At 49.0% G+C, this 111,581-nt stretch overlaps 2 protein-coding genes across 15 annotated transcripts; both read left to right on the forward strand.

The window, feature by feature from the left end:
* Positions 1 to 6,973: 6,973 nt before the first annotated feature.
* On the forward strand, positions 6,974 to 42,025 carry Slc44a2 (solute carrier family 44 member 2). Of its 3 annotated transcripts, none has more exons than XM_052753892.1 (23): positions 6,974 to 7,105; positions 23,852 to 23,900; positions 27,185 to 27,258; positions 27,381 to 27,465; positions 27,668 to 27,752; positions 27,883 to 27,993; positions 28,094 to 28,154; positions 28,237 to 28,360; positions 28,457 to 28,540; positions 28,629 to 28,741; positions 31,193 to 31,324; positions 31,845 to 31,944; positions 32,027 to 32,119; positions 32,781 to 32,865; positions 33,537 to 33,799; positions 33,877 to 33,971; positions 34,775 to 34,878; positions 34,963 to 35,036; positions 35,171 to 35,241; positions 35,379 to 35,467; positions 39,301 to 39,385; positions 39,831 to 39,998; positions 40,689 to 40,803. In XM_052753892.1, the coding sequence occupies exons 1-22, from the start codon at positions 7,075 to 7,077 to the stop codon at positions 39,950 to 39,952; spliced, it is 2,130 nt and encodes a 709-aa protein (XP_052609852.1). In that variant the 5' UTR covers positions 6,974 to 7,074; the 3' UTR covers positions 39,953 to 39,998; positions 40,689 to 40,803. The 3 variants fall into 3 exon arrangements, with proteins under 3 accessions (XP_052609852.1, XP_052609859.1, XP_052609850.1); XM_052753890.1 differs by lacking the exon at positions 6,974 to 7,105 and adding an exon at positions 23,093 to 23,326; XM_052753899.1 differs by lacking the exons at positions 6,974 to 7,105; positions 39,831 to 39,998 and adding an exon at positions 23,092 to 23,326 and having other exon boundaries at positions 40,689 to 42,025.
* Positions 42,026 to 62,013: 19,988 nt separating this feature from the next.
* Ilf3 (interleukin enhancer binding factor 3) lies at positions 62,014 to 106,158 on the forward strand. Of its 12 annotated transcripts, XM_052753918.1 has the most exons (23): positions 62,057 to 62,137; positions 83,723 to 83,827; positions 88,686 to 88,785; positions 89,111 to 89,149; positions 89,538 to 89,767; positions 90,233 to 90,410; positions 93,186 to 93,333; positions 94,580 to 94,671; positions 95,067 to 95,162; positions 95,769 to 95,880; positions 96,306 to 96,403; positions 96,951 to 97,062; positions 97,148 to 97,258; positions 98,122 to 98,321; positions 98,648 to 98,815; positions 100,015 to 100,140; positions 100,300 to 100,476; positions 100,569 to 100,725; positions 100,848 to 100,901; positions 101,689 to 101,796; positions 104,035 to 104,400; positions 104,969 to 105,097; positions 105,470 to 106,158. In XM_052753918.1, the coding sequence occupies exons 3-23, from the start codon at positions 88,783 to 88,785 to the stop codon at positions 105,604 to 105,606; spliced, it is 2,841 nt and encodes a 946-aa protein (XP_052609878.1). In that variant the 5' UTR covers positions 62,057 to 62,137; positions 83,723 to 83,827; positions 88,686 to 88,782; the 3' UTR covers positions 105,607 to 106,158. The 12 variants fall into 12 exon arrangements, with proteins under 12 accessions (XP_052609869.1, XP_052609925.1, XP_052609918.1 ...); XM_052753909.1 differs by lacking the exon at positions 83,723 to 83,827 and having other exon boundaries at positions 62,014 to 62,137; XM_052753949.1 differs by lacking the exon at positions 89,111 to 89,149 and having other exon boundaries at positions 62,059 to 62,137.
* The last annotated feature ends 5,423 nt before the right edge of the window (positions 106,159 to 111,581 follow it).

The raw sequence follows: 111,581 nt of genomic DNA on the forward strand, positions 1-111,581 counted from the left end.
TGGGGCGGCGGCGGGGTGGCGGCGGCGGCGGCGGCGGGGGGGGGGGGGGGGGGGGGGGGGGGGGGGGGGGGGGGGGGGGGGGTTGGGGGTGGGCTGTGCCAGGGCACACATGGGAAGATAAGAGAGTAACTTACAGCGGTTGGTTCTCTCCTTCCACCAGGTGGGTCTCAGGGATCAAACTCTGGCCCTCAGGCTGGGCTGTTGAGCCCCACCTCACCCCATTTGAAGACTACTTGGTGGATAAAGCGCTGGCTGTGCAAGCCTGTTGGATCCCCAGCACCCACAGGAAAAGCCAGACATGGTAGAAACATGGTGGATCCCTGGAGCTGGCTGGCCAGTCAGTGTAGTTAAACTGGGGAGCTCAAGGCTCAGTGAGAGACTCTGTCTGAAAAATCAATGTCAGGAACTGTACTAACCCCCCCCCCAAATGTTCTTGTTGTGGTTAAGACAGGGGCTCACTTTATAGCTCTGGCTGGCCTGGAACTCCTTATGTATACCAGGGAGGCCTTGAACTCACAGAGATCTATTTACTCCTGAGTGCTGGGATTAAAGGTGTGCTATGGAAAAGATGAAATAAATCTTTGTTTGTTTGTTTGTTTTTGTTTTTGAGACAGGGTTTCTCTGTGTAAGAGCCCTGGAAATCGCCTGCCTCTGCCTCCCAAGTGCTGGGATCAAAGGCACCACCATGCCCAGTCCTGAAATAAATTTTTTAAAGTCTCCTTTTCACCTGCACTCCTAGGTTCCTGTCTCTCTGAAAACCATTATTTGTTCCCGTCATTTACATACAAATGTGTGCACACATGTGATGTCTTCTCAAACTCAGTTTCTTCTCATCCACCGCCACCCCCAACACACCATATGGGACTAAAGGACTAAATATATAATTTGCCCAAAACCATGCCCAGGACTCTGCTGCACAACCTTGGAGAGGTTCCACTTCCTGGGGTTCAAGTCCTTGTTCCTCCCTGTGCTTACTGTGTGACAGCAGGGAAATTGCCTAACCTCTCTGAGTTCTTTCCCCACACTGGGAAGTTGGCTGGGCGGTGCTGGCGCACACCTTCAATCCCAGCACTCAAGAGGCCCAGGCAGGCGGATCTCTGTGAGTTCGAGGCCAGCCTGGGCTACAGAGTGAGTTCCAGGAAAGGTGCAAAGCTACACAGAGAAACCCTGTCTCAAAAACAAAAACAAAAACAAACAAACAAACAAACAAACAAACAAACAAAACAAGGGTAAGGCTTCTATTGCCCAAAAGCATTTTGCCCCACAGGATACACAGCATAAAATATATGCTAAATGGAAAGATCTAGAAACTAATTGATGGGAAGGGCCTGATGTTCTAACACCAGGGTGAGGCTATACTTGTATTTTTCCAGAAAATGAGTAAGTCCCAGATGGCTCCTGCTCCAATGCATCCGACCAGGACAGCTTCCCAGAGACCCCCAGACAAATGAAAAGTCTGAAGATAGACAACAAACCCATCAAGAAGAGACACCCAAGAGAAAAAATAAGCCGATGATTTAGGGAGAAAACAAGGACACAATACTACTGACCCAAAAATGATGCTGTTACCTTTACTGCCTGGGGGGGGGGGGGGGAATGACAAAAAACCCAACTATCTTTATGGAATATGTCACATATAGTCAATCTGCAGAACCCATTTTTTTTTTCAGATGACAAAAATGTATTGTAATCAAGCCACTACTGATCAATCAGGGCCACAGAACAGATTCAGAAGCTGAACTATGTGACCCTGCTCCAGAATGTCACAGAGCTTTTAAGGATGAAAATTGCAAACATCTATGCCATGTTACAGTTCCATTTTCCACCAATCAGGATTCAGGGATAAGGGACTTTCCCAGGAACACTGCTCTGTGGCACATTTATCTTGTCTTCATTGGTTGGTTCACTCTAGTGTGGTAGAACGGCTTACCCACCATTCACGTCTCCACTTGCCAGCCGATGTCAGTGGTGTCGGTTACCCAGGGAAGTCTGGGGAGGTCTGGGGAACTTAAACTTTACTTGACCCGTGTTCAAAATAGAAGTTCTAACCAAAATGGCTTCAGTTTGGTTCCTTCTTATACTTCCAGCTTAGATTCAATTACCAGCTCTCCCACTGACAACAATGTTCAGCCAAATAAATGGTAATGTGCACCCAACTCCTCGCTGTTCCCAGTGTAGGGTAGGCTTATGATTCTGGTGATCTGGTTCGGTGGCTGAGTGGCGCCTTCTTTTGTGTTCTCAGGTCACGTTTTGCTCATTCGTCAACTCCTCAGTTAATCTTGTTTCCTCAGACTGCAGACTGTAGGATTCTGAATCCATCTCCCAAATGGATCTCAGCTGAGCAGGTTGTTCAGTAGGGTAATCTCACCAACACTTCTAAGTTGTTGGGTTTCTCAGGATTGGCTCCTGGGGCCCTGGGTTGGCCTCAGGCAGAGTATTCAGATCCGTTCTCTTTTTTTTTGTTTTTTTTTTTTTGTTTTTTTTGAGACAGGGTTTCATTGTAGCCCTGGCTGTCCTGGAACTCGCTCTGTAGCCCAGGCTGGCCTCGAACTCAAAGATCCACCTGTCTCTGCCTTCCGAGTGTTAGAATTAAAGGTGTGGGCCACCACCACCCAGCTCTATTTAAGTTTTTGAGATGGTTTCATGTAGCCCAGGCTTTCCTGAAACTGGCTGTGTAGCCAAGGATGACCTGGAAGTTCTGATCTATTTGTGCACCATGCCCAGCTCCTCTTTGCTTCTTTCACAGCCCATGAAATCCCACGCTCTCCTACCCGACTCTCTTACAGCTGCACGCCTCTCCCTCTCCCTCCTTTTCTCTCTTTCTTTCTTTGCAGTATCTGGGGATGGAGGGCATGAGCCTTACACATGCTAGGCAAGCGTTCTACCACAAAGCCCACCCTCTTCTCTTTCTCCTTTTAAGCATTTTCAGTTTGAACTATTTCTCTTACTTTTTGTTTGTTGTTGTTTTTCTTTCTTTTTTTTTTTCTTTTTGTTTTGGTTTTTCGAGACAGGGTTTCTCCGTGTAGTTTTGGTGCCTGTCCTGGATCTTGCTCTGTAGACCAGGCTGGCCTTGAACTCACAGAGATCCGCCTGGCTCTGCCTCCTGAGTGCTGGGATCAAAGGCGTGCGCCACCACCGCCCGGCCTGTTGTTGTTTTTCAAGACAGGGTTTCTCTGTATAGCCCTGGCTGTCCTAGAACTCAGTCTGTAGACCAGGCTGACCAGGTACCCTGCCTCTGCCTCCAGCTCTCGAGGGCTGGGATTAAAGGTGTGCTTCATCACTGCCTGGCACTTTTACATTAAAAAAAAAACTTGTCTGTGCCAGCATGCATGTGTGGTGGTCGGATGACGGCCGGGAGGAGTTTCTGTTCTCTTCTCGCCCTGTGGGTTCTGGAGATGGGACTCAAGTTGTTACATTTTGTGGCGAGTGCCTTTACCTGCTGAACCATCTTGCTGGAACCCCACTTTCCATTCTTAAATGTGATAAGTACTAAAGGGGCAGAAGTCACGTCCCCACACAATGAACCACCGTTCCTTGATTTCCTGTCTCCCGGATGTCCCACCAGGTACTGTCACCTGCAGAGCAGCTGCTGATCTAAGTTCTGTTGAGCATTAACCCTTCTTATTCTAGAACATTATGGCAAAGATGTCTTCTCCCGTTCAGCATAAAGTGTTTAACACTTCATTTTAGATTGTGTCTGTCAATGTTTAACCTTCCACCGACCAAAGAAAGTTGTTTTTGTTTACTGAGACAGGTTCTCATGTACCCCAGGCTAGCCTCAAATTCTTTATGTAGCTGAGGCTAGCCTTGAACTACTATCCTCCTTCTTCCACCTCCCAAGTGCTGAGATGATAGGTATGTGATATTAAACATGGCTACAATTTTTTTTTTTTTTTTTTGGTTTTTTTTTGAGACAGGGTTTCTCTGTGTAGCTTTGCGCCTTTCCTGGAACTCGCTTTGTAGACCAGGCTGGCCTCGAACTCACAGAGATCCGCCTGGCTCTGCCTCCCGAGTGCTGGGATTAAAGGCGTGCGCCACCACCGCCTGGCGGCTACAATTTTTTAATGGGCTTCACAGCTGCGCAGTGTTGTTTTTTTTTTTGTTGTTGTTTGTTTTTGTTTTGTTTTTTTTTTGCTTTTGTTTGTTTGTACCTTTGTGAGTATGCCACATGAATGTCTGGTGCCCACGGAGGTCAGAAGAGGGTGTCAGATGCCCTGGAACTGGAGTTATGTATAGTTGTGAGCTGCCATGTGGTTGCCGGAAACTGAATCTAGGTCCTCTGCAAGACCAGCCAATAGTCTTAACAACTGAGACATCTCTCCAGGCCTCTCCACCTTATTTTTTGAGACAAGGTTTCTCACTGAGTCTGGCACTGGCCAGTGAGCTCCATAAATCCTCTGGGAGGGTGAATGAATTGGTTAGTTTTATGTCAACTTGACACAAACTAGAGTCATCAGAGAAGAGGAAACCCCAATTTAGAAAAATGTCTCCATTAGATTGGGCTGCAGGCAAGCCTGTAGAACATTTTGTTAATTAGTGATTGATGGGGAGGGCCCAGCCCATGGTGGATGTTGTCACTCCTGGTCTGGTGGCCCTGGCTTCTCTAAGGAAGCAGGCTGAACAAAGCACAGGGAGCAAGCCAGTGAGCAGCACCCCTGCCCGCTTGAGGTCCTGCCCTCACTCACTGTTTTTTCATGATGAACTGGGAGTGAAATAAACCCTGTCCTCCCCAAGCTGCCTTTGGGTCATGGTGTTTTATCACTGCAACAATAACCCCAAGACAGAGAGATAGTGCAGCAATTAAAAACATTTGCTGTTTCTGTAGAGAACCAGAGTTCAATTCCCAGCACCCACATGGTGGTTCACAACTGCGTGTAACTCCAGTTCCTGGGGATCCATCACCCATACATACATGTAGCCAAACACTCATACCCATAAAATAAAAATAATAAAATTTAAAAGCAACCTTTACCAATGACTTATTTTTATTTGTTTGTATGTCTGTGTATGTACATGCATGTATTTTTTCCATGTTTTTTATACTAATAATCAAGGCTGGCACTCACTCTTTGGCTCCTTTCCTTTCCATGGCTTCTCTCATGGCTTTGCTGGTGAGACCACTCTGGGATGAACTTGGTTGGAATTTCATCTTCTTGACACGACTATTTTCTTTCTTTTGTTTTTTTATCTATGTGTGTGTGTGTGTGTGTGTGTGTGTGCGCGCGCATGCGCGCGCGCGCGCAGCGCGTACCCACGCATACACATGAATGCAGTGCCTGTGGAGGCCAGAAGAGGGCGTAGATCCTCTGGAGCTGGAGTTACAGGTGGTTGTGAGTCTCCTAATGTGGGTGCTGGGAACTGAACTCCGGTCCTCAGGAAGAACATCTAGTGCTCTTAGCCACGAAGCCATCTCTCCAGCCCCGCCCCCCCTTCTGAGACAAAGTCTTGCTTTGTGTAGCCCTATCTGGTTGGCCCAGAACTAAAGGAGATCCTCCTGTTTCTGCTTCTCTATTGCTGGGATTAAAAGATTAAAGTGAACCACCATTCCTGGCTGACAAGGAATTTACCACTCCTCAGCTTTTTTTTTTTTAAGAGAACAGAAAAATTATTTATTATCTCACAGTTACAGAGCCAACAAATTTGAGGTCCAGTTGTGCACAGATTGATTTCCTGGAGGATGAGCAGTAGTGTGTCCAGCACATCTCCTAGTTCTGGTATCCGTTTGCAGTCCTCGGTGTTCCTTTGGTAGCCTGTGTCCAGTTGACCTTCCTGTTTAGTGCCTCCCTCATCCTCATGGGATTTCTTCCAAGATGTTCAGTGAATGCCTGAAATCACTGACAGTTCTGAACTCTACATTTTGGTTTTTTTCTGTAGATAAGTTCCTCTGATAATAGTTTAATAACAAGAACAACAACAAAAAGAACAATTATAATACTATCCTAACGCCGGGCGGTGGTGGCGCACGCCTTTAATTCCAGCACTCGGGAGGCAGAGCCAGGCGGATCTCTGTGAGTTCGAGGCCAGCCTGGGCTACAGAGTGAGATCCAGGAAAGGCGCAAAGCTACACAGAGAAACCCTGTCTCGAAAAACCAAAAAAAAAAAAAAAAAAAATACTATCCTAAAGCCGTTGTCCTAATAACCAACTGGTTACTGTGACAAGCGGTGGCTAACCTACACAGTATGGATATGTAGGACAAAGGGATAATTCACATGGAAGTTTATCACACAACTTGGTACATCGTATGACTTAAAACTTACTTCTGTCTGGGGTTTTCATGTAATGGTTTGACTCCAACTGAGCATAAACAACTGGAACCGTGGGAAGCACAAAGCACTGTTAAGGAGGGATGTGGAGGGCACATGCTCAGCTATGTTCATAGCAGCATTGTTTGTAATGGCCAGAGCCTGGAAACAACCTAGATGCCCGTCAACTGAAGAATGGATAAAGAAAATGTGGTACATATACACAATGGAGTACTACTCAGCAGAGAAAGACAATGACATCATGAGGTTTGCAGGCAAATGGATGGATCTAGAAAAAAATCATCCTGAGTGAGGTAACCCTGCTCCTCAGCTTTTATTCCTTTTTGACTTGTGTTCAAACTCTCAAATTCTTGCCAATCTGATGAATGAACACATGACAAGTTTTTTTTTTTTTCAGTCCTCTAGCTCACAGTCAGAGCTCAGTACCCGGGACAAAGAATGACTCTCTGGGCAGTAGTGGCTCACACCTTTTATCCCAGCACTCGGAAGGCTGGTCTACAGAGTGAGTTCTAGTCAGCCAGCGCTACACAGAGAAACCCTGTCTCAAAAACCACAAAACATACAAACAAACAAGAACCACTGACAAGCAGATGCAACCCACTAGCTGCGAGGCACGGAGGAGTCCACAGTGAGAGCGGATTGGAAACTCCGGGTCCTGGCCACGCCCCCTCAGGCGCGGGGCTCCCATTGGCGTGCGCTCTGGGGGCGGGGCCAGCCGGGGCAGGGCGGGGCCTGCAGCGCGCGGTGTCTCCCGCCCGCCTGGGTAGGGGTCGTGCTGTCTTCGGACTCGGCTCCCCTCCGGTTGCGGCCATGGAGGACGATCGGAAGGACGCAGTCTATGGTAGGAATCTCCTCCGGCCTGGAGGTCGCCTGTGCCCACTTGGGGAGGAGAGGGGTTTTGAGGAAGGACGACATCTCAGAGCCTTAAAACAAAACACTCGTGGCTGCAGCCAGGACGAAGGCCCTTCTGCCCGCGCCCTCAGGCCTCTGCATCCCGCGCTGGCTCAGCCAGAGCGTTTGGCCCAAGCCCAAGTTGTCCCTTCCCTAGGATCCTCAAGCTTACTCCCTTCCTCCTGAGCGATGGGCCGAGGAGTACGGCGCATGCTCCTCCCCTGGAGGTCCCGTTATCTGGGCGGATTGGATGGTGGTCGGGGGAGGGGAGGTGCGGCGGTCATAGCTTCGGGTGTGTGAGCAAGAACAGGGCCCCGACCTCTCCACATGTCCCGTCTCCTCAAGAGCCCAATGTTCTCTGCATCTCTGCCATTTACATCCAGAAGTAGCGATCTCAAGCTTTGGTGGGGAAACTGAGGCAAGGTTGTACGCACCTGTATACTGGAGTTGGGCGCTCATCCTGTCAGGGAAGGGCAGAAACGAGGGTGCCTTTGATGAGGGACAAGCTGGGAGCAATTCAGAAACTTTCTCTGCCTAAGCAGGTGTCTGTAATTTTAAGGGGTCCAGGAGACCGGGACCCTACCCTCCGTGAGGTCTGAGGGCGGCCTCAGCCCCTTGAAGCTGGGGGAGGGGCCAGGATGCGGCTTTCTCACCCCGCCCGACTCCTCCGGATTCCCACGAACCGGGTGTTGAACTCTGAGCCTCCTTCCTCTTATCTATTTTGGGTTCCCTGGGCCCAAATCTGTCATGAGCCTTAAGTGGCATGGCTGAGACTATGGCAGAGGGGCTCTATCCCTCCCCCGATCTCCCACTTTGTGTGACAAAAACTTCCTGGAAACTGCTAGACGCTAGAGTCTTGGGGAGTGGGCCGGAAACGGCTCAAAAATAACTAGAAAAGCAAGTAGGCTCTCCCTGAGCCTCCTCCTCGTTCCCCATACTGTGCCCTAAAGAAAAACGTGAATGGGCAGATGAGAGAGGCTGCGACCCACCCTGCCCAGCCTAAAGAACCTAGCCTCCCAGGGATCTCCTGGGGTGCTTGAAGTTGCCAGCCCCAGACCACCAGAGAGGCTCGCTGCCTGAAGCCCAGGCTCTGGGGTCGCTGGTGCTGTGCAAGTCTTGGGTGTGGCTGGCTGTCTCTGGTGTGGGAGTCTCAGTCTGGGAGCCTGAGTACGATTGGGTATCGCACCTGAGGGTATCGTTGGCCTTCTTGAAGTATGTTTGGAATAAGAATGGGGCAGAGTGAACAAAGATATGATTTGTCCAGGCTTGAATTGGGCCAAAGGGTGAGACTGTTTTTATGTGTACACGTGTGTGTTGGGGGGGGGGGCATGCAGAGGGAAGCTATATATTGTGCTAGGGTGGAACTCAGGGCCTCGCGCCTGGTCAATAAACGATGAGACTGAAAGCTGGTAGTTCTTTTGTGTTTAGTGAGAATTGGAACTCAGATGGTGTCGCGCATGCTCAGAAAGCACTGGGGGGGGGGTGTGGAACCCAGGGCCAGGAGCAAGCTCTGCAAGCGCAGACTGGAACTCAAGGCAATGCCATGCTCAGGCTGGGACTGGACCCTCAAGGTCTCGCGGGTGCATTGCCGAAACCCAAGGCCTCAAGCATGTTCCGCAAGTGGCTGGGTCTAGATCTCATTCTGCTGCTCAGCCAAACACCCCCAATTTCAGACCTCCAAGAATGGAACGAACGTTTCACAGGCAATGGTCTGCCAGAGAACACAGCAGTCCACTAAGCAGAGAAACCCCAGACCGCGTGGGAGTGGACAAGAGAATGAACATGTAATTATAGGTTGTTAAGGTTGTAGAGCAACGGGCAAGACGTCATGCGTGGAAGAGCCACTAGGGTCTATTTTAAGAGATGAATGTTGGAGAGTGAAGGCCGGTGAGATGAATGGAGACAAGTGTCTTCCAGGCAGAAGGAACAGCAAACAAACCACAAGCTTGCTTAATATTTTCCTCTGCAAGACTTGGGGAGCCTGTGAAAGAGATCTACCTGGCTTCCAGGCCCACCATCCTACTTGGCTGCTTGCAAGTGGAATTTTTCTCTTCCTTCCTCCCTCCCTCTCTTCCTCCCTCCCTCCCTTCCTTCTTTATGGATACTAAGGATCAAATGAACCCTGGGCCTCAAGCAATCAAATTGGTGGCATAGGTCTTGCTGTGTAACTCAAATAGCCTTAAACTTGGCCCTCCCTTTGTGCCTCAGCCTTTACGAGTAGCCGGGATTTCAGGCCACCATGCTGTACTGTAGGTAGGATCTTGTTTTGCCTGTAACTAACTTAGCCCACCTCACCAAAGATGAAAAACCTGGACTGCGTAGACATCCCCATAACATTCCTGCAAAATAGTTTAAGGTTTCTCTCTAAATTCACAGTGTAGCCAAATGACTAATCCTCTTCCCTTCCACTTCGGAATTTTGGGATTATAGATGTGCACCACCACACCCAGGTTATTCAGTGCCGAGGAAGGAACCCAGGCTTTCCTGTGTGCTGGATAAGCACCCTACCAGTTGGGCTACAGCTCAGTGTCAGACTGCTCTTGGACACAATGGCTAATCCTACGTACCAGTAGTGACTTCCCATTCGTCACTGTGCCCAATGGGAATGGCTTCAGGTAGACCCAGCTTCAAATCAAGGTTCTGGTTTTTGTTTGTTTGAGACAGGGTTCCAGGGTTTCTCTGCATAGCTCTGGCTGTCCTGGAACTCACTCAGTAGACCATGCTGGCATGGAACTCACCTGCCTGCCTCTGCCTCCCAGTGCTGGGCGCCACCACTCCCTGTTAAGGTTCTGACCTTTCCATGCTCTATGACTCTGGGTGACTGGATGAGCTCTCTGAGCCTTGCATCATTATTCATAAGGCTAATGGTTGGCTGTCTTTTGACACTGGATCACAGGTAGTGCAGGCTGGAATTGAACTCACGACCTAGCCAAGGATGACCTTCAATTTGTCATTGTGCTCCACCTTCTAAGTGCAGAGATGACAAGCATGTGCCACCATGCCTAGCCAGACTTGGGTTTTCAATATCTGGGAAGGCCTTGTGTGGTCAGGTGGCATGGAGGACATAGCTTATCTATGAACTAATGAACAGGCAAACCTATGTCAGGGAACAGAATGAGGCCTGACTGGGCAGGGCAGGAAGTGCCTTTCCCAGCAGATAACATGCTTCTGGAAGAAGGTAGCTCCACAGGAAAGGGAAATGGCTCAGGGCCTGGCCCGTGTCTTTAATGGCACAGCCTTCCTGCCAGCCCAGCCTTGGCATAAGCAAGAGAAGATTCTAGAACTCAAAGCAGGGGAAACACATAGTGAAGCCTGGCTGAAAAGCAGACTTCTTTGGCTAGGTTTGTACCTATTGGCACAGCGCTTGCCAGGCACACATGGATCTCCAAGTTTCAGCCCCAGCGCCTCACAAACCAGGTGGTGGTGTCCCAGCTCCTGGGAGGTGGGGGCAGGAGGATTAGAGCTCAAGATCATCCTTGGCTACACATGAGTTTGAGGCCAGCCTAGGCTACATGAAGGCCTGCCTCAAAAAATTTAATTAATTAATTAATTAATTAAGGACCTGATTAGATGGCTCAGTGGTTGTGAGTGCGCACTGCTCCAGCAGAGGCCCTGAGTTTGATTCACAGCACCCGAATGGCAGTTACCACCTGTAACTCATCCCAACTCTGTAGGCTTTCACATCTTCCTCCAAGTGCACCACACACTTGAACACAAATAAAAATAAAGAAATAAAAGCTGGGTGTGGTGGTGCACACCTTTAGTTCCAGCAACTGGGAAGCAAGCAGACCTCTGTGAGTTTGAGGCCAGCCTGGTCTACAGAGTGAGTTCCAGGACAGCCAGGGCTCAGCAAGTGTTCTTAACTACTGAGCCATCTGCTCAGCCTCACTATGATATTTTTATAACACACATGATATACTTTGATCATATTCACCCGTCACCCCCTCTCATCTCCTCCCACTCCTTCTGATCCCTCTCTCTTTCCAACCAGTCCCTTTTACTCTGTGTTTTTTCACTCTGTAGACCAAGCCGGCCTCAGATTCACAGAGATCCACCTGCCTCTGCCTCCCAAATGCTGGGATTAAAGATGTACGCCACCAGCGCCCGGCCCATGTATTTTTCGGTTTGTGTATTTGTGTGTGTGTGTGTGTGTGTGTGTGTGTGTGTGTGTGTGTGTGTGAGAGAGAGAGAGAGAGAGAGAGAGAGAGAGAGAGAGAGAGAGACAGTGACAGTGAGTGGTGGGGGTGAGGAGTGAGGGCTGTGGGCTCCTTACCAGTGGCCACATCACTGAGGAAAATCTCTCCCTCCCCAGCAATGGTTACTACCTGTCAATTCTCAGAGAGGGGCAGGGCCTAGTGAGTACCCCCTATCCACATATATACTTTTGGGGGGGTGTGCTCATGTGTACATATGTAGAGACCACAGGTTGTCACTTGGTGTTTCCCTCTGTTCCGCTTTCGTAAGATTTTAAAAATACATTTACTCTTGCATTGTGTGTGTGAGGACAGGCCTCGGAAGTGAGTTCATGCCTTTTACAGTTTGAGTTTGGAGGATGGTGCTCACGGCATCAGGCTTGGCAGCAAGTGCCTTTGCTTGTTGAGCCCTCCAGCTCTCTAGCTTATTTCCTGAGGCAGTGTCTGTCCCTCAGCCTGGTACAGTTTTTAACCCCAGCTTTTATGTGGGTACTGGGGACTGGAACTCAGGTCCTTATGCTTCAGGCCAAGGCTTTTACCCACTAAGCTGTTTCTCCGGGACTCCCCCACCCCTAGCCCCAGCCCCAGCCCCGACACATCTATATCTTTTTAGATTCATCATTTTTTATTTTATATGCATGGGTATTTTGCCTGAATGTATGTCTGCACCATGTGGATGCTTAGTGCCCACAGAAGTCAGAAGAGAGTGTTGGGTCCTCTAGACCTGGAGTCGTGGATGGTTGTGAGCCACTGTGTGGTGCTGGGAGAGGGTCCTGTGCAGGAGCAGCCAGTGCCCAGTGAAGTACAGTGTAGCAGGACTGGAGAGCTGGCTCAGCGTAAGAGCACTGGCTGCTCTTGCAGAGGACCCTTCCTTTCCCAGCACCCATGTGGTGACTCACAACCAGGGGACCTGGTTTTCTCTTCTGACCTCTGCAGGCACCAAGCTCATGCCTTGTGCACAGACATAAGATGTGCAGGCAAGACACTCATGTAAAATAAAATGAATTGACCTAATGTAAACATTTTGGGCCAGGCAGTGATGACGCACACCTTTAACCTTTAATCTCAATACTTGAGAGGCAGAGGCAGGCGGATCTCTGGGAGTTCAAGACCAGCCTGGTCTACAGAGCAAGTTCTAGGACATCCAGGCTACACAGAGAAATTCTGTTTGGGGAGGGGGGGGATAAAAACAAAACAACAACAGAAAATTGGTCCAAGGATGAGATTAGCCCTGCTTTGCTGGGGAGGAACAATATGCAGTTTTGTTACCGTGTGAATTAGCCAAGAGGGAAGAGTGTGGGAGAGGAAACTAGAGGTGTGGGCGAGACCCCGGGGTGAGGCAGTGTGACATTCCTTTCATCCACCCCAGCACCAAGATCATGGTGCTTAGGAGACAGAGGGTTACAGATGTGCTGGGTCTGTAGCTGGAGACAGCATCTGGAGGGAGAGAGAAATACTCACCTCTCCCTGTACAGGAAGTGAGGGTAAGGGCCGTTGCGTTTCTGGTTTTGTTTTGTTTTGTTTCTTTTCTTTTTGTTTAATTCTGAATTGAAGTGTCTGTGTGTGTTTGGGACAGGATCTCTAGCAGCTCAGGCTGCTCTCAAACAGGACTGGCTTTGAACTCCTAACCCACTTCCCTTCACCTTCTGATGGCTGGGGTGAGAGGCGTGCAGCACCCTGACCAGCTGATGTGGTGCCCAGGAGGAAGGACCCAGGTTTCTCAGCATGCAAAGCCAGTGAAACCCGGGCTCGGCCCGTGATACCTGTAGCTTTTATTGTACTTATTTATTTATTTGTTTGTTTATTCATTTGTTTGTTTTCTGAGACAGGTTCTCTTTACTTAACCCTGGGTGTCCTGGAGCTTAGCATGTGACCAGGATCACAGAGATCTGACTATCTCCACTTCCTGAGTGCTGGGATTAAAGGCGTGCATCACTATGCCCAGCTTTTAATTGATTAATTAATTATTAATTTTTTGAGGGAAGCTCAGGCTGGTCTAAGATTCACTCTGCAGCCTCAACTGGCCTCAGTTTTACCATCCTCCTGCCTCTGCTACCCGAGTGCTGGGATCGTCAGCCACCTGGCCCTTTCCTCCATCTTTCTCTCTTCATACCTTCACTGCTTGGGCACTGCCCCCAAATCCTTGTCAGAAGGACTTGTCTGAGTGGCTGAGATTTCCATTTTGTAGGCCAGGCCCTGACTTCTGGGAAGGCGGGGGCTGTGTAGGCGAGGCCTTGGACACTGGAGCCCTTGACTTAGCCAGTGTTTAGGAGTTGTGGGGGTTGGGTGTCACTTGATGTCCTGGCAAAAGCATTATGACAGGCTGCCTGTGTGGGTTCCCTTATCTCCCCCACACTGCTTGGGTGGATGAGCCCTCATGCCCAGCCTGGCGGGACCTTCCACACTGTCCTCACAGGCCAGCCTCCCCCTCTTCTCCGCCACCATTGCCTCTCCCTGAGACTTGGTCTTTTGCTCTTAGCCTCACACAGAAGACTAGGTAGATTACACAAAATGTGGGTTAGCGTCCAGTTTGCTCCAGGGTCATAGGCCTTTATCTGATGGTTTACTTGCTAGAAGAAATCCAAGAGTCCGGGAGCCACACATATGTGTGCTGTTTTTGTTCTTGCCGTGACTAGGGATCGAACCCAGGGCCACTGCCATGGGGGACAAATGCTCTCCCTTAGAGCCACGCCTTCAACTGCTCACTGGGGGATTCTCAGCAGGAGTTCCACCACTGAACCACACCCCCATACCTTACTGAGGAATTGTCTTAGGGTTACTGTTGCTGTGATGAAACACCATGACCAAAAGCAACTTGGAGAGGAGAGGGTCTCTTTGGCTTTCATATCCTGAGTCACAGTCCACTGACAGAAGCTAACTTCAGGAACTCACTGAAGAAGGAACTCAAAACAGGCAGGAACCTGGAGGCGGGAGCTGATGCAGAGGCCATGGAGGGGTGCTGCTTACTGACTTGTACCTCATGGCTTGCTCAGCTGCTTTCTTGTAGAATCCAGGATCACCAGCCACCAGGGGAGTCCCCACTCACAATGGACTAGACCCTCCCCCATCAATCACTAGTTAAGAAAATGCCCTACAGCCAGATCTTACAGTCTGTATTAGGATTCTCTAGAGTCTAGAGTAACAGAAGTTACAGAATGAACTTCTCTATATGTGTAGAAGGGGGATTTATTAGAATGATCTACAGGCTGCAGTCCAGCTAATCCAACAATGACCAGCTGTGAACGGAAAGTCCAAGAATCCAGTAGTTGCTCAGTCCATGGGGCTGGATGTCTCAGCTGGTCTTCAGTATACACTGGAATCCCAAAGAAGTCAGCTCCGATGTCTGTGGAGGAGTGGACTTCCCAGCACTGTAAGATCCAGCAATGGAAGAGCAAAGTCTTCCTCTTCCATGTCCTTTAATAGGCGTCCAGCAGAGCTCATGGTCCAGATTAGATCTGGGTTAGAGCTGTGTCTTCCTACCTCAAAGATCTGAATTAGAAGTGCATCTTCCAGCTGGGCAGCAGTGGCACACGCCTTTAATCCCAGCACTCAGGAGGCAGAGCCAGGCGGATCTCTGTGAGTTCTAGCCAGCCTGGGCTACAGAGCGAGATTCAGGACAGGCACCAAAACTACACAGAGAAACCGTCTCAAAAAAACAGAAAACAAAACAAACAAATAAAAAAAACCCTGCATCTTCCTACTTAAAATTAAGCAAAAAATTTCTCACAGGTGTACCCTCCATTTGGGGGTTTTAGTTCCAGATGTAGTTAAGTTGACAACCAAGAATAGCCATCAGAGAGGCGTTTTCTCAATTGGGGTTCCCTCTTAGATGACTCTGTGTCAAGTTGTCATGAAACTAGCCTGCACAGGGACACCAGGCAGATGCTCTACCACGGAGCCGCATCCCCAGCCCCTCAATGGTGGATTCTAGGCAAGGGTTCTACTGCTGAGTCATGTGCTTGTGAGCATACACTCTCTCTCTCTCTCTTTCTCTCTCTCTCTCTCTCTCTCTCTCTCTCTCTCTCTCTCTCTCTCTCTCTCTCGTGTGTGTGTGTGTGTGTGTGTGTGTGTGTGTGTGTGTGTGTTTTGAGACAGGGTCTCACTAAGCTGACAAAGCTGACCTTTTTTGGGGTGGGGTACAAGGAGAAATCGTTTATTTTGGATCACAGTTCCCGTCCATCCCATGGGGAGGGTGAGACAGCGGAGCCTGAGGTGGTCACATGGCACCCACTGTGCGGGAAGAGAATGATGACCGCATCAGGAGTGGCCTTGCACTCTCCCGTGCTTGAACTTGTTGTCCTCAGTAGCAAGAGTGACAGTCTTGTGCCACCACCAGACCCAGCTCTCCTGTAAAGCCACTAGGGCTCAACGCAGAGGCGCACTTCACGTTTCCTAATCACCTCCCAAAGGCCCAACTGTCTGCACTTCGTCATTATCTTAACACCTCCCAGTGGGCTGGAGCTGCAGATGGACAGGCTGCATTCAGACCCACATGCAGGAGCTACCAGAGAAGTGCCACATTAGACACTAAAGGCCTCTCTGTCTATCCAATCTGTCCCTCACCAGCTGTGTGGATAAACCAAATGGGCTCAGTTTACCTCCCCATCAAGTGGAATCATACTTACATTAGCTCGTTCTTTCTTCCTTCCTTCCTTCCTTCCTCTCTCTCTCTCTCTCTCTCTCTCTCTCTCTCTCTCTCTCTCTCTCTCTTTATTTTTCTGGCTTGCTTGCTTGCTTGCCTCGAGCTACAGAGATTCACCTGCCTCTGCCTCCCGAGTGCTGGCATTAAAGGCGTGCGCCACCACTACCTGGCTACATTAGCCTTTTCTATTTTCATTTTATTTACCACTGTACCCCGTGTGTGTGTGTTTGTGTGTGTGTGTGTGTGAAGGAGAGAGAGAGAGAGGGAGAGAGAGAGAGAGAGAGGAAAACAGAGGGAGGGAGAGGAAGAGAGCAGCATTTAGCAAGCATCTGTGTGAGCAAGAGCCTGTGAGCAGCAAGCACCAGAGGAGGCCAGAGGTGTTTGATCCCCTGGAGCCAGAGCTACCGGAAGGAAGTCAGAGCCTCTGTAGAGCAGTGTGAGCTCTTCCCTACTGAACCATGTCTCTAGTCTCATGTTGTTTTACTATGACAAAGGCTCATGTGCTCAGGCAGCTTTTGAAAAAATTGTATGTTGCCTGGTATGGTGGGGCACGACTTTTAATCCCAGCACTCAGGAGGCAGAGACAAGTGATTCTCTTGTGAGTTCTAGGCCAGCCTGGTCTACAGAGTGAGTTCCAGAACAGCCAGGGCTATGTAGAGAGACCCTCTCAAAAGAACAGAAAAAAAATTATTTATTGTGTGCACGTTTGTGCCTTGAGTTCCAAGTGTAAGGCGGAGTGCAGCCTGCAGGACTCTGCTCTCCGGGCCATCTCACCAGGCCAAGGAGGCCCTGATACGTACTGTTTTCCTTTTGTGTGTGGTGTGAGTGTGTGAGCGTAGAGCACCAATGGCAACCCAGAATCCACCTGTCCCACTCCATTGATGACTGAGGTGACAGGCATGCAAAGCTATGCCCTGCTTGCTTGCTTGCTTCCTCCCTCCCTCCTTCCTTCTTTTCTTTCTTTTTTTTAAGAGTATCATATGTAGTCCTGACTGGCCAGGAACTTAATTAACTGAGATTAATGGTGTGTGTCACCGTGCCCAGCATCTGCCTGATGTATGACACTCTTTCCTGGGGAGAGGAGACACTACTCACCCCAGAGAGGGGGCCCACACAGACTAACTTGGCAAGCCAATGAGGGTTTTTGTTGTTGATGATGTTTGTTTGTTTGTTTGTTTTGTTTTGCTTTTGGGTTTTTTGAGACAGGGTTTCTCCGTGTAGTTTTGGTGCCTGTCCTGGATCTCGCTCTGTAGACCAGGCTGGCCTCGAACTCATTGAGATCCGCCTGGCTCTGCCTCCCGAGTGCTGGGATTAAAGGTATGTGCCGCCACCACCGCCTGGCCCAATGAGTTTTGTTGCGGTTCCCTACAGGAATATGGGTGAGGGGTTACTTACAGGAGCAGAAATGACGCAAAGACAGATGCATCACCAAGGCCCACCCCAGCATGAGTGACAGATCACGACATCTGGAACCTGGAGCACACTGCTCAGCCTGCAGGCAGCTCCACAGGTTGGAGAGCATCCTTCCCAGGTCCTCAGTTGGTCTAAACCTCTTCCAGGCAGCTTTTTGTCTGAGTGTTTGTAGCTTTCCTCCTGTGGGCACCACCTTTGCGGCCCAGCTTCACCCCCTCTTAGGGGTCCTCAGCTCTTACTGTTTACTCTGGCAGGGAGGGGCCGAGGGTCATCAGTCTCAGTGAGCTTTTGAAGTTACTTAGTTTTTGTTTACCTCCTTGTTTAAGGAGCTTCCCTACAGGATAGAACGTTTTAATCTATGTGTAGCAGAGGAGACTGTTACATGCAATGCCTCCGTCCATCAGTCCGTTGTGTGTGTGTGTGTGTCCCACCAAGGGTCTCTCTCTGTAGCCCTGGCTGTCCTAGAACTCCCTCTGTAGACCAGGCTGGCCTTGAACTCAGGGATCCACCTGCCTCTGCCTCCTGAGAACTGGGAATAAAGGCGTGCGCCGCCACACCCAGCTGAGTGCCTCACTTCTTAAATGGATGGGGTCTCCATGGTTGCCATCAAGTGCTCTTACCCGTGTAGCTGTAGCCCCAGCCAGTGACCTTGAACTTCCGATTCTCTATCTGTTTCCCAGGGGCTGAGATGGCCAGCATGTACACCCTATTTATTCGACCCGGGGAATGGAGCAGGACTTCCTGCCTCCTAGGCAGGTGCTTTGGCCACTTCCTCCTCCCCTCTTTCACGCTCGCTTTCTGTTCGAACCATCTGGCATTGTGGTTGCAAAGACCCAGCCCTTTCCCATCTGTAAGTATTGGATCAGCCTTCATGATCAGAAACTGTTAGCTTTTGCGGCTTCCCACCTTTCTCATCCCCAAGTAGCTGAGCTTAATGAGCTACTAGAGCCGTCAGATGGGAATGTTCTCGTGTTTTCCTGAGAGGCCTCAGTGCTGGGCCTGAGCCAAGCCCATTCTGGATGACTTCTCTACATTTAAACAAAGTTACATTTATTTATTATGTGTGTGGTGGGGGGGCTGCTTCATAGCATGCACACGGAGGTCAGAGGTCAGGAAAACTTACAGGAGTCAGTTCTTTGCCTTCAGCATGTGGGGCCTGGGGATGGAACTCGGGTCATCAGTCCTGGCGGCAAGCTCCTCTACTTCTGAACCATTTCACCCCTGTCTGCGTTCTGAATTCTGTCTGAAGGTTAACCTGAGTTCCATCTTTCTCTGAGAGAGCGCGGTCAGCTGCTAGACAACAGAATCCCACACGCTCTCTCCCCTGGATAGGTCTTCCGTTCTTGCTCATTCTCCGCGGCTCCCGCTTGCCCATCAATCCTAAATTGGGGGTGGACACTTAGAGCTGGCAGGGATGGGTTTCCCGGGGGAAGTGGATTGAAAGGTGTCAGCAATGACTCTCCGTGTGGCTGTTCCTCGGCCAGGCATCCCAGTTGACACTAGAAACATCTAGTGCTCCCTTATCCTCCCTCCCACTTGCCTGACCAGCCTTCCTATCAGAGACTCAGTTTCCTGGAGCTTCTTTGTGCTTCTAGTTGTTTGAGGTTTTATATATTTGTATGATTAATTCCTGTGGAATTTGTCTGCCTCTGAGTCAGGGCTATTTTCTTCCACTTACATATCAAGCATACCGACTTAAACATTTTTTTTTTTTTTTTGGTTTTTCGAGACAGGGTTTCTCTGTGTAGCTTTGCGCCTTTCCTGGAACTCACTTGGTAGCCCAGGTTGGCCTCCAACTCACAGAGATCCGCCTGGCTCTGCCTCCCGAGTGCTGGGATTAAAGGTGTATGCCACCACCGCCCGGCGACTTAAACATTTTTGCTTTACCTGTGGACTGAAAATTTGTAGCTGAGTTTCACTCTCCTCCTCCTTCTTCTGCCCAATTTTTGGAGACAGAGTTTCTCTGTGTAGCCTGTTGGCTTTTCTGGCCTCAAACTCACAGAGATCCACCTGCCTCTCCCTCCCGAGTGCTGGGATTGAAGGAGTGTGCCACCACTGCCCAGCGAGGGCACCTTCCTAATGCTGGTCACAGGTGTGTGACCCAGGCCAGCTTTAAATTCTTGGTGTGGTTTGGCTTCTGTTTTTGACAGTGTCTCCCTGTGTAACACTGACTGGCTTAGAACTTGCTCTGTAGACCAGGTTGGCCTGGAACTCATAGAGGTCCACTTGTCTCTGCCTCCAAAGTGCAGGGATTAAGTGTGTGCCACAGTGGCCTGCTCAAAGTTTCTAAATGTTTAAAAAATATCTGTTTACTTTTATTTCATGTGTATGCATGAGTGCCTGCAAGTACATATGTTTACCGTGTACCTGGTGCCCTGAGAGGTAGGTGGAAGAGGTATGTGTGTGGAGTTTCAGGAGGAGCTGTCATGTGGGTGCTGGGAACTGAACTCCAGTCCTCAGCAAGAACAGCAAGCGCTTTCAACCCCTGAGCCACCTCTCCAGCCCCAAGTAGTTCATTTATTTCAGCCAGGGTTTAGCTATGCAACCCAGGGTGGCCTCAACTCAAGGCAATCCTGCTTCAGCCTCTCAAGTGCTGGGGTGACACTTGTAGAACACCAAGCCCAGAATTTAGGGGAAAGAGTTTCCTGGGGATTGAACTTAGGGCTTTACAGAAATCAGACTACTAAGCACTCTATCTCAAATAAAGGAACTGCGCCGGGCGGTGGTGGCGCACGCCTTTAATCCCAGCACTCGGGAGGCAGAGCCAGGTGGATCTCTGTGAGTTCGAGGCCAGCCTGGTCTCCAAAGCGAGTACCAGGAAAGGCGCAAAGCTACACAGAGAAACCCTGTCTCGAAAAACCAAAAAAAAAAAAAAAAAAAAAAAAAGAAAAACCAAAAAAAAAAAAAAAAAAAAAAAAAATAAAGGAACTGGATATGAAGCAAGACTCCTTGGGCTCAGCTCAGAGCCCAACACCAAAGGAGCGGTCATCACCCTGCTGGGTCAGGTTGAGAGACAGAGGTTTGCAAATGACCTTGACAAGAATGAGATGACACTGAGGCCTCCTGAAGAGTAGCAGGGGTCAGGTGAGCCCATGTGAGGCAGCCATTTGAGGACTGTCATTGAGGATGTGGTGGCTGGGGACACTTTGTTTGATTTTCCACAAGGGACTGTCTAGCTTGGAGCAGAAGCAGCTTGTTGCCTGGGACCAATCTGCTCTGTCCACTGCTAAATCTAGGTGAGGGCTGCTCTTGCGGCCTGCTGGGGCTTCAAGAGACACAGCGTTTCTTTGAGAGTTCTGGTCAGCCTGGGTCAGCTTGGAGCTTTTAGCACCGCCTGTTTGCTGAAGCTGTGGCTTTGGGGTCAGGCAAGGCTTCCTTACGTGAGCCAGAGGAGGGGAGGTGGCCTTTCTCTGGGGACAACTGATTAGAGAGCAGGGCCCAGCGGGGTGTGCTAGACTCTGAGGTGGCAGCTGCAGGTATTAATAGTTTTTGTGTGAGAGTGTTCAGCTAGAACTCATGCCTTCCCCATGTTAGGCTCTACCACTGAGCCACACCCCAGTCCCTCACTGGGGGATTCTAGGCAGGGGCTTTACCACTGAGCCACACCTCCAGCCCCTCACTGGGGGATTCTAGTCAGGGGCTCTACCACTGAGCCACACCCCAGCCCCTCACTGGGGGATTCTAGGCAGGTGCTCTACCACTGAGCCACACCCCAGCCCCTCACTGGGGGATTCTAGGCAGGGCTCTACCACTGAGCCACACCCCAGCCCCTCATTGGGGGATTCTAGGCAGGGGCTCTACCACTGAGTCTGCCTTAGTGTGGTTTGATGGTTGTTTTGGGTGTGTACAGTAGTGATGAGGGGTACAGACATTGACTCTCACCATGTGTGTTGGGTGCCCTTATAGTACACACATATGATGGCATACATATTACACCAACTGTATACCCTGCTTCTTTGTGTTTTGCTTTTTTTTCTTCTTCTTCTGAGACAGGGTTTCTCTATGTAACCCTGCCTGTCCTGAAACTAGCTCTGTAGACCAGGCTGATGTCAAACTCACAGAGATCTGCCAGCCTCTGCCTCCCAAGTGCTGGGATTAAAGGTGTGCGCCACCAGCACCTGGATGCCCTGCTTCTTCAGTATACTTCCTGGTGGATTAAATACCCTTATGGAAATACACAATCTATACCTCCATGCCTACTGTATAATGTGACCCCAGCTGTGCCCCACGCTGACACCTGCTGTCGACCCCACCATGACTGAACACCCGACAGCTCATCTTTTGTGTCCTTAAGCCCTAGTGCTGGCTGCATACCCCTGGCATCCTGTGCCTGATCCCAGAGGCCAGGATTGGCATTTTCTGCTGCTGCTGTGTGAATCTCAGACTGGTCTTGAACCTCCTTTTTTTTTTAAAATTTTTTATTTATTTTCATTTTATGTGCATTGGTGTTTTGTCTGCATGTATGTCTGAGTGAGGACATCAGGTCCCCTGAAACCAGAGTTACAGACAGCTGCCATGTGGGTGCTGGGAATTGAACCTGGGCCCTCTGGAAGAGCAGCTAGTACTCTTAACCTCTGAGCCAAATCTCCAACCTTGAACTTGATCTTATATGTGGTCTAGCCAGATTTTTCTTGTTTTGAAAGAGATTGGAGAGGCTGACCTCTTACAGCACCTATAGACAAGCGAAAATTACCCACCCACATAAATAGAATTACTTTTTTCCGAGGCAGGGTCTCACTGTGTAGCTCTGGCTGTCCTGGAACTCTCTTTGTAGACCAGGCTGGCCTCAAACTCACAGAGATTGGAAATAAAATGCTTAAAAAAAAAGAAGAAGAAAATCCAGGTATAATGGCATGTGCCCCTCACCCCAACATTCTGGAGGCCAAAGCAGGAGGATCCTTGAGAGTTAGAGGCTAGTCAGACATGCATAGTGAGACCCTGCATCAAAACACACACACACACACACACACACACACACACACACACACACACACACACACACACACACACACACACACACACACCACACACCACACACCACACACCACACACCACACACCACACACGAGGAGCGAGAGAGAGACGCTCAGTGCTTGCTACTCTTAGAAAGGATCCGGGCTCAATCCTAGCACCGGGGAGGCGGAGGCAGAAGGATGAATAATTTAAGATGGCGCTTGCCTGAACATGAGCTGTATGCCCGCAAGACTCTCTCTAAAAAAAATAATTAAAAAGCGCCAATAGACCCCAGCCCCATTCCATCCATTTATTTGAGTTTTAGCCCAAATATTTTCTCTTTGGTTGCTTGTTTTTTGTTGTTGTTATTTTGTTTTGTTTTCCGAGAGAGGGTTTCTCTGTGTGTCCTAGAACTGGCTCTGTAGACCAGGCTGGCCTCGAACTCAGAGATCCACCTGGCTCTGCCTCCCGAGTTTTGGGATTAAAGGCGTGCGCCCCACCGCCAAGATATCTGCCTGCTTTCTTTCCTCCCTGTGCCTCAGTTTCCAACTTGCATGGTGGAGCAGTCAGGATGATCTTTTAGGGTTGAGGAGTGTCCCTGGATGCATTGTCGTGTGGGTGGGTGGAAGGTGGGTGGGTGGAGGATGAGGCCAGAGCCCGGAGGAGCCACCTCAGGCTCCTGGGTGGGGGCTGGGTGAAGGTGGGGGCAGGGAGGGCTAAATCCGGCCTTCCAGTGAGTGGCAGGAGCAGCTGCGGCCCCGCCCGGCCCGGCCCCCTGGGTCGGTCCCTCCCCTCTTGGTTATTTGACTGGGGCCTGTCTGACCGGTTTGGGCCGTCCCGCCTGCCACTCTGCTTGGAGGAGCTGCTGCGGGTGGCGGCTGTGTCCGGGAGGGCACGGGACCGTCAGGGCGCCGTCGGGGCTGCACCGCAGGAATGGGGAAGGATTCGCAGCATTACTACGGGAAGCACGGTACGAGCCCTCCTTGTGCACCCTGGGGAGAGCAGTGGGGACCTTAGACTGCCAGGGAAGGTTGCAAAAGGGAGGGGGAGTAATTGCACTTGAATCACAGCCCCACCGCCACCACCGCGCCCCCCCCCCCCCCCCCCCCCCCGGCCCCCGGCCCCCGGCCCCGGACTTCCCATGTTAGCTCTGACAGCTGCCTCAGACAGCTGCCTCAGACACCGGTCCACTCTCCAGGGCCTGCACCCATCCCCAGAACACCTGCACCTCTCCGCAGTGGACTTCGCGTTCTTTGCTCTGATCCTTGTAAGGTTCCCAGGCATTTTCCCTGGGACAGCAAGCTGATCCATCAGCTGATTACCCCCAGGGACTCTAGTTCCTGCTGTGGTCTCTGGTGACCTCAGAGTGTGAGTGTAGTCCCCTGGAGGTAGGATGCAGATACAACTCAGCGCTCCTTATGGCTTGGGGACCCTGGGTCCCAGCTTCCTTGGCTGTGTCTTCTCACCAACCCTGCTTAATCCTATTGACTTTCAGGGACGCCTCAGAAATACGACCCCACCTTCAAAGGACCCATTTACAACAGGTAGGAGGCCTTACCTTACTGGGGAAGAGGGGAAAGAATGGGAGAGTGTCTGTGTCCCTGCGTTCTCCAGCAGAGCGGGGTAAACCATTGCGATGTGAGTCAAAAGCTAATTTCTTTAAGGTTCTAGACTCCTTCCAGTGGGGCTGGGAACGGAATTGAGCCTCACACCGGAGGCTTGCGTTGTGCCCCTGCCCTTGCCTGGATCCTTTTCTTTTCTTTTTTTACATTCGTGTGTGTGTGTGTGTGTGTGTGTGTGTGTGTGTGTGTGTGTGTGTGTGTGTGTGTGTGTGTGCATGCGCGTCAGTATGTATGGGTGGCGTGTGCATGTGTCGCTGTGCATGTGTGGAGGTCAGAGGACAACCTGCATGAGTTGGTTTTCTCCTTCTATCATGTGGGTCCCCAGGATCCGAAACAGTTTGCCTATATCTGCTGAACCATCGCCCTGACCCCTCCCTCTCTCTACCTCAGTGCTAAGCAAGGGCGCCACCACTGGGTCCCAATCCCACCCCTACTTTTTGTTTGTTTGTTTACTTTTGTGGGGTTTTTGTTTTTGAGACAGGGTCTTTCTTTGTAGTTCTGGCCGTCCTGGAACCCTTTATGTAGACCGGGCTGGCCTCGAACTCGGAGAGATCCACTTGTCTCTACATGAGCCTTGTACACATAAACAAAATTTTATTTCAGCTGTATGTAGCTTCCCAGTCCTGTGATCCTAGCTACTTAGGAGGCAAGAGGATCAAAAGCTCAAGGCCTTGGGGGGAGGATAATACAATCATAATATATTGCATGGAATTCTCAAATTATTAATACAAGTATTTAAAAAAGAGAGTCCTTGTCGGGCGGTGGTGGCGCACACCTTTAATCCCAGCACTCGGGAGGCAGAGCCAGGTGGATCTCTGTGAGTCTGAGGCCAGCCTGGGCTACAGAATGAGTTCTAGGACAGGCTCCAAAGCTACACAGAGAACCCTGTCTCAGAAAAAAAAAAAAAAAGAGTCCTGAGCCTGGTCTACAGAGCCAGTTCCTAGACAGCCAGGGCTACGCAGAGAGAGCCTGTCAGAGTCCTGGGTTAAAGGCATGTGCTGCTACACCCAGCTTCTACCTAAATTTTTTTAGATTTAATTTTATGTGGATGAATGTTTTGTCTCCATGTGTGTGTGCGCGCATCATGTAGTGGTTGAGAGGGCTCAGATCCCCTGGAGCTGCATTGTTGTCTCCGTGTGTGTGTGTGTGTGTGTGTGTGTGTGTGTGTGTGTGTGTGTGTGCACGTGCGTCGTGTGGTGGTTGAGATCCCCTGGAGCTGCATTGTTGTCTCCGTGTGTGTGTGTGTGTGTGTGTGTGTGTGTGTGTGTGTGTGTGTGTGTGTGTGTGCGTGCGCGCGCGCACGCGCGCGCGCGCTGGATGAGATCCCCTGGAGATGCATTGTTGTCTTGCTTGCATTTATGTCTATGGTTTGTGTGCCTGCCTGGTGTCCAAGGAGGCCAGAATGAGGGGTTGGATCCCCTGGACTAGGAGTCAACAGCTGGGTGCTGGGAATCAAACCCAGTGCTCTTAACCCTCAAGCTGTCTCGTTATCCACTCTCTTTTTATTTCGTGACTATTACTTTCTTTTTTTTTTTTTTTTTTTTTGGTTTTCAAGATAGGATCTCTCTGTGTAGCCCTGGCTGTCCTAGAACTAGCTCTGTAGACCAGGCTGGTCTCAAACTCACAGACATCTGCCTGCCTTTGCCTCCCAAGTGCTAGGATTAAAAGTGTGCACCACTGCCCTATTTAAAGAAAAAAAAAGTGACTATTTAAAGAAAAAAAGAAAGAAAGTTCAAGGCCTGCCTGGATGGTCATCTCATTCCAGAGATCCTTTCTCAAAGTTTTAAATGGATTTGTTTTATTTATTTTATGTGTGTGTTTGCCTGCATGTATGTCTGTGCATCACATGCATGCTTGCCTGCTGCCTGCCGAGGTCAGAAGAGGACGTCAGTACCCCTGGATCTGGAGTTAGCGATGGTTGTGAACCACCACGTAGATGCTGAGAACTGAACCTGCGTCCTCTGGAAGAGCAACAGTGCTTTTTGTTTGTTTTGTTTTGTTTTTGAGACAAGGTTTCTCTGTGTAGCTCTGTAGACCAGGCTGGCTTTGAACTCAGACATTCACCTGCTTCTGCCTCCAGAATGCTGGGATTAAAGGCGTGCGCCACACCCAGCCTGCAACAAGTGGTTTTCACTGCTGAGCCATCTCTTCAGCACCTCAGATTTTTTGTTGTTGTTTTCGAGACAGGGTTTCTCTGTGTAGCTTTTTGGAGCCTGTCCTGCATCTCTCTCTGTAGCCCAGGCTGGCCTCGAACTCACAGAGATCCGCCTGGCTCTGCCTCCCGAGGGCTGGGATTAAAGGCGTGCACCACCACTGCCTGGCAGCACCTCAGATATATATATTTATATTTATATATTTAAAACACATATATATGTATATGTGTGTGTGTGTGTGTGTGTGTGTGTGTTTTAAAGCCAGGACTGGAGATGTAGTTTGGTTTGTACTGTACTTAGTACTTAGCTAGAATGCAGGAAGCCCTGTGTCCACTCCAGCACTGAATGAACTCACTGGATATGACCAGCCTACTTTATAACCTAAGCACTCAGGAAGTGGAGGCAGGAGGATCAGGAGTTCAAGCTTGACTACATAGCAAGTTTAGGGGAGCCTTGAGTATGTGGGACCCTGTGTTAAATAAGTAAATAAAAAGTTAAAAGGGTGGCAGGGTAGCTCAGCAAGGACAGATGGTTCAGAGTAGGCTCGTGATCTGTCCCTGGAACCACACGGCAGAGAGAGAGAAGAGAGAACCAGTTCCAAAAGTTGTCCTCTAACCTAGACACACACACACAATCAAGAAATAGAGAAGCAGCAAAATGCATATGACCTGGGACTGGAGCGATGGCTCTGTCTTTAAAAGCGCTGGTTGCTCTTTTAGAGGACCCATGTTCAATTCCCAACACTACATGCAGTTCAAGGGTCCTGATGCCCTCTTCTGGAGTCCACAGGCACTAGGCACAAACATGACTCACAGACGTACTGTGCAGGTAAGACACCCATATACCTAAGTACAAAACTTTAAAAATGCACATAGGCCAGGTGTGGTAGCATATACCTTTAATCCTAGCACTCAGAGGGCAGGGGTAGGTGGATCTCTGTGAGTTTGTGGCCAGTCTGGGAAAAATAAGGCGCACGATCCTTAGCCCACACTTCAGATTCCTCATAAAAGGGTGTGTGTAAGTCAGATGTGCTGATGCTGCTGTCCTCCCCAGGGGCTGCACAGATGTCATTTGCTGTGTGTTGCTCTTCTTGGCCATTGTGGGCTACGTGGCTGTGGGCATCATAGGTAAGTTTGGAAAGGGAGAGGACTTGGGCTTTTCTGGGAGGGGCCAGCACAGCCTCTGGGGTACAGAGTGGTACTGTGGCTGGGAAGGGCCAGAGCCTCTGAATCCCTGGGTCTCTCCTCAGCCTGGACCCATGGAGACCCTCGGAAGGTGATCTACCCTACTGATAGCCGGGGCGAGTTCTGTGGACAGAAGGGAACAAACAATGCGTGAGTTATTCATCTGTGTGCGTGCACTCAGTCACAAACACCCATGTGGAGGTCAGAGATCTGTACTTTTCTTCCGTCGTGTGATTCCCAGGGATGGAACTCAGGTTGGCAGGCCTGGTGCCAGGTGCCCTAACCCTCTGAGCCATCTCTGGGCCCGATAGGTGAGAAGCTTGACCAACTCTGTTCACCTCCTCCAACCCAGGGACAAACCCTTCCTGTTTTACTTCAACATCGTGAAGTGTGCCAGCCCCCTGGTCCTGCTGGAATTTCAGTGTCCCACCCCTCAGGTAACGTGTCCCACCTCTTCCTGTTCCCTTGCATGTTTCCCATAGCCCTCTCCTCGTGAACATCGGGGACCTCTGTCCTGGATGGAGTCTCAGTGTCCTGATTCCACATCCCTTCGTTCCACTCCCCCAGATCTGCGTCAAGCAATGCCCGGACCGCTTTCTCACCTTCCTGGATGCACGCAACTCTCATAACTTTGATTATTATAAGCAGTTCTGCGTGCCCGGCTTCCAGAACAATAAAGTGAGCAGAAAGACCCCTTCGGTGCCCAGGGAGGGAACATGGGAGGGGACACAGGAGGGTGCCCTCCTCAGGGATTCATTTCTTCCCATTCTGTCTGCAGGGGTTGGCTGAGGTGCTCCGAGATGGGGAGTGTCCAGCGGTTATCACCCCCAGCAAACCCTGTGAGTACTGGGGACCCCACAGGATCAGGTGACACTGGGGAATCGGCAAGGGCTGGTGTGACAGTCTCTTCTGGTCCCACAGTGGCCCGGCGGTGCTTCCCAGCCATCCACGCCAACAAAGGGGTCCTCATGGTGGGCAATAAGACGACCTACGAGGATGGACATGGCACCATGAAGAACATCACAGAACTGGTGGAGGGTGCCAAGTGAGAAGGCAGCCCTCCAGTAGACGGCGCCTGGGCGTCCTGGGTGGGACTGGAGCTGGCTTCTCTGGGTATGACTTGAGTCTCTTCCGCCCCTAGGAAAGCCAACATGGTTCTAGAGGCCCGGCATCTCGCCATGAAGATATTTGAAGATTACACTGTATCCTGGTACTGGATTGTGATGTGAGTTGGAAAGAAGGTGGCTGTCCCCTGGCTACCACATCTGTGGGCCTAAGAATAGTGTCACTCACGCTCCTGTCTTATTCCCCAGAGGTTTGGTCATTGCCATGGTGCTGAGTCTCCTGTTCATCATCCTGTTGCGATTCCTGGCAGGCGTTATGGTCTGGGTGATGATTGTCATGGTGATCCTGGTACTTGGCTATGGTGCGTCTCCCCCTTCCTCCTATCCTCCCTGTCTAATGCCTTTTGCCCTGGTGACAGCTCATCAGAAATGTCATCTTAAGCCTTCAGATGTTTGTCACTGTGTAACTGACATGCTTGTGAAAATGTTCACGCTACTGTTCCTGCTACAACAGTGCTGCTGTTGAAACACTTTGAGGGAGCCAGAGCCTGTCAAGAGGGCTTGCTGGGGCTAAGCTTGTAACTCAGGCACTTGCCTATATCCTGCCAGTGAGGGGCTGTGATTGTAGCTCAGTGGGAGACCCCCTGTCTGGAATGCCCTCAGCGAGGGGCTGGTGTCCTGGCTCAGTGTGACAGTGCCAGCACATGCAAGGTCCCCTACCACAAAAAAAAGAGAAAAGAAAAAAAAAATTTCCCTCTGAACTTTGAGAACCAGGGCCCTGGTTGGTATTTTTAATCAACAATAAAAAACATTATGAAGACATCCACTTAGTCTAGTGAGTAGGCTTATGCACTGTAGTGCCTAAGGTGCTGGGTTCAAATACCAGCTTCGCTGCTTCCTAGCTCTGTCCTTGGGCACATGACTAAGCCTCCCTATGCATAATTACTTCCACCATCTGGTGGGAATAATTAATGTTTCCTAGTTGGAGACTTAATGAGAAGGTGGTGATGTAGTAATGTGACGGTCTTATCAAGAGGAGGGCCTGTGCAGGGCGGAGGCCTGGTGAGGAACCAGTGGCTCATGTTCTGATTAAGTTTTCCTCTTTTGTGTTTGTTTGTTTGGGGGAGTAGTTTTTCAAGACAGGGTTTCTCTGTGTAGCCTGGCTGTCCTGGAACTCAGGCTGGCTTTGAACTCAGAGATCTGTCTGTCTCTGCCTCTGGAGTGCTGGGATTAAAGGCCAGTGTCTCCACTGCCTGGCTTTTCTTTTGTATTTTTATATTACGTTCATTTATTGTGTGTGTCTGTGTGCACGCATATGTGTGTAGATACACGTGCACCACGATGCGTGTATAGAGGCCAGAGGACAAGTTGGTTTCTCTCCTTTTACTATGTGGGTACCAGGGATTGAACTCAGGTCTTCAGGCTCAGCAGCGGGTACCGTCATCCACTGAGCCCTTATTCTGATTTTCTTCCTTTTAAACTCCCTGAAATGATAAATGCTTGGGAACTCAATCTGAAGATCCAGATCCCAAAACATTTTGTGTTAGCATGGTGGTACATGCCTGTTATCATCTGCCAAAGGAAGCGAAGTCAGGAGGGTCATAAATTTGAATATAGATCCTGCCACATAGTAAGAGCTTGTCTCAAAAACAGAAAAAAAAAATTATTCATGTTAATCATGGTTCGAGCTGTTGTTGGTAATTTAGGTGACTTTATTTTTGTTTTGTATTTTGAGGCAGGGTCTCAGTGTCTAGAGCCCTGGCTGGACTGGAACTAGCTGTGGTGATAATATTGTGTACCCTAATAAACTTTGCCTAAAGATCAGAGGACAGAACAAGCCACAGCCACCACCTCTTACCTCACCAATTCCTCAGCCTGAAAGAGCCTCGGCCAGTAGGCCTCTAGCCGCATGAGCTTCCTCAGCTGAAAAGGCTTTAATTCCTGTCTCCTTACGCCTTATATACCTTTCACTGCCTGGCCTCTGTGTTTAATCTAGTGGCTTGTTCTGTCCTCTGATCTTCAGGCAAAGTTTATTAGGGTACACAATATATATTAATTATAACCTTCTTTTATTATTTTAGACAAAGAAAAGGGGAAGTGTGGTAATATATTGTGTACCCTAATAAACTTTGCCTGAAGCTCAGAGGACAGAACAAGCCACTAGATTAAACATAGATGCCAGGCAGTGGTGGCACACACCTTTAATCCTAGCATTCAGGAGGCAGAGATCCGTCTGGATCTCTGTGAGTTCAAAGCCACCCTGGATTACATGAGATTGACTCAGTCTAGGAGAGAAACAGAGCCAGGCAGTGGTGACACACACCTTTACTCCCAGCACTAGGGAGTCACATGCCTTTAATCCCAGCACTTCAGAGGTTGAGACAGGAAGTGATATGGCAGGGCAGAGAAAGGTATATAAGGCTGAGGAGACAGGAACTAGAAGCTTTTCAGGCTGAGGAGTCCTAGAGGTAAGAGGTGGCACTGGCTTGTTCCTTTGTCTCTCTGAACTTTCAGCATTTACCCCAATTTCTGGCTCTGGGGTTTTTTATTAAAAGACCATTTTAAGATTCGTGTTACAACTAACCATGTAAAGATCTGCCTTCCTCTGGCTTTAAAGGCCTGGGCCACCCTTTAGACCTGGCTGCAGGTTGTCATCAGGTGGGAATCCTAACACCCATTCATTCTTTCATCCATTATCAATCGAGAGCCTGGTCTTATAGCAAGTTCCAGGCCAGCCAGGCCTACATAGTGAGACCCTGTCTCAAAAAACAAACAAAAAAGAAAATTACTGTCTGGGTTGTGGCTCTATGCAGGTATATTTCACTGCTATATGGAGTACTCGAGACTGAGTGGAGAGGCAGGCTCCGACGTCTCCTTGGTAGATCTTGGCTTCCAGACAGACCTCCGAGTGTACCTGCACTTGCGGCAGACCTGGATGGCCTTCAGTGAGTTCTGTCACCTGCCCCCATGCTTGCATTGTGGGAAATCTTGGAGGGGTTAGGGTAGGCTCCCAAAAAGCTTACTCTCAGTTCTTACAGAAATCATTTAATTGTACGTTACTTTATTTATTTTTAAATCAATTTTATTTGTTATTACTTTTTGTTTTGTTTAGTTTTTCGAGACAGGGTTTCTCTGTGTAGCTTTGCACCTTTCTTGGCTCTCGCTCTGTAGACCAGGCTGGCCTCGAGCTCACAGAGATCCGCCTGCCTCTGCCTCCCAAGTGCTGGGATTAAAGGCATGCGCCACCATCGCCCAGCCTATTTATTACTTTTAATTTTTAAAAATTATATATTGTATGTCTTTGTTGGGAGGGGACATCTATGCCAAAGCCCTGATGTATGGAGGTCAGAGGACGACTTTCACGAATCAGCTCTCTGCTTTCACCTGTGGGCTCTGGGAACTGAACTAAGATGCAAGTGTCTTTAGCTGATGAGTCAACCTATGGCTGCCCACCTTTCTCCACAGTGATCATTTTAAGCATCCTAGAAGTGGTTATCATCTTGTTACTCATCTTTCTTCGAAAGAGGATATTGATCGCCATAGCCCTCATCAAAGAAGCCAGCAGGTGAGGCCTGGAGAGCCAGGGATGTGCCTGGCTTCTCACCCTGGGGCATCTGGCCCTGATGTCTGTCTGTGTTTCTCCGCAGAGCTGTGGGACATGTCATGTGCTCCATGCTCTACCCACTGGTGACTTTCTTCCTCTTGTGTCTCTGCATTGCCTACTGGGCCAGCACTGCTGTGTATCCACTGCTGGCTTGTCAGTCTGTGGTTCCCAGGGACAAATGTCCCTCAATGTCCTGTAGCCAGGGTGGGATTGGACGGTGGGTGGGGTGTGTGGTCCTTTCCCCATGGCTCTCTTTATTTTAAAATTTTCTAGGCTGGGCGGTGGTGGTACGTCTTTAATCCCAGCACTCAGCAGGCAGAGGCAGGTGGATCTCTGTGAGTTTGAGGCCAGCCTGGTCTACAGAGTGAGTTCCAGGATAGCTAGGGCTACACAGAGAAACCCTGTCTCGAAAAACAAAGCAAACAAAAATGTTATTGCACTTATATATTTTGGGTAAAGGGACAGCAGTATTCAGAGGTCACAAGACAACTTGCAGGCATCAGTTCTCCTCTGTGAGTGGGTCCTGGGTATCCTACTTGGCATTCGGTGCGGCGGTGGGTGCTTTATCAGATGGGTCATCTCCCTGCCCCTTTTTTGCTTCTTTCAGATAGAGCCTTACTCTGTGGTTTAGATTTTCTGGAACTTACTGTGTAGCCCAGGCTGGTCTCCAATGCACAGTGATTCTGTTACTTCTGTCTCCCAAGTCTTGGGATTACAAGGGCGAGCCGCTACTCCTGGCTTCCCTCAACTCCTTGGATTCTCAGTCCCAGATTTCAGTTTCCTTAACGAGCCTGCAGCTTCCTGTCTACCTCTAATGAGGCTGTGTACAAGATTTTTGATGACGCATCCTGCCAACTTGTGGGGAATACCTGCAAGCCAGAGGTAGGCATCCCTGTCGTGGGGAGGAGGCATTGCCCTCATGGCCTTTCCTTGAAGATAATTCAGCAAACATTTGGCACTTTGCCTTAGCGGGTTGGAACTCTCAAGCCATTGCTGGATTCGGCAGTTTTTCAGGGCAAGGCAAGACTGATCAACTTGGGCTGTCCCCTAACCTGCATGCTGAACTATGTACCTCTTTCCCTCTCTGGTGCCACTTTCTGTCCCTCTACCCTTTTCTTGACTTCTGGTGTGTGTGTGTGTGTGTGTGTGTGTGTGTGTGTGTGTGTGTGTGTGTGTGTGTGTGTGTGTGTGTGTGGTGTGGTGGGTGTGGTGTGGTGTGGTGTGGTGTGGTGTAGTATATGTACGTATGTGTTTGTGGAGGTGCCTTGCTCTGTATTTCTCAGCCTATTCCCCTCAGACAGCATCTCTCACTAAATCAGGAGCTAAGCACCAGAGCTACAGGTGAGCACAGGCCACACCCACTATTTATGGGAGTGAGTGATGGAGGCTTGAACTCATTAAGTCCTCTTACCCACTGAGCCATTTCCCTAGCCCCCCATTACTTTTGTAATGAGTAGTCTTGCTTCTAGGACCTGCCCTGTGGTCCAACCTCAGCCTACTCTGAACTTCTAACTGACCCTGTGTTCTGTCGGGGTCCCTTACCCCTTCCCCAGACCTTCCCCTCAGCCAATGAAAGCCGCCAATGTCCCGGTGGCCGCTGCCAGTTTGCCTTCTACGGTGGCGAGTCTACCTATCACCGTGCCCTGCTGGGCCTGCAGATCTTCAACGCCTTCATGTTCTTCTGGCTGGCCAACTTCGTGCTGGCTCTGGGCCAGGTGACCTTGGCTGGAGCCTTTGCCTCCTATTACTGGGCTATGCGCAAGCCGGATGACATGCCCGCCTTCCCCCTCTTCTCCGCTTTTGGCCGAGCCCTCAGGTAAAGAGGAGTGTTGAGATGGTAAGAGAAGGCACGCAGGGACTTCATGGACCACTGATCGCCTCTTTTGATTCCAGATACCACACGGGCTCCTTGGCCTTTGGCTCGCTTATCCTGGCCATCGTGCAGATCATCCGAGTGATACTGGAGTACCTGGACCAGCGTCTGAAAGGTGCGGCCCTGCCTGCAGCTTCCCCTAGGGTCTGGGCTTAGTCCCGGTTGGGTATTGCTTGGGGGTGGGGGCCAGAGCTAAGCCTCTACTGGGTTTCCGTTTGAGGAAGAGGTGGAGCTAAGAGGCAGAGGAGGAGCTAGAAGAGCCAAGTGAACTGATTAGAGTTCCTGTTGTTGATGGGCAGGTCCAGGAGGAGCGGTGGGCCATTGGCTCTGGCTAGCAAGGCCGGGCTGGGTTTTTGGTTTTTCGAGACAGGGTTCCTCTGTGAAACAGTCCTGGCTGTCCTGGAACTCACTCTGTAGACCAGGTTGACCTTGAACTCACAGAGATCCACCTGTCTCTGCCTCCCGAGTGCTGGGATTAAAGGCGTGCGCCACCACCGCCGACAGGGTTTTAGTTTTTCGAGACAACTTTTTACTGTGTAGTCCTGGCTGACCTCAGACTCGGTATGTAGACCAAAGTGGCCTAGAACTACCAGGTCCACCTCCTCTGTCTCCAAGTGCTAGGATTGAAGACATACATCACCACCACCCCCGCTGTCTTCATTTAAAAGGCTGGCATCCAACTCACTGAATAGCCACGGATGACCTTAATTCCTGATGCTTGGAGATTCCTCTTGTGGGTCAGCTCCTGGATTGATTGATTGATTGATTTTGAGGCAGTCTCGCTAAGTTGTGCAGGTTAGCCTAGTAGTTCAGGCAGGCCTCCAACTTGTAATCCTTAGCTGCCTTGGTGGACTCTAGGGTCTCTACCAAACCAGGCCAGTCTCTTGCCTCCCCTACATCCCTTCTCTTCTCTTCCAGTTGCACAGAACAAGTTTGCCAAGTTCCTCATGGTCTGTCTCAAGTGCTGCTTCTGGTGCCTAGAGAAGTTTATCAAGTTCCTGAATAGGAATGCCTATATCATGGTGAGCAGCAGGGCTGTGTGCTGTCCTGGGTGGGGTGCCCCCCCATGTCCATCGCACAAGCCTCAGACCCTCTCTTCATTCCAGATTGCCATCTACGGCACCAACTTCTGCACCTCAGCCAGGAACGCCTTCTTTCTGCTTATGAGAAACATCATCAGGTTAGGGGACACACTTCTCTCTCCCAGCCTCCCTCCCGCCCTCGGCCCCTTTCCTAGCCAGCCTTCCGCTTATCCTGCCTCTTCCCCCAGGCTCGGAGTCCACATTCACACTTACCCTTTACTCTTCCCTACAGGGTGGCTGTCCTGGACAAAGTTACCGACTTCCTCTTCCTGTTGGGCAAACTTCTGATTGTGGGTAGTGTGGGTGAGTGGCACTGCTGGGCCTGTCCCTGCTGGGGTATGGAAGCCTGTGGGGAGTGACCTGAGCCTGGTGTCAGGCTCAGGTCATCTTCTGCTGAGTCCTGTTTGAGGACTCAGCCATCTTGCTTCATCCCATCTTAGGCATCCTGGCCTTCTTCTTCTTCACCCATCGGATCAGAATCGTGCAAGATACAGCCCCGCCTCTCAATTATTACTGGGTCCCGATACTGGTGAGGACCTTTGGGGACAGATCAGGGTCTGGGTAGAAGCGAGGGTGGGGAGTTAGGATTTGCTTAGATCCCCTTGGTGAAAGTTAGAGGTGGGACAGTCATTTGTTACTTGGTCCCCAAATATTTACCGAGTACCTGCTTCGTACAAGGCACAAGGATGGAGGGGCTTTTCCTTAAGAGGTGCTGGTGTTGTTCTTCACTTGTTTATTTTGTTTGGGCGGGGTGGGTGCACTTGTGGAGAGTCAGAGGACAGTGTGTGGGAACTGGTCTCTTCTCCGACCATGTATGCTTTGGGGGTTGACCTCAGGTCTCTGGCTTGGTGGTCAGGGCTGCTCACTATGCCAGCCCTACAGGTCCCATTACTAGTATTATTATAGTGGGGTGTTTGGTCTGCCGCCATTGTCCAGCCTAACCTTTTTTTTTTTAAGATTTATTTACTTTCATTTTATGTGTATGGCTATTTTGCCTGAATATATGTCTGTATACCACATGCATGTGTGATGCCCATGGTGGCCAAAAGAAGGCATCTAATTCCCTGGACCTGGGATTACAGATGGTTGTGAGCTGCCATGTTGGTCCTAGGAATTGACCTAGGTCCTCCGGAAGAGCAGCCGGTGCTCCTACCTGCTGAGTCAACTCTCCGGCTTCCCCTCCCTGCCTTCTTCTTTTTTTCTCCTTGGTTGAGACAGTTTCCCGCTGTGTCACCCTGGCTGGCCTGGAATTTACTATGCAGACCAGGCTGGCCTTGAACTCACAGAGATCTGCCTAGCCTGGCAGAGAACTTTTGATCTTCCTGCCTCCCAAGCCCTAGGATCACAGCCAAATTGTATCATGCCAGGCAAGGCCTTACAGTTTAGGTGCCTGGGGACATTATCTAGTGATGTGCTGATGGCACACGCCTGTCGTCCCAATGCTAGGAAGTGCAAGCAGAAGAATCAGAAATTCAAGGTCATCCTTAGCTACATAGTGAATTCAAGGCCAGCCCTGGCCACATAAGACTCTCAACAACAACAAAAATGTAGAGACTGTCTAGGCAGAGGGAATAGCAGAGACCCCGAGGTCTGGCTCCATCAGAAACAGTGAGGAGACCACTGTGGCTTGTGTGGGAAGGTAAGAGAGGAACTGAGGGTAAGAAGCCAGACCCAGACCACAGATGTTTACCTCAGCTCCTGTCTTTGCAGGTTAGGAGTGACTCAAAAGAGGAACTCAGGCTGGCAGCAGTGGAGCATGCCTTTAATTAATCCCAGCACTCAGGAGGCAGACAGCCAGGGTTATGCAGAGAAACCCTCTCTCAAGAAACAAAACAAAGAAACAAAAAAAGAGTAACTCATATTTTTTGCATATGTGTATGCCTGTTCATACATTTGACAGCACATGTGTGTACATATAGAGGCCCAAGGTTAATATCAGGGTGAATTCCTTGATGGATCTCTTTATTTATGGCAGGGCCTCCTGCTGGAACCAGAGCTCCCTGGTTTTTGGCTAGTCTAGGTAGCCAGCTGGCCCTGGAGATCTGCTATCATCAGCCCCAAGTGCTGGAATTACAGGTGGGCCCACCTCAGCCATGTTCATGGGTGCTGGGATTCAAACTCAGGTCCTCAGTATTGCACAGAAAAGGCTTCATCCACTGACATCTCCTAGATATCCCAGGCAGTACTGAAACTTGCCATGCTGCTATGCAGACCCAGGCTGTCCTCAGACTCAGGCTGTCCTTGCATTGGAGCCTCCAAAGTGCTGAGATTATAGGCCCAATGGAATGTGGGATTCAACTCCATAATGCCCCAAACACACATAGAGCTGCAGCTGGACATACGTAGAGCTAGGACAGTGTGAAGTGGGATCTAGATATCAGACACAGCTTCCAGAGATGCCTACCTGAGGACTTGCTGGGAGAGTTGAAAGCAAAAGGTGTGTGAGCTGCTGGGCGGTGGTGGTGCACGCCTTTAGTCCCAGCACTCAGGAGGCAGAGGCAGGTGGATCTCTGTGAGTTCGAGGCCAGCCGGGTCTAAAAAGCGAGATCCAGGACAGGCACCAAAACTACACAGAGAAACCCTGGGGTGGGGGGCGGCGGCGCAGGAAAGGTGTGTGAGCTGTAAACTGACCAGCATGTGCAAAGGCACTGAGGCTGGAGAAACAAAAGAGCACTGTGGTGTGGCTGATTGGTTTGGTTTCTCCTAGCTGAGGTGTGGAAGGTGCTCCTCCAGGCCTGTTACCCAGTCCTTCAGAAGCAGAGGCAGGAGGTCAGGAGTTCAGTGTCATCCACGGCTACTTGATATTTTGAGTTCAGACTAAGATGTATGAGATAGTCTCAAAAAAAAAGAAAAAGAAAATCTATTCCAGAGAGCTAACTGGACTGGGTGTGGTGGGTGGCAAGGGGATCGTGAGTTCATGGCCAGCCTGGGCCATAGAACGGTACACACACACAAGCAAACATACCGTGTGTACATCTGTAACTCCAGTAATGTGCAGATCCCCAGAGCTCACTGGCCAAACATTCTAGCCAGTCAGTGATCACCAGTTCATCTCAAACAACCACGGGAAAGGGAAAGGTCCAGCAAGGCGGCTCAGGGACTTGCCAAACCTGAGGGCTTGAATTCCGAGCCTTGGACCACACGGTGGGTGGAGAGGATCAACCACCACGGTTTACTTCTGACCTCCACTTCTGTACTGTGGTCTGTGCACATACCATGAACTATGTGTACATTTTATATATATTATATACACACAGACACACACACATTTAAACTAAGTGGGGAGAGGGACTCCAGACACTGGCCTGGCTTTCACACACACCAACAACCAAAGAGGACTCAGCCGAGTGATTACGCCTACAATCTCAGCACTCACAAAGCTGAGGCAGCCATAGACAAGAGGCTCTGCAGAACGGGCGTTCTGCTCCTGCAAAGGACTCAACTAGCAACTGCTTTGGGCTGCCTGTGATTCCAGCTCCAGGGGATCCAGTGCCCTCTTCTGGCCTCCCCAGGCAATTGCACTCAGGTGCATGTGTGCATATATATAAAATCAAAAAAATCTTTTTCACTGGGGAAAAGCAGGAAAAGATTTACTCAGTGTAGTCACACTGACATGATAATAATTTTTTTTTTGAGACAGGGTCTCACTATGCAGCCCTGACTGGACTGGAACTCTGTGTAGGCCAAGGTGGTCTTGTGCTCACAGAAACCTGTCTGCCTCTGTTTTCCAGATGCTGGGATTAGAGGCATGCACCAGCACACCAGACAAAAATAAATGTTTTAAGGGACTGGAGAGATGCCTCCGCAGTTAAGAGTGCTTGTTGCTTTTTCAGAGGACCTGGGTTCAGTTCCCAGCATCCACATGGTGGTAGTTCACAACCATCTTTAACTCAAGTCCCAGGGGATCTGCTGACCTCTCCTGATGTTCATGGGTATCAGGCACACACATGATACACATACAAACATGCAGGCAGAACACTCACACAAAAGTCTCTTTTAAAAAAGGTAAAAAAGAGGCTGAAGAGATGACTCAGAGGTTGAGAGCACTGGCTTCTCTTCCAGAAGTCCTGAGTTCAATTCCCAGCACCCACATGGTGGCTCACAACCATCTGTAATGAGGTCTAGTGCCCTCTTCTGGTGTACAGGCACACATGCAGGCAGAACACTGTATACATAGTAAATAAATCTTTTATTTTAAAAAAAAGGTAAAAAGAATGTTTTAAAGATGAGGCAGGAGGATTGCCATGAGTGCTACAACCACCCACAGCCTCTGGGCTCATGAGAATGAGAGGTCTCTCAACCTAGGGAGAACAGAGTGGTGGGTAACTGTAGCAAGCTGTAACAATGTCTCCTCTTGAATAGACGGTGATCATTGGCTCTTATATGATCGCACATGGCTTCTTCAGCGTCTACGGCATGTGTGTGGACACATTGTTCCTCTGTTTCTGTGAGTGACCCCTTTACCTCAGCCCACCAGGGGCCCTGACTCCCTTCTCCCCACTGGACAAGGAAATCCTCCCCCACCCCATGAAAGCACCGCGGTCACCCCCGAGTTCCCCGGGGTCCTGGATGTCCCCTCTACCAGGCCCGTGCATGCCTTTCTGCTTCTCACCACGCTCCGAGCTAACTGTTCCTCCCCTCCTCCGCCCCGAGCTGGAGCTGGAGCACCCTCTCCCCTGGGTCTTCGGCTTTGAACTTTCTAGCTTGGTTGGGAATTAGAGCAGGTTCCATGGCTGCCACTAACTCTGGTCTCCACATGTCTTCCCCACCCCCCTCTCTCCCTCTCCCCATGCCTGCTGGCTTCTTCCCTGTTTTTCCTCTGCCTCCCTTTTCCACCCCCTCCTTTCCTGACCACCCCATTTCTCACCCCTGCTGGTTCCTGGGGGGCCCAGGTGAGGACCTTGAGAGGAATGACGGCTCTCAGGAGCGACCCTACTTCATGTCGCCCGAGCTGAGAGACATCCTATTGAAGGGGAGTGCGCAGGCGGGCAAGCAGGAGGAAGTTGAGGAGTAGAGAGTGAGGGAGACTGGCCAGCCGCCAGGGGGCCTCTGGAGACCGGGTTTGTGCATGTGATGGGCTTCCTTGGCTGGGAATGTGGGGCGCCTGCCTGTAGTCATTGCCTACCCCTCCCTCTCTTTTCCACGAGGAGGCAGTCTACCTCCCACTGAGCCACACCCCAGCCCTCACTGGGGGGTTCTAGGCAGGGGCTCTACCACTGAGCCACACCCCTAAACCCTCACTGGGGGGGTTCTAGGCAAGTGCTCTACCACTGAGCCACACCCCAGCCCCTCACTGGGGGATTCAAGGCAGGGGCTCTACCACTGAGCCACACCCCTAGCCCCTCACTGGGGGATTCAAGGCAGGGGCTCTACCACTGAGCCACGCCCCTAGCCCCTCACTGGGGGATTCAAGGCAGGGGCTCTACCACTGAGCCACACCCCTAGCCCCTCACTGGGGGATTCAAGGCAGGGGCTCTACCCCCAACTGTGCCTCTAGCCTTGTTTACTTTTTATCTGGGGACAGTGTCTCATTCTGTTCCCAGGCTGGTCTTGGACTTACTGTAAAAGCAGGCCTTGAGCCTGAAGTTGTCTTAGCCTCTTAAACACCTTGGGTGCCACACCCTGCTCTTCTGTGTCGCTTTCTAACCCTGAGGCTTCTCTGTAGCCCTCTGCTCCCTTCCCTGTTCCCCATGCCCACCCCTGACTGTGGACTCCCTCTCATGGCGCCTGCTCTGGGGCTCTGTCCACAGTGGAGGACCTGGAGAGAAACGACGGTTCCGCTGAGAGGCCCTACTTCATGTCTTCCACTCTCAAGAAACTCTTGAATAAAACCAACAGGAAGGTAGCAGAATCCTAAAGACATCTGCCTCTTGGCTCTCTCAGGAAGCTGTGATCCGGTGCTTGCTAAGCGGCTGGGTCAGAGTCCCAGCTCATCGGACTTGCCTGAAGTCACATCACTGCCTCTCTGCTACCCTCCCTGAGTTCTCATTTCCAAGGACCTAGAGGATTTGGGACATCTCTTTCCTATGCCCAAGGGCACTTGGGAGTTTTCAGTGGAGCCCTGGGAGGTGGGACAGAAGGATCCCTCCAGCCCTCGCTGGCTCAGATGGTATAACATAGTAAAGTAACTTGAAGTCGAGGGTGGGAGATGGCCCCAGGATGTCTGCAGCAAGCTTCTTTGTACTTCCGGTGCCCCTTCCAGCCGAGAGGGAAAGACTGGATGAAAGAGCCCCTGCAAGTGGGCTCAGTGAACCCCAGCTCTAAGCCCTGCCTGCCCCCGCTGGGACAGAGCTGGATCTCCGTGGCGGCTGATTCAGCCCAAGGGCCAACAAATGCATTTCTCATTCTTACTACTTTTTAATCTAGACGTGCAGTAAGGGGTCTATCTGCTTTTAGTCCATCAGGCTCCACAGCTGGATGGAGCCACCGAGTGCCTTCATTTGTAACCCCACCTCCAGCCTGGGGGCGGCTGGGGTCACAGGAAGGAGGAGTGCACACCCAGAACTGAAGGAATCTTCCTGATGAAGAGACAGTATGGGGGAGGAGGACCTGCTGCAGGGAGCCAGAGTGACGGTTGGAGGTGGTTGTGGGGAACAGGCCTCTGTGGTTAGGGCCTCCATTAAGTGGCTAATGGCTTCTTAATGGAGACCTGAGGCTCCCGGTCCAAGCTGGAGAATGAATGAAGAAGGGCCTGTGCTCCCGGGCAGTAATCCACACTGCTGTCTTTGTAAGAGGAACGAAGCTCAAGGTCACCCAGGGATGGGGTGGGTGTGTTGTGTGTTCCGAGCTGACTGGGCCCACTTTGTGCTTCCACCTGACACTAGAATCTTTTTGCCAAACTTCTTGAACTTGGGAGCCAGGTGACTGACCCTCCACTTTACTTCTCAAGCTCAGACCTTCCCCTCACCCCTACTTTGCCTGTGAGTGAGATGCCAGACTCTTGGAAACAGAGCCCAGCCTGGGGTCCCTCAGTTTCCTGTGCCTGCCTTGTGTGTGCCATCCCACTCAACCTTCTCCTGTGTGCCCAGCCCTGTGCTTACATAACTGCATTCCAGCCATTTAATAAAGTGCCTCTTGTACACATCCAGACCTGGTGTGTTTGTAGTGGGAATGTGGGAAGCTGCTGAGAGCGAGGGCATCCGGTGCGCTGGGCATCTCTGAGCTAGGGCAGTTTGCTCAGGGAAGAGGAGGGACCAGAACCCAGCCCTGATCTCACCTCCAAAGCCGCCTCTGCAGCTTCTGTAAGGACTCCGGTAGGTCCCTAATGAACAAAAGGTTCTGATTAGGACCTGAGCAGAGGAGGGTAGAAAGAGCCACTTGCTTCCCGCCTCCTCCTCCCTCCCTGGACACAGTCACCTTGCCCTGTACCTGGGCTCTCAATTGAGGAGAGCTGCTTTTATTTTTTAATTTATGTGTGTGTCTGTGAATGTATTCCATGTGAATGCAGTTGCTCATGGAGGCCAGAAGAGGGTGTTGGAGCCCTTGGTGCTGGACTTAACCGTGGTCAAGAGCCACATGTGGGTGCTCCTCTGCAAGAGCAGGATGTATTCATTGTTTATTTTTTTGTCTGCATTTGGGTGTTTTGTCTGCACGATGTGTGTGCCTCCTTGGTCTTGGAGACCAGAAGAGGGTTGTGGGTCCTCTGGAATTATAGACAGTTGTGAGCCCTAAAAAAATGTTTGTTTTTTTGTTTGTTTGTTTCTAAAGCTGCAAGCTGAGAGAGGTGTGGGAGCTGGAGTGGTGGCTCAGCTGTTAAGAGTACTGGCTGCTCTTCAAAAGGACCTGGGTTCGATGCCCGCTATCCAAATGGATATCCAAATGGACACATGTAAAATAGTTAAACAAAGCCGGGCGGCGGCGGGTGGTGGCGCACGCCTTTAATCCCAGCACTCGGGAGGCAGAGCCAGGCGGATCTCTGTGAGTTCGAGGCCAGCCTGGGCTACCAAGTGAGTTCCACTAAGGCGCAAAGCTACACAGAGAAACCCTGTCTCGAAAAACCAAAAAAAATAGTTAAACAAGCAAACAAAACCCCCAAAACAAAAAAAACAAAAAAAAAAACTACAGGGCTGGAGACATGGCTGGGGGTTATGGGTGTATTCCGCTCTCACAGAGGACCTGGTTTGGTTCCCAGCATCCTCAACAGGTAACTCACAACCTCCTGTAACTTTAGCTCCAGGGAATGTGACACCCACTGGTTTTTGTGAACACAGGCACATATCCACACGCAGATCCAAACACAAGTAATTTTAAGAAATACTATTTTAAATTTGAAAAATCTATGTGTTTGGGTGTCTCCATGTGATGTCTGTGTAGCAAGTACATAGTTGTTGCCTGCAGGGGCCAGAAAAGGGCATCATATCCCCTGGGACTGGAGTTACAGATGGCTGTGAGCCACCATGTGGGTGCTTGGAATTAAACCACATCCTCTGGAAGAACAGCCAGTGCTCTTAACCAATGAGCCATCTCTCCAGCACCTTACATTTATTTACATTTATTATATGTGTGTGGGGGGGTTTTGTGTGTGTGTGTGTGTGTGTGTATATATATATATATATATATATTTGGTTTTTCCAGACAGGGTTTCAGCCCTGGCTGTTCTAGAATCACTCCGTAGACCAGGCTGGCCTCAAACTCACAGAGATCCACCTGCCTCTGCCTCTTGAGTGCTGAAATTAAAGGAGTGCGCCATACTACCTGACTACATTTATTCTTTTAGTGTGTGAATGCGCCAGTGTGTGTGTGTGCGTGTGCGTGTGCGTGTGTGTGTGTGTGCGCGCGCGTGTGTGTCCTCAGGTTCAGCAGCAAATCCTTCAGCCACTAAGCCAGCTTTGCTTCAGCGCGGCTATCTTTGGGTCAGTCTGGCTGCCAGACTGCAGGAATACTGCTGCCCCCTGGTGTCTGCTTTTGTTACTACTTCTAGCCAATTGTTCGCTCCTGGAAAATCTTATCAACTGCTGCCATGAGCTGTCTCTGTTCTCCTTTTCTTTTCTGTTTTTTCTTTTTTTCTTTTTCGTTTGTTTGTTTGTTTTTCGAGACAGGGTTTCTTTGTGTAGCTTTGCGCCTTTCCTGGAACTCACTTTGTAGACCAGGCTGGCCTCAAACTCACAGAGATCCGCCTGGCTCTGCCTCCCGAGTGCTGGGATTAAAGGCGTGCCCCACCACCGCTGGGCTGTGTCTCCTTTTCAGTACAGAGTATTGTGTTGAACAGGACCTTTGCACATGCCAAGCAAATGTCTTACCACTCAGCCATATATCTAGCCCCATCTTTTTTTTGGGGGGGTGGGGGGGGTGGACAGTGTCTCATGTAGCCCAGGATGGCTTCTGATTCAATATGTAGCTGAAGACAACCTTGAACTTCTGACTCTCCTGCTTCTGTTATTCCAGCAGTGGGATAGCAGGCCTGAGACACCACGCTGCATTTACATGATGCTGGCATTAAAACCAGGGCTCGGTGTATGCTGGGTCCGTCCTCTACCAACTGAGCACATCACCAGCCCTCCTTTCTGAATATTTCTTTAATTTAAAATTTACCATCACTCCAGCCCACCCCCCCCCCCATTTTAAAAACATTTTTGAGACAGGGTCTCACTCTGTAGACCAGGCTGGCCTCAAACTCACAGAGACCCACCTGCCTCTGCCTCCCGAGTGCTGGGATTAAAGGTGTGTACCAATACTCCCAGCCCTTAATCATTTTTGGAAATGGGGTCTACCTTTTTAGCCCAAGGTGGCCTGAAACTTACTAAGTAGGCCAGGCTGGCCTCGAACTTACAATCCTAGTTCAGGCCCCCTAGAAGATGATTGCGGGCACATTCCATCACTCTGGCTTTAGACACAGTTTTTAAGAATGGCTGTGGGGGCTGACGAGAGGGCTCAGGGCTGAGTGCTCGCTGCTCCGCTGCTCTTGTAGAGCAGCCAGGTTTGGGTCTCCGCACCCACATGGTGGCTCACAACCACCAGTAACTCCAGCTGCAGGCCATCTGATGTCTTCTTCCATGTTCCTCTGGAACCCCGCAGGCACACGGTGCACATACATACATTCAGGCAAAACACCCATACGTACAAAAATAAAATATAATTGTTATGCGCAGGTCGCAGGGACTCCCAAAAACCACCACGGAGACCGAATCCTGCATGTAAAAGCAAAGAACCTTTATTTTTTAAGCTCCGGGGCTTGGTCTCTCTGTCTGTCCAACACAGCACTGAGAGCAGAGAGCCCTGAACAGACCAGAGCCCAGGTGGGGTGGGGTTTTTATTGTAGCAGAGGTTGGGGTAAGGGGATTTCCAGGGTTCAGGACCCTCTTTGGCTGACATTTGTCTAGGGTACAGGGAATGTTTGGAATGTCAGGTATTTCCTCTTAGATTCAGGCCCCACTGATGAGGTCAGCTTATGGCTCTTCCTGGGTCCAGGTGTTGCCTGCCAGAAGCTGTGTCTGGGCCTCTAAGCCTGTCATGGCAGCTGTGTGGTCAAGCTGTTTTGGGGCCCCCCACATCTGCCTTCCACAAATATGTGAGCAAAGGAGACGAGACAGTAGCAGTCCTGGCCCTGGGTTTGAGTCCATCTTAAGTACTGAAAAAAAAAATAGAGTAAGGTCATTAGGTCACTAGCCATTATTTAATGGTGAGGAGATGATGGGAGTCTTGGGAGGAAAGCTCCAGTAATCATCTAGCTGTCTGGGAAACAAGGATGGCTTGGAAGAAGGAATGCTAGAATGATTGTATGCCTGTGTGTTCCCCCAGTTCCTTTAAAAGCAGTCTGTCCGCCGGGCGGTGGTGGCGCACGCCTTTAATCCCAGCACTCGGGAGGCAGAGCCAGGCGGATCTCTGTGAGTTCGAGGCCAGCCTGGGCTACCAAGTGAGTTCCACGAAAGTCGCAAAGCTACACAGAGAAACCCTGTCTCGAAAAACCAAAAAAAAAAAAAAAAAAAAAAAAGCAGTCTGTCCATGAGGGTCGGCTGGGTGTGATGCTGAGGGGCAGTGGTGAGACTCGAAGAGCCATCTACTGAGATGGAGATCCCAAGGGGCCTGCTCTCCAGCTCCTTTTCTCAGTGATGGGGATGGAAGCCAAGAGCTCCATTACGTTAACCATTTTGGCATTTGTGACTCTGGTGCAGAAAGAAACTTCAGAACTATTTGGTTTATGATGAATTGGAGAATTTTATCAAAGTGTTTTTATTTTTATTTATTTTTAAATTTATTTTTCTAGACAGGGTTTTCTGTGTAGCTCCGACTGTACTGGAACTCACTCTATAGACCAGGCTGGACTTGAGATCTGCCTGCCTCTACCTCTGCCTCCTGAGTTCTGGGATTAATTTTTAATTTTGTGAGTTTCTTTTCTTTTCTTTTCTCTTTTAGTTTCATTTATGTGTGTGAGTCTTTGCCTGTGTTTTGGGAATCTTTCTGGTTTTGTTTTTGTTTTTTTTGTATTTTGGTTTTTCGAGACAGCGTTTCTCTGTGTAGTTTTGGTGCCTGTCCTGGATCTCGCTTTGTAGACCAGGCTGGGCTTGAACTCACGGAGATCCACCTGGCTCTGCCTCCCAAGTGCTGGGATTAAAGGCGTGCGCTGCTGCTGCTGCTGCTGCTGCTGCTGCCGCCGCCGCCACCGCCGCCGCCGCCACCCGGCTTGGGAATCTTTCTGGAATAAGCACTCTGACTCCAATGGGAATGGAGGACAGATGTCATGGGTGGGCCAAAGCCAGGATGCTCCTGAAAGGCCTAGGTCCTGAGCCCAGTCTGTGTTCTCATTTTATTCTCTGAAACCACAGGTAGGGGTGGGCAAGCAAGTGGCATTTTATAAAAGCCTGCTTGGCAGGCAGCAGGTTGGCAAGGGCAAAGACCCATTGTTTCAGTTATTCCCAGGTCATTCTGTCCAGGTAGCAAGTGAAGTCTGCTGGAATCCAGCTCCAGCAGGGTTCAAGTCCCAAAGAGGAGGTGTGGAGTCAGCAAGGGAAGGAGGCAAGGGACATGATCTGAAGTTGATCAGGATGGCTGCCTGCTTATTGAAAAATTATATTCTATAATTCTATAATTGCACAAGAGTTTAGCGACAGGCAAGATTTAATGTTTTATAGCATTTTTCCTGAGACAAAAGCAGTAAGTTCAGCAAGTATCTATATGCCTATTGTTTTCTAAGGTTCAGTAACTCCACCAGGCATCCTTTACATCAATGGAAGGGTCACAAGTTCCTCCTGCCAGAGAGATAAGGAGAATGGCTGCTTTTATCAAGCAGGAACTCTCTTCAATTCCCGAGGGAATGGAAGCCCTTATCCAAATGCCTGACCTTGGGAAAAGGATTTCTTCTGGGGACCAGACACTCCAGTACGATTTAAGAGCAATTTTCATTCCTCAAGAGGCATGATGCCGGGTTTGTGCCCTGTAGGATCATAAGCACTGAGCTGTTTCCTAATTTTTTGTGTGTGTGTGTGGTTTTTCGAGACAGGGTTTCTCTGTAGCTTTGGAGTCTGTCCTGGACTAGCTCTGTAGACCAGGCTGGCCTCGAACTCACAGAGATCCACCTGACTCTGCCTCCCGAGTGCTGGGATTAAGGCGTGCGCCGCCGCCGCCGCCGCCGCCGCCGCCGCCGCCGCCGCCGCCGCCGCCGCCGCCGCCACCACTACCTGGCGCTGTTTCCTAATTTTGTTCCTTTGTGTCTTAGTCTTACTAAATGGGCCTGTTCCACTCAAACGCTCCCAAAAGAGAAGGTCCTGATGTCTTACTCTTTTTCCATTATATGACACCATTTCGATTCCTCTACACTTGTTAACTGAACTTTATGGCCTTTAATGGCCTCAGGCTCTGCATCTGGATTGCAGGCGTTTCACCCTTGGGGTCTGGTGTGTCCAGTTAGTCAATCTCTAACTTTCCTGTTCTTGGTGTAATCAGGAAGGCACAGTGGGGTTGCTCTGTGCCAAGTCATCACACTGTATGGTTCCACGGTAGTGGGGACTTTTTCCAAAGAATTGTTTCATGTAAACAGGCTGCCATTTTATACATTTTCATCCTTCAAAGCCCACACAAAATTTCCCAAAGGAAAAGGCATAAGAGAACTCCCATAGCACATAGTGAGAATCATTAAAAATGAAAGCAAGAAGAGAGGGAGGAGGGATTGCATGAGCAGAGGTGCTCAAGAGCATGACAAGGAACCCACAGACAGCTGACCTGAGCTAGTGGGAGCTCGAAGACTCCGGAACCGACAGCTCGGGAGCCTGCATGGGACCGAACTAGGCCCTCGACCGTGGGTGACAGTTGTGTAGCCTGGTCTTGTTTGTGGGGCCCCGAGCAGTGGGATCAGGAGCTGGTGCATGAGCTGTCTTTTTGGAACCATGCTGGGATGCCTCAACCAGACTTGATGCAGGGGAAGGAGCTTGGTCCTGCCTCAACGTGATATGCCATGCTTTATTGACTCCCATGGGAGGCCTGCCCCTTGCTGAAGGAGGAGGAGTGGATGGGGGCAGCAAGATGGGACCTAAAGAAGGGAATGGGAGCCGGGTGGTGGTGGCGCATGCTTGTAATCCCAGCACTTGAGAGGCAGAGGCAGGCAGATCTCTGTGAGTTCGAGGCCAGCCTGGGCTCCAAGCTCCAAAGCTACAGAGAAACCCTGTCTCGAAAAACCAAAAAAAAAAAAAAAAAAGAAGAAGGGAATGGGAAAAGAGGAGGGAGGAGAAACTGTGGTCGTATGCAAAATGAAAAAAAATTAATAAAAAATGCTTGATATAAAAAAAGGCAGTTCAGTTATTAACCTTTAAAAAAAGAAAGTAGCCGGGCAGTGGCGGCACACGCCTTTAATCCCAGCACTCGGGAGGCAGAGGCAGGCGGATCTCTGTGAGTTCGAGGCCAGCCTGGTCTACAGCGCGAGATCCAGGAAAGGCGCAAAGCTACACAGAGAAACCCTGTCTCAAAAAACCAAAAAAAAAAAAAAAAAAAAGAAAGAAAGTAAAAGCGTGCTGGAGAATTGTGATCTGCAATGCTAAAATGCTGGAACTTTGTCCAGCAGCACAAGTTGCCATACGGTCCATGCCAGAAGTCATACTTGGCAAATAGGCAGTAGAAGTAGTTGTCGGGGTGCATCGTGCAGCGCAGGTCAGTTGAAGAAAGAAGGCACTCCAAGATAAACTTTTTTTGTTTTTGATTTTTCTAGACAGGGTTTCTCTGTGTAGCTTTGTGCCTTTCCTGGAACTCACTCTGTACACCAGGCTGGCCTCGAACTCAGAGATCCGCCTGCCTCTGCCTCCCGAGTGCTGGGATTAAAGGCATGCGCCACCACCGCCCGGCCCAAGATGAAATTTTTTTTTTTTTTAAGATTTTTTTTTATTTTTCTTTCTAATTTACTTTTTTTTTTTTTTTTTTTTTTTTTTTTTTTGGTTTTTCGAGACAGGGTTTCTCTGTGTAGCTTTGCGCCTTTCCTGGAACTCACTTGGTAGCCCAGGCTGGCCTCGAACTCACGGAGATCTGCCTGGCTCTGCCTCCCGAGTGCTGGGATTAAAGGCGTGCGCCACCACCGCCCGGCCCAAGATGAAATTTTAAGGCCCATGTGGCAGCAGAAAGGTCCAGCTTCTGCTGATGGACTGAACCCCAAACAGCCGTACAAAGGCGTATTTATTGAAAGTTACACAAAATATTTCCTCATACCAAGGGCCCTAATCTAATTTATATGTCTTACTAAAGGAGAGCATCACAAGCCCACAGGACTCTAGTCCTTTATGGTGTGTTGTTTGCAATACACAATAATACAAGAGCCTCAGGTCTGCCTGAGTTGTCTTGTGACCAAAGTCATGGCATGGCTGCAAAGCCCCTTCAGCAAAACAATCACTCTTTTTCACGAGGATTCTTCAAGGTCAAAATACTTTTAAAAAACAGCTATTCATTCTAATATCTACCCCGGATACAAGGACTCTGTTAAATTCCTACGACAAGCAGTGCTTAAGTAAATCATTAAATAAATCCATAAATCAGCATCTAATGATTTATTTTCTGCCTTGTTCTATTGTATTCCCCCCACTTCACCGTCACAGCACCTCATGAACCTATTCTGAAGGAATATGTTAGCACTCCTGGAGTATCATCTGCATTCTATTCCACTGGCTGCCTTTTGTACCTCTATCATTAATTCTTTTAAATAACTTTGGGCATTTTTCTCATACTATTCCTGACTGGTTTGCATAAAAACAGCATTTCTCATTAAAAACCATGGATACGCCTCCCTTTCCAGTGGTAATAAGTCTAATCCTCTATGGTTTTGTAGGCTGAAGTTTCCTGTCCTGACTGCCTGCTCCCAAATAACTGACTCATAGACTTAATGTAAATGATCAGCCAATAGCTCCGGCTTGTTACTAACTAGCTCTTACAACTTAACCCATTTCTATTCATCTATGTGCTGCCCAGGTTCATGGCTTTTACTTCTACCCCATTTGTGTGTCCAATTGTTCTCCATCCGGCTGGTGACTCCTCTGACTCTGCCCTTCCTCATTCCATCATTCTGTTCGACTTTCCCACCTAACTTTATCCTGTTCAGCTATTGGCTAGTCAGCATATTTATTAAACCAATCATAGTGACATATATTCACAGCGTACAGAAGGATTATTCCACAGCAGGTTTTGGAAGACCATTTCTGTCAATGACTTCATCTGATTCTGAAGAATAACTATGCTTTCCTGAATAAGAGTTAAACAAAAGTTTTTCCTGATCTGGGTAGAGAACTGGCTACGTTGGATTTGTTGGACGCCAACTGCAGGAGCATTGGTGCCATGGACCCTGTCAAGGCCATTCCTAGCTGGACTGGTAAAAGTACAGGAACTTTCTTTTCTGTTTTTTTTGTTGTTGTTGTTGTTTTTTTTTTTTTTTTTTCGAGACAGGGTTTCTCTGTGTAGCTTTGCGCCTGTTCTGGAACTCACTTGGTAGCCCAGGCTGGCCTCGAACTCACAGAGATCCGCCTGGCTCTGCCTCCCGAGTGCTGGGATTAAAGGCATACGCCACCACCGCCCGGCTTTCTTTTTTGGTTTTTTGAGACAAGGTTTCACTGCGTAGCCCTGGAGAATTTTCTTACCTCTTGGAGTCAAGAGGTAAGAAAGCATATCTAAGTCAGGGGCCAAGAGTCTGGTCTGCATCTGTCTCCTAGGGAGCAGGTGTCCATGTCAAGGGCCAAGAGTCCAGTCTGCATCTGTCTCCCAGGGAGCAGGTGTCCTTGTCTTAGACCAAGAGTGTAGTCTGCATCTGTCTTCCAGGGAGCAGGTGTCCATATTATTTTTTCCAGGTTTTCCCCTCTAAGGCCCTTTGTGGCCTTAACTCCTTGACCCTCTGCAGAAGCTCCCTTACAGGCCCCTTTCATGGTGAAGTTCACATGTGACCAGTATTTAAGATAGTTCCCCCCACAATTGTTCTTTTGTCCTCTGGCCACTCACCCCGCAGGCTGTCACTAGCTGGGGCCATCTTCAAAAGCTGTGCTGGTGTGGGCAGTTCCACCCATCACAGCATGATGACATCCTAGGGGAGCTGTGGCTGGCCTATCCCCATCAACACCACCGGAAGGGGACGACAGAACCCCTGTGGGGGCAGTTGCTTATATTGGTGGGTTTCTAGGAATTGGAGTTGTCCTGGGACAAAGTTGCTCTCCAGACTACTTCATGTGACAAAATCTGAGAGGCTGATGAGGACTGCCTGGACTTGCATCTGGAGGACCAGGAGGGACATCAGGAGTCAGAGTAGGAGGTGAGCGGACATCCCCATTCTGAGGTCATTTTGAGATGGTCAGTTCAGATGCTAATCTTGGCCGGCTCTCCTGGCCCACCCCTGGCTTGAGTTCACAGCAACCTTGGCTTGGGTGTGGTGCACCCACAGCTTGATCCCAGCAACATTAAGAGCTGAGGGAGTGGGCAAATTTCGTATAGTGTCATCCAAATCTTTCGAGAACTCTAGAGGTGGGTGTGCCCACACTCTTGGAGGTCCCCTGAGTCCTTTGGGTAGTGCATAGAGGTGGGGGCCAAACACAGTCTCAAAAACGTACCCTAAATAATACAAGTGACGGATTTCTGGCCAAGGGAGACCTGTTTCTTGGCACTGTTGGGCTGGCGCTGTTTGTTTGTTTTTTGTTTTGGTTTTTCAAGACAAGGTTTCTCTGTGTAGCCCTGGCTGTCCTCAAACTCACTACATAGACCAGACTGTCCTAGAACTCACAGAGATCCTCCTGCCTCTGATTCCTGAGCACTGGGATTAAAGGTGTGTGCCACCACCATCTATCTGGCTCAATGTTGTTGTTGTTTTTGGTTTTTTGAGACAGGGTTTCTCTGCATAGCTTTGCGCCTTTCCTGGAACTTACTATGTAGCCCAGGCTGGCCTCGAACTCACAGAGATCCACCTGCCTCTGCCTCCCAAGTACTAGGATTAAAGGCATGAGCCACCACCACCACTCGACCGCTCAGTGCTGTTTTCTAAAGTCTTTTTTTTGTTTTGTTTTGTTTTGTTTTGTTTTTTCGAGACAGGGTTTCTCTGTGTAGCTTTGCGCCTTTCCTGGAACTCGCTTTGGAGACCAGGCTGGCCTCGAACTCACAGAGATCCGCCTGGCTCTGCCTCCCGAGTGCTGGGATTAAGGCATGCGCCACCACTGCCCGGCTTAAAGTCTTATTTATTCTCTCAACTTGGCATGAAGATGAAAGGTAGATACCATGTGTACAGGTTCCAAGTTAATCCTCTGTGTGGGTAGCAAAGGCTTCTACCTCTAAAAAGTGCACATCACAACCAGCAAGCATTGGTACTCTCTGCTAACGGAATGTCAGTCAAGTCCACTTCTAGATATTCACATAGGTAGGACACCTGGTTTGTGTCAGCAGGGGGCCTTGGGTCTCTGCTTGGGATTGTTCCCAAGCACACTGCAGACATGTGTTGCTAGCTTGTTAGGCCAGTGTTGGCAACCTCAGGACCACCAAGTGTCTTTGTAACACTTCTTGTTGGGAAGCTTTTCCAGATGAGTTGTTTCATGAGCTTGCCAGACTAGGTGGGGGGCAATCTTCTCTGGAATTACTCGTTTTCTGTCTGTGGTCATCAGCCAGCCCTCCTGGTTTTCAGCAGCCACTTCGTGGGTTGCTCTTTTTCTTTCTTTTGGCTTCTATGAGGGAGCTCTGGGAGCAGCAGGAGTATAAACATACTTTCTGGGGAGGGGGTAATGGAGGGGACTGCAGGGTTGTATGTTCACGGACTAGACCTTGGCTCTTTGTGTGTGCCTGGGTCAGGGTGTGTGTGTGTGTGTGTGTGTGTGTGTGTGTGTGTGTGTGTGTGTGTGTGTGTGTGTGTGTGTGAGACAGGCAGCTTCTAGGAGCTTGAGGGTTTGGTCTCTGTTTTAATTTTGTTGCTCCCGGAGGTAAGCAGCTCCCTTTCTCCATAGGTAGCTGCTTTGAGTCTCTTGGTGTCAGGACCTATCCCGTTTTGTGGGCATCAGTTCCCAGCAGTAAAAAGTTCCCTTTCCAAATTGGGAAGCAGATCATCCTTTCAGTTTGGCCATAAGAAGAAAATCTCTTATAGTTTCTCTGCAATCACGGAGGGGTTCTCCCTTCTCTTCAGGCAAGCGTGTGACTGAATTTAAGTCCTAGAAATGTTGCCATGTCTTCTTGGATGAGTGGAGAGCCTGGCATTTCCCTCAGTGCCAGGGTGGATGCTACTGAGCGGACAGCATCAGGAGGTCTGCGACTGCTGTGGTGCTTACCTGTGGTGCTGACAACTGGAGCTTGCAGGGAGGCAACACTGTGGGTCGAATCATCCCCTTGGCCACTGGAAGGGGACCCCAGAATCCTGTTGGGGTGTACTCTTTCCAGTTCCAAAGACTTTCAGTGTGCTGAGAGATGCAGAGCATCAGTTTCTTTTGACCAATTTGGTCTGGTAAAGATCTCGCTGGGGTCTCTAGGAATGTTGTAGGAATCTTTCTGGAATCAGTACTCCAAAACCAATGAGAGTGGAAGAGAGGAGACATCATCGGTGGACTAAAGTCAGGATGTTCCTGAAAGGCTTCAGTGCTGGGGCCAGTTTGCATTCTCATTTTATATTTTAAAAACCACAAGGTGGGGCAGGGAGACAGAGAAAGCTATGCGGCAGCAGGTTGTTAAGGGCAACAAGCTATTGTTCCAGCCCTTTCTCCAGGCCACTCTGTTCCGGCTGGTGTGTGAAGTCATGTTTGGCAAATAGGCAGTGCAAGTGGTGCTCTGAGAAAATCACCGAGTAAGTCAACGAACCAGTGTTTAATATTTGGTCTTTTCTGCTTGATTCTACTTCACCTGCAAGTGTGTATGTGTACCAGGTGCATGCCTGGTGCCTGAGGTCAGAAGACGGTGTTGGATGGCCTGGAACTGGCAGTACAGACCACTGTAAGCTGCCATTTAGGAGCTGTAATCAAACCCAGTCCCCTTCAAGGGTAATGAGTGCTTTTAACTGCGGAACACTTTCTCTGGCCCCAAAGTGCTGTTGCTCTTGTTTTTAGGCTGGGTCTCACTATGTAGCCCTGACTGACCTTGAATTTAGAGATTTGCAGGCTTCTGCCTCCTAAGTGCTGGGATTGAAGGCTTTAATGTCTATACCTAGCTAAAGATGTATTAAATTTTACTTTATTTCATTAATTTATGTATGTTTGTTTGTTTGTGGGTACCTGTAGAGGCCAGAAGAAGACATCAGAAGAGAATTTGAGTTACAGACAGTTGTGAGCGTATTGATTCGGGTGCTGGGAACTAAATTTAGGTCCAGTCCCTATTAAAGATATACACACATACATACACATACAGGGTTTCTCTGTGTAGCCCTGGCTCTCCTGGAATTCACTCTGTAGACCAGGCTGGCCTCGAACTCACAGAGATCCACCTGCCTCTGCCTCCTGAGTGCTGGGATTAAAGTGCATCACCCCTGCCCAGCTATATACTATACTATATACTAAAGATATTTTAATATGGGCTTAAGCAAAGAACTGGCAGGTAAAGCTCCCCAGTGAGAATTTCCTCCAAGCACCCAAGGACTAATAAGGAACTTGAACACAGGTCCTCTGCCAGAGTAACAGATGCTCTTTTTTTTTTCTTTTTTTCTTTTTTTGAGACAGGGTTTCTCTGTGTAGCTTTGCACCTTTCCTGGAACTCGCTTTGGAGACCAGGCTGGCCTCGCACTCACAAAAATCCGCCTGCCTCTGCCTCCCGAGTGCTGAGATTAAAGGCGTGTGCCACCACCGCCCGGTAACAGGTGCTCTTAACCACCGAGCCATCTCTTTCTCCAGCCCCTGTTTTCAATTTTAAAAGTTGTGGTGCAAGCTGGATGTGGTGATAAAGGCTTTTTATTCCAGCATCACAGAGGCAGAGGGAGTGGGCTCTCTCTTCTGATCTGAGCTCAAGACCAGCCTGGGTGAGAAGCTGTGTTACACAGGAGCTGGTGAGGAAGCTCACTGGGCAGAGGTGTTTGCTACTAAGCCCGAGATCCACATAGTAGAAGGAGAGAACTGACTCCCGCAAGTTGTGCTCCAACCTCCACACACCCTTTACACCCCAGGAAGTAAACCAATACAATGTAAAAAGAATGTTTTAGTACCACACTCAGCATGAACTTGCCTTTCAAAGCCAGGTGCACTGGCTGGGGTCCTTTAGCCTAGGAGCTGGATGCATAAGCCTAGGTAAGAAAGAGACAGGTCTTGGAAGAAAGAAGAGGGAGGGGCTTTTGAGGTGAGTCAGTGGGTAAAAGTGCTTGTTGTCAAGCCTGGATTTGATCTCCAGGACTCACATGTGGAAGAAGAGAACTGACTTTCACAAGTTGTGCTCTATCTCCACCTGTGCATGTGCACACACATGCACGCGCACACACACAGGCACACGGTGGGCTGGAGAGATGGATCAGTAGTTAAGAGCACTTGTTCTTGCTGAGCACTCAGGTTCGATTCCCAGCAGGCACATGGCAGCTCACAATCATCTGTAACTCCAGTTCCAGTGATCTGACAGCTCTTCGAACCCATGCTGCCTCCTGTGTGCATGTGGTGTACATACATACCCTTCGGTGCAACCCAGATGGACATAGAATAGACAAAATGTAAACAGAAAACTTGCCATCTGAATAATTGTTTAGATTTATTTCATGTGTCTGGGCATTTTTCTCAAGTGCATGTCTGTGTACTACATGTGTGTCTGGTGCTCACAGCAGCCAAAAGAGGTCACTGGATATCCTGGGTACTCTCTGTGTGGAGTGGTGGTGTGTTGTGGAATATTAGTTGAAGATGTGTTTGTTACATTTGTTTATGCTGTGGAACATTTGTTTAATGATGCAAAGATGTGTTGCCTTCTTTTATGTTGCGTTTGTTTAACTGAAGCTGTGTTACTTTGTCTAAAACACCTGATTGGTCTAATAAAGAGCTGAACGGCCAATAGCTAGGCAGGAGAGGGATGGATGGGGCTGCCAAGCAGAAAGAACAAATAGAAGGAGAAAAAGAGAAGAGGGAGGAGCGAGAAAAGGAATCGAGAAGCTGCTGAGGGCCAGCCACTTAGCCACACAGCCAGACATGGAATAAGAAGGAAAGAAAAGATATACAGAAATAGAGAAAGGTAAAAACTCAGAGGCAAAAGGTAGACGGGATAATTCAAGTTAAGAAAAGCTGGCTAGAAACAAGCCAAGCTAAGGCTGGGCATTCATAAAAAAGAATAAGTCTCCGTGTATTTATTTGGGAGCTGGGTGGTGGGGCCCCCAAAGAGCAAATAGCAAACAAAACAAAGCAAACAAACAAAGAAAACTCCCCAAAAAACAAACAAAAAACAACAGTGGTGCAGTTTGAACTCAGGACCGCAGGCATATTTGTTAAGTGTTCTTCTACTGAGCCACACATGTTAGGTTAGTGTTCTTCTACTGAGCCACACATGTTAGGTTAGTGTTCTTCTACTGAGCCACACATGTTAGGTTAGTGTTCTTCTACTGAGCCACACATGTTAGGTAAGTGTTCTTCTACTGAGCCACACATGTTAGGTTAGTGTTCTTCTACTGAGCCACACATGTTAGGTTAGTGTTCTTCTACTGAGCCACACATGTTAGGTTAGTGTTCTTCTACTGAGTCACACATGTTAGGTTAGTGTTCTACTGAGCCACACATGTTAGGTTAGTGTTCTTCTACTGAGCCACACATGTTAGGTTAGTGTTCTTCTACTGAGCCACACATGTTAGGTAAGTGTTCTTCTACTGAGCCACACATGTTAGGTTAGTGTTCTTCTACTGAGCCACACTTCTGAGCTTCTACATTTAGTCACTTGAATTAGCTCTCTACCATAGTCACCTTACATTTATAAATTCTACTAAAAGGGCAGGAAAGCAGTGAGCACAGAGTAGAAACAAACAAATACAATTACAAAAACCACCCCAAACCACCGGAACAAGTGGTGGTGGTACACACCTTTAATCCCAACACTCAGGAGGCAAAGGCAGATCTCTGTGAGTTCGAAGTCTAGTGTACAGAGTGAGTTCCACAGATAAACCCTGTCTCAGAAAGCCAATGAAAAAGAGAGAAAGAAAGAAAAAAAGCACCCAAACAAACAACAAGAAAAGAGCCATCAAAGGACCTAAACACACCCAGACCGGGCAGATAACTCAGCCAATGTATTTGTTTGGTTTCTATGGCTGTGATTAAAACACTGACGGAAAGCAACCTGGGGAGGGGGGGTTTATTTGGTGTACAGGAGTCTGCTCGAGAGAGGCTAAGGCGGGAACTCAACACAGCAACCAGGAGGCAGTGCCTGAATCAGGGAACAGGGCAGAAAGCTGCTCACTGGCTTGCTTCCTTGGCTTACTCAGCTTCCTTTCTTATCCAGCCCAGGAGCACCTGCCTAGGGATGACACTGCCCACAATGGGCTGGTCAATTACCAGTTAAGAAAAAGCATCACAGACATGCATAGGCCAACCCTATGGAGGAATTCCTCTATTGTAGTTCCCTCTTCCTAGGTGACTCTACTTTGTGTTAAGTTGACAAAAAATTGCCACCAAGGTGGGTAAAGGCAGTTGCTGTCATGCTGCAATCCACAAAAATATACAAAGCAGGAATTCAGCTGACTATGACAAAGCTAATACCTGGAAGTAGCCAAGGGCCTTCCAGAGGTCAAGCTAAGACTCAAGGAGCCTTGGTGATATTGGCTTTTGATTATTAGCTGTTTCCTGCTATGAGTCTCTTGTGTGCTATTGTAGCTTTTCCATCATTTATTGGGCACCTTATCCCCTCTACTAAAGGAATATTGAGATAACCTTGTGTGCTGACAGCTATGCACAGCCCCAACCCCAGTTCAAGCCTCCCTGTAATTATTGTCATTGGCAGCATCAGGCCAGGTCCATTCCCAGATGGAGGAAAGTACCTTATCAGAGATACCTCTGTACTCTCTAAGAACAGAGTTAAGCATCCAGGCTACCTGTTTGAGAAGGCCTGGCGGATGTGCCAATTAAGCTTAACTTCCTCCTTTCCCAAATCTTACCTCTAGTTCCAGATCTCCCTTTAACTATCACCAGAGGCGCCAGGCAGTGGTGGCGCATGCCTTTAATCCCAGCACTCGGGAAGCAGAGGCAGGTGGATCTCTGTGAGTTCGAGGCCAGGCTGGACTACAGAGTGAGATCCAGGAAAGGCACAAAGATACACAGAGAAACCCTGTCTCGAAAAAAACAAAAAACAAAAAACAAACAAAAACTATCACCAGAGGCATCTAGCTGTACACAGGTTGCCTAGCGACCGAGCACACTTTCTCCTACCCTGCAGATAAACGGCAGATAGCTTGGACAGATAGGAGCCACAGGAAAGAAGAAGGCAGTTTTATTTTCTCCCATTGACCTAGCAACTTATAGATTCTTAACATTTTTCTACCAATCACGTTTAAGACTATAGTTGAGCACATAAGATCCCTCTTCTTAGATATTACCCAAATTTAGCCTTTAGTTAATTCATTTCCCCATTGTTCACTTCCCTTTGGGGTTGCAAATGATAATTAACGGTTATTGCCCTTCTGTGTGATTTTTATCACCCCTCTGTTTGACCCTGGAAGCCTGGCTTTGCACTGCCAAGGAATTACTCCTTGTAAGTGGAAGAACTAGACGGGTAAAAACTTGAGAGGAGCAAACTGAGATGGGGAAGAACTAGATTGAAGGGCTAAAAGAGAGGACTAGAGGAACGGGATGGAAGATGAGGAAGAGCCAGATGGGGAAGAACAAGAGGAGGAAGAACCAGATGAGAGAGAAAGAGATGGGAGAGGAGATGATATGGGAAGGAACAAGATGGATGAGAACCTAGAAGGGACAGAACTAGATGAAGGAATTAAGATAGAACCTGGGGACAACTGATAAATGTAAAGAGAAATTGGGCAAGAAAGGAGCTAAATATGAGAGCAGAGTATAAGCTTATAGAGAGAAAACTGACAGAATAATAAAGTGTATGGACTAAGGAATTTCATGTACATAGATTCATTTCCTTTCTTCAAAGATTAATTATCAGCTGGTTGTAGATTCTTCCTGGACCCTGGGAGGGGACCATCGAGAAACTGGACCCCCATAGTCCCTGATACTGCCAAGCCTGACGAAGTGAGTTTGAGCCTTGGTGAAAGGTGAGACCTGAGCCAGGCGGTGGTGGTGCACACCTTTAATTCCAGCACTTGGGAGGCAGAGGCAGGTGGATCTCTGTGAGTTTGAGGCCAGCCTGGTCTACAGCCAGGTCTACAGCTTCACAGAGAAACCCTGTCTTGAAAAACCAAAAAAAAAAAAAAAAGTGAGACTGATACAAGTTGCCTTCTGACTTTCACATGAGCACACCATTTGTACATTCAAGTGCACACACACTCAATAAATACATATAATATAAACAATTTCAAAGACGATCTTTGTGAGTTTCATAGGGGTAGTGGGAGAAATCTTTGCAGTTGATAGTAGTAACTGGAGTGTAGCTGTTCGTGAAGGCAGACTAGGAGGACCAAAGAGCAAATGGGAGGACATGTACAGCCGTTGTCACCAACGAGGACCGTGAGGAGAAGGGGGGCCAGGGAAAGTTTATTAAGGGCAAGAGGGAAAGAGTGGTACATGGGGGCTATAGTGAGCAGTGCCTGGAGGGGGTGATGCAGGCAGGCGGGAGGGTGGCAAATGGCACCTAGTTTTTTCAGCATTTATAGTGACCGAGGGGGACATGGACAAGGAGGGTGAAGGGAGCAGCTTGTCTCAGTGGCCAGCGCCTTGTAGCTCTTAGGTAGGGTGGCTTTGGCCTTGACCAAGGTGACTTTTTTTTGAGATTGGTTCTTTTTGTATGGTGTACATGGGTTCACATGTTCCGTCGTGCACGTGGAGGCCAGAGGTCCATGTCTGTCTGGTGTTTTTATCATGTCTTTGCTCTGTCTCACTAATCCTAGACCTAAGTCAGCTGGGTGGGCTGGCTAATGAGGTCCAAGAGCTCCTCTGTCTCCACTTCCCCAGCCCTGGGTTTACGGGTGCGCACTGTCACTGTCCGTTTTTCACATTCATACAGATAAGCAGCCCGAGTTCGAAGAGGGAAAGATAGGGGATAGTCCACTCTGTTAAGGTCTCTGAACTTTGTACATTGTGTGGCTACACACATCCATACAGAGACAGAGGGACACAGGCACCGAGAAAGACGAGAGAAATGAATCACTAGTATCTGTCCACAGAGACTGGGAAGGTGGCTCAGAAGGTAAGAGCACTTGCTGCTCCTGTAAAGGACCCAGGTTCAATTTCCAACACCCACATGAAGGCTGACAACTATCTGTAACTCCAGTTCCAGAAGATTCAACAGCCTCTTCTGACCTTCTCCGGCACATGTGATGCACAGACATACATGCGGTCAACACACTCACACACATTAAGAAAAAATTCATCCGCAAACAAACCTCAGGAAAACCTCGTAAACCACCACTTGGTGGCGCTGACATAACAGGCATGTCATTTTAGACAGACCTCGTTTCCCTCCTGTGTGGGAAGCAGCTCAGGTCTGTCTGGTTGAGATCTCAAACCACCTATAAATTGATTTATAAGTTTTCCTTCAATTTCAGCCTTTGGGTGAGACATATCTAAAACCTGTTAACCGAGTTAAAAAAACAACAAAGTTGACACCAACTCGTGTTAACTATTATTTATTGGTATGACGGTATAAATTCCTGTAGATACACAAGGGATATGAAGGAGGGGGACCTGGGTGGATGAGAGTTTTGTTCTTTCATATTTTGTCTGGAATTTGGCCTTTTATTTATTTATTTATTGTCTGTGGTACTGGGGTCCGACCCAGGGTCTCCTGATGTTTAAGTAAGCACTCAACCCCGAGGCAATATATATAAACCCTCAGTAGCCTGGCGCCATGGCCTTGTCAGTAATCCAGCTACATCAAAGTGGAGGCAGAAGCGTCAAGTTCAAAGTCAGCCGGGGCATCATAGCAAAGCTGCTTATTTTAAAAATACAGAAAGGAGGTCCGGGGAGATGACTCAGCAGCCTGAAGGTGTGCGTCTGCGCCCCTCGGCCTATGGCGATGAGACCGGGATCAGTGCGAAGGCCGTGCGCACGTGCCAGTCTGTCCGTCCAGGTTCCCTCAACGGACCGACCGGAGCAACGAGGCGCATGCGCACGCGGTCGACCTGGCGCAAACAGAAGAGCCCACCCCGGCTCCATTGAGTCACATGATAACGGTCGCTTGGAAAAACCGCCATTGGAAAAAAACAAAACATATGAGTCTCATCAGGTGATGCAGGTCTACCAATAGGGAAAATGAGACAAGAAACAACAACAACAACAAAAAAAGCCCCTGTCACATGCCGAAAGCGGGGCCAGCCCCTGTCATGTGACTCAGCAAACCCGTGAGAAGAGAGGCCGGGCACTGACGCCACACAGCCAGGCGCCGCCCCCGTGTCAATGTCACGTGACGCGGCCCCGCCCCCTCGAGCACATTTCGTCCCGCCCGCCCACTGGGGGCCGGGCCTAGGTCGGTCGCCCACGTGACGCGGGGGCGGGGCCCGGGCAGTCACGTGGCCCCGCACCTCCCCGGCGCGCGCCCGCCCGCCGCTCGCCCCCGGCCGCCGGCTCCTCCTCCTCTTCTCGCCATTGCAGTTGGGACTGGAGCAGCCCCGGCGAGAACCGCGTGGCCTTTTTTTTTTTTTTTTTTTTTTTTTGAGGGGGGTTGTGAAGACTCCGGAAGGCTGGTGGCAGGAGGGCGGCGGCGGCTGAGGTCGAGGGGCCGGAACGCCAACAAGGTAAGCGGCAATGTGGCGTCTCCCGCCTCCTCCCCTCCCCCCGTCTGTTCTCCCACTTGTCAGCGCAGGCTGGGCTGAGGGACGCTAGTGACAGGGCAGCTGCCACCCTGCCGACCCTCTCCTCCGCTCGGATCTCCCACTCCTCGGCGTCTCGCTCCTTCCTCCTCCTCCGGCCTCGCTCCCGCGCTTGGCCGTTATTCTCCCCCATTGTGCCGAGGAAACAAAATGGCGGCGGCAGTGCCCCTGTGCGCGCGCATCCACTCTCCCCCTTCGTGGCCCCCTCGGCCAGGGCCTAGGCGCCGCTTTCGGGGGGGTGCGCACGCACTGCGATGTCCCCCCCCGCCCCGGGCCGCTTACTTTCCCCTAGGCCGGGCTTTTGTCTGTTGCTTCGGCCCTGCGCACGCGCGCACGTGTTGGAGCACACACCCCCTCACATCCCGGGCTTCCCGGCGGGCGCAGAAGGGTTGATCCCCTTCCTTTACCCGCTTTCTCTCTTTGTTAAGCTACATCCCTGGCTTCCAGGAGCATGACAGGTTCATCCCAGTTCCCAAGGCGGGAAACATCTCTCCTTTGTCTTGAGCTCGGTCCTCTCCCTAGACGATCGTTGCGGGAAGCATTTTTGGATTCATTGGGTCCTTAAAGCCCGGATCTGTAAGTTTCCTCCAGCTCGAGACCCAAACTTAATACCGTTTGAGTTTCTCGTCCTTTTAGACCGGGTGGTTTTCATTGATGGTGTTTCTCGGGTTGTTCAGGTTCTGCCTCCAGTCCCCCAAACGGTGATGTGGTTGGTGTTGGGGACTCTGATCTTCAGGATTGGCATGCTTGAAGTCTTTCGAACGTGCGTGCTTTAAATTTTCTTTATTAAAGTAGTTAAGTGATGAGAATTCACCTTAGGTTATTCCACAGTTCGGATAAGCCATTTGGAGTTTATAACGGTCTATTTGATTTCCCCCATTACGAATCCAAACTGGGGAAGAGTAAGCCATCTCTTAGTAAAATTGCTGGTAAGTTGCTGCTTAGGACACGTGGTGGATCAGCAAAGAGGCCTTAGTTTCTGTCCGTGATATGCTTCGCTGTTGGGATTCGAGTATTCTGAGTGTATCTTTCTGGTTCAAAGTTGTGTTGTATTTAAAGTGTTCCGTATGATGATGTGTCTTCAGAAAAAGGAGAGGTGTTATTCAAAGTTAGGATTCATGTTTAGGACTCTTCCCCAGCGTCTTTCCCTCAGGTTTTTGTGGATGGGACTTTGTGGATTGACCAGAGTTGTACCACACTGTTCTTTGAGTGTGGCCTCCGGGGGTAGCTGCTGCAGTCACTCAGCCTGAGAATGAAGTGTGGGGAACCACAGCCTCAAAGGAGAAAAGGCCACTGGTAGATGCTACTACTCTTGTCCAGTAGAGCTGAGGGTCTTTGCCCCTTAGCGTGATTTGTGGGTAGCTCCTGGTCACTGAGGCTTGTGAATGGCTTCTGCAGGCACTGTGTATTGGCTGAAAGTATGCAGTCCAGATTGGAGGCTGGTGATGAGTGCGAGACCGGCCTTGGCAGCACTGGGTGCTGTATCAGTCGCTCTGCTGCCAGTTTGAACCAGTGTGGGGACCCCCTCCTTATGGAGCTGAAAAGTGCCTGATTGTTTTCAGTTTTTCTGATGGATACCTGTAAGCAAAAGTTCTTTTGGCTCCTTTTAGTAGTTTTCTAGACTAGTTTAACTGTGAATAAACTGTGCCATTTCTTATTTTTCTCAAATTCTTCTGGTCTCAAAGTCTTACAAGAATACTTGTTAAAGTTTCTCTCTCTTTTCCTTTTTGTTTGTTTTCAAGACAGGGTTTCTCTGTGTAGCCTTGGCTGTCATGGAACTTGCTCTATAGACCAGGCTGGCCTCGAACTACAGAGATCTTCTGCCTCTGCCTCCCGAGTGCTGGGATTAAAGGCGTGTTTTCACCACCGCCAGCTTTTCTTTAATTTTTGAAGTAGTGGCTCACTATGTAGTCCAGGCTGGCCTTGAATTTGGAATCCCTCTGCCTCAACCCGAGGGCTGGAATTGGGTTTGTATGCCACCACATCAGGGTCTCCCCCATCCCTTTCCTCTATGGAAAAGGCATCCAGGCATGGTTTGGATCTGTTGCAGGAGTAAGGTGTAGATGTGAGTTAGAATAACGTTTCTTTGGACAAGGTCTCTTTTAACCCTTGGAGGTTCACCTGTCTCTGCCTATTGAGTGCTGGGATCAAAGGTGTGTATCATCACATGTGGCCAGAAGTTCTCTCTGAACTGGGACAGCTTACCTGTGCTCTCACATGGAAGTCCAGACTGGTCTCAAAGTGCCTTTTTTTTTTTTTTTGGTTTTTCGAGACAGGGTTTCTCTGTGTAGCTTTGTGCCTTTCCTGGAACTCACTCTGTAGACCAGGCTGGCCTCGAACTCACAGAGATCCGCTGCCTCTGCCTCCCAAGTGCTGGGCGTGCTACCACTGCCCAGATTTTTTTTTAAGATTTATTTATTATGTGTACAATGTTCTTTCTGCCTGCATGTATGTGTGCAGGCCAGAAGAGGGCACCAGATCTCATTACAAATGGTTGTGAGCCATCATGTGGTTGCTGGGAATTGAACTCAGGACTTCTGGAAGAACAGCTAGTGCTCTTAACTGTTGAGCCATCTCTCCAGCCCCGGGGAGTGGTTCTTATCCTGAAGAAATAAATGTAGATTTCTCTTTCTCTTGCTTATGCTGCTTTTTTTTTTGGAGACATAGTTTCTCTGTGTAGCCCTGGCTGCCCTGAAACTCACTCTGAAGATCAGACTGGCCTCCAACTACAGAGATCCCCCTGCCTCAGCCTTCCTAGGGCTGGGATTATAGGCGTGCACCGCTACTGCTGGCTGACACACTGCTGCTACATTTTTTACTGTAAGTGATACAATTCCTTGCTTAGAGGCAGGATCTGCTACATAATATCCAGTTCTTGATTACTTGAGCCATTCTGAAAGATGAGTAATCTCATCATTAAGTATACTTAATATGTATGGCCCATGAACTTGTGACTTCTGCCCCTACTCAGGGTCTCTCTAGGTAGCTCTGGCTGTCCTGGGACTCACCCTATAGACCAGGCTGGCCTCAAACTCAGAGATTCACCTGCCTCTGCCTCCCAAGTGCTGGGATTAAGGGTGTGGGCCAACTCTGCCCAGCTTATTTTTTTCTTTCTGAAACAGGGTCATGTGTTGTAGTCCAGGTTAGCCTAGATTCAGGCCCCTGGTTTAAACTTTACAGTGGTTGGGCTGCCTGATTGAGTGCTTTTTTATTTTTTTATTTTATTTTTTTTAAAAAAACAAAATCTCAGTCGTTTGATTTTACCAATAAAGACTCAGGAGCTAGATGCTGGAGTGAGAGCCTGCTAGCTCAAAGAGGCAGAGAAAGCACCCAGCTGACCTTCCTCCTCAGCCTCTCTCTTCCCCTATGCCTTCTCAGATCAAACTCTTCAAACTGAGTGTCCTCCCCTTCTACTTCCTGTGTGTCTGTCTGTCCTGACTCAATCTTACTCTCTATGCTCTTGTTTTAATAATCCTATGTTCACTTCCTGTCAACTGCTCTGCCTCTTGACCTGTGGTTGACTTTATTTAATCCTGTTTACAATATTCAAGCAGAAAGCTCTAGGATTAAAGGTGTGTGCTAGGGCTGAGCCACACCACAACCAGAAACAGGTTTTTCCGGTAAATAATGCAATCTTGGGGTTTGCAGTGTGATCAAATTATCCTGCAACATTTCCCCCTTCTGCCTAAATGAAAAGGAAAGGGTTTTTGTTTGTTTGTTTGTTTGTTTTTCTTAAGACAGGGTTTCTCTGTTTAGTCTTTGCTGTCCTGGAACTCACTCTGTAGACCAGGCTGGCCTCGAACTCAGAAATCCGCCTGCCTCTGCCTCCTGAGAATGCTGGGATTAAAGGCATGCGACACCACCGCCCGACCTTTGTTTTGTTTCTGGATTTTTTTTTTTTTGGTAAAAGAAAAGGTTTTAAATCTAACACAGTAAAACTATTTACAGTAATGAAGCTGTTCCTGCCAAGCTTTCTGCAGTGTCCAACTTGGTTGTATTTGGCAGTCTTAGGATTTTTAGCTTCTAGGATCTCTGTGAGTTCGAGGCCAGCCTGGGCTACAGAGTGAGTTCCAGGAAAGGTGCAAAGCTACCCAGAGAAACCCTGTCTCCAAAAACCAAAAAAAAAAAAAAAAAAAAAAAAAAAAGAAAAGAAAAGAAAAAGATTTTTAGCTTCAGAGTGCTGTAAATTGTTCATGTCAGTCTCATGAACTCAGCAGTTTGAATGTCCTGAGCAGTTTGTAGTCAGAAACTGATCTTTGGGTGGTGTTTGTCAGTTTAGTGGCAATTCTGACTAGGTAGAACACAGCAGCCAACCCAAAGGTATCCATTATTTGCATGGTGCCAGAAGAGGCATGGAGCAGTTCTGCCCAGTCGTTAGCGTTACCACAATCAAGGTGGATTCGTCTTTGCAGGGCCTCATCATCCTGGAGACCTCAAAGGTTACTATTAGGAATGGTCACAGTTTATTGTAGAAAGCTTAAACATTTTCTTTTTTTTTTTTTTTTTTGTTTTTGTTTTTCGAGACAGGGTTTCCCTGTGTAGCTTTGCGCCTTTCCTGGAACTCACTTGGTAGCCCAGGCTGGCCTCGAACTCACAGAGATCCGCCTGGCTCTGCCTCCTGAGTGCTGGGATTAAAGGCGTGCGCCACCACCGCCCGGCAGCTTAAACATTTTCAATGTCATATTCAGCAGCTCTCTGAAAGGTTTGAGGACTACAATCTATTAAGTATATCTAAGGTATACAAACTTAGTTCCTAGTTACCTGCTTCAGACTCAAACCCAAAAACATGTACAGGAAGCTAGAGGAAACTTATTTCTAGAATTAGTTAGTACTCTGTATGATTACTGGTATCACAATGGAAAGTTTATATATACATCATAATCTTGCAGATTTTGAGATATTTATACCTTAAGATGTTTTGGAGAGTCAAATGAAAACAAGATTATAAGATTAGTGGCAATAGAATAGTACCTTATTTTTTGTGTTTTCTTCTGTCCCATACCCGGTGGCTCTTCTGATATGAGACAGAGATTTTTAGATTTTACTTTAACAAGCATGCATGGGTTTATTAGAGAAGGAGAGAGCCATGCTCCAACCCCAAAGCCAGCTTTAAATTTTTTTAGGAGATTTATTTATTATGTATACAGTGTTCTGCCTGCATGTGTGCCTGCACACCAGAAGAGGGCACTAGACCTCATTATAGATGGTTGTGGGCCACCATGTGGGTGCTGGGAATTGAACTCAGGACCTCTGGAAGAGCAGTCAGTCCTCCTAATCTCTGAGCCATCTCTCTAGCCCCTGCCAGCTTTAATTTTTAATTGAATTGGGACCACATAAAAACCATTTGTCACTCAGGTTTATAGCGGGCAGCAGCGACAAGCATTTGTGAATCTGCCAGGATTGGACCAGCCACATGGGGGGAGGGGAGAAGGGAGCGCTCTCCTGGACTGTCCTGCCCTCAGACCCCTGATGGTTGCCTGAAGGGAAGGTTGTCTGGTGGAGAGGTTAGCCACTCAGGCAAGATGGTGGAATGGGTACCAGCTCTAGCTAGTCTGGAGCTATGAGCCAGGATTTCAGGCCAGTTAGCTGGAGGTGGGTAATACTACTTGGCTTTTAATCTTTTTCTTGGGACATTTTCTCTTGATGATCTGTTCTTTTTCTTCAGATGTTTCACTTGTCCAGTGGTCTCTGGATTCCTTAGTTGGATGCTTTTATTCTCCTGGATAAAAGCAAAACCCTGTCCCAACCCTAACTCTGGGAGGTTCCTTTTTTGGCAGGCTGTATCTATCTTAGGGAAAAATTTTTTTTTTTTTTCCGACAGATAAAGTATTATCTTTCATTTGAAAATACTCTTTTGAAAATTTGAAACTAAATATCCCTTATTATGTGGGGATAAATATACCTATATTCTCCTTTGTCTATATATAAATTCAAGGTTTAAGTGTATTTATTTTTAGATCACAAACAGCATTCAATTTGAATTTCAATCTACCTTTTGAAAGTGGCTTTTAAATTTAAACTATTGTAATTCTTATGTGCCTGCCTCTGCCTCCCAGGTGCTGGGATTAAAGGTGTGAACCACTGCCTGGCTATGGATTCGTAATAGATATTCTCATAGGGTTGTCTCCATCTCTCCTTATTTTTTAGTGTTAGGGGTAGACTTTCAAGTTTTTTGAATGTGTAATCTATCGTTCTTGTTGATTTATTCTGAATTTGTTCCCTGGCAAATTTTAATATCCTAGTTATTTTGTTTGTTTGTTTTTCGTTTTTCGAGACAGGGTTTCTCTGTGTAGCTTTGCGCCTGTCCTGGATCTCGCTCTGTAGACCAGACTGGCCTCGAACTCACAGAGATCCTCCTGGCTCTGCCTCCTGAGTGCTGGGATTAAAGGCGTGGGCCACCACTGCCCGGTAAGAATGCAATTCTTTTTTTTTCTTTTTTCTTTTTTTTTTTTTAATTCGGATCTGAGGACCGAACCCAGAGCCTTGCACTTGCTAGACAAGCATTCTACCACTGAGCTAAATCCCCAACCCCATGTCCTAGTTTTAATTAAACATGATGCCAATTTGTCCACTATTTTATTATTTTCAGACATTTTTTCTGTCTTGCCTGTATGAGCTGCATAAAGTTTGACGTCTTTGCTAAGTTTTGCTAGGTTTTGCTGTCTCCATTCATGCTTCCCATGATCAGATATCATTGCCATTTGTCTACTAGTTAGTGACCATGTAGCTGTACTACTTACTGCACATGCACCATGAATTGGAGAAGATGGAGATTTTCCTTTTGCTTTCCTAGTTGTTTGTTTTACATAGCCAATAGTGCTGTGCTGATTTTGTAGTCCTTCCTCAGTATTGGCCATTCCATCATCTCCTGGTCTATAGGCCGCCACCCAGTAAGTTTTGGTTCCATCAGTGGTTGATAAGCAGTCAGTAAACCATGCCTTAGCCAAATGCTGTGACCATTCCGTTAGTCCCCACAGTTCAATAGGTGCCTCTCTTGGGGAGGGGTAAGCAGTTTAGGGATGGGGCTTAAGGGCAGCTGAGCTATTTCCTCAGTGTAGGAAGGCACAGACCCCTTTGCTACCACGTCCTGGTCACAAAGAAATTCAGATAGGTACCGGTTCCACTGTAATACCTTTCCTTCTATGACTAAGCCTGAGAAGGACTCTGCCTTTGAACTGATCCAATCCATCATTGTAAGAGGTGCCCTTATGACCCTAGGGTGGTTGGCAATGATTGAGTATAATGTTCTGCAAGTCTCATAAAATGTCCAGATTTGTTTCTCAAAGAGAGAATATTTATTTTCCATATATGGAAGGAAAGTGTTTGCAGTAGAAGCCAACAGGCAAACGTTAATGGATTCCTTTTTGCTTTATGAAGAGCCCCCAGTTTCCAATTCATCAATAAATATAATATCCACAATTAGGGTATCCTCTGGTTCAATATTGGTCAGGGTTGCATGCATGGAGAAGAGCTTACTGGCTGTCACAAAAGCTGCTCTTTGTTCCTCTCCCTGTCCTCATTGGAAATTAGCTGACTTTTTAGTAACCCTGCAGAGGTTCTGCGCCCATCCCATCCTGTGTCCCCCACCCCACCACTGTTTCCCTGTGTAGCTTTGGAGCCTGTCCTGGAACTTACTGTGTAGACCAGTCTGGCCTTGAACTCACTAAGAGATCCGCGTGCGTCTGCCTCCCGAGTGCTGGATTAAAGATGAGCACCACTGCCCGGCTTTTCTAATTTTTTTTGAGGATTTTTATAATAATTTGTAAATAAGATATATGATTTCTCTCTTGTGTAAATGTATCAATTAGGAGCTGTATCTGAGTTTTGTCCCTGGGTGATGGGATTAAAGGGGTACACCACCACTGCCTTGTTCACTGTATCTCCTCTAGAATTTAGAAAACTAATTATAGAGATTCCCGTCTCTGCTGGAATTAAAACCATGGGCTATCACTGCCCTGCTCAAATATTTTAGCTTCAAATCACTCCAACTCTTAGAAATTTAGAAAACAACTTTGAACTGTAGTAACCCTTTGAATTCACTTAAAATATTTTAAATCTCTTAACTATGTTTTTAATACCAAACAACAGAAATATCCTTTTTTTTTTGGTCTTTCGAGACAGGGTTTCTCTGTGTGGCTTTGCGCCTTTCCTGGAACTCACTTGGTAGCCCAGGCTGGCCTTTAACTCACAGAGATCCGCCTGGCTCTGCCTCCCGAGTGCTGGGATTAAAGGCGTGCGCCACCACCGCCCGGCAAAATGAGAAGCTTTTATGTTATACATGTTTATGATATAAAACAGTGTGTTTTTAACAAAATCTCAATCGTTTGATTTTTACCAATAAAGACTCAGGAGCTAGATGCTGGAGTGAGAGCCTGCTAGCTCAAAGAGGCAGAGAAAGCACCCAGCTGACCTTCCTCCTCAGCCTCTCTCTTCCCCTATGCCTTCTCAAATCAAACTCTTCAAACTGAGTGTCCTCCCCTTCTACTTCCTGTGTGTCTGTCTGTCCTGACTCAATCTTACTCTCTATGCTCTTGTTTTAATAATCCTATGTTCACTTCCTGTCAACTGCTCTGCCTCTTGACCTGTGGTTGACTTTATTTAATCCTGTTTACAATATTCAAGCAGAAAGCTCTAGGATTAAAGGTGTGTGCTAGGGCTGAGCCACACCACAACCAGAAACAGGTTTTTCCGGTAAATAATGCAATCTTGGGGTTTGCAGTGTGATCAAATATCTTGCAACAGTTGAGCCTTTGAAGGGATTTGAACTTATTTTTCCCATGTTCTGTATATTTGGTGCCCCCCTCCGTCATAACAATGTCTTGGGAGAGAAAGATTTATTTACTGTTTGCAGTGGTTTAGAGTTCGAGTAGACCGAGGCTTGACTGAAATCTCCACAGTGAATGAAGAGGGCTGTGGTCTCTGGAGAGATGAACTGGACTTGAGTCTTGCTGCAGCCTTCTGCAGCTGTGGTTGCCTCCCTCCCTTCTTCATTAGCGAGTGTTGTAGGGTACGAAAGGAAAGGGGGTGTGAGCCTCTTCTGTACTACCTTCTCTAAGTACCTAACAGTTGGGATATGCTGGGTCCTTGAGATTTTTACAAGCCATCATGTCAGGTGATCCTGTTCATAGCAGTGGAAGGCTGGACACTTGGAAGTCACTGCTTTTTCTGGATGTGTGGATGTTTTGCCTGCATCTGTGCCTGCACCACTTCTGTGCTGATACATACCTGAGGAGATCCCGTGAGGTCGGAGTTATGGATGGATGACTGAACTGCCAATGTCTTGTGGAAAGGATGTCCAGTTGAAACTTTGTTTCTTTTATTTAAATGTCCAAGTAATGAAGATACTGAAAATACAACTGAGGGCAGGCAAGATGGCTCCGTGGGTAAAGGTACTTGCCACCAGGCCTGACAACTTAGTTCTGGCCCTAGAACCCACATAAAAGGAGGACTCCCAAAAATTCCCTGAGCTGTACATGTCTGCTGTAGTGTGGGTATATCCACACCACATACACAATGAACAAATGTAATTTAAAAAAATTTAAAAAACAACTAGGTTAGTTAGTTTTGTCTTGCCACTTGTACTTGTGTATGGTTTTGGGAGCTGGTACCCAAGGCCTTGGGCATCAGATTCTAAACTACTAGCTATGCTTTGCAGCCCTGTTTGAAAAGAAAACTGTATTTATTTAGACTTTTTGGTTCAGGGTTTCTCTGTAGCTCTGGCTGTCCTGGAATTGACTCTGTAGACCAGGCTGGCTTTGACCTCAAGTGATTCTCCCTGCCTCTGCCTCCTGAGTGCTGGGACTAAAGGTGTGCGGTACCATCAACCAGCAAAAAATGTATTTATTATTCAATGGTTTTTCTTTCTTTTCCTTTTTTTTTTGGAGCTGAGGACCGAACCCAGGGCCTTGAGCTTGCTGAACTAAATCCCCAACCCGGTTTTTCTTTCTTTACATTAAATTCTTTTCTAATGTCTCTGTGTGGGTACTGGTGGCTGAGGGGGCCTGAGGAGTTTGTTGGGTTACCCTGCAGCTAAAGTCTGAGGCAGTTGTGAGCCACCACCCATTGTGGCTGCTGGGATTCAAGCATGGGTCCTTTGCAAGAGCAATATGAGTTCTTAACTGCTGAGCCTTCTTTCTCTAGTCCCCCAAGGTCTCTGTCCCCTTTTTTGAGTCAGGGTTTCACTGTGTAGTCCTAGCTGGTCTGCTGTTCTTCAACTTAAAAAGCAATACTCCTGCCTCTGCCTGCTGAGTTTTGCGTGTGTGGCAACTTTCTTTTCTGTTTGTCTTCCTTCCTTCTTTCCCTTTTTATTTATTTTTTTAAATGTAACTTTGCTGTTCTGGCACTTGCTATGTAGATCAGGCTGACCTGATCTACTCACATAGATCCACTTGTCTGGAATTACAGGAGTGGACCACCACACCCAGGTTTTCTTTCTTAAAAGATTTATTTTATTTGTGTGTGTGCATGTATGCATGTGAGTGTAGGTGTTTTCAGAGGCCAGAAGAGAATCTGGATACTCTGAAGCTGGAGTTACATGGGTGATGGAAACTGACCTTAGGTCCTCTGCAAGGGCAGTACATGCTCTCAATCACCCTGCCTCCCCTCCTTCCTCTCTCTTTTGAGTCAGGGTCTCTCTGTAGTTCTGGGTAGCCCACAACTCATTGTGTAGACCAGACTGCCCCCAAACTTATGAATTCAGATCCACATGCCCCATCCCACCCAGATACTATCTTAATTTTTGAAACCTTATCTCATTTTATAATTCAGGCTGGCCTCCAACTCACAGTCCTCCTGCCTCATCCTCCCGAGTATGACTACAGGCATCTGCGATTATGCTTGGCAGGGTCATTGTCTCCTAGGCCACGTCTAAGCACCAAGTATCATTTAATTCTGTATCCTGTCATTTGGGTGTGCAACTGTGTGTGACCCTGGGTGGTTAGTCTGAAGAGGCTCCACTGACATTTTTGGAGTGCATGACTGGGTTCTCAGGCATGCTGCACAGCTGTCGTTCGTCTTCATGAGGCCTGGTCGGCTCAGCACTTAGGTGTGTGTGGGATCATTAGTCTTTCTGACTGCTTGCTTTGCTGCTGCTTTCCCTGTGACTGCTAACACTTGGTTTCATTTCAATGTCTGTATGCTTGGTTTGTGTGTGTGTGTTTCTTTAATTTGTGTGGGGTGTGTGTGTTTTGAGATGGTCTCATGCAGCTCAGGTTGGCTTGCAGCTTGCTGTATATTGGGATTGGCCTTGAACTCCCGATCCTTGTCCTCTGCCTCCCAAATGCTGGGACTTGTGTCTCTGATCACCATGCCTACCTTGTGTGTAGTTTTAAAGAATGAAATGTTGCCAGTTAGATTTGCTTCTGGGTGTAGTGTTTTAGACTTTTTGTAGTTAATTCTTGCTCTTTATTCATAATTTATTTAAAAAGCCTAAGCCAGAGGACTAGGTGTTAGTTATTTTGTGGCGCTGTGCTCTTACCCTGCGAGGAGATGTCACGAAACACGACAGAATCCGCTAATAAGAGTTTTATTAAGATAAAAGGGACAGAGAGTGCCCAGGCCTGTGGGAAAGACACGTGTGTAGAGAAGGAGGAGGAGCCGGGAATATGGCGTCGGCTTATAAAGGCTGGGCGTGCACAGGTCGATGTAACTACTCCACGCATGTGCGTAGATCACATGGCTATGCTGCGCGCTTATGTAACCATGCAAAGTCAAGGATCCTGGTCACTTGAGATGCCTTGACCCGGAAATGGCTATCTTGACCTGGAACTGGCTAGGCGGAAGTGTCCAGGTCCACCAGGCATGTGCAAACACGCCCAACCGTGAGGGCGTGTTGTGAACCCTTCACTAGGTCTGTAGTTTGAGGAGGCTGCAGCAAACGATGGTGTGAGCCCAGGAGCTGAAGGGGAGCAGAATAAGACCCATTTAAAGTGGTGCCAAAGTGTAGATGCCAGCATTGCAGAAGTAAGCCGCTCAGTCGCCGCACACAGGGTCTTGGGTAGCCTTGCAGGAGGGGGTCTCTGGTCACTGTTCTCAGAGGTACTGCAGGATGCCTGACCATAGCTATACAACTCAGGTGGGTAGCTGACAGGTGGGGAGGAGAGCTTGAATTATTTTTTGGTGTGTTTACTTGAATCTGTTATTTATTCACTTAATTTTCTTGTGCCGTTAAAAATCAAACCCAGGGCCTCACACATGCAAGGCAAAGGTCTCATGTAGCCTAGGCTGGCCTTGACTTGCTGATCCTCCACTTTACCTCCCAAGTGTTGGTGGCAAAAGCTCATAAAGCCAGCAGTATGGAGGCTGAGACAGGAAAGTATCAAGTTTGAGGTCAGCTTGAGCTACCAAGTGACATACTGTCTCAAAGCAAAAGTGACTGGGACAGTGACACATACCTTTACTTTTAGCATGGAGGAAGCAGAGGCGATCTCTGTGAATTGGAGATCAGCCTGGTTCATAGTGAGTTCTAGTCTAGTTAGGGATACATAGTGAAGCCTCCCTCCTCCCCCTCAAAAAAGTAAAGATGGCTTATTGTTAAGAGCACTTTGTGCTCTTTAGGACTTGATTTCAGTTCCCAGTACCCAGGTCTGGAGACTCCCAGTTACTGAAAGTCAAGCCCTGCAGACCAGCACTCTGCTGACTCCTGCACACATTGGGCACCCACTTACACATTTTCTTTCTTTCTTCCTTTTTTTTAATGTTTTGGTTCCAAATTATTTCTTTGTTTGTTTTTACATCCTAACTAAAGTTTCCCCTCCCTCCCCTCCTTCGGATTCCTCCCTGTACCCCCCCCCCCCCTTTCACTGTTTCTCTTCAGATACAGGGGAGCCTTCCATGGCTATCAGCCAGCCAAGGTATATCAAGCTGTAGTGAGACTAGGCTCCTCCTTAAGGTTGGAGGAGGAATGGGTTCCAAAAGCAGGCTCAGAGTTAGAGACGGCAGTGTAATGTGGTCTCTCTGTGAGACTCCACATACACAGTTAAAAAAAGATGGGCCTGTGGGGTGACTTGGAGGGAGAATGGCACTTGCTACACAAGCCTAATGACCTGAGTTTGATTTTTGTTTTTTTGTTTTTCGGAGACAGGGTTTCTCTGTGTAACAGCCTTGGCTGGCCTGGAACTCACTCTGTAGACCAGATTGGCCTCAAACTAAGGGATCCATCTGCCTCTGCCTTTGCCTCCCAAGTGCTGGGTTTAAAGGTGTGTGCCACCATTGCCTGGCTTGGCTTCACTTTCTTTATGTGAGATGTATGCTTGTGTGTGCACCTGTGTGTGCATCTATGCACATGTCCACTGAGGCCAGAGGGGAGGTTGCATGTTTGGCTGCTGTATCATTCTTGCCTTGTTCTTGAGACAGGTCTCACTAAACCCAGAGGTGGCTATTTCAGCTAGACTGACTGGCCATCGAGCCCATGAGCTCCGTCTGCCTCTGCCCCCAGTGCAAGGGTTCCAGGCACGTGTTGTCATGGCTTGGCCATGCTAGGGATTCAAACTCTGGTCCTTGTACTTGTATAGAAAAGTGCTCTTAGCCACCAAGCCATCACCCCAGCCCCTCAAATTCCGTTTTTTTGTGATATCCTTTCTCCTTTTAGTGGTGGTTGGGTTTGAACCAGGGCCTCTTATTTACTTTACCAGTGACTTTTTTTTTTTTGAGACAGGGTTTCTTTGTGTAGCCCTGGCTGTCCTGAAATCCACTCTGTACACCAGACTGCCTCAAACTCACAGAGATCTGTCTGCCTCTGCCTCTGGAGTGCTGAGATTAGAGGCGTGTGCCACTGCCGCCTGGCTCCCCCTTGTGCATGTTTGTGTGGTGTATATATGCATGTTTGTATATGTGTGTAGGTGCTTGTGCACATATGTGTACAAGTGAATATAGAGGGTCAAAGTTGAAAATAGGTGTCTTACTAGCTTGCTCTCCATTTTATAGAGGCAAGGTTTCTCAGTTGATCCCAGAACAGATCTACTAATCTAGGTAGGCAGCTTGCTCAGGGAATCCTTAGCCTCTCAAGTGCTGGAATTACAGGGCTGTTGTGTGGAGTCTGAGACTCCAGACTGCTTCTCATGCTTGCATAGCCAGCACTTTGTCACTGAGGGGCCCCCCCCCCCCCCCCAAGCTCAGGACTCTGTCTCTCTCTCTTTTTTTTTTTTTTTTTTTTTTTTTTTTGGTTTTTCGAGACAGGGTTTCTCTGTGTAGCTTTGCGCCTTTCCTGGAACTCACTTGGTAGTCCAGGCTGGCCTCGAACTCACAGAGATCCGCCTGCCTCTGCCTCCCGAGTGCTGGGATTAAAGGCGTGCGCCACCACGGCCCGGCTAGGACTCTGTCTCTTAACAACACTAAACACAAAGAATTAGGGGTATGTTTCACTCTTAGAAGTCTTACCAGTTTGCTTAAGACCACCCCCAGCACCTCCAGAAAAATTTCTTTTTTATTAAGAAATCACACCTTTGTGTTAGCAAATACCGTGGTTTGAGAGGTGGTCCTGTTTTCTTTCTAACTAGAAGAAAGAACATTTCAAAGAAGTAAACTTAGTAAATTGGGCACTGAAGCCTTTGTTGCTTTGTTTTGTTTTTTAAATCTTATCTGGGCATGGTGGCACACACCTTTAATCCTAGCACTTTGGAGACAGGCAAGCAGATCTCTGAATTACATCCAGCCGGAGCTATACAGTGAGACCCTGTCTAACAAACAAATACCTTTGTATAAGGCCTTGCTACAGGGCTACCTCTGCCCTGATCACAGGGAGGGAAGGTTCCCTGCTCTTTCCTCTCTCCCTGCCTGCCAGCACACTGGAAAGAGGTTTCCTCAAATTCCCTTGGAGTTTTGTTAAACGTCTTCCACAATACCATGGACTTTCACAGTTAACAATAGTTGATAATTTTGGCTACATCATACTTTTAGTATTGTATTTCTGACTGCAGAGTCATAGGTACGCTGGTTGGTTGGTTTGTTTGTTTTTTTGAGACAGGGTTTCTCTGTGTAGCTTTGCGCCTGTCCTGAAACTCACTCTGTAGACCAGGCTGGCCTCGAACTCACAGAGATCCGCCTGCCTCTGCCTCCCCAGTGCTGGGATTAAAGGCGTGCACCACCACTACCACCACCACCACCACCACCACCTGGCTGTACACTGGTTTCTTTTGCAGTTCTGGGAAACAAACCTCTCCACATAAAGGTTTGTGCACCACAGCCCCTGTCCCATGTTGTCCTGTTGATCCTTAGAGTCTACCCCTCTGACCCCTCTGTCACATTTCATCTCTGGGTTTTCTTCCCATTAAAAAAAATATCATTTCTATGTGTGTGTTTTGCCTGCATGTGTGTATTTGTGCATTGAATGTGTGCAGTACCCAAGGAGGCCAGAAGAGGGTGGCTGATCCTCTGAAACAGATTGTTGTAAGCTGCGTGTGGGTGCAGTAAGTGCCCTTAACCACTGAACCATCTTTTCAGCCTCTTTGAGGTTTTTTTGTCTGTTTGTTTTTTGACTCGTTTATTTTGGTGGTACTAGGGATTGAATGCAGGGTCTTAATATATGCTGGACAAAACTCTCTACCATTAAACTGTGTTCTGGGCCAACATCTCCAAACCCCACCTCTACCCCCTTTTTTTCTGGTCTCATTGTGTATCTCTAGTTGGCCTGGAACTCGTTATGTAGACCTGGCTAGTCTCAGAAATCCCCCTGCCTTTATCTCCTGAATGCCAGGATTAAAGGCCTGTACCCGCCCCCGCCCCCCACTTGACAGATCCTCCCTGCAGCAAGAGTTGTAGGGAGTTGTGAGCCACTCAGTATGGGTGCAGGGAACTGAACTCTGGTCCTCTGCAAGTCCAACAACCATCTTTTGAGACAAGGTCTCTTGTACCGGAGGCTTGCTTGAACAGATCCTCATGCCTTCACCTGAGTGCTGGGATTACAGTGCATCCCACACAGCTCATTCACCCAGGACATTTTAAAAACAAAGATAGAGTGGCATGGTTTGTCAGTTTAGATTGGTGGCAGCTGGCTGGACTGCTTTCAGGTTGTTGGGGGATCTGTGTGGAATGGAAGGTGAAAGAAGGAACTTCTGAGTGCCGCACAGTGCTGTCAGCTTAAAGCCCCATTTCCTGTAAGACCACATTTCCCCCACAGTGTCTGGGAAGGCTTGATGGTTTTCTGGTTTGTTCTTTGGCAGCCCAGTGTTGCAAGCCTTACCTTGTATATAATTAGAGGTGAAACAATGGCTAGCATATCATAGCCTTGTGGTGTACACTTGCAACCCTGCCTCAAAAATAAAGGGAGAGACCGTGTTTCTTGTCCCTGACCACTTGGAAGTTTTTTTGTTTTTGTTATTTTGAGACAGGGTTTCTCTGTGTAGCTTTGGCTGTCCAAGAACTAATAACTCTGTAGACCAGGCTGGCCTCAAACTCACAGAGATCAGCCTGCCTCTGCCTCCTGAGTGCCGAGATTGAAGAAGTGCACCACCACTGCCGCCCAACATTTGGAAGTTCTTAATCTCCATCCCTCACTTACCCCTTGGCTTCTCAGAGAGGCTGGTTGGTGTCCTGGTGCCCTAGCTTGAGTCCCAGCCCTAGAGACAGGTGTGGATTTTTTGTGGAATGATGTGGGCTGTGGGCCTCTTAGCCCGTTTTGTTTCTTCCTAAGAACCTTGTATTTAGGAAGTCTCTGTCCCTGGGAAGGCTGCTGGTGAGCTCCTGAGATGCAGATCTGGGCTCTCAGACAGCGAGACTTGCTTTGAGGATGTGCAGCGGCAACCCAGCTCTGGGTATTGGAGACACTGGCATTATTAGAGATAACTTGTCCTTTTGTTTGTTTTGTCCACCTGAATCAGGAGCATCTCCATGATAGTTAAGTCTGAAGGAAGAGGGCCCAGGGAGAGTGCACCACAGGCTGGCTAGATGTGGTCATTGGCAAGCTTATGGCGCCTCCCGAGTCAACTTGGTGGGCCTGTCTGTGGTATCAGAGGATGAAGTTTAGGCAGCTGCTGTTGTTTCCAAGGCAAGCCCATGATTTCTTCTCCATAGTGACTGTGGTAAGCTGAAGGTGACAGGATGCTGCTATGAAGACAGAGTACTGGGTGGTGCTCCCTTGACGCTGTAGCTCAGTGAACACCTAGATTCTTGTTGGCTCCAGGAGGTTGGGTGGTTGTTTGTTTGTTTGTTTTTTGTTTTGTTTTGTTTCCCCCTCTCCTTTCCTCTTCTCTCACTTTCCTTCTCACAGTGTCTCAACTATGTAGCTGAGGCTAGCCTTAACCCTCTACCTTCCAAGTGCTGAGATTACAGGCTGCTGCCACCTCACCCAGTTTATGCAGTGCTCTGTGGGAACCCAGGGCCTCCTGCATTGTTACTCCAGTGTTCTCCAGCTGAGCGCCAGCCTCCAGTAGTGTTTTATTAAAGATCCATCAGTCAGCTGGGCCAGTTGTCCTCTTGTATCTAAAAAGCATTCAGAATACAGTGTAGTGAGTTGTTTTTCCTCTTTTCAGCATTTTTGTGGACTTCTAGATTTGTATTTGGCTGTCCTGAACCCCTTTTATGGATGGTTTTGTAACTTGTATCTAAAAACATTCAAATAAAACGGGTCCAGGTTTGCAACAGAGAACTTCCTATCCGAGTAAGATTAGCCGAGGTTGTTCACTGACATTGCTGAGCTGTCCTGGAGTTGACTGTATATCATTTGTAGGTTCTGTCCATCCCTCAGTCATTTAAATTCTCCCAGTTTTATTTTCTTTGGTGTGTGTGTATGTGTGTTCATGGGTTTGCTCACTCATAGATACATGTGAAGGTCCGAGGCTAGTGTAAAGTTATCATCACCCCCAGTTGTTTTCCACCTTAGTTTCTGAGATAGTCTCACTCACAGAACCTGGAGTTTGCTCTTTCTGCGAGACTGGCCTGCCAGTGTCAGGAATCTGCCTGTATCCCCTCCCAAATGCTGGAGTCACAGACGTGCACTGCTGTGCCTGACTTATGTGGGTGCTGAGGATCCGAACTTAAGTCTTCATGCATTCACAGCAAGCACTTGACCCTCCAAGCCATCTTCCCAGGCCAATTCTTCATTTAAAAAGATAATTTAGGGCTGGAGAGATGTCTCAGAGGTTAAGAGCTCTTTCGGAGGTCTTGAGTTCAAATCCCAGCAACCACATGGTGGCTTACAGCCATCTGTAATGGGATGTGGTGCCCTCTTCTGGCATGCAGAACACTGTATACATAATAAATAAATAAATCTTAAACAATAACAACAAGAAAATACTGTGTCAGGACCGCTACCTGTTTTTTTTTTTTTTAAAAGATAATTTATTGTGTGTATGTATGTTTGAGTGCAGTGTGTTCATGTGCATGCCTGTGCATGTGGATGCAGATGGCAGAGGAGGATATTAAGTGTCCTGTTCTGTCACTCTTTACCTTATTTCCCTTGAAAAGGGTTTCTCTGAACCTGGAGGTCGGCTGGAAGCCAGCAAGCCCTGAGATCCTCCTGTTTTCACGTCCTACAGCACGGGGTTTGTAGGTTGGGATAGCTATGCCCCAGCATCTTGCAGGAGTGCTGGGGTCCAAACTTAGATCCTCATGCCTTGCATAGCAAGCACATGTATCCAGTGAGCCATCCCACCCAGCACCTCCTTTATTTATTTTTTTAGTTTTTTTTATGATGCATTTAAGACCAAGGAGCAGAGTGTTGCCATCTTACAAAGTTATTTGGAGTTCAGTATTTATTTGCAGTTCTTCTAATTTGGGATGTTTTCTTAAGTTTTGTTTGTTTCTGAGACAGAATGTCATTTAGAAAAAAAAACAACTTTATTTTATTTTTGTGGGTATTCTCTTGCATGTATGTGTACCATGTGTGTGCAGTGCCGACAGAGGTCAGAAGAGAATGTTGGATCCCCTGGAACTGGAGTTACAGATGTGTGAGCCACCATGTGGGTGCTGGGAACTGAACCTGGGTCCTCTGTAAAAGCAGCAAGTGCTCATAAGTGCTGAGCCATCTCTCCAGCCCGATTGTTTTTCTTACTAACATTGATTCTGCTTTATCCCAGTGATACTTTATAGTGTCTCCTAGGATGAAGAGTTTGTGGCTAAAATAAATACTACGTTAAAGTTTAGCATCAGTAGTTGTTACCTAAGAACCATCTACTGGGAGACAGGAGAGCCACAACCTCTGCAGGAGCAGCAGTTAGGGCCATTGGCTCACCTCACAAGTCCCCCTGTCCCCAGCCTGCAGGCTTATCTGTCACTGACCTACCATCAGACCCAATAGAAGAGAGAAATACTGGACAAATAAAGTGGTAAATACTTGTTTAAATAAATATGACTTGGAGGCCTGCAGAGATGGCTCTATTGGTAAAGTTCCTGCAAGGAGAAACCTGAGTTGGGTCTCAGAACAAGTTTTTTTTTGTTTTTGTTTTTGTTTTTCGAGACAGGGTTTCTCTGTGTAGCTTTGCGCCTTTCCTGGAACTTACTATGTAGCCCAGGCTGGCCTCAAGATCCACCTGCCTCTGCCTCCCGAGTGCTGGGATTAAAAGGCGCGCCGCCGCCGCCGCCGCCACCCCCCCGGCTCAGAACAAGTTTTTTAAAAGCTCGGTGGGGGGTGAAGGCATATCTCAGTGGTTAAGAGCAGGAGTAGCACCATATGTATGTTCACAACCATTTACAACTCCAGTTCCAGGGGATCTGATGGCTTTATCTGACCTCTTTGGTCACCAGACATTTACATGGTGCACATACACATGTGTGGGCAAAACACTTGTACACATAAAATAAAATGAATAAATCTGATAAATTTCTAAAAAGCCAGGTATGCTGTCACTTGCTTATCATCCCAGCTATGGGAACTGGGGACAGGAAGATTGCTGAGTAGACATCCCTGCTTACTTGGGGAACTTCAGGCTAGTGATAGTCTCAGAAAAGAGGTGGATGGCATTTGAGGATCGACACTGGAAGTTGTCCTCTCGATGACTCTTAAGTGCTGTGCCTGCACACTGATAGTGCACATGCCCACAAGTAACCATTTTTTATTAGTGTGTTCAAGTGTTTTCTTTTACATATGTCTGTGCACCATGTTTGTGCTTGCTGCTGCCTGAGGAGGCTGAAAGAGAGTAGATTTCCAAGAATTGGAGTTACAGAAGGTTGTGAGCCACCATGAAAATGCTGGGAATTGAACGGGGGTCCTCTGGAAGAGCAGCACATACTCTTAACTGCCAAGTTACCTCTCTGGCCTGCATAAATGTACTTTTTTAAAAAAAAAAATGGAAACAAGTCTTTGTTAAGTAACTTTTAATATCAGAAAAATAAAACATAAATGTACTTCTTACATAGAAGCTTCATGATTGTGCATTCATGAGATTTCACAGAGATTTGGCTTGATTGATAGTGCTGTAGATGGGACTTGGGGTGACAGCCAGCAAGAGCTGATGGTATTTCCTTTGCCTGGCAGAATCCAGACTGTGGTTGGTTTACTGCTCTTTGGATTTGTTTATAGTTACTTGCCACTGGCTGTGCTTTATCAGAAATACCTAAGTTTATTATTCAGTAAAAGTAAACTAATGGGGCTGGTGTGATGTCCAGTGTGTAAAGCACTTCTTGCCGAGCCTGATGACCTGAGTTTATCCCCAGGACCCACATGGTGGAAGGAGAGAACCAACTCTGACCACCATAGGCACACTGTGGCATGCATACGTGCCCACCGCCCTTCCAGTTCCACCAAAGACACACAAAATAAATAATTAAAACAACTAGTGGTGTGCGCTATTGCACACAAGTATCCCCAGCATTTGGGGAGGCTAGGGCAGGAGGGGGTGGGTTGAAGGTCCACCCAGGGGAAATTGGCAAGATTTTCTCAAAATAAAAAGTGAAAAGGAACCAGGCTGTGATGGCACACACCTTTAATCCCAGCACTCGGGAGGTAGAGGCAGGAGGATCTCTGTGAGTTCCGAGGCCAGCTTGGGCTACAGAGTGAATTCCAGGAGAGGCTCCAAAACTACACAGAGAAACCCCTTAAAAAAAAAAAAAAAGTGAAAAGGGGCTGGGGACAGGACCAGTGTAGAGACTTGCTCAGCATGCCCACAGCCCTGCATTTCATTCCCAGTACTGCAGACCAGGAGATCTGTCATGAGTTTCTCAAAGGAGCACAAATGAGCTCCAGGACAACCATCTCCCAGCTTTTCTTGCCCCCTTGAGGCAGGGTTTCTCTGTGATACAGTCCTGGCTGTCCTGTAACTCACTCTGTAGCCCAGGCTGGCCTCGAACTCACAGAAATCCTCCTGCCTCTGCCTCCCAAGTGCTGGAATTAAAGGCGTGCACCACCACGGCCCAGCCAGTCTCCCAGCTTTAGCTCTGCCCAGTGCCTTGCAGTTTTACTCATCCTTTTGTATTTTCTCTCTGGAGTATTTCTGGGAAACAATAGGCATGTAGTAATTTTAGCCATGTATTTATCTGAACTAGGCACAAGCAGCTAGATTAACATATTCCTCCCCTTCTAACAGCTCAAGGCATCAAAATATCATAATTATTTCCCCCCTCCCCTTTTTTTTGAGACAGGAACTCACTGTGTAGCTCTGGCTGATCTGGACCCTGCTTTGTAGGCAAGCTGGCCTGAAATTGAGCTATCCACCTGCTTTTGCCTCCTGGGTTGCTGGTTTAAAGGTATCTTTTATTTATTTATTTTTTAAGATTTGTTTTAATTTTTTATTTATGTGTGTCTCTAGTTATGTTTAGTATGTGCATCTGTGTGTAGGTACTGTGGAGTCCATAAGAGGGATGTTAGGTCCCCTGGAACTAGAGGGAGATGCTGAGAGCTGAACTTGGGTCTGTTGTTTTGTTTTGGTTTTTGAAACATAGCCTTGGCTTCCTGGTATGTAGATCAAGCTGGCCTCAAACTTAAAGACACCCCCCCCACCCCCCCCCACCCCCCCGCCTCTGCCTCCTGAGTCTTGAGATTAAAGGCATGCTCCATTATACCTGGCTCTAACTTGGTCTTGAGAGCAGGATCTGCCAAGCTGTCTAGTCCCTAGTTATCACATCTAAGCATTAAATTTAAAAAAAAAATTCTCTTTTTACTTATGTATGTATGTGTATGTATTTGCTGACGTGTGTGTTGGTGTGTAGATAAGTAGGAGAGTATAGGTGTTTGTGGAGATGAGAAGAAGGTCGCCTGGAGCTGGAGTTACAGAAGGGTGTAAACCACTGAATATGGGTGCTAAGAGTTGAACTCCAGTACACAAGAAGAGTAGCCAGTGCTCTTAACCATAGTGTCTCTCCAGCTCTCAAGTATGGTTTTTGAGATAAATTTTCACTTAACCTAGGCCTGCCACGAACAGGATCCTGATCCTGCCTGTACCTCCCAAGTGCTGAAATTATAGGTGTGCATAAGCATCCTGTCCAACACAGCTATGTATAGTTGACTTGTAATTGAGTTCCAATCTCTTCCTTGACATGGGAAGAACCTGGATCAGCTGGTCACAGTAACAATTGTGAGTCGAAGCTGCTGACACTTAGGAGTCAGAGGGACTTGGGCTTCATGGCTTATGTAGGCTGGTCTGCTTAGTTTTCGGGATGTTGTACAGAGGCCCCTCTACTGTAGATGTAAGAAGGAAGCTCCATAGAAAGTTCGAACGCAAAGGGCTGTGGCCTCTCCCACATGTGGCTGCTTAGGAGCAGTTACAGCCTAGGCTTGGTCTCCACCTCTTAGCATCTCACACTCGGGCACTCTCTCCTTCCCCTACCGTTCTCCTATGAAGCCTTTCTCCTCTTTCCTTTTTTTATTTTTTAAAATTAATGTATTTATTATGTATACAGCATTCTGTCTGCATGTATGCCTGCAGGCCAGAAGAGGGCACCAGATCTCATTATAGATGGTTGTGAGCCACCATATGGTTGCTGGGAATCGAACTCAGGACCTCAGGAAGGGCAGCCAGTGCTCTTAACCCCTGAGCCATCTCTCCAGCCCCTTTCTCCTCTTTCCTGGTAACCACCTCTGCGGCACTCTCAATCCCACTCTGTGGTATTAGTTGAACTTCTAACTTGGCAGAGTTTGGTAGGTAGTCCTGAAGACCTTTGGGAAGGTCTCTTTGGCCAGTCTTGGCAGTTTGTCCTTGCAGCTTATACCTTTTGAGATTTGTGCCTACAGTACAGTCTTTGTTGTAACAATGTGGTCGGAGGGCCTCACTGATGTGATGGAGCACAGTGCTGTGGAAGGAATCAGCCGTTGACTGGTGTACAATTGCAGGCTGGACAGGCTGTTTGTAGGGCGCAGGAGTCGAGTAGGTTGTAGTTTGCATGTTGTTTAGAGAGGTTTTTTTTGCCCTGCACACTTGTGTTACATACTTGGTGCCTTAACTTTTCCAAAGTTGAGTCCATGGGGGTATCTACTTGGTGCACTTGTTTCTACCTTTTAGCTTTTCCAAATGTTACTTTGTCTTTTAATTATGTTAATTTTTTTATTGCTTGGGGGCGGGCACATGCCATGCCATGCTAAGCCTGAGGAGGTTCAGAGGACTGTTTGGGGGAGGAATTGGTGGTCAGTGCCCTTACCCCCTGAGCCATCCTGCTGACTCTTACTTTTAGAAAGGTTTTTCAACAGTTCTGTACATGTATATAATATATTTTGATTATTCCTGCTGAATCTCTTTCAACAAGTCCCCTCTTGCCCCAGTTTTTTGTTTTGTTTTGTTTTGTTTTTTTGCTTTGTTTGTTATTGTTTTGTAACCCATTATCTTTAATTAGGGTTGCTTGTCTATGTGCGAATATGGGGTGGGGGTGGGGGTGGGGGGGTTGTTCCATACTGGAGCATGAGCATCTTAACAGTGGCTGCCTCCCTGAAGAAAATGACTGTCTCCCTCAGCAACTATTAACTACCAAGAGCTCCTCAGCAAGGGTGGGGCCTCATAAGCTCCTCCTTCACCCATGCTAAAATGTTGAGAGGCCCTGCATAATGTAGCTCCTGTGCAGCTAGCTACAGCTGCTATGAGTTCGTGCAATGGCCATGCCGTCCAGAAGACATGCTTTCAACAGTACTCCTATTACATCTGCAGCTCTTCATGGCCTCTGCTCTCTCTTCTGTGATGTTTCCGGAATCTTGGAGTGAGTGAATGCAGTAATCACTTACCTTTAGCATTTGGACTGGTTATAGGAGTCTGCATTAACCCAGGCCCACTGCACACAAGGCTGAGAGCTCTCCTTGTTTGTGTGACAGAAGCTCGTTAGGACCTTTTGTCTGTCCCTGTAGTGTCCTATGGGTCAGAGCTCCCACCTTTTTTTCCTTCTCTAAACACGTGGAGTTGATATTTTGATCTGTTTGTATGCGTGTGTGTTTGATTTCTTTATGTGCTTGATGTGTATGCCTGTGTGTATGAGAGGAGAGGAACCAGAGGAGGAGGATAGTGTGTGTGTCCTGCTCTATCACTCCAGAGACCTGAGTCCTTACACAGGCTCACTCACTGAATCTGGAGCTAGGCTGTCAGCAGAAAGCTGTAGCCATCCTTCTGTCTCTGACCCACACACTGCTGGGATTACAGACTTAGTACATGAGTGTTGGGGATTCACCCCCTGGTGCTCATGTTTGCTTAGCAAGTGCCTTTATCCAGGAGGCCATCCCCTGCCCTGTCTGTTTATTGAGATAGGAGTTTTGCTTGTAGCCTAGGCTGGCCTCAACTTTTACACCCCTTGGCCTCTGCTTCCTGAATACAGGGCTACAGGGGGGTACTGCTATTTCTAACAAGCAGTTGTCTTTTTTCTTTTTGAGACAGGGTTTCTCTGTAACCCTGGCTGTCCTGGAATTTGCTCTGTAGACCCAGTCTGTCCTCTATCACACAGTACTCCTTCTGTTCCTGTCCTCGCAAAGTGCTAGGATTGTACAAGAATAGCACCCATATTTTGATGAACATTTCTACTTGCAACATTTTTTTGGTAGCTTCTTAATCTTATGTTTTTACTTATTTGATTTTTCAAAAAAAATTTTTTTTGAGACAGGGTTTCTTTGTCTAACAATCCTGGCTGTCTGGAACTCTAGACCAGGCTAGCCTTAAACTCACAGAGATCCTCCTGCCTCTACCTCCTGAGTGCTGGGATTAAAGGTGTTCACCACCATCAACTGGCTGATTTTTTTCAAATTTTTGTATTGCATTTACTTGCACAGGGGAGGAATGTGCTATGGCACACACATGGTCAAGGGACAACTTGTGGGTTTATCCTTCTACTGTGGGCCTAGGGTTTAAACTCATTCCATCAGGCTTGATGGCAACCCATCAGTCCATCTTGCCAGCCCTCCTTCTTTGTGTTTTGTTTTTGCCAGGATGTTGCCTTGTAGCTCATTCTGGCCTTGAACTCCAGACATCCTACCTGGGTCACTTAGTGTGCCATGATTCCCTATTACATGATGTTTTGAGTTTCCGGTTTAGTGCTGGGATAACACCCAGTGCCTGCAGTAGTAAAGCTAAGCACATGCTTTACTACTGAGCAACCTCTGTTCCGCCTCCTGCTTCGGTTGATTTATAAAGCCCAGCATGCTTGGGTGGTGGAGTATAGGCAGTGAAATGAGCACGTGCTTAGCTATATGAGTCTCTGTGGTTCAGTCTGGAACTACAGACTAAGTACAATTTTGATTTCTGTGACAAATGCCTCTAATCTAGCACTTGAAGGTAGGGTAGAGGAGAATCCTGAAGTGAAGGTCATATTCCCCTGTGTAGCAAATTTGAGACCAGCCTTAGCTACCAGAGATCCTGCCTTGAAAAACCAACCTTGGGAGGGAGATGGCCTGATGGATAGGAGTGCTTGCTGCACAGGCATGAAGACCTGAGCTAGAATTCCCAGTGTCCTTGTAAGAAGCTGGGCTGGACATGGCCACAAGATGGAGCCCTACTGTTGTGGGTGGGGCAGAGACAGGAGGGTACCAGGGCCTTTCGAGTGCCAACACAGTTCTAGGTTTGGTGAGGGGCTCTGTTGCAAGGGGATAAAGTAGGGAATGATAGAGCAGGACACTAAAGCCTTCTTTGTCCTTTCACATGTACCCACAAAGACTTGTGTGCATATACCACACATTTGCGAGATTGTCAGTGGTAGAGCATATGCCCATAGGAATCCCTGCTCTAGAACTACAGAAGAGTCCAAGCTAGGCTTGATGGTGCACACCTGTAGTCCTGGCACTTGGGAAGTGGAAGCAGAAGGATTTGGACTTTGGAGCCAGCCTGGGTTGCATAAAATCCTGACACCCTCTCTGCTGCCCCCCAGCATGCTATATAGGAAGAAATGAAACATGGGCAAACAGAAATCCCCTCAGTGTGTGGCTGGATTTAGATAGGTCTTCTGGAATCCTGCTGTCTTCCTGTGAAGGGAAATTGGAGTGAGTTGTTTGTTGCCTTGGCTTGGCTCCCTGGGAAGACAGATGTGTCCTGCTGTGATCTAGCCCTTTGTGAGCTGAGCCTTCATTCTTACTACCAAGTATATGGCTGCTGGGAGCATGTGTCTCTGGGGTATTTAAAACTAAAAAGGTTTTCTGGTCTTATAGATAGTTGAAGTATTGGTAACACCAAGGAAAGCTGTCACAATTTGAAAAGATAATCCAAGACTGATTTCCAGACACTACAAGAAAAAAGGAAGGAAAAATGGTAAGACAATTTTTTTCTTTGATCATAGACACTATTTTTTCACTTATATACAAAGATACCCATAGCATGTCCCCAAAGCATTTGCTGCTATTAGCATTTTGTCTTAAGACATTTTAAATTCTTTAAAATAATTACGTGTCACGATGTGAATACAGTAGTCCCCCCTTAGCCGTGTTATCGCTTCCCGCGGATTCAGTTACCTGCGGTCCACCGCAGTCTGAAAATATTAAGTGGAAATTTCCAGAAAGAAAAAAAATTGCTAAGTGTTAAATTGTGCGCCATCCTGATGCCTGCGTCATTCACCTCACTTCATCTCATCACGTAGGCATTGTACCATCATCACTTCATCACAAGAAGAAGAAGGGTGAGTAGGATGAGCAGCTACTTGGAGGGAGACCACATTCACATTCCGTCCTGTCTAAGCCCTTCCTGTGCCCGATTGACCAATTAAAACTACCATACCTGTGTGCATAGAGGTTAAACCCGACCACATTTCGATTTTGGTGCTGTCCGCGCTTTAAGGCATCCACTGGGGTCTTGAAATGTGTACCCCGCGGATAAGGGGGACTACTGTAGTGTAGCGAGCGATACGTAAAGTGCCCCATTTCTGCTGCTGCCTGAGAGTCTTCTCTCAGGCTGCGGGCCATATTCCCATAGTCTATCTTCTGTGAAGGATGGAATGGTACTAAGTGGTGAGGGGTGGGCTGCTGGCTGTCCTTGCGTCATTTTTAGCGTAGTTTTCGCATTTCCAGCGTCCCATGAGAATTTTTGTGAACGATGATCGCCATGTGATGGCAAAGCATTCTTCAGTGTACCCAACGCAAGAAGAGCTGGAGGCCGTACAGAATATGGTATCTCACACTGAGCGGGCCCTCAAGGCTGTCTCTGACTGGATTGATGAGCAGGAGAAGGGCGGCAGCGAACTCGCTGAGGCAGAAAATATGGATACGCCCCCAGACGATGAGAGCAAAGAAGGGGCTGGGTGAGTCTCAGGGTTCTCTCTCTCTCTCTCTCTCTCTCTCTCTCTCTCTCTCTCTCTCTCTCTCTGTGTGTGTGTGTGTGTGTGTGTGTGTGCGCGTGTGCGTGTAGGAAGGCTCAGGCCTTTTCAGGCAGGGTCTCATGTTGCCCAGACTTGCTACCTCACTAGGTACTGAAGCCTGCACTTGAATTCCTGATGCCTCCTGCCTCTATCTTGCTTAGCTCTTATAGTGTTTTTTTGTGACAGGATCTCATGGGATAGCCCATGCTGACCTTCAACTTACTTTGTAGCCCAAGGTAGCACCAAAACCACAGAGGTCCTTCTGCCTCAGCCTCCTGAGTGCTGGGATTACAGGTCTGTGTCACTATGTGGCACAGCTAAGCTAGCATCTCTCCTAAGAAGTGACAGTCTCCCTGGGTTCTGGCTAGGTTGGCTTCCCATTGAGCCCGACTTTTGTCTGTCTCTCAGGGAACAGAAGGCGGAACACATGACTAGGACCCTGAGGGGCGTGATGCGGGTCGGCCTGGTAGCCAAGGGTCTTCTGCTCAAGGGGGACTTGGATCTGGAGCTGGTTCTGCTCTGTAAGGAGAAGCCCACAACTGCCCTTCTGGACAAGGTGGCTGACAACCTGGCCATCCAGCTCACTGTGAGTCACCACCACCACCACCACCATGCCAGAGGGGGTCCTAGCGCTTGTGGAGAAGATGGTCAGAGGAAGAGAGGGCCTATCTGTGTCATGTGTATCTTCCATGTGTTCAACTTGATAACGAGCAGGTCACCACAGGGCCTTTGAGGGCCTGTGGGAAATCATCCACTGCTTATAGTGGTGCACAGTCTGCTAGTTGTTAGTTAAAGCTTTGTGCCCTCATGTGTGAAGCCTGGACTATTGGGCTAGAATAAAAATACCATGTGTAGGCTGCATGGGATGAAGGAAGGAAGGGCATTAACTCTTCGTGGGTCAGACCTGGACATACTTAAAACTCCACTCACTTGGCTGCAGCTGGAGCTCAGTGGAAGAGTTCAGAGAGAGAAAGAGAAGAGGGAAAACAGTGGTCGTGGTGGCTTATACCTGTAATCCCAGCAGTTAGGAGGCTGAGTCAGGAAGATTATGCATATTCAAGTCCAGCTTGGGCTATAGAGTAAGACCCTGACTCAAAAAAACACCTCAGTCATTTCTTCTGTTACTAAAATACTGCATAACTAATGGTCTTTGATGCTTGTTGAACATTTACTGAGCCAGACTCCAGGTCAGATGTATGTGTATCTACCTCCCCCACTTTCTTCGAGAGTTTATCCATTATGGCTCACCCTCCCTGCCCTGACTTTTGGTAGAGTCTCATATTAGCCCAGGCTGGCCTTGACATCTTTATCTTCCTGCCTCCAGAATGCTAGGATTATAGGAATGGGTCTCCCTGACCAGTTGTGGCTAATCTCATACTTGTCTGAGTGATAGGGGTGATGTGACATTCAGGAGCTGAGAAGCTGATCCCAGCATGCCCCTCTGGGGGCAGCCAGAGACAGCAGAGCTTCTTTACTGTCATACTCTGAATTTCCAGAAAAGTTCTCCTAGATTTAACTTAAAAGATAAGCATACAGAAATTTCAGGTTGGTTTTAAGATTGTTACTTTGCAAAGAAAAATGCCTTTGTATGTCAGTAAACATTCCATTTTGGGAACCTCCTCGGGAGAGGTGTGAATTGAGATCTGGAAGAGCAGCAAGTGCAGAATGTTAGAAACTTGAGAGGAACTGCCACAGGTTAGACTCTCAGGTGGTTTCTCACAGCTGGGATTTCATGATGACTATTATCTCTTTCTAAAGATTGTTATGTGGAGCACATTGGTAAATATTTTGAAAGAAAGAGCTTTGTGATCTCTAGGGGTAGTAATGGATGTGGTGGACGCCTCACAAGGCGTGCATAGCGCTGTGGTTAGTGAGCTGCCCAAGTCCATCTCTAGTGTGCTGCACACAGGGCCGTGCTCCTTGTATCAGTGCTTCCTGACAGCTGATAGCTCCACCTCTCTGGGGATAGGGAGAAGCGAGGCACTCCTTTCCCAAGTGAGTGGTTGCCAGGGATGCTTCGAACACCCTGTATGACACGGGACAACCTCCTCAGCAAGAATTCCCCGATCCAGACGTGAGCCATGCTGAGGTCGATTTCCAGGGCACAGGTCCTCTCTACAGTATATGTATGCACTTTGCTTTTTTGAGACAGGGTTTCTCTGGGTAGTCCTGGCTAGCCTGGAACTCACTCTGTACACCAGGCTGTCCTCGAACTCAGAGATCCGCCTGCCTCTGCCTCCCAAGTGCTAGGATTAAAGGCGTGCGCCACCACTGCCTGACCCACTTTACTTCTTTTAACAAAAATAGTTTGAGACTGACATTTTTTCCAGTTAACAAGAACTAGCTTATGAAGAAGTTGAGTGTGGACTGTTGAGCACCCTGTAGACCTGCCTTGCAGGACACACATGGTTCCTTGTCTCTCCCTGTCTGTAGGCTAGAGTAATGCATGTGCTTCTCCTCCATGTTGTCTGCTGACTGCTTCTCCCAGCATGGGACTTGTTGAGGCTGTGGATCCCCTCTGTCGTGGACTTTGTTCTGTAGCCTTGAAGTGTGTGCATGTTAGGTCCATGTTAGAACTTAGAAGCCCCAGCCTTGAGCCAGCACTAAGGCTGAGTGAGATAAGAAAGCCACTGGCCAAGAAGAGCTTGTCTCAGAAAATGAGAAAAAAGACCTGGTTTTCTCTAGATAGGCTCTCCCTTGTATCCCAAACTGGCCTTGAGTTCAGTCTCCTGCCTCAGCATCCCGAGTGCTAGGGTTATAGGCATATGACTTCCTGGTGGCTAGCTGTTGCTTTTATTTATTTTTACACTAGATTTCACTGTGTAGCTGTGGCTTGCTCTCTAGACCAGGTTGGCCTCCAGCAGCAGTGTCCTCTTGCTTTTGTCTGTAGGGTGCCGGGGTTTCAGGCATGTACCCTGATGCTCAGGCTTGAATTTCATTTGGTGTTTGTTTGTTTTTAAATTAACATTGATTGGTTTTGGTGTCATTATGCTGCCCAGGCTTGCACTAACTTGCTGGGCTCAAGTTATCCTCTGGCCTCAGTCTCCCAAGTCACTGGAATAGCTGCCACTGCATTAGCTCCTTTCCCTCTCTGCCCTTGAGATAGTCTTGTTCTGTGGCCTGTGTTAGCTTTGAACTCATTATCCTGCCTTAGTCTCTGTAACTGCTGGGATTATAGGTATGAGCCACCACGTCTGACTCCTCCCTTTACATTTTAACATTCTTGGTGGAAATAGCTTGTCTGGCTACAGGATTAGAGGCCCACCTAGTATTCATAACCTGAGACCCAATGGAGTTTGTCAGGATTGTTGATTGCCTTACAGAGAAAGTGTTTTGAAAGCTACCTCTTTTCCTCCTCCAGACTGTAACAGAAGACAAGTACGAAATACTCCAGTCTGTGGATGATGCTGCGATTGTGATAAAAAACACAAAAGAACCCCCCTTGTCCTTGACCATCCACCTGACCTCCCCTGTTGTCAGAGAAGAAATGGAGAAAATATTAGCCGGAGGTAGGGAGGCCGAGAGAGGCCAGCAGAACATTGCAGACTTGGTGTTCCCTCTGGCTCAAATGTGCTATTCAGTTTTAGAGTGTTCTGATGAGAGGGTGTCAGTGGAGCTCTGACTGCCTGTACTCTAAATTCATGTCTCCCCTTGGCCTTGTGTTCTTGGGAGTTGGACCCAACAGTGGCACTAAAAGTGAGTAGCACTTTGCATAGGGCGTGCACCATTTTGTTTCTCATGCTCCTTGAATGGTCTTGAACCTCCTTGTTAAACTTGTTTTCCTCTGAAAAAAAGTGTGTCCCCCGGGAATCTTGCAGTGTTGCAGTGGTTAGCGGCAGCCAGATGGCTTCTCTATGAACGGCACGTAGGAGTAGTGATCCCTGCGGCAGAGCCGGGCTGTTTTCCTTTGGCCTCTGCCTGTGGCACTCTGAGCTTCAGGGAGTCCAGGAGCTGCAGCGGAGTTTTGGATAAGGTTTTAAACCATTGTGCTGTCTTCCAGCCCAGTCTTTGCACATCAGATGCCAGGCTGTTACTTCATCTCCATACAATTCACGATCTCTCTGCAGCCCTCCTGGGCCTGCTGTCAGGCCTTATCCAAATCACCGAGAGCCAAACGACAGCCTAGCTGTACTGCAGTGGAGACAGACTTGTTCATTTCCCTTTGGCACATGTATCTGATGCCAGTGACCAAAGCCCTCTTAGCTTATCCACTCAGGGACGCTGGACCTTTGACCAACAGGACTCTCTCTGTCAAGGCCTGGGGCTAGGGCAGTCCTGCCTGGTGGGCGGAGGTGGTCCCCTGTGCTTCAGGTGGATGCCTGTTTGTGAGAAGCAGAGAGGGAGTTCATTTCCACTCCCCCCACCTTTTTGTTTTTGTTTTTGTTTTTCCTATGGTAAATTCCAGCTTAGCTAATTTATGGGGAAGAATCAAGGGAACGGGTCTCTGAGAAGATAGGGTCAGCCTATCTATCTTTTCCCTTCCCCGCCAATTACACCTTTAGAGTAACTCTTCTTTTTTGATTTTGGTTTTTGTGTCTGTGGTTTAAAATTTTGGAGAGGGCCTCCCAGTTTCTCTGACTTCCTCTCAGAGCAGAGCTGACGGCACTTTAGCCTCTCCTTCCCTTGTCCAGGGTGGACACAAATTGAGATTGTGGGAGACTCAGCTGCCCTTTAGGAAGCTGCCACATCCCCTTTGCACCTGACAGAACCCCTTGGTCAAACTGTGCCTTGTCTTCTTATTCCATCCATGAATAGAAACGCTATCAGTCAACGACCCCCCGGACGTTCTGGACAGGCAGAAATGCCTTGCTGCCTTGGCGTCCCTCCGACACGCCAAGTGGTTCCAGGTTTGCATTTTGTTCTTCTCTTTGTCTTTCGGTAGAGAATGCCTAAGCTTGACACCATGGCTAACTTTGACCGTAAAGTGTCCGTGACATTGACTGTAGCCGGGCCGGTCTTGTTAGCACCTGCAGCGTGCAGCTGCTAAAGGAGCGCGCCTAAATCAATTGGACTTGACAACCCTGAGGAGGCTCCCGCTGAGCAGTGGGCTGCTTTGCAGTAAGAGTAACAGGCGTCCTTCCACACGGCAGGGAGCTCCGTGCTGGCCACACACTTGGTGGCTGTGCACCCCTGCACCCGTTTACCCTTGGCAAAGCAGCACCATGAGATTCGTGTTGTTGATGTGTGCCTGCTGTCCTCCGTGGTGCCCTGAGTATGAAGAGCCTGCGCTTTCTTCCTCTAGGCCAGAGCCAATGGGCTGAAGTCATGTGTCATTGTCATCCGTGTCCTAAGGGACTTGTGTACCCGAGTGCCCTCCTGGGGTCCGCTCAGAGGATGGGTAAGGCACCTTATGATTAGGGGTGGGGGTAATGTTTGTCCAGGCATGTCCTTTCAGAGTGTTGTGGCCTTCACATAGCTTCATGGTGTTGGCTTGGGTGGCTGTTGTGATCCATCAGACCCTGGGTCGGGGTGGAAGCAAGACAAGGGCCTTCTTGGGTCGGGGAGTGGGTAGGAGTAACAGTTCAGAAAGGAGGTGGGAGCTGCCTGGGCAGTCCACTGTGACTAGTCATATAAGGATCGGGGTGCAGGTGATCTTGAACAGTTTGCCATCAAGGGCCTGAGGCCTGTTCTGCCAATTGCCTGTTTTCTCCTCCTCCTCCTCCTCCTCCTCCTCCTTCTTCTCCTTTTATTTTTTTAAGCTGCCTGTTTCTTAACAGCCCACTATTAAGAGGTTACAGTTTAAGCCCAATTACCTCAGTCCTCAGTGTTGTCCCTTGGCCCATACATACTGCCTTTATGAAAGCCCCTGCCTAGATGTCTGATGTTGGCCTTTCACCTCACTGGCTGGCTTTCAGTCTCGGGACTCCTAACCCCTCTAGCCAGTGATAGGGCTTCCTAGGGTGTTTCCTGCGGCTGGATGCTCATTGTCCCTCTTGCCTTTTAGCCGCTGGAGCTGCTGTGTGAGAAGTCCATCGGCACTGCCAATAGGCCCATGGGTGCTGGCGAAGCCTTGCGAAGAGTGCTGGAGTGCCTGGCCTCCGGCATCGTAATGCCAGGTTGGGGCCTTGTGATTTTCAAGGGACAGGGAAAAGGACAGGGATGAAGGCCTTACAGCCACTGCCTCACTGGTCCACTGACTGGGTTAGGGATACAGCAGCTCCACGTCCCCCTGCTAGGGCCAAAGCACGTGACTACCCTCTTGCACCATCATATCCAGCCCTGTGCCGGGTCCGCAACAGTGAATGGGGCGGACCCAGGGCCAGTGGTGACCCACTCCCACGTGACTTTCTTGCTCTGAGACACATATAATTTATTTCTGTCGAAGGCTGGATGCCGAGTGGGTCACCGAGCTCGGTGTGTTTTCCAGAGCTGGGTGTGGATGGGGTGCGGGGGGGTAACACACCTGGTTCCCTCAGCCAGCAACTCTTATGAGACGACAAGGGATAATCCTCTGCATATCTTCCTTGTTTCCTGCCTTCAGATGGTTCTGGCATTTATGACCCTTGTGAAAAAGAAGCCACTGATGCTATTGGGCATCTAGACAGACAGCAACGGGAAGATATCACACAGAGTGCGCAGGTATAGTCGTCGCCACTGCCACCGTGAGCCCTTGCCCAGTCTGCACTCACTGGGCATTTGAAGGGCAGCCCCTGGGTCATAGGCTCAGGTTGGGGACCAGGCAAAGGCATGGTGTCTGATACAGGGAGCCCCAATCTGGGCTGCTGCTTTGTTCTGGTGCCACATGTGATTGTCTGCCTCTACCTGCTCGACTGCCATGTTGGCACAGCGAGGTCAGTGGGCCACAGCTTTGCTGTGAGAACTGCTCGAGGCTCTTCCCCTGCAGCTCTACCACTTGGCTCCACGTGGCAACCAGCCCCCAGGTTGGGGTCTCCTGTACTCTTCTTGAGGGGGGTGGTCACAGGCTGGCACTCCCCCACAGCAAGGCTGGGCCAGAGCTGTCAGGCCCTGCCCTGGCTGTCAGGGGACCCCTTGCTGACCTAAGGGAGACTCTTAGCAGCCCCTCCCTCCCCCCAGCTTCCACCCCATCTCAGAAGGCATTAGTGAGCGCACATGTGGTCACTGTGGCATGAGGCAGCCGAGTCAGACTCCTCTTCCCCTTCTCTAGCATGCTCTGCGGCTCGCTGCTTTTGGTCAACTCCATAAAGTCCTGGGAATGGACCCCCTGCCTTCCAAAATGCCCAAGAAACCAAAGAACGAGAACCCAGTGGACTACACTGGTAAGGACCCATGGGCACTGATGACAGGGCTCTCTCCAGAGTGCTGTTTGCATGTCTCAGCTGCTTCTACCTGGTCTCCTTTCAGTTCAAATTCCCCCCAGCACCACCTATGCCATCACACCCATGAAACGCCCCATGGAAGAGGATGGGGAGGAGAAGTCTCCCAGCAAAAAGAAAAAGAAGATCCAGAAGAAAGGTAAGAACATTCCCTGGCTGGTGCCCACTTTCCTCCGTCTGTCTCAGTTACTGTACATCTGGATGTTTTTGTCTTTTTTTTTTTTTTAATATCCCTTGAAGGCCACACTAAAAGCCTTATTTATTTATCTATCTATCTATCTTTAATCTGCATATGTTTAAAAAGAATTTCTGTGGGGTGTGAATGTGCATGTCCCGTGGTGTTCATGTGGAGGTTAGAGGACGACCTTGGGTCTGTCCTTCCTTCTACTTTGTTTTAGACGGGATCTCTTTGCTGTTTCCTGCTGAGTAGGCCAGGCTAGCTGCCCCACGGGCCCCCCTGGAGATTCTTGTGCTTCCATCTCCTGTCTAGCCATGGGAGTGCGAAGAACACAGATGTGCCCTGTCCCATGTGGCTTTATGTGAGTTCTCAGGAGCTGAACTCTCGGGCATTCACAGTAGGCCCTTTGGCCTCTTAGCCATCTTCCCAGCCCTTGATTTTTTTTTGAGACATGTTCTCTGTTATTGTTATGTAGCTCTAGTTGCCCTTGATATTTAAGTATTGTGAAAACCTGATGTCTGGGACTGGTGGCTCACATCTGTGACCCCAGAACCCATGAGGTTAAGGGGAGAGAACTGTGACTTCCAGTCCAGACTGAGGTTCAGAGTGAGGAAGGTGCTTTCTCCCCACCCCACGACCCCCAGGCTAGTAACTGGCACAGGTGCAGTGGGAGGGTCCCATGGTGAGTTACGCTCGCTCGCACTGGCTGCGGGAACGGCTCAGGCCAGGTCACTTGCCCCAGAGTCATGTAGCAGTCTCCATCCAGGCTTTGGCTCTTCTGGGCTCTGCAAGTTTCATCCCTTTTTACCTTGGTTTCTTCTTAGAGGAGAAGGCCGAACCTCCCCAAGCTATGAATGCCCTGATGAGGCTGAACCAGCTAAAGCCGGGGCTGCAGTACAAGCTGATCTCCCAGACAGGTCCTGTTCATGCCCCCATCTTCACCATGTCTGTGGAGGTAGATGGCAGTACCTTCGAGGCCTCAGGGCCATCTAAAAAGACGGCCAAACTACATGTGGCTGTAAAGGTAAGTGCTGCAGGTGCATACTCTTTTTCAAACGAGTTTCAAAATTCACCTTCCCACATAGGCCTCAGTTTGCAAGCTGACAGTATGAATCTCAGAAAGGGTGTAGAAACACAGAGGTAGATAGATTTTTGATCATTTAGCAAGTCATGTGTCACAGCTTCAGAGGCAACCTGAGAAACTAAAAGGAGGGGGAAAAAAACCTTTGCAGGTAGCTAAGATTGTGCTACAAGTTACCTTAGGAAGCTCTGTGGGGTGTGGGAGGACCTTTGTAGGTGGTTCCTTGAAAGCCTTGTGCCATCTGAGCCCTGGGTCTGTCTGCTCCACAGGTGTTACAGGACATGGGCTTGCCAACAGGCGCGGAAGGCAGAGACTCCAGCAAAGGGGAGGACTCGGCTGAGGAGTCGGATGGGAAGCCAGCCGTAGTGGCCCCACCCCCTGTGGTAGAAGCCGTCTCCAACCCCAGTTCTGTCTTCCCTTCAGATGCCACGACTGAGGTGAGCCTGTGGTGGGTGCTAGGAATGACGCTGCTGCATGGTGGGCCGTATTCCCGGGACAGAGCAGGTAGTCACTAGTCCTTATGTGCAGAACAGAGCCAGGCATGTCCAACGTGTGGCCTAACCTGAGAGCCTGAGATCACTTCAGACATTCTGAGTTGTTTTGCAGTTTTCTGTAACTGGGGTGCATGGTTCTCAAACTTGAACTTTTTTTTTTCTCCATTTTATATTTTATGTATGTGAATCTTTTGTCTGTGTGTGTGTCTGTGCAACACATGTGTGCAGTGTCCTCAAATCTCTTGGAACTGTAGTTAAAAAAGGTTGTGAAGCTAGGTGATTGATGGTGATGCATGCTTTTAATCCCAGCACTCAGGAGGAAACCCTGTCTTGAAAAACAAAACAAACAAAAACAAAAGGTTTGGAGTCACCGTGTGGGTGATGGGAGCAAATCCATGTCTTAGGAGAGCCGCCAGTGCTGCAACCACTGAGCCATTTCCCCCTTTAATATAATAAGCCCTGTAGCAATTTCATTTTATTATTACTATTTTTATTACATTCATTATTGTGTGTGTATACCCTTGAGGGCACACATTTAGTCGTATAACTTGTAGAAGTCTGTTTTGACGGAGCTTGGATCATCAGGCTTGGCGGCAAGTGTCTTTACACATTGAGCCATCTTGCCGGTCCCTGTGTGTGAGCTTGGTTGGTGTACAGTAATGTTTTACAGTGTCAGAAGGCTGGACTCACCTGCCAGATCATGTAGCCAGTCATCTGCAAAGGGAGCACCTGTGGAAGTTGTGGAGCCCAGAACCTGTACTCAGGGAGCCAGAACGGGGTGGGTGGAGTTGGTTGTATCCCTGAGACATGGCAGCTGGCATGCACACAGGATGGTCCAGATCTAGAGGCTCAAGTGAGAGGCCTTGGTTCAGTGGCTTTTTGGCTTCTGGGTGGTGGTGGAGTGCCCGAGTCTTAATTTTTTATTTATTTATTTATTTATTGGTTTTTCGAGACAGGGTTTCCCTGTGTAGCTTTGCGCCTTTCCTGGAACTCACTTGGTAGCCCAGGCTGACCTCAAACTCACAGAGATCCGCCTGGCTCTGCCTCCCGAGTGCTGGGATTAAAGGCGTGCGCCACCACCGCCCGGCCCAAGTCTAATTTAGTGGGGTTTTCTTTGTGCTTTCCCTGAGGACGTCAAGCAGCAGGGGCCGATATTGACTAAGCATGGCAAGAACCCAGTTATGGAGCTTAATGAGAAGAGGCGTGGCCTCAAATACGAGCTAATTTCTGAGACTGGGGGCAGCCACGACAAACGGTTTGTTATGGAGGTGAGTAATCAGGTGGCTAGAGGCAACCTTGACCTTCCTGGGAAAGAAGTGCTCTGGGAGAGGCCTGGGCCTCTGCGGAAAGGCTTTAAATTAAGCTAGGCCCTCACACTAGAAGAGGTGCTGGGTTAGCTCAGTCCCCACACACTGTTTTTTCCACAGGTTGAAGTGGATGGTCAGAAGTTTCAAGGTGCTGGTTCAAACAAAAAGGTGGCAAAGGCTTATGCTGCTCTTGCTGCGTTAGAAAAGCTTTTTCCTGATGCCCCCCTTGCCCTTGAAGCCAACAAAAAAAAGAGAACCCCTGTACCTGTCCGAGGTGGACCCAAATTTGCTGCCAAGGTGAGAATTCAACTTTGAGCCCTCTGGCCTTAGGTAGGAATTTGATTGATCTGAGGGTGGTGTGAGCCCCACTCCTGTGCACTCTCTTTCAGCCACACAACCCTGGCTTTGGCATGGGAGGCCCCATGCATAACGAGGTGCCCCCGCCTCCCAACCTTCGAGGCCGGGGTCGAGGAGGGAACATCCGTGGGCGAGGACGAGGGCGAGGATTTGGTGGCGCCAACCATGGAGGAGGCTACATGAATGCTGGTGAGGGTTCTCTCCCTTCCTGTCACCTATGGCACACTCCAGGGATGATTGTGTTTCCTCTCCTTGGAAGGAAGGTGTAGATGGGTGCATATCCACCCTGGAACCTGTCTGCTCTCTTGCAGGTGCCGGATATGGAAGCTATGGGTACGGCAGCAATTCGGCCACGGCAGGCTACAGTAAGTGTGCGCTCTCTCTGTCTGCACTTGGGAAGCTGCGGCGGCGGCAGCAGCGTAGTCTGGGTCTGAGTTAGGGTAGGTTGCTGGCCTTAGCATCTCTGAGGTTCAGGGCCACCAGCCGTACCTTTTTGCGGTGATTAGGTTAGCCCCGGCCCTCAAGTCCCTGTCCCCAAAGTGTGTCCAAACTGTCACAGTTTTAATGCTAACACACCCTTGTGTACCTACCGCCTAAGTTCCTTTGAAGTCGGCTTTTTAAATTTCTCTGCTTTAAGCACCAGTCTTTGAGAATGCGCCTTCCTGCCCGTGCACTGCTCTTTGTCTTGAGAAGGAGCCTTCATTGGGGGGTCACACGAGCAGAGAAATCTAAAACCTGAATTTCAAATGTGGCGCTCTGTGCCCTTTTTCAAAAGAATTCTAATTTCTTCTCTCTGCTCTGTCTCCCCCTTTTGTAGGTGACTTTTTCACAGACTGCTACGGCTATCATGATTTTGGGGCTTCCTAGAGCGTCTAAAAGTATTGACACAAAATCAACTTTTTACTCCAATTTCCTCCAACTCCAAAACCCAAAGTGTCCGTGCTGTGTCCCTGTGCTTCTCTGGGGTTCTCAACCGTGGCTTTCCACCGCAGCTTGTCTGAAACTGTTAGCCTGCAGACTTAAGACAATGGCAGGTTCTGTCATGAGTTTGCCTTTGAACTTGCTCATTTCGAAGTACACACTAAGTGGAAAAACCCTTTTCTCAGATTTATTTTTTTTTCTTATTTTTATTTTTATTTTTTCTTTGTGCAGCCTCGCACAGAATTCAGAATTCTAGAACCAGCGTTGTTCAGCATCAAGGCAAAGGCCCAGCTTTGCTTTTTACGGAAAGCATTCCTTTATTTGAAGAGACAGATAATGGCACGTTTTAATCTACCTTTGTCTTAATTTACAGCAGGTTTTGTATGCATTTTTAACCTTTTCACAAATTTCCACATCTGATTGATGCCTTTGGCAGTGATGAGAACGGTTTCAGTACATGAGAATCCAGAGCAACTGACTTTTTCTTGCCTTTTTAAGGAGCATGTAACCTCTGGGATGGCCAGGACTTGCGTAGAGCAGGGCCTGCCACCTTTTGTAAATGCTCTGGTGGGTCCTGGGGTTAAGGGGATTCTGTGGCTGCTTTTAGTTAAGAGCGTGAATTTGCAAAGGCATCAAAACTGCGCTTCCGTTACCTGTGTGAGAAGTAAGACAGGCTTGAAAGGAGAGAATAACGTGAAATTTTGCAAGTCCTGATCACAGCTGTTAATGCATGGACTTCTGGATTGGGTTTGGGTTTGTCTTTTTCACAATGGGCCTTTAAAACTGAGCTGGAAGAGGCCCGCACATTCCCAGAGGTCCCCCCCCCCCCCCCAGCAAAGATCTGGCTTTGACCCCACCAGGGTCTACACCGCCGGGCACCTAGAAGTTGCTCCCCATTGTGTAAAGTACAGGGCCCCTTCTTTCAGGTGGGGATCCTTGTGATACTGTGGTTAGGCCTCTGCTCTGTAGTCTTTGCTGCAGATCTGCCCCTTCTTTGACTTGCAAGATTTGATGTTTATTCAGACAAAAAGTGGCCAAAATGGTTATCGTGTGACTTGTTCCCCAAGGTTTGAAAAGTCAGTGAAACTTTCTGAGACCTGCATGATGTATTTTATTTTATTTTTATTTTTTAGAAAGTTATTGTTTGCGAATAATGTCTTTTTATACCAGGAAATAGTTCTGAATGACGTTGAAAACCTACCTTTTCCTTATTACTATTATTATTTTTAAATGAATACATGTTAAAGTAATGAGCCCTCCGTCCTGGCGTCTGATTCATTCATGCCCGGCTTCAGGCAGGCCGCTCAGTCGCTCAGCATAGGACCCTGGGGAAGCCAAGGCAGGGGCCTGAGGAGGTGCTGGGGTTGGGGTTGGGGGTGATCTGGAGCCCTGGGCTTCCCAGTATCCTCACTGAGCCTCCATGTGTTTGCTTTCTTGCATTGTGGGACACTTCCTCCTCTGTAGTGTTGTGGCTGTGTGATGGGGTGGGAGAGGCCTGTCTAGAGACAGGCTTGCACAGGGGCATTGCCTCTGCCTGTGCTTGTGCCAGCAGCTGGGGGAACATCAGCATGGGGGTGGGCTGTGGACCCACCAGCGGCTAGAGGGAAGGCATAGTGCCCTTAGGTCTCAACCAGGGAAGCAAGGTCAGGCTGTGTGGGAGCACCCTTCTCCCTTCTGCCTGTCTGGGGCCTAATGGGGTTCACTGGGCTAAGGTCTGCATGCTGGGGCTACTTTGGGAATCCAGGCTTCTGGGAGCTCCAAGGTCCCTGTTGAGCACTGGACAATATTCTGGCTTCCCCTGAGCCTGGAGGAGGGAGCTCCCTCCTGTAGTGGGATTGAAGTGATGCCTTGACCCAGCCCAGCCCTGTTGTCCTCCTGCCCCTGTCAACTCCACCCAAGTCTCCAGTAGGGAGCACGTGGATAAACCCAGTGATGAGAAGTGGGGGCCAGCGACCGCAGCGGCCACAGTGCTAGCTCATCAGTCCTGCCATTGAGGGAGGCCCCATCCGACATGGAACCTCAGTCTCAGCCTGTGCTTGCCTTCTCAGGAGACTGGGGACCCACTCTATGCCTTCAGTTGTGTTTTCACACTCAGGACGGAGGCCGGGCAAGTGTCTTGAGTCTCACGTCACTTTCTTTAGAGCAGTTGGTCTTGAAGACCATGGTGGTCTTAGAGACCTCCATGGCAAGGCATCTCCTGGGGTCCCCAAGGCTTGTGCCTGTTGAGCTCATTTCCTGCACGGAGGGAAGGGGGGTGGCTCACTGCTTCTGGGTGCTTTGCTTTTCCTGTCACCGTTGGGGACATCTGGGTAGCCGTCAGCTAGTCCTGAATGTCACCACGCTCGGAGCCCATCTCATTGTAATGTTGACATCTGCAAAGCTGCTGTCGTGCTGCTGCTTGGCAAAGACCCTTGTCACCAGCTGAGGGTGAGTGGAGCTGAAGGCTGGGCTGGCTTAAGCCAGGCTGCTCTGAGCAGTAAGCTGTGGGCCAGCCTTCAGGGCCCACGACTGCTGCCTTTCTCCCCTCCCAGCCCTTACTCGGGGACCCTCCACCTGATCTGCTGCTTCCCTGTTTAGGTCAGTTCTACAGCAATGGAGGGCATTCTGGGAATGCCGGTGGTGGAGGCAGCGGGGGCGGTGGTGGCTCATCCAGCTACAGCTCCTACTACCAAGGAGACAGCTACAACTCACCAGTGCCCCCGAAACATGCTGGGAAGAAGCCGCTGCATGGGGGCCAGCAGAAACCCTCCTACAGCTCGGGTTACCAGTCCCACCAGGGCCAGCAGCAACCCTACAACCAGAGCCAGTACAGCAGCTACGGCACACCGCAGGGCAAGCAGAAGGGCTACGGCCATGGGCAGGGCAGCTATTCCTCCTACTCCAACTCCTACAGCTCCCCTGGTGGTGGTGGGGGCTCCGACTACAGCTACGACAGCAAATTCAGTGAGTTGGCTTTCAGTGTCCACTTCCTGGTTGGGATGGCCAAAAGCCCAGCTCTAGCCAGGAACTGTGAGGCGCTCTGGGAGAGTGAGTGTAGGGAGAAACCTGGATGGGTCACCTTGGGCCCTAGGGCCCTTCCCTGTGACTGAGGTCTCTGCCCCCATGCTGTGGCTAGGTACCAGGGTAGAAGTTGCAAGGCTGCCTCCTGGAACTTCCCAAGGGCTGTATTCCATCCAGCTCCTCAGTGAACCAGCCCCATGCACTGGCCTCCGGGCTTCATGTGCACTGTTGCCCAGTAGGGTTGTAGGTGTGTTTGTCCTCATGAGAGAACAGCAGTCATCAGGAGGATTGGGGGCTAAATAAGCGGTGGGATGGGGGGCAGATAAAAGCATTGTGTCCTGGGGGAGAAGAGGCAGTTGGGAAGGTGAGACAGGTGGACTTCAGAGTGGGTGATAAGCCTGACCCAGGGCAGGGTGACTGTGACAGGGCTCCCCACCAAGGCTCCTCACCTATCTGAGCTGTCCTTGGCCCCAGGCCCTAATCACACTGATTTTTTTTTTTCCCCCCTCAGACTACAGTGGTAGTGGAGGCCGCAGTGGCGGGAACAGCTATGGCTCCAGTGGGTCATCCTACAACACAGGCTCACATGGGGGTTACGGCGGAGGTTCTGGGGGCAGCTCTTCATACCAAGGCAAACAAGGTGGGCCCGGACGGCAAGTGGTCCGGCAGGGCACTGTGAGCGGGGCTATGTGACAGCTGCTGCTGCTGCTGCTGCTGCTGCTGCCTTCCCTTGGGGGCTGGGCCTGGGCTCAGTCTTTTCGGGGGCCAGAGACCTCAAGTCCCTAACTCTTAAATGTTGGCAGCTACTGAACTGCGCTGTGGGGCTCCTATCTCTGGTCAGTCAGTCAGCACTTGACGTCAGCCCTAAAGGCACAGTTGTCCCACCTCTTGGGGTAGCAGTGAGTGATAGGCCAGTGTGACAAAGTAGGAGCCCACTGCCTGCCACCCTGGGGTACAGCAGTGTGTAACTGTTGCCCAGACCTCTGCTAAGCCCCCTCCCTCCATCTTGCAGGAGGGTACTCATCACAGTCGAACTACAGCTCCTCTGGGTCCAGCCAGAGCTACAGCGGCCCTTCCAGCTCCTACCAGTCCTCACAAGGCGGCTACAGTCGGAACCCAGAGCACAGCATGAACTACCAGTACAGATAAGGCCCAGGCTGCTCTCCCTCTCACCTCCTGCACCTCTGCCTCCGACTCGTCTCGGGAGACTGTCTGCACATCACCGTCGCCATGTCCACCGGCGCAGTGCCCACCCGTCCATGCTGCCGATGTTGCCACGCTGTGAAGTGTGGTGGTCCCTGAGGCCCGTGCCGTGACCCCTATTTAGCTGTGTTTGGGACTCCGTGTCTTCAGTGGTTTGTTAGTTGCCATTCCACCTTGTCTGAGTAGTGTTGGAGTTGTTGCCTTGCGGTGTCCCTCTGTCTGTCCCTGCCCGGTGTGAGTTCCATCGGGTGTCCTTAAAGAGTTGCAGAAGGGATACAGCATCTGTTAATGCTTTTGTGAAGTGAGTTAAATGAGCTTGCTTTATTTTAATGCTTTAGTGTTTCGGTTTTATAAGTGAAGATTTTATTTTAAAAACCAGTGAGAAAGAGTGGTTTGTTTTGTTTTGTTTTGTTTTGTTTTGTTTTGGTATGTCTGGATCATTCAGGCAGTACATTTGAATTCCGCTGAATGTAGACAAATAAAGAAAAACAAAACTGCGCTTGTCGCAGGCCTTGCGATGTTTTCTCTTTCTGGATGGTGTTTCTGCTCCAGGTCATTATTCACCTTATTTGGCCCTGGCTGACCTCAGACTTGCAGCAACCCTCCTGCCTCAGCTTCCCAAGTGCTGGGGTAACAGGTGTGAGCCACCATACCCAGCTTTTTGAGGAAGTTTAAAACGTCATCTCACACCATGGCAGAGCAGACTGTCCCTGTAAGACTGTAACTCAGTTGGGAAACCACAGGGTGGGGCTGGGTAAGGTTCCCTAGGTACAGTCCTGCCTAGAGGTGCTGTGGAAATGGGAGAGCCGGGCCTGAGACTTGCTAAGGGCAGTGGTTGTCACTGTCGGAGGCCTCTGCCCCCAGGTGAAGTCCTGCACTGTAGGCAGAGGGCATTGGGAAATGCTGCATGCACCTCTATCAGGGAAGGAAGGCCTTCTCACTCTGACCCTGCCCGCAGAGGGCCTGAGGGCGTCCAGACTAGGATTCCCCCTTGGGAGGAGCACCTCCACTGCTGCCAGCCCCAGCACAGGTGTGCCTCGGCCTGTGCACGGCGCCACCCCCCCCCCACCCCCCCCCCCCCCCCCCCCCGCATGACGGCTTACTCAGAAGATCTGTGTTGCTACTCCAGGCTCCTACCTCAATGCGGGAAGTCAGCCAGGGAGATGGATCTTTCTGCTGCAGGAAAGGGACACGGGTGCCTTCTCAGGTGAGGTAATAGGCTGAGGGAGGAGGCCTGAAGCCCCAGTACCTTTTGAACTCCTCCCAAGACCAGAACAGCAGCTGCACCCTCACTCAACTGACTCTCCCCTCCCGCGGCTCTGGGTGATGGGACCCTCCAGCCACACTGAAGTTTCTCAGTGGACACTCAGCCAGCAACAAGGGATTCCACACACCCAGCCCTGGTGCATCCAAGCTCATCAATGCAGGAAGCTGGCTTCAGGAAAGTGTAGCTTGTCCCCTGAACGTAAGAGAAGTTGGTGCTGGCCCTTCATCTGCACAGCTGGGAGGCCTTCCTCACAGTTGCCCTCCAGCCCTCGAAAGCCATCCCGGGGGCGCTGCTGCCTCTTCCTCACCTGGGAGTGAGTAGGCAGGAGCTGGTTTATGATGGACACTCTCCCTGGGTGCTATTCTCCAGGTTGCTTTGAGTGGTATCTCATGTCATCTGTAAACAGATCTCCAGGAGTCTGAGCAGGAAAGGGCAGAGATCATGGTTTGTCTCTGATGATGGCAATGTACTTTTTTGGGGGGGGCGGGGGGTTTCGAGACAGGGTTTCTCCGTGTAGTTTTGGTGCCTGTCCTGGATCTTGCTCTGTAGACCAGGCTGGCCTCGGACTCACAGAGATTCGCCTGGCTCTGCCTCCTGAGTGCTGGGGTTAAAGGCATGCGCCCCCCGCCAAGCAGCGGCAATGTACTTTTTGTGTAAGCATAGAGGTTGGGGCCTGGGCTTCAGGTGCACACTGCTCCCGAGTATTAACACTTGTCAGAGGAGGGCACTAACGGCCACCTTTGGATTCCTAACAAGGATGCAGACCCAGGGCTTCCACCTGCTTGAGCGGTGTCCCTGGGCTGTGGCCAGTCTCCTCTGCCAGTTTACTGTCCACTGGATGGCTTTTGTCCCAAGGGTCACTTAGGCTTCTGGCCTCTGCAGCTAAACATCTAGTCAGGATTTGAGGCCAAGTCTAATAGTACACATGACCTGCTGAGACCTGGAGACAAGTCAAGTCACAAGAGACTTCATGTGTGTGTTGTTGGAATTTTGGAAACAGGGTCTCACTTCCCTGACTGGCCTCGGAATTTGTGGTGGACCTGCCTCCACCTCCTGAGTCCTGGGATTTGGACGTGCCCTCACCCTTGCCTCATGGTCTGTTGGCCTACCGTGTGGTTTACTAGGCGGTGCTTATGTTCGGCGTCTATGCTACACTGCTGGTCACAGTCATTATGCTGCCGGGATCCAGTGGGCTCCCCAGCTTGATAGCAAGACAGGCTGGGCAGTTGGAGCCGGGAGAGGGCTTAGGTGCAGGGGTGAGGGAAGAGTATGCCAGGCAGAGGAGCAGTTGAGAATGTTCCTGGAAGTTTCTCCGGTCCCGCCTGGCCCAGCGGTCAAGATGAACTTCTCCCACGTCCTGCAGCCACTTGGTCACAATTAAATGCACAGAGGCTTATATTACTTACAAACTGCATGACCTAGGGGTCAGGTTTCTTGCTAACTAGCTCTTATAACAACCCATTTCTATTAATCTATACGTTGCCATGTGGCTGTGGCGTTACTGGTTGGTGGGCATCTGTTTGCTCTTTGGGCAGCTGATGACTTCCCTGACCATCCTTCCCTTTCGAATGTACTGCCTAAACTTATCCCGCCCTGCCATAGGCCAGTGCAGCTTTATCAACCAATCAGAGCAACACATGTTCACAGTGTACAGAAAGACATTCCACAGCAACAGAACAGGCAGAGAAACAACTGGGTTTGGGCATGGGTATGCGAAAGGGAAAGGTGAGCAGTGTGACTGGGGGGGCGGGTAGGGGTCATCAGATGCCAGGCCGAGGGCATCTTGTCCTAAGGGCCATGCAATGGATCACTAAGGGATCTGAGCTGGGAAGACCTGGGTGACTGTGTTTTAGTCCTTGGAGTTGTGGAGCAAGGTCAGTGGCATTGGAAGACAAAGGGGATTGCAGGCCAGAGGTGCTGAAGTTCTGGAATGTTCTGAAATTGAAAGCCCTTTTGGATTTGAGGGAGACCTGAGGTGGTTTAAAAACTTTTTGTCTTTGAGGAACTCCAAGATGGACATTTTGAAAAAGGGGCCAGTACTCACTTCTGTGAGGCAGAATTGTCTGAGCGATAGTGATTATGATTCCTTGACCCAGGTTTCACCACCACCCAAGAAATGGCACCCTGGCTCATCTGCTGTGGCACCTAGGCATTGTGGATTGTCATGGGCACCTCCATCCTGGCCGGCTGAACAGGCTTACTGAGTCCAGGAACACTTATGGCACCCACCAGAATCCATGATCCTAAGAACCATTTCACTGTTGGTCCTGGAACTTAATTCTACATTTCTGAAAGTTCTTAGCTTTTCCCTGAACCCAGAATTCTATCTAGTCCCTGCCTGTTTTGGACCCCTCTGCCTTCTCATGCCAGCCTCCTAATCTGAGTGTGTGTGGGGACTCCATGGAATCCTCAGGAACCCCGGGTAAGTGAGGACAGAACACCAGTCACCTATGGCTAGACAGAATGCAAGTGCGTGGAGATCCTCCCAGGCAGTTTCTAACCTCTTCTAACCCAATTCACCGCCGCTCCTCCCTGCTCAGGATTTCCTAGGTAACTCCTGGACTTTCCCACGCTGGGAACTCAGCCAGCTTTCTCACGGAGTCCCCGCCCCGGGCTTCTCAGCCCCGCCCCTTGTGCCGCAGCTTCTCCAATCTCCAGGCAACAGCCCTGTCGCTGTCCCTTGTGCTGAAGCTGAGCTCCCCATGATGTCATGTACAGGGAGGGCTCCGGGCATCCCCAGCCCTTCCACTGATGGCATTAAGTCGCTGCTCCTTCCTTGCCCACTTACCCCATGACAAAGCCTGTGTCTTCCTGCCCAGCGTCGCACAGCTGTGCCATCTGCCCTCTACCCTATCCCTCGGTTCCTCCAGCCACTCTTGACTTCGCTGCACAAGTGCCTGGTACTTTTCCTTCTCCCTGCTGCCTGGAGAGCACTCTCCAGTCTCTGCACCAAATCCAGGTCTTAACTCAAGCTGGGCCTTCCACCAGGCCCACTTCTAGTTTCTGTGATTCTGGACCACGGGAGGCGAAGGAATAAGCTTACTTGAGCCCAAGAATCTTGAAGTTAGCGTGCGCTACAAAACCATCAAAGCTGGGCATAGTGACTTTAAACTGCTACTAGGCATTTGGCCACACCCCAAGAAAAGCAAGGGAGCCAGGTGGTGATGTCGCACACCTTTAATCCCAGCACTCAGGAGGCAGAGGCAGGTGGATCTCTGTGAGTTCGAGGCCAGCCTGGTCTATAGAGCGTGTTCTAGGACAGTCAGCACTACACAGAAACCCTGTCTTGAGAAAAACTAAAACAAGACAAAACGACTATCTAAAGGAAGAAAGAAAAGGAATACATATCTGGACCCCAGAGAAGTCCACTCTGTTCATTCTGCATAACGTAGTCACCTCTTAAGATCAGCCTGTAAAACCTATCAACCAATAACAAGGTCCTGAGTTGAGCCCCAGCATGTGCAAGGCCATGGCAATGATGTTCTCCCATAGTCCTATTACTGGGAGCAAGACAGGTCCTTCGTGTTCACTGGCCAGCCTAGCCTAATGAGTGAATCAAAATAGCATAGGGTGCTGGGTGTGGTGACATGCACCTTTAGTCCCAGCACTCAGGAGGCAGAAGCAGGTGAGCCTTTGAGTTCAAGTACAGCCAGGGAGGGCTACGTGGTGAGACCCTGTCAAAAAAGTTGGAACGTGGATGCTGGCTGTAGCAGCTTACACCCATAATTTCCACTCTCGGAGGCTGGGCAGGCAGGCAGGCAGACGTGAGAGGTCAGCCTGGACTACACTTGCAACCTGTCTCCGGATGAACCAAGACAAAAACTGCCAGGTATGGTGGCTATGCTAACACTTAAAAAAACAGAGGCAAGCTGCTTGGTGGTGGTGCATGCCTTTATTTGGTGGATCTCTTGAGTTCGATGCCAGCCTGGTCTATGGAGTGAGTTCCAGGACAGCTCGGGAGGGCAACACAGAGAAACCCTGTCTTGACAAAAAGAAAAAAAAAGTGAAAGCACGAGGATCAGCCTCGGCCACAGTGAATTTGAGGTCAGCATGAACTGTGTCTTGTCTCAAAAATAACCAATACAGGACTGGAGAGACGGCCCTGAAGGTTCTAGTCCCATCACCCACATGGTGGCTCACACGTGTAACCCCAGTTCCAGGAGTCACACCTGTTCCCCCACCATAGGCACAGCATGCATTCAGTACACACATGTCCATGCGGTGGTGGCACACATCTTTAACCCCAGCACCCTGGAGGCAGAGGCAGGTGGCTGTAAGTTGAGGCCAGCCTGGTCTACAGAGTGAGTTCCAGGAGAGCCAGGGCTGCGCAGAGAGACCCTGTTTGGAAAACAACGTTTTTTTTTTTCTTCTTAAATAGTTTGTGATAGGACTAGGGAAATGGATCAGTACATTAAGGTGACAATCTGAATTTGACTTCCTGGGACCCATATGATGAAAGAACAGATTCCTGGAAGTTGTCCTGGCAAGTGTGTGGGTGTGTGTATGGCCACACATGTACACCCACACACGTAAATAAGTGTAAAAATTCAAGAACGGCTCTGACTGTAACCCCAGCACTGTGTGTGTGGAGGTGGCGTGGTGACCATGAGGATCAATGGGGCTTGCTACCTGACAGCCTAGCTGTATGTTCAGG

This window comes from Peromyscus californicus, unplaced genomic scaffold (genome assembly GCF_007827085.1).
Source record: "Peromyscus californicus insignis strain IS unplaced genomic scaffold, ASM782708v3 Scaffold_11__1_contigs__length_118956290, whole genome shotgun sequence".
Classification (NCBI taxonomy): Eukaryota; Metazoa; Chordata; class Mammalia; order Rodentia; family Cricetidae; genus Peromyscus; species Peromyscus californicus.

Coding starts and splice junctions, on each gene's coding strand:
- Slc44a2 (XM_052753890.1), top strand. CDS start 23,290: ATGGGGAAGGATTCGCAGCATTACTACGGGAAGCACG. Junction 28,155..28,236: donor TATCACCCCCAGCAAACCCT/GTGAGTACTGGG, acceptor CTGGTCCCACAG/TGGCCCGGCGGTGCTTCCCA. Junction 28,361..28,456: donor GAACTGGTGGAGGGTGCCAA/GTGAGAAGGCAG, acceptor TTCCGCCCCTAG/GAAAGCCAACATGGTTCTAG.
- Ilf3 (XM_052753909.1), top strand. Junction 90,411..93,185: donor ACCTGGCCATCCAGCTCACT/GTGAGTCACCAC, acceptor TTCCTCCTCCAG/ACTGTAACAGAAGACAAGTA. Junction 97,063..97,147: donor GAACCCAGTGGACTACACTG/GTAAGGACCCAT, acceptor GTCTCCTTTCAG/TTCAAATTCCCCCCAGCACC.